The sequence below is a fragment of the Oryzias latipes genome, chromosome 21, assembly GCF_053564925.1.
Source record: "Oryzias latipes strain Hd-rR chromosome 21, Olatipes_Hd-rR_3.1".
NCBI classification, from domain to species: domain Eukaryota; kingdom Metazoa; phylum Chordata; class Actinopteri; order Beloniformes; family Adrianichthyidae; genus Oryzias; species Oryzias latipes.
The window spans coordinates 11,494,196-11,607,082 of record NC_136257.1 but is presented as its reverse complement, the minus strand read 5'-3'; the positions used below and the strand labels follow the sequence as shown (position 1 = coordinate 11,607,082).

The following is a 112,887-nucleotide window of genomic DNA, read 5'->3' as shown; positions in this document are numbered from 1 at the left end:
AATTAGTTTTACAGTTTGTATATTTTGAACACTGTTAAGCGTGGTGAACTCACAGAAGTGGCGTTATTCTGTTGTTGCTCGCACATTTTTATTTTTAACAGAATACTGTAAAAATGTAATACATGAATATTTGGCTTAAACTGAATGAAACAACATGTCATACAATCGGACTATATTTGGAATTCAATTTAATTCAGTTTTAATGTTATAGCCCAATATTACAACACAGTTGTCTCAACTGGCTTCGCTAATTGTACAAAACATAAAATCAATCATAAAATACAAAAGCTGATTGCTAAATTAAAATAAACAGACTAGTAGACTAAGTAGGTGAGGTAGGGGGAGGAATAAGTAAAGAATTCTCTACTAGCAAGCCTGACAATAAGCCTGTCCAAAGAGGAATGTTTTAAGCCTAACTTTGAATGTAAAAAAACAGTGTCGGCCTCTTTTACATGAGCTGAGAGCTGATTCCATAAGACAGGGGCTTGGTGGCTAAAGGCTCTACCTCCAACTGTACTTTTACTAATTCTGGAAACCAAAAGCCGTTCTGCTTTTTGTGAGCAAAGTTTTCTGTTTGGGTGGTAAGTCACTATGAGGTCTTTGATATAGGACAGGGTCATACCATTTAAGGACTTATAGGTTGGCAGGAGGATTTTGAACTTGATTCTGGAATCAACTGGAAGCCAGTGAAGTGAAACTAACACAGGAGTGATGTGATCTCTTCTGCTAGTTCCTGCTAACAATCTAGCTGCTGCGTTCTGAACAAGTTGAAGACTGTTTTCACTTTTAAGTGATTTTATAACTTGCCTTAACAACTCGCCTCAAACGGATTGATCTGGTTAGATTGTAGGGATATAAATCAATTTATCAATGAAGTTGATTAAACATTACACCAGTAGTTAAATGTTATCTCGTCCAATAAGTTGCATTATAGTTAATTATTAATTGAATTTTGCACCCAAACCGAGAGCTTGTTTTTTCATAGGAAGTGAAAGGTAAACTGTGTCTTCCACTGTGGGACTTGCATAAAAGTGCTACTCATTCATTATCTTCTTCTTCTGTTTATTCCGTTTCGGGGTCACTGTGCTGCCGGACTCTATCCACATGTGGGCAAAGGCAGGGGGCACCCTGGACAGGTTGCCAGTTTGTCACAGGGTAGAGTGTCCACAATCACACACCCACCCATGCACACTCACGTTCACACCTAGGGACAATTTAGATTAACCAATGAACCTATGAAGCATGTTTTTGGGACGGTGGGAGGAAGCTGGAGTCCCCGGAGAAAGCCCACGCATGCACGAGGAGAACATGCAAACTCTACACAGAAAGGTCCCCCATTGATGTTTTGGTCCCCCAGCTGGGGACTTGATCCGGGGGCTTTCTTGCTATGAGGCAGAGCTGCGCCACCATGCAGCCCTCCTGCACGGTGGCGCAGGAGTAAAAGTGCTACTGTAAGGTTGTAACACAAAACATAAGGCCATTAAAGCATGAATTGTTTGCATTAAAAGGGTTTTTTAAAATCTTCACCAGGTTTTTAAAAATCTTATTGTTAAAAAGTACATTTATTGCCTTTTTGGTGCAAATTGAATACTTTTCTACTTAACCTATTAAACACCTTTGAACCTTTGTTGAAATTTTCTAAAATATACTAGATCATATATAGATAACATAAGAAAGATAATTCTAGAGAGCTATGGAATCTTTAAGGGTAAAAGCAGATTTCAGTTGAAAGAACACGCCTCAGAGCAAGGTGTTCATTTACAGATGTTAAACTTTTAGGGTAAAAATGAATGCATTTTCCAGGTCAAGTTAAAACTAAATTCTAGACTATTCTATCTCCATTGTGTTTCTGAAAAGGGTCCATGATTTCAGTAACTGACGACTTGCCCTTTTAAATAATTCTGTGAATTAGCAGCAGTTTGTCGTAATGCCTCGTCATTCAGAAAAAAGAGAATAGTCTTTGTTTAGAAATAAAAATGTGTGCTAAAAACTTCAGATATTATTTTTTTTACTTGGGGGTCAAAAAACGTGAAAACTCCACACAGAAAGGTCTCAGATGGGATTCGAACCTGCACCACTGTGGAGTCTGAAAACACGCTTTTTAAAGAAAATGGAAAACCGTTCGTGCTCGTTCAAGTGCAGTTCCAATATCTGACCTGCAGGGGGGGTTGTAAGCTAAATAAACGGGTGTCTTCTGTGTTGGTTTCATCCGTTCAGCATCACAGGGATCAACTGAAGCCATCTGTATAAGAAATTTATTGAAATTTACAAAGCTGTGAAATGCTGAAGGATTCGTATGTAATTCATAAACAGACACATTGAAATGGGATTGGCATTAACCTTCAGTATGCTTACAGAACAATCAACATTTTACAATTAAAACCACCTCACACTCAAAACTGACTGAAGAGTTAAATCAGCATCTCTGTGAAATCTCAGCAATTCTAATTTTTTACAACTTCCTGCATTGATTATCTCCTCATTAGTCCATGGTCTTATCACTCCACGCCATGGACTTTCTCTTCGCCAGCTCCATCCAGGATGGCTGCCCGCTGTCAGACATGGACTGCAGCACTGACGGCTGCGTAGGTGACGATGACGGTGATGGAGACGAGCCCAGGTTTCTCCTTAGCCATTTTTCATCGCGAGGCTTTTCTGGTACTTTGGTGGGGCTTGACTCTGAAGAAAAAAAAGCAAATTTTAATCTTACATAGCAGGTAGATTTCTTTTAGTTTTAGAAGTCAGTCTTACCTGAGGCAGGCTTTACCCACTGCTTTCCGTCGGCAGTCGTGTCTTTGCTTGGAGGTGTCACTTTTGCTGGAGATGGGGGTTCGCTGGCTGTCTGCACTTCTGTTTGAGGTTTCCTTAATTCCACCTGGAGAGAGAAAAATCACTGATGAAGGACGTGAAACCAATATCTTGGTAGTTTAACGATATGATAATTACTCCAAAAGCTTTCAAAGTTGCTTTACTAAGCAACTTATAGAGGAAACCTAAAAAAACAAATGTAAAAGCATTGCACGTGCCTGATCTGAGCCTCCTGATTTTTCAGGAAAATATTTAATTCTTTAACCCCTTGATGCCTATTCATGGAAATATGCAACTGCTCCAAAACTGACTTTAACTCAGCATTAAATCAATTTAGCAAAAACATGTGATTTTTTTTCATACATGGAAATAAATTCAGGCCTCAAAGGGTTAAACATTTTACTTGCTTTAAAGACTGAATGAGCCCCAAAGGAGCACCACGAACCCCTTTGATCACAGGTGTAGTGGTCCACGCTGTGCGTTTTTCAAGAAACACGGCCCTGTCGCTGGCTGAACCTGTCCACACTGCTCGCCTCACTGAGAGGGATGGCACGTCCTTCTGCGTGGGGGGTTCTTTCTCCCCACTCTCAGAGGCAGAGTCTGCAGGAGGACCTGCAGGAGTCGGTGTCTGAGCTGCAGTTGTTGACTTGAGCTGGCCGGCGGGTGGATTGCTCCAGGGTGCCTGCTGGTGCTGGACTGACGCCTGTGCAAGCGGCTCTGGGGCGTTCACCTGTGCAGAATGAGATGAGCTGACTGTTTGTGATGCAGAGCGCAAGGGGGACAGGCTCATCCATGGGTTGGTTTGCAGTGCTGAAGGAGAAACAGACTGTGAGGTGTGTAGGCTTGGGTTTAGCTGTGACTGATCTTCTTTGGTTTGTTTAAAGGAATATGACTCTCTGGAGATGTGCGACAGAGCAGGAGACGTCATCTTCTGCCTTTTTACCACTATCGATGGTTTCAGAGACGTCTCTAGAGTTTGAACGGATTCTTCCCATGCTGCATCTGACAAAGGTTGGTTTGGAGTTTGCGCCAGATGCTGCTGACACGTTACTGTCTCATTTTGAGATTGTAGGACAATTTTCGTCTCACTTTGATCCACAGACTGTCCCTGCGGCCGAGCTGTGCTTTGAACGTCTCTGAGGAACGTGCCGGAGGAAGGCTCTCCAACAGCTTTTTTATCTGCAATCGTTGGATTTGTAGCTGATGGCACAGTTGGATTTTGTTGACCACTCGTCGTCTCCTTGTGTGTTTGCATCCCAGATGTGGCCTCTGTTTGAACCGTAGATTGTGGTTGTGTTCGGGCTCCTGAATCTCTGGAAAGTCTGCTTGTGAAAAGCTGCTGGAGAGTCCTGGTCTTTTCCATTGCCAGACTCATCCAGGACACCTCGGATGAGGACGTTTGGGGGCCGGGCTGTGGCTCTGTTTCTTTGACGCTGGAGGAGGATGTTTGGACTGTGTTGGGGGAGTCGAGATTGTCAGTCGGGGGGATGTTGTGCTTTATCTGAAAGGAGACACCAGCTGGAGCCGGATCTGGGGAAAGACAAACATCTGTTAGATCTCCTTGGCAACAGTTAAAGCAAGCCTGTAATGTTTATGAGTACAAGGTTCTTCCGTCATCAGAGGAAATCTTATCTATGGTGCTGAATGATTATTTACTACAACAAATCATCTTTGCTGCAGGAACTTTCTTTCTTTCTTTCTTAATAATGAGTAGAGTAAAAATCTGTCACCCACAAAAATATTTAAAAAAAAGATCAAAACATGTGTTGTCTTTTTTCATTTCAGTATGTAATTTTCTGTCATTTTGCAGGAACAGAATATGAAGCCATGTCACCTGTTGGTCTAAGGGTGGAGCTGGTGCTTGTAGGCAACTTTTCCGACATTCCACTGGATTTTTCACCTACTTCCGTTTTTTTTGGCTTCTCGCTGAGCTCCTCTTGCATGACTGTCTTTGAAAGGCGGTTAGTAGCTGCTTCCGATCGGAATTTGATCGACTGAGAAGTGGCCCGCAGTTTAATACCGAATGCTGTCTTTTTTTCCTCCTCCCGGGCCTCTGTGACTTCCTCCGCCTCCTCTAACTGCCCCGGGCTGTCGTCCGCCTCCTCCGTTTCCGCAGCAACGGTTTCCACAAGTACGGTTTTGGTTGGTGATGCTGGTTCTTCAGTTTTGGCACTGTCTTTCTTATCCCACGGAGCTCCTGAGACTTTGATAGATGCTCCCTCTTGTTTAAAGCGTCCCAGGGCAAAGGGGCTGCCTTTGAGCTGGAAGCCTTTAAGATCTTCTTTGTCCCTCACGATTTTCTCCTCCCTCTTGAGTAAAGCTTCCGCCTGCTTCAGCACAAAACTGCTTGAACGGGGTCTATCATCATCACCGCTTTTGACACTGGAGAAATGGAAAGATCCAGATCCTGGAGAAGGCCTTGTTATCCCTCTGAAGCTCTGGCCCTCAAAGGGAGCACAGCCAGACTTGGTGGGCACCGGTGAGCTGAGGTTACTTGATATCTGGTCTGACAGAACCTCAGCCATTCCCGTTTTTGTCTTTTCATGAAAAATTACTTGTTTTCCCAAATCTGTTTCTCTTTTGTTTTTAAGTTCTGACTCTAAGAAGGAAGAAGGTTCATTGGAAAAAGCCTCTACGGCATCCATGTCAGGATTAACTTGGAGAACCCTTAGGAGCACATCCTCAGGAGGAGCATGGTTGTGTTGTGGGAGGTTTGGATCGGATAATTTGAGTGGCGGGTCTGAAGTGATGGGTGGAGACTCCTCAGACTTCAATTGAAGTTGCTGTGGAACCTCTTCTTCTGACTTCTCTGTCATTTCCTCCTTCACACCACTCTTCTGCTCGTGCTCCTTCTCTGACTCCTCCTTGTTGTTTTGTGGAAAGGACACAGACTGAGACTGCAGAGAAACAAAAAAGAAGTTCATAACAACAAAGACAGAGGATGGTTTTGTTGTTATCTTCTCACAGGTGAGTGGAGCTGGTGTCTCACCACAGAGGAGATCTTCTTCTTGGTGCTGGCTCTCTGGTTTCTGGGCTTCACGGACATTCTGTGGCGTGCCGCAGAGCTATCTAAGCGTGAAAGGGCTCTGGGCGGAGTGCCAAAATCTAACAGAGGCTCGATGGTAGATGTAGGGGAATTTTTGGTGGCAGAATAAGACCAAGGATTGGAAAAAGTCGGGGACAAAGTTTTAGTTGGTGGAGGTTTGGAAATAGGACAGAGAGGCGGATAAACCAGCTGAGTCTGAAAGATAAAAACAAAAGAAATTATTTTCAAGTGAATTAGCTTATTAGGATTTCTTCAATTGATCCATACTTGCTATTTTTTACTGCATTCTTTTTTTGAAAAGTAGATAATTTTTTTACCAAGCTGAATTTTGTCTGATGAATTCTGAGAATTCCTTAAAATTTTGAGCACAAGCCACAATGAAACACATTTATAGAAAACGGTTTTGGGAGCTCTGAATTCTTTGGGTTGAATAAAGTTTTAGTCAGACATTTATTTAAAAAGGACTCAGGTCTTAATAAGTGATGCCTCTTTCATCCAGTTGCCCATCTTTGTTGAAAGTAAGTCTCTGTAGCTTTGTGGTGAGCATGGACTTTTGTAAAAAGCTGATGAGAAAGTGGTTTTTAACCAGGTTTCCAGTTTAATTGACAGTAAAGAAATTAGATTATTCCGGAAAATCAACTGCAAACCTTTAAGAATGCAAACATGACAGTGAACACCTAGTTTTGTTCAGCAAGTCGTTATCTAAGAAAGAAGCTCAGGTTTCGGCCAAAAAAAAGATCTGGCAACTTGTGCAGTGACCCTGGATCAGGTGAAGCTTTGAACTGCTGAGAAGCTGCAAATAAAAACTGTTTTTAAGCCTGTCTGCTTTTAATTAAAAAAGAACTGCAGAAAGAATAGGCTGTTAAAGAAGCTGCTACAAACATGTTTCTGTTAAAACTCATTGGAGTTGTATATAATTTCACAAAAGGAACAGATATACCTCAGTTAGGTCTTTTTTTGCTCTTGTTTCCCTAAATCATTGCAAATAATTACATTTTGCCTCAGAGCTTGAACTTTGTGAGATTGTGAAGCTAATAACACAACAATAATGGCAAGTTTTCTTTAAAGACCATCTCGGATGAAAATCATATTTTGGGCATTTTAAACGTGTTCTTGTAGCATTTTTTTCATGATGGAGGTCACATGTAAAGAATTTTAGGCTTAAAACTGCATTTTTGAGTATTTCTTCATTCAAATCATTGTGAATCAGCAGAAGACGAAAAAAATCCTGTAGGAAAAAGCCTGCAGTTGTGAGGTCAGAGCTTTAATCAGTCAGCCACAAGCTCCCTGCTCCGCTCCATTCTGATGGATCCACTTGTAGATGTCTGGATTCATGACCGTCTTTGTTTTCTTTGTCTGAGTCTGACACTTTTAAATGCACTTGTAATGTTAGGTTGGGGTTGTAAGGGGCTGTAAGCTAGTGGGAGAGTGTGTAAAGAGATGGATCATGGGAAATACGGGTGGGCTAACTCCGTGCCAACATTCCTGCTGTTCTGCAGAAACTATGTCCTAAAAAACAACAGGTGTTGTTTTTTTTGTTTTTGCTAAAAACGGCATAATCATAACTAACAGACCACTGGGAACTTTAAAAGCAGAAAAAATAATGATTAGAGTGGGACTTTTAACAAGCTACCTCAGACAGAGAGGCTCCTGGCTATTCACTTGTAGAAAGCGTTTTAGAATTTTTTAGTGAAAACCTCAACTTGAAATCATTTGGAACGTGTTTTCTGACTCATTCTTGCTTGAGAGTTGAGAGGTATCTGCTTGTTTAGTTTCAAATATTGCAGTTCCATAAAAACCACTGGAGGCTGGTTACAAAATGGAGCAAGTTCCCAAGAACTTTCAGGATTTAAAAGTCCAACTTTACAGCAAAAATAATTATTTTTACAGTCTGATTTTAAGTACATTTTCCATTAATATTGATATGACTGCTACTGATAACAACTGCATGTCAGCTGTTTTGATTTAATCAGAGCTCAAAGTTGTGCATTTGTTTAAAGTTCCACTTCGATCATCTTTTGGTTTATTTTCAAAGTCTTCCCAATGGTCTTTTAATTATGATTATGCCATTTTTAGCCAAAATAAAGAAGCTCAGAGTTGGGTGGCGCAGGGTAAGCCTGCCCCCACTTCTCATCATCCATCTGTTTACTTGCTCTCATGCTAGATTTGAGCGTTTCACAACCTCAACCTAACATTACTAGTGAAACAAAAATGGCGAGCAAATTAGAGCTATCCAGCTGTATAGTTTTTATCCAGATTCCAGCTCAGACGAGGACAACAATGACGTACATGGATCTGTTTGTCTGGGAGGGGATGCATCAGAATGAAGAGGAGCAGGGAGCTTGTGGCCCACCATAGTAACATTTGAACACACTTATAAGCTTTTTCTAACTCCATTTTTTAATCTACACCTGATTCACAGCGATTTGAATAAAGAAATGGTCAGAAGTTAAATTTCAAGATAGATTTTCTTTATTTTTGTCCTCCATCATCAGAAAAATGCCACAAGAACATGTGTAAAAACACCAAAAACAACATTTTCCATCAGAGTGGGTCTTTAAGGGCAATTGGATGGACCAATATGTGAACCCAACTTTATTGGAGTCAGGCGCTGACCAAACCTGATTAACGTCTGACTCCAGACTTCATTTTAACTGATCAGAATCCAACGACTGACATCAGAGACTATCTGTTCAGTATCTCTGTTTACAGCTGTGGTTGTTGTGCTTTCGCTCAGCACACTTCAGTTCTGGCAAATGTGTGCTCATAACTTTCAGCCTTTGCCTGCAGCTTTTTCCCCTTCAGACCTACAGAGGCAAAGAGGAGCTACCTGTAGCTCCCCTTATGTTTTTCTTTTTGGATTCATTTATATTGAATAAATAAAAAATAATTTGGATTCAGTTTGTCTGAGATGGACATTCCTCAGTAAGACACATTACAATCAGATGATTTTTGATGACTTTAGTCAACAAAACCAGGAATTGCGAGAAGGAACGCCACATTTTCAACTTTGAGATGCTTTATTACCTTGTTGAGGGTCCCCTGGGATGAGACCGTTTCTCCTGAGGTGTCACGTGAGCTTTGAAAAAAGAGATCCTCCGAATGTCCACACTTGTCTTCTGAGTCTGGACTTCTGACGGGTAAAACCATAGGGGGGGGCCCAAAATGCATTTTCTGCAGCTGAAGCTTCATCTATGATGGAAGGAAACAGCTTAATGCTTTAGAAATAGTGTCAATAATGACAATAAATATTATATTTCACGTCTTAAAACAAAAAAGCAGTACCTGAAGAGCTTTGATTTTGCCGGGAACGTTTTCTTGAGATAAAATCCTGGCTGGTTCCGGGTCTGACAGACCCTCCTCAGACAGGAAGATGCTGTCATGGGAAAATGCTCGAGAGCCCATTATTCTCTGACCGCTTCTGAGAGGGTGAAAAGGAAAAAAAGAGAGGGTGTATGAACTTCAATTGTAAAAAAAAAAAAGGATGCATCTGACATTAAAAAATAAAAAATAAAAACTTCCTACTCACAGTAAATCCTCATCTGATCCAAGTCTCTCTGCAAAAGTTATGTCACTGGCTGATTGGCTGAGTTTCTCTGCTTTCTCTTCCCCCGATTTCTTACTCTTCCGGAACAGTCGCGTTTTCAGAGACCTTATTTTGAACTTTTTATTCCCTGAAACAGATTCGGGACACAGATTCAGACATGCAGAAGGACTCTCTTCTCTTGTTCTTATCATCCTTAGCATTCACATTATTTCTCCATAGCATTTTCTATCTTATTGATGTGTCTTTTCATTCTTATTTTAGGAAATTTGAAGTTAATCTCACCTGCAAGGTCCTCTGTACCTTCTTCTGCATCTCCAGAAAAAGACTCCATCAGTCTGATCTCTGGAAAAGAAATGCAAAAAATGAGAGAGGTGATAACAGAAAGGAGAACTGAACCAAAAAAAGTACCAAAAAGTAAAGTCATACAGTTTTTAGAGGTCCCATAGTGGAGGGCACCAAAAGTGGAATGAATACTGCAGCTGTGAGATCTCAGGATCAAATACGGGCGTGCGGTTCAAAGGTTTATTACTCTGCATTATCAGGAGAAAAGCTAACCATTACTGCAACAACACTGGATGGGTGAGGTTGCCCGAAGATCAACAAAATATAATGAACTGAAGATAGAAATGGTTACAAAAACCATAGGTAAGTTAACATTTGAGCAAAGTAGACAATCAGGATGCAGAGGTTTCATTGTTTTTTTTACTGTTTTTGTTGCTTTTGACCATATCCTAGAGAAGGTATTGAGTCTGAGATTTATAAACAACCGAAGCTGTGCCTCTGAGACATAGCATGGTCTTGCATGATAAGACAAGAGGTGTTAAACAGCCAAAGTCCACATTGCTGCACAAAGTACACCTTTTTAAAAGCACACATGATTGTCTCATGACACTCAAAGGGGGAAAAAAGTGTCCAAACTTCTCCGCTTTAATTAAACTTGTTTGTTTTATAGCTCCAACAAAACCAACCAAACTCTTTACAGCTCACACAGCTAATATATTCCACAGAAAAACAAAGAATAATCTCCTCGATTATATTGACATTGCAGAGAGATCTTTGTAAGACTGTTGCACCATAATAATCCACATCAGGAGCTTAGCACGGAGCACAGATTCCCGGGAATCTCACCTGAAAAAACACAGACAGTCCTGCTCTCATCAAAAGTAAAGGAACTTACCTTCGGTTTGTCCTTCTCTCAGGTTTAAACCTCAGGCTAGCCAGATCTGCAGAGCAAGAGGCAAATAACTGAGGGAGGTGGGAAAAAAAACAGCACAGGGAAATAAAGAGAGGGAGAAGGTCACTGAATGACTGGGTAAGCAAATGCAGAAAGAAAAAGGAGGACAGATGAGAATGTGTGAGAGAAGGAGGGAGAGGGATACTCTATTACATTAGTGGCACACTGTGGCCCTCTGCGCTAAGCTCCTTATAAAACGCTAACCTGATTTTAGGCCCAGAAATGAGAGTAGAGGGAAAAAAAAAATAAAGCCCCCGTTGGAAAGAGGACACGCATTCAGGATTATGGCTCATAGAACTGTTTACACTTCTGACTCCTCCCCACATGATCCCCGGGGGGGGGCTGTATGTTGCAGGTTGAAAAATTCAATAGAACAGCCCTGGAATGTACAGTTTCAATATATCTAAACTGCAGTCAAAGGTGTAATTTAATGTGCTTAAAGACTTATTCCAATCAATATCAGGTTTCAGGTGTTTTTTAACATGATCTTGGGACATTTTTCTGATGATGGAGGACAGATATGAAGAAAATTAAGCTTAAAATTGCATTTCTGAGTATTTCTTTATTCAAATCATTGTGAATCAGAAGCAAATAAAAAATAACTTTTGAAATAGATTGTATTTTTGACGTAGGAGCTACAATCAGCAGCCCATAACCTCCCTGCTCTGCTCCATTCTGATGCATCCACTTGTACAATTACATCCATTTCCTTTCTTTGTTTTCCTCATCTGAACTGAGATCTGAATCTTAACTGTACGACTGAGTAGCTCACCATTTTTGTTGCACTAGTAATGTTAGGGTTGGTGTATGATGGCTATGAGACTGTGGGGGAACGTGTAAACAGATGGATGATGGGAAATGAGGGAAGGCTCACTTCATGACAACTCTGCCCTGCACATGAATTTCTGATTAACTCCTGCCGCTCTGCAGAAACAATGTTCTCGAAAGCAACATCATCAAAAAAAGTTCATATTTGTTAGGTTTCATTGGAGACATTAAATTTGGAGTTTTAAAAAATGTCTAAAAACCAGTGAGCATGGTGTCTGGATTCCCTTTAATATCCACGGCACTTGATAGTCCTGCACTATAGAGTTTTTCTTCAGTTAGGGATTAGGGAGGGATTTCGGACGTACAGTAGCCCCAAAACCCTGTGATAATGAAATTTCGGCGTAGTGATGCACCCCTCCATAAACACGATGACATCACAGCTGGAATGGGGCCCAAAATCTCTTATGGGGATAAAAAAAATCCAAAATCCACTAACAAAACCAAAACACTTTTGTCGAGGATATCCAAAGGAAGTTTTGAATTTATTATGGGATGGCAACAGGATCTACAGCCAGTTGGTGGCAAAGTGTGAAATTTGGCGATTTTTCGCACGTTATGAGAGAAAAAAAACTTTTGTTCAATCTTCATGAAAATTTTTCATGCACACCACTAGGTTAAGTGTACAACCACAACTGAAGTATTGTTGACCTTTGACCTCAGGAAAACACTGTCATCATGAATAAAAAAGAAAAAAAAATCTCCTTTAATTTAGGCTACAAATTCGAACTCCTCACAGGTAATTTGGTTTCTCTCGTCCTAACTCCTTGAGCATCATTGGGAAGCCACTGTGGAACAAATGTTGGATTCAGGAGTTGTAGATTTTGAACTGCGTTAGTGTGGTGAGCTGCAATAGTAGCATTCCCCTCTTGCTCGCTCATTTTTTTAAATACTGGAATACTGTAAAATGTAATACATGAATCAGTGGCTTAAGCTGAACAAATGTATATGCATATGAACATATTAAGAATGTGGGCGTGGTTAACAAAAAAACCTCTGTTGCCAAGGAAATAAAAAAGTGTACTTTTGCCAATTCTTCTAAAAATTATATAGAGCTGTTCATCACCCCCAGTCCACCAAAACATGAAATTGTTGCTATGGAGATAAAACCAACAGAAAAGCCACCATTTTGAAAAGAAAAAAAAAAGCTTTTTATGAGTTTCTTAGTGCAGCTCTGACCAGTGTGGCAGAGGCAGAAGGGGAGAGTGAAGGACCGGGGAGGTAAAAAGGGAGCAATGGGGGGACAGCAAAGGTGGAGGTGGATGTCAACTGTGGGGTAATTAACACCGTTTTAATTTGAAATTAAAAATATTTACACTGCTGAAATTATTCAAATAAATAATAAAGAAAAAAGTATAACATTGAAAACTTTTTAAATGCAATATTGCCATTGAAAACAAATTTTTTAGGCTTCGTATTAAAATAGAAAATGTTAAAACGTGAAAGCAGATAAAAATAACAGGTTAGGTATTTTGCTTCCATTTGAACTAAAATAGAAGTTGAATAAAACTACAGAAGGAAGTCATCTGCAAATTATTTGACCTTATTAAAATGTGCAATCCAGTTTTCAGAAATGCTGAGTAATTTTGGTTCCCCTTGACCTATTATTACTTTAAAATTTTGAAGAGTAAAATATTTTTAAAAAATCTTCTTGGATTTCCTTTAAATTAAAGTTCAGCTGCTGCAGCCAAAGTTTTGTCCTTATCATTTCTAATTAAAACTCAGTTTGCTTGCCGATTTATTTCTTTTGTTTTGTGGATTATTTTGTGTTGCAGCTGTCTTGCACATTCATACAGCATAGTATTCCCTTACTGAAGAGCTATGTAGGCCACTGGGCTACAGTCAGTGGGAGGGAGGGAGGGAGGCAGGGAGGACAGCAGGAGTTGACATTGCATCCACATTCATTCATCTCGCTGCAGCCGTCTCTCCGTCACGTAAATATACCGGCCTTGTGTCAATGAGACCAGTTTCTCTGATCTGCACATGCATGAAAAATATGAGGTTTCTTTATCTGCATTTATATTCTACTATATAGTATATTTTTGGCACTCCGCTTCCTGCATGGCAACCCTTGTATCCACCTAACAACGAAAAACACAACACATTCAGCTAAAGGATGCCATATCAGTGTCTCTTCAGGAGGTTTCCACATGGATTATTTTGTCTTCCACTCGGTCACCAGATAAAGACCGAGTATATCGAGATTAAGGCTGAAAGATAATCCGATCCCATCCCTGCGTGAAGTGTCGGAGTCCACCTCTCAATTGAGATTTCATGAACAGCGTTGTTCTTCCATAGAAAATGATTTTATCTTGACTAAAACAATAAAATTTGATTAAAATGTGTTTGTTATCCATCTATAAATCCATCTTTGTCCTGTTCAGGGTCAGGGTTTTTTTCGCGGGAGCCAATCTTAGATACATCAGGGACAATCTCACACACACACACACACACACACACCCACACACATTCACAACAAAGGGCTCATTTAGTCACCAATCAACCTATAAAGCGTATTTTTGGACAGTGGGAGAAATCCAGTGAAAACCCACAAACGAATGAGGAGAACAACCAACTGAAAAACCCAGCTGGGATTTGAACCAGCTTTGAGGTTTTTACCACCTGTGCAACCCCTGCACAAATCCAAACATACATCTGGAACTAATTTTGGAACCTTTTCTGGTTGTAGACACTGCAGACATCATCAGCTTCTCACTGCTTTAATCTTTTATAGGATTTTCTGTTAGTTGCTGACTGAATGTCAGACTGAACTTTTTTTAAACATCAGTGTATATCATCTGAGTGCCCTGACATATTGGTAACTGTTGGTTGATACGTTAATAAAAAACAAATGTATATATAGAAATAAACAATATCAAATGTCATACATTATTTTTTCTCAGTATCCCAAGCAATTCACCAAAATGTGGCCCAATTTAGCTGATGTCACCCTAGTAGAATTAATATTTGGAGTGAGTTTTTTTTAAGCTACTTTGCTTTTTACAAATTCTATAACCTGGGATTATTTTGATGTTATAGTTAAAAGATTATGCAAAAAATTACAACAGAAATGTTTGTGGTATCATGAAAGCTTATAACGGTTTGTTTTCTACACAAAAAAAATGCTCTAATTTATTTACAACACCTAATTCTTTAAAATCTTTAACATCTAAAAGTGCCATTTTGCAAATGAATATAGTTAAATAACATCAGAAGTGCAAGAAGAAACAGGAGAAGCCCACAAAGTACAAAAGTATAAAAAAATGTAATGTCGCGGTTAACGTTTCACCCATTCCAGATCTGAAAAGTAAACCCTGATTATGAGTCCAAGCCCTGCAAATGAACTGAAGGCACTATTAGATAATATGCATCCCTGCTTTTTTTTTTTGCATATTTATATAAACACACGTTTGAAAAAAAAAACACCTTAAGCTTTTAAAGTTTCATAGAGATTTGGTGTGCTTGGTGTGGAAAATGTCTACGGTGGTCTCCTGGCACTGCCTGAGGTCGTAGTCACAATATCCCACAGAGAATCTTCCCTGAAAGGTATAAGAGGATCGGAGCTTGTTATACCCGTTCACAGTAAAAGACAAAAAGAATAGACAGCAGTCATTTTCTGTGCTGAAATCCCACCTTAGGTCTCTTGAAGTAATCTAGTCCTCTTCCAATTTTAATGATCCAGCCATTGTCAAACCTAAGAACAAAGTCTCGTTTATTAGTCTTGTTTATGTTGTACGGATCCCTGAAAGTGACATTCAAATATTTTAAAAAAAGGTTCCCTCAAAGTAGTAAATTATTTTTTTGAAGCCAAGTCCTTAAAATTCAGCCTATAAAAGGTGTAGAAAACAAAAGAGTGTAACTAATGTCATTGAAGGGAAGACCTGATCTCCCGGTCATGGATGGTGGAGGAATACTGCAGATCCAGATCGACTCCCTGAGTGCTGAGGCTGTCCTTCAGCTCAGCCAGAGCACTGCTCTGCTGGCTGCTGTTGGCCTGCAGGACACAACGATAATCTCTAAAAACAAACTGAAACAAAAGAAACTTTTGCCGATTTAGGAAACAAAGTGACTTACCTCATCTTGTGATGTGAGAAGGTGGATCTGTTTCACCTTGCAGGGGGCTTTCAGCAGCATCTCACAGAAGCGCAGGAAGTTGTACAACTGGGGAAGTGACAGAGGGGCTCGGTGCAATAAAAGCATGTAGTGCAGTTTACAAGACGGCCTCCGTGTTTTACTCTTGTGACAATTTTAAAGCATATTGAACAAAAAAGAAAAAACTAAGATTAATAACGAATCTAAGAAGTAACGTTTTTTACCCTAAGTAATTTAGAAATAAGAAAGAAATAATAAGGTCTTTATGAATCCAACAATGGGGAAATTGCTTTTAATGTACAACCAGTATCAACATATTAACAATTGTTGTTCATTTAAATCAATATTTGAGAGTTTTCTTTATTATGAATGGAAAGGATCTTGAACTTTATATAAAAAAACTACAATTTTGTAATATTCATGTTAAAGACTCGTGTTCCCAACAAAATCATGTTTTAACACTTTAAATGTTTTGAATAAATATGCATCATTTGGGGTTTTTAAGCTTTGCCTGAATACTGAAATCATTCAGTGAAATTTAAAAATGTACAAACAAGTGTTTGAAAACTTTAAGAAACAGTTGTTGAGATAAAAACAAAGTTAAGGATTAAGCTCCGTTGATGGTTTTTGTGGTTAAAATCTTTGGTCAGTTGGTCAGTGCAGTCTATCACACTGGTTTCATCTTTGGATTTATAAATTAAAACAATAATAACAACAATGAAAGCCTCAATAAAAATGATGATCCTAAAAAGCACAAAAACAGTGATAGAGAGGAGTTTTCATACTTGGTGAGTGTGCCGGATGTATGGATCCTCCACCCAGACCTCTGTCAGAGCGCTGCTGATGTACGGCTTGAAAAGAACCTCATAGCTGTAACCGGTGGAATCCTCTGCGATTTTTATTTCTTCGTGGTATTTCCCATCTATCCAGAGAGGGAATGGTAAAAGATGAAAAAAGAAGAACGCTTAAAATGTAAGTTTGGGAAAGTCCGATACTGAAGTCCAAAAGTAAATTCTATTAGGGGTAGGATTATATAAATTTGCTTTAAAGAATGAAAAAATGAATGAAAACTTTATTAATCCCAACAAGGAGAAACTCAGTTCCAGTACATCTCGATGAAGAAGGTCAGACAAACAACAACACAGGATACACACACATCTCGAGAGGTTACTGAGGTCAATGCAGCCGAGCACCTTAGATGACCTGCGCCAGCGCACCTTTGTATAGCATGCAGATGGACCACGAAGAGGGTCAAGACGGAGACGGCGGATGCCTCCATGCCAGCAACATGATTTTGTGTCATTCTGACTTTCCGTAAATTTAATGTAACTAAGGTGCTTTAAAAACTGTCTGAACCTGATGGAAAGCTCCCAGTGTACCACCAAAATAAGTCCAGGAGAAACACAACAGTTCAACAATAAAATAAAACACGGTTTATATTTCAGGTACATTGTAGGATTAGATGTTAAATATTTATTTTAAATTATTATTTAATATATTATTATTATTAAATTATCCCACTCCCTTTCAAGCAATTCATTAAACTTACTGATTAAAGTCACATCTATATTTTTTTTCCAGTCAAGTCACAATTAATCGCCTAGAGTTTGATATATGAATAGTCATACATATCTTTTGCTTGTCTTTCTTCGATATTTATTGTTTTAATTGCTTGAAATAAATCAATTCCAAATCCAAATGAATGTTATTAAACTATTGGTTTCATGTAAACTTTTTAAGATGAAAAGATCATCAAAAGAAGCTTAATTGAGTATGAAAGCTTGCAGTCCGCCCAATCTATTTTTTACCTAAATACAATCGATTTTCAAATTGCATTTTTCATTTGCTCCTGAATCACAACAATTTAAATAAAGAAATACTCAGATGTGCAATTTTGAGCTTTATTTCTATAATATATGTCCTCCATCAGAAAAATACCACAAGAACATGTTAAAAACAAAAATGTCATTAGAGTTGTACCTCAAATGTCATATTAAATGTCCTTTCAGGTTGTTGGATCAATCTGTTTGGAAACTAATATCTAATTTATCTTTGCTAATTCTTTACACGAATATTAAGGTCATTTTACCCACAAGCAAAAGAAAGGAGTAGGTTGCCTCAAAAACAGCTGGATCATTATTATTTACCTTCTTTCATCTGGTTAACGTGAGCTTTGATCTGCTCTGCTCTGTCCATGTAGCCTTTGATCCTTTCTCTGAAATGTCCTCGTTTTGTCTCTTCCTTTACCGCTGATCACAAGGAAAACAATAAAAATGACTATTAGCATTTAGAAAATGTATATTATTGTTGTGAAAATGAGAGGAGACCTTTCAGCACATCCATCAGAAGCTGGATGCCCTCCTGGTAGCAGACAAGGGACTCCTGGAAGCGGCCGTTTTGGTCCAGCTCCACCGCCCGCTTCAAGACGGAGACGGCGGACGCCTCCATGCCAGCAACATGATTTTGTGTCATTCTGACTTTCCATAAATTTAATGTAACTAAGGTGCTTTAAAACGGTCGGAACCTGATGGAAAGCTCCCAGTGTACCACCAAAATAAGTCCAGGAGAAACACAACAGTTCGACAATAAAATAAAACACGGTTTATATTTCAGAAACATTGTAGGATTAGTTGTTAAATATTTATTTTAAATTAAATTCTAACCGTCTCGGTATTTTTTGGCTCAAAAATTACCCACACTTCTAAAATCATTGCGTAGTTGCGGAAAATATCGATATCTGTTTCTTCGTATCGGTACCATTTAAATGTAACACCAGAAGCATTTCCGGTTTAGACGTAAATGAAACTAGACAAACGTGTGTTCAAGAATTTACTTCTATTTAGGTATATATATATATTTAAAATTCTAGCCTTGTGGTTTTAGTTGTAGTATTATGACAGAAGAGTCGCTTCATTACGATCGAAATAAGCAGTAATTTGGCGGGTTTCGGGACAGTAACCTTGGTGTGATATTGTTGTTTCCCAGCATTCATCATGTCAGCTGTCAGCTTTTTACCGGCGAAGGTAAGTGCAGAACTGGTTTCAATAAATTCACCTTTGATAATGATCACCAATTTTTTTTTCTACAGTCAAAAAATTTGATATAACCCATTTTTATTTCCAAGCTCATTAAAGAACAACAAAATCGTAACACAGGGCTTTAGAGACGAGCAAAGCAGTATTTAGGTCAACTTAGACTGCGTCTTTGGGTAAATGACTATAGTTCACTATGAAAAGTAAAATCTTATTTACGATTTACTTTGTTTATCTTTCAAATTTAATAAATCAGAAAAAAATGACATCTCTTTTTTACATGACAGTCCCTGAAGGCAGCAGTTCTGTCCCCGCGTGGATGGCTTGTGTCAGCACGCAGCACCTTTAGGAAAGCAAGGATCCTCAAAGAGGTAAGAATAAGATGGATAGATATAATTTATTACAGACACATGGTCCAATCAGTAAAAAGGAATACACAGACCCAATAATTTAAAAAAAATACACAGTGTCAAGAATACACAAGTTGAGGTACAGTATATAGTTAATAAACAATAAATTAATTAAAAAGGATAAGAATAAATACCAAGATAATAAGATTACATATACATACCACACCATAAAAACATCAGTTGCTATGACAAATAAAAAGACAGTCCCTCCAGTGTTTCCATAAATTTGACTGGAAGCGCATGGCACTAAATCTAATGTTACTTATAGCCAAGATGAGAGTATTTTCTGAAGCATTTAATCTGCAGATAAACTTGAACATGAGTGAGGGCATGCAAGCCCAGAGAGTGTTAAGTCTGAGAGAAACGAATAAGAAAGAAAAAGCTTTTATGTCTGTCATTCGCTTTCTGACATGCACTCTTTTCTGTTGAGCCTCAAGCTGGTGAATATGTCTGACTCAGAGTAAATGTCCAAGATGAGTTGTGTTCCAGGCTGAAGGAAACAATTCACACATTCAGTTAGAATAGAAAATAATGTGCATTGAAAGACAGAGAGAGAAAAAAACCATACATATTGTTAAATATAAATAAGTAAATGTATCATTCATTAATACGGAGCAGATCTTGCAGGGGGTTTGGGTTTTTCTTTTCATAAAGTAGATCCAATCAGACGTCTTTGAACTCTTTCCAGGTGTTTGCTGAGAGATCAAAAGAGCACGACAAATATGGTGGTGACCCAGACCAACCCCACAAACTGCACATAGTGACTCGGGTGAAGAGCACCATGCGCAGGCCGTACTGGGAGAAGGAGATGGTGAAACACCTCGGCCTCCAAAAGGTGAGGATTCAGTCGTGGGTGGAGCGAACGCTTGCATTTTAGTGGCTCTCAAGACATCCACTCCTCAAATAATTGTTTATGTACCGGTACCTGTTTCACAACACAGTCTTGATATTGGGCTTCCAAAGGGTTTTTAACTGACAGATTCCAGATCATTCTTTTTTTTTTTTTTTGTCTTACAATTTTGTCCAAATGTCTTGCTTATAGGCACATGTACCAGTAATTCACAAAAACACACCTGCAGTCAACAGCCAACTAAAGTTTGTGAAGCATCTTGTGAGGTAAGATTCCTGCACTAAAGCAAGCGGTTAAAATTGTCCAATGTTAAGTCATTTTGGTGTCTGTGCTCCTTCAGGATCCAGCCTCTGCAGACTCCCTATGGGCTGCCCGCTGAGCAGGACATGGCCGACGCCTTCCTCAACAGCAAGGGCGAGCTGATAGTGCGGCGCCTTCTCCAACCGGTCGCCCGAATCAGCGAGTCTTAGCTTCGTCGTCGCTTTGTGATCCAGTGTTCAAAAGTTGCTTAAAAAATAAAGTTTTTGGTTTTGCTGTAGTGTGAAAATAATGATTTGAGAAATTTCTATGTAATGCCAGCATGATCCTTAATATCTGTATATTTTAGAATTGGATACAAAATTAAAAATTGAGTACCAATTATCTACACAAAGCTGTTAAATTATAAAAATGTTTATTTTCCACAGCAAGTCTGCACTAGTTGATGTTTGAAACATTTAATTGACATGAGTGACATCATGAATACATTTTTCAAAGTTAGGAAAATGATTTGGTATATTTTACCAAGACCAGAAAAAGACCAGAAAAAAACGTTGAATCCGAAACATCAATAAGTTAAGACGTCCACATTTAGACATTTCTCTGAATGTCTTATCAAAGGTTAACAGAGGTATAAACTTGAATAGAAGCTATTATAACATGTGGGCTGGATGTGTCTCCTCAATAAGGTATTAAAAAGAGACAGGAACATGAATGTTTATTTAGAACTTACAGGGGGGTGGAGAATCAAACTGCAAAATCAAGCAAATATATGCTCAACACTACAAAAGCTTATTATATTCTGAGTCATGCTGCTGCTTAGTGATTGGAGAGGAAATAACTTAAGGAAAAGATTAACTTTATCAACAAAAAAAACTGCAGACGTTCTTTCTGCATCTTAGTCATTTAATCAAAAATGATTCAAGGCGGATTTCTCACAATTGGGGGTGCTGATTCCTAATCACATCTGCTGCTGATGACCTGAATCAGGTGAGCAGAGCAGAGCAGAAGCTCCTGAAGCCTGGATTTGTTACTGAAATACATTAACAAAGTCAAGATTTGTCAAATTCTTTTCATACAAAAAATTATACTGATGCAAAATCCTGAACACATTTAACATTGGCACACGTGTTACAATGGTGGCTCAAGGACAAGACTGACGAAATATATCCACTCAAAAGGAAATGAAATGCTAATAAGGAAATAACTTGGGAAGAGCTTTCCGTTCGACCTAATGCTGAGGTAGAAGAAAAGCGGCTTTTGAGTTTTCAGTCCTCTCCAGAGTCTGAATCAGACTCGCAGGCTCGCCCTCTGATGCTTCTCTTCTCAACTTTAGAGAACTTCGTGCCTGATTTCTGTGCTGCTGTTGGAGGCTCCATCAGGTTACCGCTGGAAGAATAAAATGACAGCGTTAGTCCTATCTATAGCACCACAACCCTTTTTATTCCAGATTCTGCCCATCTCACCTGTAGTTGATAACATCGGCGCATCCAAGTCTCCATTCCAGCATTTCCGTTGAAAACTCGTCCGTGTTTCCCAGGTCAGTGAATCCAACCACATAATCCTTAGACTTTCCGTCAATGAGCAGCGCCAGCGTGGGAATGACTTTGATGCGCAGCCTCTCTGTCAGGAAAGGGGCCTTTTCTGCATTCAGTTTGAAAAACTTTGTCTCAACGTGCTTCTTTGCCAGTATGGCCAAATGTTTGTCCAGGATCTTGCATCTGCAGATTAACGGAGGAAACAAATGTTTTTTGATTTGTTATATATATTTATATATATATATGAATGAAGCAATACAAACTTTCACAAAAGTTTAGAGTATTGTCATTTTTCCCAATGACAATGTAACCTTTTACAGTCATTTTATTTACTATTGAATGTTTCAAATATTTAGTTCTAATTTAGTTGATTAACAGAATTTGTTTAGTCTTTAAGTTATGCCTTAGTGAAATTTGACTAACTGATTCTGGATTTTGGTTTACTTGTATTATAAAAACGGTCTCATTCCTTTGCTGTGCAAAGAATTTAAAGGCAAACTGATGAAAATTGTAATTTTGGTCTTTTTAACATGTCGGGTCATTTTTTTGAAGATGGATGACATATTTGAAGAAAATTGAGCTCAAAACATCATATTCTGAGATTATCCTCAATCAAATCTTTGTGAATCGAGAGCAAACGACAAAATGATGGTTGAAAAAGAGCCTAATTGTGACGTAGAAAATACACTCCCTGCTCCGCTCCATTTGAATAAAAGCGGCATCATTATAGTTAAGACCAATGGGAACGCTTTAAAACAAGACGAAAAGATGATGGCATGGGTCTTTAATATCATCTCAAATTTCAAAGTTTAAACTTTTTTTCCCCAAAACTTAGAAATTCTTTTAAAATGCACTTAATGTTAGCGTTAAAATCTTTCCTCAGGTGGGTGTTTCTTATGTAGCTGTAATTATACCTGAAGGTTGAACTCTTGTAGAAATGGCAGACGACATTCTTGCTCTCCTTCACCTCGCCGAAGAAGTCTTTCTCACTGGCGATCTCTCTATACTCACCGTGGCCTTTAGCCAACCACTCCTAAAAGGAAAAAAACATCAAATTATTTACAATCTTATCATTTTTCTAACTGTCAGACATGAATATTACCCATTTCAGGAAAAAAAAAAAAAAAAAAAAAAAATCACAAATCTACACTAATTATCCAGATTTAGATAGTTTTATTTTGCTGGGTTTTTTGCAGAGCAGCATTTAAAATTTGAGCTGATGTCAGTCAGAGAATGACACAGGAGCAGATTAATAATTGATCACTTCAGAAATTAGATAATTTAATCCATATGCATTGGCTACAAGATGTTTGCAGTCATAGTTTGGCCATTTTCTCTTATTAAATAAGACAAATGTGAGTTTCCTAAAAGAGAGATTAAACTAAAACAAAACATTTTCAAAACGCACAAAAACTAAAAGGTCTGCTTCTTCTAGACTTGCACCAGTTACAGCTGCTTAAATGTAGGCACAACTTTCCTTCTTGGTTCATGATTATGAATTGAATCAATTAATACAATCAATCATTTAAAAAAAAGTCTATTAGATTCAACTGTAATAGGCCTGCACAATATACCGCAAATTTATCGTTATCGCGACATCAAGCTGTGCAATATGCATACCGCAAAAGACGGCAAAAATCGCAATAAATGGTTACCTTGACCCTTGTGCTATCCTAGGCACTTTAACATTGGGAGTGGGGTCATCTAGACCCACTAGACCAGAGGTGGGCACTGAGGGCCGCATTCCTGCATCTTTTCCAGCATACCCTGCTCTGGCATGTTCTAATTGGCTGGACACACCTGAACCAGGTAATCAGCCATGAGTAGGGCAAGATTATTGGCTGGACACACCTGAACCAGGTAATCAATCATGAGTAGGGCAAGACTATCTGGAAATCATGCAGACACACCGGCCCTCGAGGCCTGGAATTGCCCACCCCTGCACTAGACAGTGCTCTGAACCTTTTTTCTTCAATGATTTGTGATCTTCACTGGTGTCCATGGATTACATGAAATCTTTCCACCTTTATCCACCTTTGTCATGGTAGGGAGGTAGGGGGGGGGATCATCTAAGATAGCACAAGGGTTAAATGTGCTAAAACAAACTCATGGCAGCTTGAAATATTGAATAAATGAAATAAATCCCTTTGTGCATTTAACCAATCGGAAGGACACGTTTACGTTTTTGATCAATCAAATGAGCCCTTTTATGTTTGCTGTTTGCTTCCTATGTCGACAAGGGTCATTTGGAGTATAATTTTTATACTGTTGCATTGAAATGGAAATTATGATTTTGGTTGGTTTGATATTTGTTTATATACCGCAAATGATATCGTTATCGCAATATTAATCACCAATATCGCATATCGCGAGTTTTCCTCATATCGTGCAGCCCTAAACTGTAATAACTTTTTATCATGATTTATATTTTATTATTCCAGTGTCTGGGTAAACACTCAGTTCTGATTGGCTGCAGGGGGTCCTTTAAAAAGTGATGACGGACACCCAAAACAGGAGTTCTGGTCACATAGCCTAAATGTTCAATACCACTCTGCTGGCCTCAACGCCAGTTAGTTGGGACAACAGAAACATGAAACACAAGTTTAGAAATCGTTTAATTATAAATTAATTTAAAAATTGATTTAATGGTGAGAGTGAATGGTGGGTATTTCTTTCATATAGGATTTAGGAAACTACTTGTGGACTTTGTTTCTTTGGCAGAAGATTTTGCTTCATCATTTGGACAAAAACAAGTGGGAAGAGGTAAACGTTCCCTCTGAAATGATACTTTTCTCTGCTGCTGCAGAGCGAGATCGGTGCAGACTCTGTAGCTATTACCATGGCAACGCGCATCAAAAAGTACGCTTCTAATGAAAAATCTAAAGATAAACATACACCTAAAAATAACTAAATTAAAGTACTAATAACTGATTAAATATTTATCGCTTTTGTAAATGATCAAAGTATAATTGGAATAATGCACTTCAAGCTGTCCATTATCAGATGTTAATGGACGCTGATGCGTGAACCAGTTGCTTCTGCAAAGTCGGACATTCTCCCTTGTTTATTTTTACGCTTAAAAGAAAAAGTGGGTAAAATAATCCACTTTATGAAATTCTTTGAAATGTTCAAGTGCTGCTTTTCTAAAATGTTAATTTTTTAAAAGGAAATCGTATTTAGAGAAGCAGACTTTTTCAATATTTTATAAAATACATAAACATTTTGAAAACATACAGAACTTATGGTTTCAAAGTAAAGGTGCCATATTCTTACAAACAAATACAGATTCAGAGAACATTAGACTCACCTGCTTTTGTTTCTGTGCTTTCTTCAGTGCCTCTAGTCTCTTCTCTTTGAGTTTCTCCAACTCGTCTTCATCCATTTCATTCAGCTGGCTCAACTTCGCATCCACCTGCTCTTCTGCTATTTTTGCTGCTTGCTCCAAAATGTTGGATATTATTTCTATGGATGAGTTGGCCATGGCTCCTAGTTGAGTTGAGTCTGCCACAATCTGGAACAGAACTTTAAAAATATATATCAGTTTATTAGACATGGCTAGTTTTGGCTCACATGGGTAGTAGTCTTTGAATCTGCAGATATGTTTAGGTTGTTGTACATGTCACATCCAACTTAAAACTCAAAAGGTACACCTTGAACCTGATTCATTTCTCCTTGTAACCCTTGTGCTATCCTAGGCACTTTAACATTGGGAGTTGGGTCATCTAGACCCACTAGACAGTGCTCTGAACCTTTTTTCTTCAATGATTTGTGATCTTCACTGGTGTCCATGGATTACATAAAATCTTTCCACCTTCATCCACCTTTGTCATGGTAGGGAGAACACGTCAATTCAAGGGTGAGGTCATCTAAGATAGCACAAGGGTTAAAGACTTTGACCAAGTCAGTTTTTGAAATAACTTTTAAATGCAGGTTCCTGCACTTTCTTTGGACCAGGTGCCAATAACAAAGAAGTTGATAAGAAAAAACAGTCAATAAATGTCCCAATGATCAGTGTATCTTTTGTTCTTAGCAGCAATGGGAACAAAAGATGACACAAGCAAACAATCAGCAAAGAAAAAACCTTTCTTCCTTAATTTTGAGGTGCATCATCATTAGGTCACACCTCTCACTCAAAACATTCAATCATTTCAAACTCAAAAAAGGAAAGTTTGATGTTTATTACACTGTGTCTGTGAGCATTATGCTACAGCAAGAAACAGCAAAAAATGGAATCATTACATTTATTTATATTTTGTAAAAAATAGTTTGCGTTAACTGTTTTTCCTCACAAGTTTCACGGGGAAAATTAACGAATCTACACACAGTTAATAACACCGACAACGCCTTTATGTTGTTCGTCAGTTGTTAGCTAACATTTGCTAAGTGCAACACAGCTAACCATAAAATGCGTCTCTCTAGGCTCTTCATATTACTTTTAATTTTTACTGCTGGTAGTTTGGACGTAAACATACAAACATTAGCATTTAACGGGTTTATTAATTTTAACAAACACGCGCATTTGGCGATTCATTGTGTTACCCAAATAAGCTAACTTGCTATTTATCATCGTCGAATGCCGTTAAAAAAATTACAAAACGTATTCTTTTATATTTCTACCCCCACCCCAGGATATTAATTTATGCTAGTGTAAGAATTATGCATCTACTAATTTTTCTAAATGTTTTATATTCTTATTCTTACCTTAAGGGAAGATATCTAGCGTTGACGGCAGATGTTCCCGAGGAAATCTTGTTACGTCACACATTCACTTCCGGACCACTTTCAAACTAAAGCTGCCAAAAGTTTATCTTTTTAAATGAGTGAGTAACAAGAAAACAATGTATTTACTTATAAATTGTACAGAACGCTATTTTCTGTAACTGTTTAGAAGGAAGGAAGAAAAAAGACGTGCCGTATCAAGTCATCTACAAACAGATGCGTTAAAACGGAGCGGAGCAGGGAGCTTGTGGCCTGCCCAGCATATTTTCTTGCACATTTTTAACCAGCATTTTATTTGTCTGCTCCTGATTCATTAATGGAATAAAGAAATACGCTACTCAAAAATGCAATTTTGAACTCAATTTTCTTAACTCCATGATATCCAACATCATCATCATAGAAATGCCACAAGAACATTTTTAAAAAAAACAAAACATTAATTTCATCAAAGTGGGTCTTTGGGTCGCTTAAAAAACTAAATTAAAACAACGCCAAAACAAACACAAAAGAATCAATACAGAATTCAGTTTATTACCAAGGTTTAGAAAACTTACAAACAAGTTCACAGCTTCAGGTCTTCAGGCACAAGCCAGTTTATAGAACACTGGCCAATTTTTACCTGTGGCCACTCCTTTGATAAAAAGATGACAGGTGAAGAAACTTACACTGAGTGAAAGTGAGTGAAAATATACACATTCCAGATTACATTCAATTCAACAAGTATTCAAAACGGTGATAGACTGATCTGCTTTGCATATAAGGATACTGCTTTTAAACTACATACATAATATCTCCCAAGGAGAGTTCAGAGGTCATCCGGCCATATTACAACAAGTACTTCCAAGTGATTGGTATAAAAATTAAAATGTGCACAAATACGGAAATGTAGCCTCATGCTATACAGCCGTTTTCCAGAGTGAGTACAACAATAAGTAAGAAAATCCCCTGTAATTATACAAATCAAGAATTCTCTCAATATAAACATTATTAATCAGTGAGAGCACATTGCAACGCTTGATACTTTCTTAAAACAAATGCTTGCTGAACATGGCATCACTTTTTGAGTAGACATCTTGCTTGTAAGTAGAAAAAAAAGATGCATAAGCTGCTTGATTGCCATGAATCATGTCAATGTTCTCCCGAATCAGAGTGCTACAGTGAATCAGTAACTAAACCTTCATGAGGTACTTTGGCGAGCTTCTGATTTCCATGTTGGAACAATTAAAGAGTGAGTAGTGTTACAATTATAAGACTCTTACTAAGAATTCACTACAGGTAAACAATACAAGAGGCAAGTCCTCTCCACTTTTTTTCCTTAAAAATTCTCAACCACGATTTTAAAAACATTATTTACACTGAATAATAGGATTTGGCACTTCTTTTCTTTTAAAAAGAAGTAAAAAATATTCCACTGTGTGCAGCAGCTTTGAATATTTCACAGATAAGTGTTGGAAAATTAGAGCACCGAAGAAACAAGCAACCGTGTCTTTTTGTTGCTGTTTTCAGAAATCTGTGCACGCCTGAAGCAAGAATCCTTCGATTCAACAGGTAGGAGATGTACTTGAACAGAACGAGCACGCATGTAACACGAATACTTTTACATATGTGGAAGGAGTAGTGGATAAAAACACATTTTTTTTTCCTGCAACATGGCAGGGTTGGAACATTGTTCTAGACACAGGTAAAATCATGCATTGTCTGCAGAAATAAACAAAGGGGGCAATTTTATAAAGCTGCTGGTCTTCACAGAAGGAGGTGAAGGGAAACTGAGAACAATTTTTAATTTGATCAACTAAAAAAAACAAAACAAAACAACCGTATGTACTGAACATATCAAATACTGTCATGGCTCCCGCTGTTTATTGTTGGCCACAGAGATCACTGGTAAACGTGGCACACTTGAGAAGGTATTACAAAAGAAATCACTTCCATGTGACTTCATTACTAGATGGACTTTATAAAAACAATAGAAGTGCAAAAACCACATCCGGTGAAGACGGGGACTGCTCCTTCACGTTATCTTCAGGATGCTACCATACGCTTGCTGCAAGATCACCTGCACGTTGTCCAGGATGAAGTCGAACGCCATACTCCACACAGACTCCACCGACTGCTGCATGAGCCTGCAAAGGAAAGAAAAGCATACAAATAGCACAAGTCAAAAATGAGCAAAAATCAATAACAAGAGATGACATTTGTTTTACAAAGGTGCCACGCGACGGAACTGACCTTTTCATGTACTTTATAATCAAATCTAACTTTTCCAGATCTTTGTCTTCGATCAGTTCAGTGCAGTATTTCACCACCTGCAGGATGTCCTCCTCCATTGGTTCTAACAAAAGGCAAACGCATGTAAGAAACCAAAAAGACAAACCTAAACTTTCTGTTCTATGAAGCATGTACCAGTTATGGTGGTGACCCATTCCCGCAGCAGTGTCCTGATGTCTGTCAGGTCAAAGGCTCCGGCCAGCATTGGAACAGGACTAGAAACGGCCTCGACCGCAGGTTCTGCGAGGTCCAGGTTTGAGGTGGAGGGATTGTTTTCATTCTGAGCAAAGGAAATCCATGAGAGCCGTGAGTTCAGCTATTAAGCTACGTACACATCGCCCTCTGCAACGCAACCACTTCCAATCAAACGTTAAAATTTTGCGTTCACGTGTAGCTGCTCAAGTTTTTACAACCTTTTTGGGGCTCTAGTACAAAATGCGTGGCCATGAAATGCGTGTTGGTAATGATGGTAATCCATATCTGCAATTGCCAGGATGCTGGCAATAAACCCAATTGTCTCCAGTTTGTTCCCAAATTGCGAAATTTGCACCGCTTCGTCATTTTGCACCAAGTCTCTTCCAACTGTAGGTGACGAACATGCGCTAGTAAACAGTAGGAAAAGAAGAAGCCCCTCTCTGCTTGTCCAGTGTACTAAACACACGTCCTGAAAGTGTGTCAAATGTCTGGTAGCTTCAGACTTCCATCACAGCAAGACTCACCTTTGGTATATTGATCGGTTCTCTTGATTTTCCAGCAGCTGCTATGGGTTTGACTGGACTGTTTGTCTGCTGCCTCTTCATGGGTGACGTTCCTTTTTTAAGTGGACTGACTGCGTTCTTCCTCTTGTAGCGTCTCTTCACTCGACCAATGCCAGTTCCCACCGCCGGCTGTTTTAGCTGTAGCAGTGGATTCTTCTGCTCCACTGCAGATAAACCAAGCAAGTAAAAAGTTAGACTTGGAAAAAACAACAACAAAGAAATGTTAGCAAGAACTGAAAGAGTCAACTCACCTGTTTTCAGCTGGGCTTGCACATTGGCTGCACGGTTGTAGGCGGACTTGAGTTCTTCCTGTAGCTCTTTGGGGAGGGCTGCAAACACATCTGGATCAACCTGCAATCCAAATGATGAGATATAAGTCGCATCATTAAAATGTTAGCTGGGTGCAGTCAGAAAAGAACAAACACGCTTCTCTGCAGGAACCTTTTAGTATCCGTTATAGGAAGATATCTTTATGGAATTGCTCTAGTGCAGCATTTCACACACAGCATTTTATCTTTCTTTTACATGACAACTTCTCCTTGATTATAAACGTAAATCCAAAAATCAATGTATATTAATAAAAATAGCATCATTCCTGCTTTAGGTTTTTCAAATTACAACTTGACTATTACAACATCTTCTACACTTGTTATGTGAGTCTTTAGCTCTGAATATATTAATATAGAGACAGCTTAAGGTCACTAAATCGCCTATACACTTTTCTCAGACAGAATTGAACATTTTAACACTTTTATTCTTATTATACTTTTGTTTAAACTCTTTCAAAGCTCAAATCTTCATAGAAAAATAAACCCAGTACTGTGGAATGAAAAAGATTTGCTCACGGTTGATGATATATGTAAATCTAGCAAACTGCATGCATTCTGTACAGGAGACACAGCACAGAGGAGACTGACTGACAGACGAGGCTCTACAGCCAATCAGGACTAAGAAAAGGTGAACTGCAATATAGCGAGGGAACACTACTTTTTTTCCTTTGTGCTAAAACTCTAAATAAATGTAATAATTCTAACCTGTGAGAAGTTTGGTAGTTCAAGTACAATTCCTGGAGTGTTTGGCTGGTTTGGAATCTGCAGGACTAAGGTTCCAGCAGGTGGACTGGACAGTGCTGGACGAGGAGGGGAAGCTTGGCGGGGGTGTGGCGAAGACTGCTGCAGAGCAGGTGAATGGCATTTATTTGGTATTCCATCTCTCTTGGTCCACGACTGCTCTACTTGTTCTCTCAATTCTGGGGGAAGAGCTTCCAGCACAGAACGATCCACCTTAGAGTGATATCATTAAAAAAAACACTGAGGGTTAAAAACTTTAAGGGTGCCACCAAACAGCAAGTATTGTCTGAGATGTACCTGGGAAGGCGAGGGAACTTCAATGGTGATGCTGAGACGTGTGCGTGAATGTTTGGGTGTCTTCCTGCAGGTCGGCTGTTCTTTGCTTGTTCCTGGAACCGGCTCAGCAGGAGACGAGATAAGCGAAGAGGTGCTAGCTGATGGAGTGGACTGTTCCTTACAATAATCTGCAACATTCCAGACAAAAATACTTTAGATTTTGCTTGTCTTTCAAAGCAACAATAAAAAGTGTACAAACAAATTAAACTAACTGTTCTTATTGGATCTGATGGTCAACATCTCCTTAATGGAGCATGACCGAGGACCCCGACCGTCCGGTGGAAGATGCCGATTTCCTTCGAGAAGTTGCACCTGAATGCCAATTCCTCTTAAGTCCTGCACCTGCAGCTGCATGGCGTGGAGTAGCTTGATGACTGCGGATGCGATCAGCTGTCCACTGTCAGTGGGCTGAGTGAGCATGACAGTTCTAAAATGAAGTAAATGGATGGGGAAAATAATGAGGAGAAAGTTGTTTCCATGTGTACTCAACAACAGTAGTCCCCAACCAGCAGTGGTACAGAAATTGGGATTATTTCTGTCTTATTTTCAAAAACTATCAGATTCTGTCCGTTTATGACTTACTCTTGACGCATGTCAAGTCCTTCACCTCAGTCAGATGTCTTAAAAACATCTGCTACCTTTTTAAAGGGGCTGCTTCGACGGCTAAATCAAGGACCCAAAGCTAGAAAATCAAATTAAAAAAATAAAACAAATGTTTTTGTAAAGTTTCTTTAGGGGGAAAGGAGCCATTGAAGAAATGGAGAAAAAATTTCCAACTACAACCACACCAGGCATGTAATACTCATTCTTGAATGCGCATGTTTCTGCAAGCATCATATAAAAACACGGACTGCAGTGCTTGTAGCGGGCTCGATTATTTATGAATCCACTGTCTTCTGAAGATAAAAACGTTGATGAGTTATTAAAAAAATACATTAAAAACATTTTTTTTGACAAAAATTGTTCCGACGCAATGCATTGTGGTCCATCAATCTAGTGAACATCGATGCAGACTGGTTTTGCGATTTGGGAATTTTACACTACAAAATGGCGAGCGCACTATATAGAGCAGTGTATAGGGTTAGGGTGGGAATTTGGACATAGCCCGAATCCTGAATTGAATTCTCCGTGTTAAAAGTAGCATTCTATTAAAAAAAATGTAATTTTGTCTTTATAGAATTTTTACAAATCATAAACAACTTCTTCAAATCAACAACTTTGTTTTGTTGGATCTTCATCATCTGTAAAATGTCTCCAGACAGTTTTAAATAGTCTTTTTAAACTAAATTTTACGGAGTAGCGTTTTCATTTGAAAAATACATTTTTCAGAAAGCTTCAAAAACTTAAACGCAAACTTCAGCCCCGTTTGGACCAGTCCATGAAAATACTGTCTGTCATTAAACCAGTTCATGGCCTAAAAATAGTTGGGGACCACCGGTCTACAAAGAAAACTGTGGTATATTTCCTACCTGGCTAAGTTATCACAAATGCCATGACCACCATATTTGGCTGACTCTAGCGGTGCTCCAACCTTGCGAACCATGACTTTGAGCGTCACCCTGCGACCCCGCAGTCCTGCTTCCCGTAAACGTTTTTGCACCTCCATGGATAAATTTGACAGGAAACTCTCTGCCTCTTCAACCTATTGATTTAAAACAAGAGAGACTTTTAGAAAACACAAAGTAAAAAAAAAACAGACTTCAACTGGGGAAAAAGAAAAGTCTCAACCTTTGTAAAGCGAATGTTATAGTTCATCTCGGCGGAAACAGATTTTCTTTCCTTCTCGCAGCGGACGGGACGGTCATCTAAACCCCTACAGAAGCGAAACAGGGTTTGTCCTGTTCGGGGGCCAAACATCCTCTGCAGCTGAGACAAAGACACCTGCTGGAGGTCCCCACAGGTAGTCACACCCAAAGTAGCCAGCTTTTTGCCCATAACATGCCCCACCCCTAAAAAGAAAAAACACAAAAAAGATATTTATTTATTCAAATTGTAACACAAACAGGTGCAGATTGTAAAATAATGTCTGTGGCCAGCAGGGGGTGCTGTGTAACTACCTGGTAATCTGGTCACAGGCAGATCTCTGATAAAATCATCCACCTCTTCAGACTTTAGGAAGTACTGCCCGTTTGGCTTAGCCTTGCGAGTTGCCAACCGAGCCAAAAGTATGTTGGACCCTGAGCATAACAGATTAGTTTTTTTGAATTATACCATATGACCACAGCCAATTATGTCTTATTAAAAACCGCGAGGCAAACATGGCTCACCCATGCCCACTGATGCACTGCATCCAGTTTTCTCCTTGATGTCTGCTCTGATGGCCTGGGCCAAATCATCAGGGCTAATTCCCAATTCAGCAAGCAGGGCAGAGCCATCTATCAATGCTTCATCACAGCTGAGGGCTTCAATGTCACGTGTGTAACTGTGGAGGGCCAAAAAGCAGAATTTAGGGGTTTTTATGTTACACAAACAAAGCAGGGATAGACAGAATTCAGCTCCCTCTCACCTTGCCAGAATCTCATACATGTTAATAGCCACCTCTTTATAGGCTTCAAAATCATAGGGGACGGACTGCAGAGAGGGGCACAGCTGCTTCGCCTTGCCAAAAAACATCCCGTTCCTCACGCCCGCCTGCCTGTGGAGCAAAGATCGTCACACACCCCCGTCCACGCACAGCCATTGAAGTTTGTTATAACGTTTTACCTAGCCTCATAACTGCAGGAAGCTATCTCTGCCATTGAGAGTGCAGCAGAATCCAGATTCACTCCGTTGGCATACGAGTCCGGACTATCTTGGGATGGGGATGTGTGTAAAAGATCCCCTTCTTTCTCTATAAAAGAAAAAACCTCTGTGTTTCATTGCTTAGATAATGTTTTTCCTATCATCATCAGAAAATTCAACACAATACGAGTTGATTTAATCCTATATTTAAAAAAAAATAGCATTAGGAGAACAGTTGACAAAATGTCCCTGTATGTTAGTCAGGCTCAGTTCACCACCACGATGAACCAAAAAAACAAAAAGAAACTGACTTCTGGATTTGAAGCTCATTTGAAAGCAAAAGGAACTGGAGACAGTTCATCAAGTGACCACTAGAGGAATGTTTTTCCAATGTAAAATATTTCTAGACTTGGAACATTTTTTGGTTCAAATTTAGAAACAACAGATATAAAAATGTAATACAAAAAGTTAACATTTTTATTCCATTTAGCTTTGAAGGCAAACTTATTCACAGAGTGTTTTATTTTGATTGCTTGATGGCCATCATTCACCATCCGTCCATCTTCTAGACCCATATCATGACCTCTGTTGGGGTCATGGGGCTGCTGGAGCCTATCCCAGCTTCTTATTAGCAAAGGCAGGGTACACCCTGAACAGGACAGCTGTCCATTCCAGAGTCAAACAATCACACACTCTCACATTCTAATATGAGCGTCTTTGACATACAGTAAATTGATGCAAAGCCACTTTTCTCTGTAGAATCAGCTGATTTAAGTTGATTGTGTAAGCACTTCACTACTAAAAACTGTTGCATATCAGCACAAAGGCGGCTTTTCTGCGCATTAGAATCTGCTGGAATTATGTTAATTGCACGAACGATGAAGAGTTACGGTAGTCGAAAGAATGTCAACACTGGCGTTAAGAAAGTGTCACCGTTAAGGGGTCACAATAAAGGAATGGGTAATATGACCAAAAACAGTTTTACAGTTACTGGGTATTCTTATTCCTTCAATCTGGAGGGGGTCCTGTGACCCAGGATTGGGAAAAGCATGCAGGCTGCTGCTCGCTGATGGGATGCTTTTGAAATGGCAAAGCCGTTTTCTGTAATACTGGTGTCGTACCAGGCTGAGGATGCGCATGTTTTCTCTGGTAGTACTGCTGCTCCACCTGAGGGTTCGCTCCGGGTCTTGTGGGCACCCGGCCGTGTCCACGGTTACTGGTCACAGCAACAGGTTTGCCTGCAGAAAAGCAACAAGACTATAAAAAACAACGTTCAAGCTCACCAGACAGTATGAAATAATGACACACCTTTAAGGTCCGGTCGATGTCGGATCCCCACAGACACAAAGAAACAGTCCATGTCTACGTGGAAAATGCACGACTTGACACTGACTGGTGCTGAAGAACCTGATGCAAAAATAAAAAAGTTTAAAACAAACACTTTGAGTAAATGTGCCATCAAATCAGTAAATACTTTGGATGAAAAGTAAGCATGCAATGACAATTTTTAATACTTCACATCAGCAATCCTGAACCCTTTTTGCACCACATACCGGTTTGATGCCAGACAATATCTTTACAGACGGGATTTTTGGAGCAATTTTGCCTGTTTTTTTTTTTTTTTTCCCCCCCAGTGCACTATGTTCTGCATCCAGATCGGCTGGAGACCTTGTCAATCAATCTCCCCCATGCCATGTTTCCTGTACAGATACATGTAGCTCTCCAGATCTACAAAAATCTCCAATCACAATCAAACTTTTGTTTTCATTCGAAAACACTGAACTTTTTTTTCTATGAATGTTTGAACTTTCAGAGTTTACACAACAGAGAAATGGGTGAAAATGTATGTCTGAGAAAAGGGGATAAAGTGTTTAGTGGGGGTTTTGCTGCCTGAAAACATCTGTGATCTTACTTTGTGGATTTCAGCTCTCGCTGGTTATTTTTGAAACATATCACCCGTGATAAACGAGGAAACCCTTCTGTGAGAAGTGAACTCAATGAGCCCTCCCCCCCCTTGTTCCAAACAGGAAGTACCTGCTGGTTCCTAGAAGCCAGAATTCCACAGACTTCTAGAAATGAATAGCTATTACTCAGTCATTCTATTTGTCAGAATAACCATTCTTGCCAATACCTTTTTTAAACATGTTCTTGCTAATCCGAGTTTTTTCACAATTTATTTTCTTTTTTGCAAGTTATTCAAGTTATATACTGGTTAGTTATAAACCTTTTTTATAAACCCGAGGCCTCAATCAAAGTATTGTGGTCTCACGTCGAACTTTCGAAACGTTTGACTGACAGATTTCATCTAGCCCGCTTTCAAGCGGTGGGTTGATGACTTCCAACAAGTTCACTGGTGAGACTGGTTGCCATAGAAATGATGACTCAGACCAATTGGGACCAATCACTGCTGACTGATGTTGTCTGGCTCCAATATGACGGTGAAAAAATGGCGACTGAATTGACTTCTTTTGGTTGGAGCCGGAAGTAAGTCACTCAGTCCAGTTCTCTTAAACAGTCGATATTAAAAATAAGTTAACAAGTGAAATGAAAATAACATAAGCAAGGCACTAAAGTAGATGCATTCTTTTTACCTCGACTGTCTGATGGTCGTTGAGCTGCAGCTTTCCTTAATCGATCTTTCCCTGGGTAGGAAATGCTCCCAGATTCTTTTTTCTTATGATGAAGTTCATTTATGTATTCAGAAAAGCCGATCCTCCATGTGGAGATCTGGTGCAATCGGGAGTGGGAATAGAACTCGGAGATCAGACTGCCCGTCTGTTCAAGCAGCTGCACAGAAGACTTGGATGAGGGGTCGCTGTGAAGGTTAAGTTTGGTCTTGACACCAGCAGGGCTGGAGAGGGCAGGATTACATGAAAAGGCATTGTGGTGACTCCCATTTGGGCGGAGTAAAGAGTGGGAATGAGAAAAAGGCGGCTGGGACAGATGGTTTTGCTCAGAACCCGTAGAGACCTGTGGAGATGGTTGGTGCAGTTCAGTGAAGAGTTGTGTTTCACTGTCTTTTGCAGTGTCATGGTTGGTGGGTGGTGTATGGGGACATCCACTGGCACCCTCTGTACTGGATTGATCTAGAACAACTGGGGACATCTGAGATTGCTTTGGGGGACTTAGAGGAAACTCATACGGGTCAGACCTGGCCTGTTCTACAGGACTTTGAGGTTTCTCAGGTGAACTTCTAGCTCTGTGCTTTGGCTGGTTAGAGCCATGATGATCTATAAGGGGTTCCAGGTCCTCTGGTCTTAAGGCACCATTGAGAAGATGAGCATGTCCATTGGTCAAGGGGACTTCCTTTGCCATGTTAGAAGCCGCGGGCAAACAAGGACCGCCTTTCACACACTCTTGCATTTTGTTTGTCTTTGAATGGCTCATAACATCCGATGAGGTCGGCAGTATACCATTTCTGCTGAGGAATAAAACATGTCAATAGATTTGCAGAAACACCTTGGATCTTTAAGGGTAAGACAATACAATCAAAGTTGAGTCAGAATACTCACATTGCTATTTTTTCTTCTTCTTTACGGTGAGTAGACTTGTGTGGGGGCTTTGTGTGGTTTAGGTTCTGAGGTGGGTGGGACTGTAGTGGGCCTCTATGTTTGGAATCCGTAATGATTTGACCGACTATTGAATGGCCTATTGAATGCTGGGTGGGCTGAGGGCTACTGCAGCTGGAGGGAGGGATGTGGTTGTTCCGGCAGCTAAGTAAGGACGGCCCAGTGTGGGGAACAGAGAGGCCGATTTTTTGCTGTGGCAGATGCAGCTTTTGACGAACATTTGGCTGAAGGGAACTTTGGCTTGTTCCTGCAACCTCCAGGGTCTGGTGCAAAGTGATGCCGGGGAAGAGTGTGCTCTTCTGTTTAGCATACAGCTGGTACTTTAGGTGGGGTAGAAGATGCCCGGCCTTGATGCTGTTTGAAACCAACGAAAAAGTAGAAACAGAACATGAAACGATCTGGGCTAAACGGGTAAAATCTCACCTTCACCTGAACAAACCTGTCAGTGATCCACTCTGGCCTGATGACCTTTTCACCTTTGAGATCTTGAATTTTGCAGTTGGGCAGATTATTGGCGATGATGTGGGTGGTTTTTGAGCGTGAATAGTAGACATGGAACTGACCCCCATGCAGCATCATCAGTCTGCGAAGTTCATCCGCACTCGGCTCTAAATATCAAATAAGTCATGTGTAAAATGAACGTCAAACGAAAAAAAAAATTGGTTCCTTTGCTGGAGGGAAGAGGACAAAAAGGACTCAGCGCTTCACAAAAGTCTGTGCTCAGGTTTACCTGTGTATCCGTTGACATAAATAGCCACCCCTCTGAAGATGCCTGAGCATGCTCCTTCCTTCTGCTTTTCTCTGGGGGCATCGAGTCTGAACTGCTCATCCAGCTTGGACACCTTGGCAGCCATGTAGCCCCCCTGAAATTCACGCAAGACAGGAAAAGGATAGAAATATGTGAGCATCAAGGGGCTTGTTTATGTTCAACTGAGGATTAAGATTGTGGGGTTTAATGACAGTTTTGGAACATTTATGTGATGAGACAAAAACATGAAGTGGAGGTAACAGAATTTGATATCTTAAAAGCGATATCATCCCATCATTCATGCTAACAAAACGTAGAACTAAAAACACTAGTCATCACTCTTAATATTACTCTATTGTAGGGCTGCACGATATGAGGAAATCTTGTGATATGCGATATTAGAGATTAATATTGCGATAACGAAATAATTTGCAGTATATAAAAAAAATAGAAAAATGGCAAAAACCTCCTTCCCATTTCATTGCAACAGTTTAAAATTATACTCCAAATGACCCTCATCAACATAGGTGACAAACATCTAACATAATAGGCCTCCATCTGATTGGTAAACAATGGGAAGGCGTCCATCTGATTGGTCAAAGCATAAAGGGATTTATTTGATTCGTTAAAAGCGTCAAACTGCCATAAGATTTTTTTAACACATTTTGGGTTTACGATTTATTGCGATATTCGCAGTCTTTTGCGATATGCCTATTGCAGAGCTGGATATTGCGATAACGATAAATTTGCGGTATATTGTGCAGGCCTACTCTATTGTATTTGCAAAATGGCTGCACAGTGGTGCAGTGTTTAGCGCTCTTGCATCACAGCAAGAAGGCCTGAAACAGAACACTAGTGGGGAACCTTTCTGTGTGGAGTTTGCATGTTCTCCCCATACATGCGTGGTGATTGAGCCCCTGCGACAGACTGGCAACCTGTCCAGGGTGCCCCCTGCCTTCGCCAACAAGTGGCTGGGATAGGCTCCGGCATCCCCGTGACCCCGAAAGGGACAAAACGTTTAGCAGATGACTTTGCAAAAGATTAAAAAAATCAATCAAAATGGATTGCCCAAGTATGAACCCGTCACATTTCCTGCACTTCAAAGCAAAGCTTTGTTTAACTCTTGACAATATAGAAATGGCCAACAAAATATTTAATAGCCAGGATAGGTTTTTACAAAACACTTTAAGTCAAAACCATTAACTGTATATGTGAATTGGACTGAGTGAGTGTGATGTTGCCCTCAGAAAATGACTTATTTCTGGCTCTGACTAAATTAAATTAATTTAGTTGCTTTTTTTTGTGCGAGATGGACACCACTATGTTAAAGCCAGACATCATCAGTCGGCAGTGATTGGTCTAAATCTGTCATCGTTTCTATGCCAACCACTGTCGCCAATCAGGAGTGAGCTTGGTGGAAGTCCAAATCCCAACCAATTAAAAGTGGAGTCCTCATGGGCAACACAAAATCTGTCAATCAGAAATCTCGAAAGTTCAATGTGAGACCACATGCTTTTATTGAGGCATCTGATTGGTCAGTTTATCACTTAAGTAACTTGCACTACAGAAAAAAATATCAGAAAAACAAAAAACGAGGATTATCAAGAACATGTTTAAAAAAAGTATCAGACCAAGAATGGTTATTGTTCGTGTGCTAAGTGTATCATGAAGTATTTGTAAGGCTAATTTAAATTTCACACTCTTATGACATACGGGTGGTGCTGTCGCAAAGCACCCTTACGTCGCACATTAATTATTATTGAGATGCGCGCACTGGCTCCTTACAGATAGCACACAAATGTGGCACACAGGTAGTACACAAGTGCCCTTAAAATGCACGTAAGATAAATACACAAACTACACTGCGGTTGTCCATTTCCTAATTTCTTACAGCCAGGCTACACTGCAAGGAGTGCACACTTGTTACTTGAGCAGCACAACAGGCTCCTCGCAGAGGTTTCGGGGAGGTTTAATATATGAAAAATCTGTATGACGGACCTGCATCTCACCAACTTCACCCTTATATTACCCTTGTGTGTTGTGTAAGTGCTATGATCTGTTGCCCAGTAGAAAAAAATGTTCATGAATATTTTGGCTCTATGGGCCCAGTAACAGAAATGCCCATTTTTCACCTGCAGACAGCCCGTATCCACCCATAAGGGCAGTTGGGACTAAGGCATAACCAGTGAAAGTGGCTGCTTTTTTAACGCCATGCATAATGCCTGGAGTAGCTTTTATACATTTGAATCATATGTTCTCTTCATGCTTTGAGATAATGTGCTTTGTGAAACTCTCAACACTGCAGCACTCACCCTTTCAGCCCATCCATTGTCATCACCAGCACTGGCTCTCTTCCTCATCCAGCCATCTCGACTCATACTGAGCCACCTGAAAAAGGCCATCATTCCTCAATTAAAAAACACATATATAAACCAAGCCTTAGACTGAGACCTGGTTATCAAACCACATCAGACGTAGACTGAAGGATCAGTCAGTAAATGAATCTGACATTTTCTTTCTTTCTTTTTTTTTTCATTTTATCCCCCCATTTTAAAACGATTGGCAGTGGCTGACACCTGAGAGTGCTGAGCCAATTATCGGGCCAGCAGCATTTGTGGACACCAAAGTGCTGTTGCTCTGGAAACAAGTGCAAGAAAAGAGAAATCTGCCCTTTAATTTCTACTCTCATTCTTACTGCCTTTTAGAACTTTTGCAACGGCTGTATTTTATCAGATAAAAGGGAAAAAAATGTTTATCATTAAAGAAATATATAAAAGATCCTTACATAAATCCGATCAATAATCTTTCTTATGTTGAAAGATAATTGATCAGATTTCTGCAAGGATTAATTATCTTTCATATGTTGAAAATAAGAAGTGAAATCATCTTTTTTGTTTTGTTTGTTTAATGCCCTGTAAACTATTTGATACATGCAAAAAAATGTAAAAGCTTGTTTTTAAAGATTCAAGATATTTGACCAGGTTAGAAAAGTTACTTCTATTTGCTCGATACCTGTCTACGCTTTTCTCAAAATCAGCACAGTTGATAATTTTTTGGTCTCATTAAGAGCTAAGATCTAGAAAAAAGGAAATTATTATCAAAATGAATCCAAATCATTTTGCTGTCACCCCCCAAGTGTGGCTAGTCTGCAGGGGATGGGTCAGAGTGCAGAGAAGAATTTCTCCATTGTGGGATAAATAAAATATCAATTATTATTATTATATTTATGTTCTAAGAATAAGTGCTAGTTTTAGATTTTATGAGGATTTATTAAGACGAACCAACTTGTACTAAGATCACATTCTCATTTTGGTCACATTTGTCTAAAAGGTACGGTGGCCCTGAAGTGCAAATCACACCAACAAATCACTTCATGCAAAAAAGTCTTAAGAAAAAACAAAAGAGCAAAAAAAACCAAAAAAAAAACAAACAAACATTACATTTTAAAAATCAAAACAAAGTCCCACAAACCAAAACACAGTTTAAAAAAATGAAACAAAATAATTTATGATTCCCAGAAATCAAAATAAAATGTAATAAACTGAAACACGATAAGAAACCAGGAAAGGTAGGTGCTATGGGATATCGCTGATGATCCAGTATTGCTTTATGGCAAATAACTTTCAGTTAAAATAAGGAACAGTCATAATAATTGATTTCCTTCATCTTCTGGTTTATTATTATGTTTTATTTTTTAACTTTTTTATACTTAATTACTTTTGTTTTCCTGAAATGTTTTTGTCATTTTATACAAAAACATTTTCCAAACATTGAAACAAAAACATTAAAAACCAAACATTGAAGATGCATTTGAAAAAAAAAAAAAAAAAACTCATGTCAAAAATCAAACATCAATATCCAACATCATCCTTATTTTATTTACTTTTCATTTTTAATTCTGGAAATTCCCAACCTTTTCATTTTTTTGAAATCATGCTTTTGGTTTCTGGAATTTTGTTTGGATTTCTAAAAAGTTGTGTTTTTTTGTTTTGCTTTTTATTTTTATTTTTATTGTTGTGATTGTTAAGATGTTTTTGCAGTAAATGATTTGTACTTCAGGGTCACAATAAAAAAAATTGAATTTTTACCTTTTACACTCGTTTTTTCTGTCACTGTAATAAAATGAACTACAGTTGGGTCCACAAAAACTCAATAAATACAAACCCTATTTTTAGAAATAGAAGTAGCAAAAATACTTTTTATTGGGCTGTACAACACTAACACATTTAACAGTATGGTTTTTAGCTCACTTTTCAAATACTTGAAGTCCTTGTTGATATTATATACATTTCCTAAGTATAAAAAACTTGCTGCATTGACAGATAATTTACTACATTCTAGGGATTTTCTTCTTAACGTGTTCCTATTTTTAGGCTAGCTGTTTACAAACTTTAGTTAGAGTAAACACATGTATTGCGTGTATAAGTGGTCAGACTGTTGTTGTGATCATGGGTTGGTCGGGATGTTGGGCAGCATGGTGGTGGAGGGAGGTCTGTGCCCTCAGACATGCCCGGGCAGCCTCCCTCTGACAGGTCGGTCACAACACAGCCCCATGTGGCACTTCAGATTTGGAGCTAGCTGCTAGGTCAACTGCTAACATTAGCATAGCAAATGTAAGAAATGTATCGCCGTGCTATCCGGCGCGCGCCAATGCATGAAAACATCGTTTTATTTCCATACAGCCTAATCTGGAAATGTTTTAACTGCACTTGCTAACAAACCTGGCGAGAAGGAGCTAAACAACGAAGAGGGTGGCGGACTGTGCAACTTCAACACCGTAAGTAATAGGGTCGTAATCAAAGAATGGGGTTGAGTGACTGTTTATCAGGAGAAGTCACCAGGTTTTGTCATTTTTGCTACCTTTTTTGCTGTCAGGCGACGTTGTTGGTCACACACTTCTCCCTGCAGATACTGAGCCGTTGTGAAAGCGCTGCTGTGCTGCTCAGGTTAAACGAGGTAAGACCGCGGCGAAATGGAAACCCTCCGCTCAGCTCGACCCCTTGGCTTTATTATTCAGACGAGTCCCACCGTTAGCTGGAATTCCTTTATTGTGTCACGCTGCCACGCCATGTCTCTTGAATATTTCTGCGCACCCTCCCAATCCATTCGCTCTCCATTTCAACCGCCTGATCCATTTGCCTTCTCTTTTTCTTTCTGGGCGCCTGTCAGCAGCCGCTGTATTCAGGCTTCCGGGGAAGTCGCTTTCAAAATAAAAGACACAAGGCCCACAGTTACTTTTTATGAATTTTTTCCCCCTAGATATTTTAATAATTTTATTTTTTCAGTTGTATTCATTTAATTTTATTTCTGTGTGTTCTGCCATGTTGAAAGATGAATTTCTGGTCCTTTAACATACATAAAAGTTTGTCTGTCTGTATGTTTCCTAGATATTTGAAATCTTTTTACCGTGTATAATACTATACATGTTGCTCATATTATATATGTTGCTTCAATATTAAATGTAAACTAATTTTGAAAAGGAGAAGTCAAGCAAAAATAAAATCAAACTACAGGATTTAACTTGCTGCAAAGCAGGACTGGTGGCTCCTTAAGATTTGGAAAACCTTTGGTAAAAACCTGGTCTGAAAACATCGCTTCTGTTGCCCAGTTCTTTTCTTTTGAAAAATAATAGAGCTCAACCTCCGGTTTTGTCGACTACAGCTAGCTTGATAATTGTCCTCCTGTCTTTTTTTCCGCTTTCAAGTTGAGTAGTAATACCGCCTCTAAGCGGACACCAGAGAACACGTCTCTTCTTTGTACAACAGTTGAGAGGCTCAACAGTTTTGACCAAAGTACGGCCGCGTTGTTTACCTGCTGTGACCCCGCAGTCGTTCACACGCAGCCCCGTTTTTCTGTTGCTTAATAATAGTATTCATCCAATGACACTGATCGTTTCCCTTTTCCATTGATACCAGTCTAGTGTCCACCATTTCCACTGTTCTTTTCTTTTCATTGCTTCTTTTTTTCATTGTCTTTGTTTTGACTGTTGGCAACCATTGTCCTCAGGCGGCTCCATCCCGTTGCGAAGGCAACCGGACCGCCGTGACGCAGAGGCACGTGCAGTTTGCTCGAGCCAGCAGCAGCGTCACGGGTCCATGACAGCAGTCATCTAACACTGTCTCCGTGGAAAAACATCCTCTGCTCGTGATCTCCACCACAACAACCTGCACATACATGTAGTCTAAATCATTCTCCATGTTCGAGCCTTGAAAATAAACTATTAAAATAAAAAAATAATTTTTTACACAAATGGATCAGAAGACTGTTATTTTCGAAAAAAACAAATAAACGAACATATAGCTCTTGAAATGAATGAGTGGGAAGGAAATTTTGTATTGAAAAGAGGATGCTGTTGACACATTTCCAACGGAGCCTGTGATTGGTTAGTCTCTGTTGCTATGGTACCAGACATCTGATGCTTTATGTCGGTGAAGCAGGAAGTGACTCCAGTCCCCTCCAGAGACCATGTGAGTTTGTTTTTGACAGACAAACATGCATCATTTATATCTTTTTAATATGAAAAAATGACTAAGAATGTAAAATACTTCCTTGTAAAATGTTGTTTAAAATCAGTGAAGTAAACAAAATTTAGGACCAGCCTCTCAGTGGAACCAAAGTGTTTTCAGATGAGATGAAGCTACAAGGGTTTGTGGGTCAGAGAAAAAGAAAAACAGCAAAAGGATATTTTCTTCATGTGATACTTCAGTAAAACTAGTTTGCAAAAAAATCAAAAAAGTTACAAAACTAATAAAAATTGTAAATGATCCCCAGCGTTTATGAATATTATTTGAAATTTGAATATTCTGTGTCAAATTATTTCACAATTTGTTAACATTTACAACAAATTATTCTTTTTACAAAACAATTTAAGTAGTAAGACTAAAAAAATTCTTCTAACTAAAGTTGTAAAACAATGTTAATTAAAAAGACAAATACATATTTTCTATTGTGCTTTCATGCTTTTCAAGTAGAACTTTGGATATGAAATTGTTGTTGACTGTTTTACCTGAGCTACACTCCTTAAAAATACACTTAACATGTTTCTCTGGGAAACATGTTAAGTTATGAGTATTTGCTTTCAATGCTTCAAGGGGTTAAAATCAAAGAATAAACAAAGACAAATAATTCATTCTTCACATTTGTATTTAATGATTTTTTCTTATTTTTCAAAAAAATTCTACAATTCAAAAATATTGCACAGTTAAAAAAAAGGTTTAAAAAACGTTCACACACCTAGTTGGCAGAAATTTTCAAACTTTTTGGGATTTTTAAAAAATAATTTGTTGATTTTATTCTTACACATTGTATTTCCTAACTTGAATCCTGCGCTCAAAAAAGAAAAAAAAGGAATTCAAATATAAGTAAAATGACATTTTCCACAAAACGTATGTTTGGCAAATGACTTAAAATCTCAGTCATACACAACACAGCTCCTCAGGTTACTTCATCCGTGAGAATGAAATTGATGCATGTTAATCCTTTAGAAGGTTTTGTGCAGCCTTTTCCCACTTTGACCTGTTGCGGCTTCTTCCTTTACACACTGCTAAGTCCTGCAAGCTGCATGGATTCCTGCATCTCCTATGTGAAAACAAAATCTCTGCTGGGTCTCCAACAAGTCCTGTCAGTGTCAGTTCAGTTTGGCACTAATGCGAATCCACTGAAGAGCCTGTCTTGTGTATTGGACAGCGTGAGCAATGCTGCTGTGGAGAGTCAGTGGCCCAGATAAAGTATTCAAGTAGTTGAAGAACTCTGAAAAGACAATATTTAAATCACATTTATATCATATTTATATCTGTTTTAGAGAAAAAAGATCAACCTCATTGGCTATCATTGATGCTGTGGAGAAAATCACAAATGCTCTGGACGAAAAGAAATATGAAGCTGGAATTTTCATTGACTTAAAAAAAGCATTTGACACTCTCAATCATGACATCCTACTTGACAAACTGGAAGTATATGAGGACTGGTGCTAACTTGGGTCAAAAGCTATCTAATGGGAAGAAAACAATTTGTCAAGATTGATAAATGTACATCAGAAACCATAGAGATAAGTTTTGGTGTCTCACAAAGATCAATACTGGGCCCGCTGCTATTCAATATATACGTAAATGTTACATTCAATGTTTCAGAGCTTGTGAAACTCATATTATTTGCTGATGACACAAACATATTCTCTTCTACAGACAATCATAGGGAACTCGTCAATGTGGTAAATACAGAGTTAACCAAAATAAAATCATGGATGGATTACAGCAAATTATCTTTGAACCTAGATAAAACCAAAGTGATGTTTTTTGGTAACTGCAACGCCAATACCAAGCTCTCAATTGAAATAAATAATGTCCTAATTGAAAGTGTTACAGAAATCAAATTCTTAGGGGTTGTTATCGATCACAAACTAAATTGGAAGGAACACATACAAACTAAAGTCTCAAAAAGTATTTCAATCATAAATAAATCTAAACATATATTTGAATACAACAGTAGATATTTATTGTACTGCTCCTTAATATTACGATATTTGACCTGCTGTATAGAAATTTCACTACATCCTCTCTTTTCACTTCAAAAACGAGCCATCAGAATTGTACATAAAGCTGGATATCTTGATCATACAAACAATTTATTTTATCAATCTAGACTTTTAAAACTGTATGACCTTGTGGATTTTTACACTGCCCAACTTTTATACAGAGTTAGTGGGAAATCGTTACCATTCAATATCCACAGTTCTTAGAAAAGGAAGAAGGCTACAAACTGAACCACAAAAGTTTCTGTGTGTCAGTGTGTGGCACTAAACTTTGGAACGGTTTAAGTAATGAGCTCAAACAGAAACTCTGATTTCAGGATATGAAGATACGAGGGGTTAAGGATCAACACGTGTTTGAATTATTCCAAATACATGTGTGAACTTGATTGTGGTGAAATAATCAAAGCTCTTTTAATTTCAATCAGTGAGTATTACATTATGTAATGTGCAATAATGATTACTGAAATGTTTTAATTACAGTTAATAATCTATTGATTTTCTTTACTTGATCTGTAATATGTAGCAATAATTACTGGTTTATTGTGATAATGTGTTCTAATAATCGATGATTATTACATATTGGTAACCATTACTGTTTACAGAATTCATGAATGAATGTTTTCTGAAGATAATCAATCATTTCTAGGCACTGGATTTTGTTACTTGAAAAGAATCTATTTGATGAGAACCGAATTACAAAAACTATGTAAAACTATCAAATGAATGAACTCAGTAGGGGTGGGATTATATAAATTTGCTTCTTCCCACTCCTTTTCAAGCAATAAATCAAGCTCTACCTGACTTTAGTTAATGATCACTGTATTTAATTAATCAAATGTGATTTAAGTGACCTTTTCGTTTTGTTTTATTTTCTGTCTTTTTAATCTATGCATTTCATCATTTCTGTAATGAGTTTGATAAATATGCGTAAATTCTTTATTGCTTTGAGTGCAATGCTTGAAATAAATCAATAAATCAAATCAAATCATATATTTATGCATTATGATTTTAAAAATCTGACATTTCAGAACAAAACCGCCCAAATAAGATGATGGATTTACCTTTATTTTCCTTTGCAAGGTTGTCTGCTACCTCCCAGTACTCATAGCTGTACAGGAAACTGTTGGTTATATTCAGATGATTTGCAGCCATCTGGTGGATACGGTGGGGAATGCTTATGAGAAAAGGACAGCTGATTGTCCCAGGTATCTCCTGCTTTTGTTGTTTTGCAGTTGGTGTGAGGGAGGATGGGGGCTTCCCAGTGTTTCTGAGGGGCAAAGTATATAAACTTGTAAATATATATTTGATTGATCATAACCGTTGACTGTAAAAACAATGGACAGCTCAACCCCTCTCTTCTCGTGTTCCCAAATAAGAAGTACCATTGCTTGCTAATGGCCGCTACTGTCGCCAGTGCCATAGAAACGATGACTCAGAGCAACTCGGACCAATCACTGTCTACTGGTTTCAACATGGCGGCATCCGTATCAGGAAGCAATTGTGACGGATTTGGCCTCATTTCGAGAGAGCGGGAGGTAAGGTATTTTCTATGGGTGATGTCACACCTTGATTCATCCATTGTTTTTACAGTCATTTGATCAAAACACCACTTCACTATAATGATTATGCACTTACTTGGAGTCACCCCAAGAGGGTGCTGTTGCAGGCACTTTAGGAGAAGCCTGTTAAAGCATCAAAACAAAGATACTGAAATTACACACATAGATGTTAATCTTTCTACTTCGTAGTGAGGTTTTCTTCAGACAAACCTTAAAATAGTTGAGCAGCACTTTTGAATATTTAAGTGCGTGATCCTTCTTTAAACGAAACATCTGCCAATAAAGGAGTGCAAGGCATCTGAAACTGCAGCAAAGAAGCAAAAATTCAACCAAGACTCCTCCTATAAATGCTGCTTTTGGTTGTGGTGAGATCATACACACCACAAAACCGCCAGCTGCTTATCCTCCTGTCTTGCTCCAGGACCCGAATGACTCTTCAGCTTCATTGCGTACCTTAAAACACAGCAAGGTCAGGGTGGCTGCAGTTTTCATGTGTTTGCTTCTCCTAATCCTAATTATATCTGTCTATAAATGCATCCGTATATATGTCACCTGATCAGCTCCACTGTTTCGGAGTACATGGTATAAGGAGACTTTGCTTCTAGAGGCCCTTCCTCCATTGCTTTCCCGCATTCCATGAAAGACAGGGCGGCATCAATGTAGTTTACAGCTTTTCCTAGCTTGTCCACCTGAATAAAAACAACAGATGTGTAAAAGAGTAGAATTAGGAACTGCAAAATAGAATTTAATGTCAGTTTTAATGTAATAATAAATGGCGAGACATAAATTAGACACAATGAAGAGATTTTTTCAACTCACAGAAGGGATTATTTTTCACATTGATCCATTTTTTATAAATGCTTACTATAATTCTTGACAATAAATGTGGAATTGAACAAAATGACAGTAAATTTGGAGCCTTTAGAACAGAGATGTCCAAAGTCCGGCCTGTAGGCCAAATGTGGCCTGTGTTCATATTTCCACCAACTTGCAGGCTCCTTTCGTAAAATTTATTATTTTATGAAAATTATAGATGAAAATTTCTAACAACAATTTGTACAATTTTCTTTTATTGTAAATTATGTCTTAAACCTGTGTCAACACTGTCACATGACCCTTCTGTAACACTTTTTATGTGATTACTGAAACAACGACCGTAAATAAAAAGAAAAGCTGACAGGGAGGGTTGCCGCTTCCAGGACAAGTAGAAATGGCCTTTTTTCAGTGAACTATGAAACAACTGTGTCTGCCAAATTTGTCAAAATGCTGTGGCTGTTTTCAAGAAGTTCAATATCAAGAGGCACTACCAGACGAGACGTGCTATCTACAACACGCTAATTATGGATTAATGAACATTGTGAAAAATTTGACAAATTGACAGTAATTTTGGTACTTAGACGAATGTGTTTCCTATAGGCAGAGATGAAAAGTATTCTACTGAAATGTTCATTAAAAAGTAAATTTGCATTTAGTGCTATTATAATAGTTCAAAAAATGTCAGGCCAAATGGTTGGCCCCTTAAACATTTACATCTCACCAAATCTGACCCTCTTTACAAAAAGTTTACTTTAGACGTTTGGTTTTTGTTTGTCCTTTAACTTTTATAATACCTTTTCTCTAATGGGCTTGCAACTTTGCTAATCCTGTGAAACCATCCAACACTTCACAATGAAGCATTTTCAGATGCTCAGACACATACAGTCAGGACCATAAATATTTGGACAGAGACACATTCTTTCTAATTTTGTTTCTGTACATTATCACAGTGAATTTTAAATAAAACAACTCAGATGCCATTGAAGTGCAGACTTTCAGCTTTTATTCCATGGGTTGAACAAAAAGATTGGATAAAAATGTGAAAAACTAAAGCATTTTTCATACACAATCCCTTCATTTCATGGGCTTGAAAGTCATTGGACAATTGACTTCTATGCTATTGCATGGGCAGGTGTGGGCAATTTCCTTGTTGTGTCATTATGAGTGAAGCAGATAAAAGGCCTGGAGTTGATTAGAGGAATCATGCTTGCATTTTAAAGATTTTGCTGTGAACAGACAACATGCGGTCAAAGGAGCTCTCCATGCAGGTGAAAGGAGCCATCATTAAGCTGATAAAACTGAAAAAACCATGCGAGAAATTGCTACAGTATTAGTAGTAGCTAAGTCAACAGTGTGGTGCATCCTGAGAAAGAAAGAAAGCACTGGTGAACTCAGCAATGCAAAAAGACCTGGACGTCCACGGAAGACAACAGTGGTGGATGATCGCAGAATCATTTCCATGGTGAAGAGGAACCCGTTCACAACAGCCAACCAAGTGAACAACACTCTCTTGGAGGTAGGCGTATCAATATCCAAGACTACCATCAAAAGAAGACTGCATGAAAGTAGATACAGAGGGTACACTGCGAGATGCAAGCCACTCGTACGCCTCAAGAATAGGAAGGCTAGATTGGACTTTGCTAAAAAGCATCTCAAAAAGCCAGCAGTTCTGGAAAAACATTCTTTGGACAGATGAACCAAAATCAACCTCCACCAGAATGATGGCAAGAGAAAAGTATGGAGGCAGTGAAGGCAGTGTGATGGCCTGGGCGTGCATGGCTGCTAGTATATATTTGTTTTTAAAATTAAACTGTAATCTCTGAGAATTTTTTTATTCAAATCGTTGTGAATCAGGAGCAGATAAAAAAATGTCGTTTGAAAAAGTGCTTATTTGTGATGCAGAAAGTCTGATGGGCGGGCTCATTGTATTATGTTCCTGCTCCATTCTGATGTTTCCACTTGCAGACAAATAGATCCATGTATATCTTTGTTTTCCTCGTCTGAGCTGGAATCTGGATCAAAACTGTACGGTTGGATAGCTCCAATATTGCTTGCCATTTTTGTTCCACTGGTAATGTTAGTTTGGGAGTGTGAGGGGCTGTAAGGGATAGCATGTAAACAGAGAGCTCTCAGCAACAGGGAGGGAAGGGGAGTGGAGTTGCTCAGTGCCGACAGTCAACTCATAGCCCCCAACTCATAGGTAAATTTCTAATGAACTCCTGCTGCTCTCAGAGCTCAGTCATGTGTGATGGTAAGGAGGGTGGGGTTGCTCTTGGTCTCGTCCACAACCCAGAGGCGAATTTCTAATGAACTACTGCCAATCTGTAGAAACTATGTCCTGGAAAACAACACAGGTTTTTGAATTTTAGCTAAAAACTGAGTAATCATAATTAAAAGACCACTAGGAACACTTTGAAAATAGATCAAAAGATGAGAATTGTATGGAAGCAAATAGGCAATTTTACTTGTATACCACCTGCCAAACTAACAAAATGCTCAAAGTACCAATGAAAACTCAATAGAGGCATTAACATGGAAGGCCAGTAAATGAGGACTTTTCCTTTCACTAAAAAGAATGATTACTCTGAGTTTTAAATTGGATTTTGGGAATCCCTGATAAATGTTGGCCTGTTGACCTCAATCCTCTGGAGGGACAGGAAGAGGTCAACAGGGCCCTGACCATGACATAATGATTGAAATTTGAGAGTTGATTCTGAAACTGATGAGCAGCCAGTGAAGTGAGCAGAGTTTTGCACAATCTAGATGGATTTTTTGTGTTTTTTTCAAGATAAGCAAAAGGAGATTTAAAATTGTTTAAACTGGAAGGATTATTGCCAAGTGTTACATGGGTCAGAATTGATTAAACCAGTGGTTCTCAAACCTTTTCTCTTGTTCCCCCCTTTGGAGGAGGAAAAATGTTCGCCCCACCCATTTGATCTTATCAGACCAGTAAAGTAAGATGAATATGTGCTTTTCCCCCTTATGACTCATTTTCCAGCATGCAAAACCCGTAAAAGATTTTCAGTGTAAAACATCTCTATGTCTTTGGCCCCTTAAATAATAACTGCTGCCATTGGTTTAAATTATTAGTATTAATTTAATTAGTTTAAATTAGTATTTTGTAGCTATACTTTAATTACATTATAGCTGTATCTAATGCTTTCCTAATGATCCTAACACATTTTTATGGTTCATTAGAACATCTTTTATGTGTGTGCTAGATGAAGCTGCTGCTGCTGGAGAATTCAGAACCTCAGTGCCAAACATTAAAATGTCAATAAAAGCTGTAGGCGGCTCATGTGAAAAAGTCTGCTGGGTGTAAAAGTGTTTGTCGCCAGGCAGCAAAAACAAACTCACCATGGCATCAGCTCGGTGCTTCATCCTTTTAGCCTCGTGTAAGTAGTATTCAGCATGGTGAGGACTGCAAAACACAAAAACATGTGAGCAAAAGGAGTATAAACCGTCTGCAAAGTTTTTACGGGAATCTATTTTTTGGATGTGAGGCAGTTTCAGTGTTTTAAGGATATATCATTGACTGTTTATGAGAACTGGACCAAGCAAGTGTGACGTCACCCAAAGAATAGGGCTTACTTCCACTCAAACCAAATGGTTGGTGTTGACTGGTGTCAATTCAGTCACCATTTTCTTCACAATACGGAACCCGCCATGTTGGAGTCAGACAATATCAGTAAGCAGTGATTGGTCCAAGTTGGTCTGAGCTATTTATTTTTTATTTATCAATCAGGAGTGAGCTTGTTGGAAGTCCATACCCTTTCCACTGAAAGTGGGTTTAAGAGAATCTGACAATCAAACATTTGACAAGGGGGTGAGCAGACACATACTGATCTGATTGGTCAGTTTGTAACTTGAAAAATTTTCACTACAGAAAAAATATTATGAAAAATAATTAGGATTATCAAGAGCATGTTAATAAAAGGTATCAGAGCAAGAATAGTTATTCCGACAAATAGAATGACTATGTACTGTAATAGCTGTTTATTTCTCAATAGAAGTCCAAGGGATTTTGGCTTCTTAGAGCCAGCAAGTACTTCCTGTTTCGAATGCCAGGGGGGAGGGGTCACTTTGTCCAGTTCTTTTATAAAGTCAATGGCATATACTATTCAGACTCACGTTTCATGGTTTGGTACTTTGGCACCTGCAAGGCCCCAAGATGTCTCAGTCACCGGTTGGAGCTGCTTTGAGACCTTGACACACTCAACCTCTGACTTGGGCTATTGTGACCAAACAGATGAGAAATGAACTGAAGTGTTTGACAGTGGGCTCGTGATAGTAAGGCAGAAATTTTAGGTTACCTTTACTGCAGGATCTTTACTCTTGTCTCTGCTCTTCTGGGTGTGGAAATGATGCTGGTCAGCAGGCTTTGCTTTGGAGGTAGGCTTGTTTGACTCAGGGCTTTGAGGTAGAGGAGACAAAGGAGATAAAGGAGGTGTTGGCCGGTCTTCTTCTGACAACTCCTCCAAGCATCTGCAAATACACTCACACATGTGGATTGCACATTTGAAAAATCTACTTTATTATTTTTGTGCACAAAAAAACATTTTATGCCTTAATCACATGCACCCATACAGGGGTTGACCCATTTGGATGCTTTGGGTTGTTGGGTTGTCTGGACACGTGAAGCATTGTAGAGAGAAGTGGCCAGATCTTAAAGGATGCGGAGGTGTGTCTTGCTGTTCCCTTGAGGTTGGTATGGCCATCTTAAGGGACGTAATGAAAATATGGTTGTTGTGCGTGTGGTTAGTGTATTGTGAAGTATTTGTAAGGATAATGTGAGTAACACGCACTTATGCCGTACAGGTGAAGATGTTGTACGGTGTCCTTAAGTCGCGCTATAGTCATTAGTAAGATGTGAGTATTGGCTCCTTACTGACCGTATGGGGTGTACAAGTGACACGTAAGTTTGCGTAGTATGCCTGTAGGATGTCCACACAAAAACCGCTCTGATTGTCTAATTGCGTTATTTCTAAGGGTGTATTCAGACTGGAAAAATCCCTAGATCGGGGGACCCAGTCTGCTTAATTTGGGCCGGGTCGAGTCCTGAACCTTGCGTTTGGTCTGTATTCAGACTGCCGTCAAGCAGACTTTCCTGTTCCGGACTAAATCTTGTAAACAAAACCACATGACAAAAGATCTCTTCACTCACTGGTCAGAAATTATGAGGGCAGGGCAAAGCAACTGGAAGCAGAAATTATGGAAGTCCTTGACGGGACAGTTCATTTAAATTTAATATTTCGTTGACCAATTTTGAACGTCTGTATCAACGTCAGGCTCAACACTTTTTACTCGCTTTTTTTGGTCTGGTGGAGTCATGCTGCAGGACAGTTACTGACAAGAAGACTGCTAAGAAGGTACGCTGTTTATTACACATAGATCGTCGGGAAAACAGTGAGAAGCAATGTGTATCACTTTAAAAATTGTTTCAATTAGGCTGCATTCATCCAACCACATTTAAATGAGTTGCTGTGTTAATATTTGAGGTGTTATGGGATTATTTTAAGAGAATTCTGCAAAGGAACTACACTGACCTCAAGGTAGCTTTTAGGACGTCACAGCAGCGCTGGGCGCATGCCGCGTAACGAGACACAGACAAGCATGTAAGAAGCGTTTTAGCGGTGTAGAATAAATAAATGTTCTAACAAATAAGGAGTTGAACCTTTTTTTCCTCTTTCATAACTCGACAGTTTTTGCTTAACATTTGTCAGCCGCTTATCTGTTGCTACATTCCTATTTTGTTTACATCACGTGGTGGCCGTATTTCCGCTCTGAGGATGAATTGTATTCAGACTGATGAATCTCTGAGCGTATTGAAGCTCAGTATGATTGGAAACTAACCGACACCCCCTTGAAAGATGGGTCCGAGAGCGGTTCCTGGACCCGGACCAGGGTCCACTTGGGTGTATTCAGACTGAAAATTTGTTCCGGATTATCGGGAGAAAGTAATTCTGGCTCACTTTAAGTGGACCAAATGTGTCCAGTCTGAATACACCCTAACAGTTAGGCTACAATTACGGAGTCTGCTTATCACTAATCAACCTTATGCAGGTTTTGGGGGCTTGAAAAAAATCAAAAGTCTGTACAACATGCCTGCATCTCAACTACTTCAGCATTACGTAATCTTGTGTGTTGTTAAAGTGTTTGCTACAACCTGTCGCCTGCAGCATTCCCATAAAAAAATGTGCACAAACATTTTTACTCTATGGTCTCACAGAGTGGTTTACAACCTTGATATTTTGTGATAAAGCAAAAGGTGTTTTACCCATTTTTCACAGTCTCAGTAATCACAATTCCAGCAGCGATTGATGGCGATGCTGTCTGCCTTGATCTGTCATTTGAGTCAGGAACACTCCTCTTGTTTTCTCTCTGTGACACACCATTCTCCAGCTGATCAAAAACAAGGGAAATCTTTACAGAGATCAAGTCAGAATCAGCTCAGATGGCTTCAAACCCCAAAAGGTAAGGACCCTTATGTCTACCTTGCGTTTCCTTTTTCCGTCCTTCATGGAAGTTTCAGATTCACGTGATTGCTTCCTAACGTCTCCTTGCTTGTTGGCGTGGGATGAAAAGGAGGCTGGTTTCTTTGCAGCTGAGTCTGTAGTGCTGTCAGGGATTCTTTTCAGAAGACAGAGGTCAATCTGAACCACTAGATTTCGCAGTCCACGTTGCGAGTTTGGGGGTGCCTTTTCGGACCGCCCAAATGGGACTAGAGTGTAGAGTTTTCGCTTTTCTTTGCTCTGCTGGAGTTCATCTGTAGTAGCTGTGCCGGGCTCTTTACAGTGCAGCGACTTTGTCCTGATGCCATCGGGCCTGCCTGGGCCTTGTTGCCCTTTCCTTGTGGGTCTCTTGTGAGAGGTGGAGTCTGCTGGTACTTTGGCAACTGGAACTTGTGGTTCAGACTCTGAGTCTGAACTTGAAAAAGAGGAAGACGATGAGGAGGAAGACACTCTGTGGGGACTTGGAGAAGGAGAAGTGACAGGTACCGGTGGGTCTGGTATTTGCTTGTCCTCCTCACTTGACCCTCTTCTTTTAGTTCCCTCCCGATGGGTTGGAATGTCCGGACGGTGGGGCCGCTCGGCATTTGCTGGTGCTCTCTTTATGGCCTGAGCAGTTTTCCATTCGAGAGGCTGCTCCTTCTTTCTCTTGTTGTCCCCTCTCACTGTCTCCTCTCTCTTATGTTCTCGTACTTCCTCAACCTCCTCCTCCTCCTCTTCTTCTGAACTTTGAATCCAACGGCGTCTCAGCAGCTGCTCCTCCGCCAGCCTTCTTTTTTCCTTTCTCTCCTGGTGTTTCTCCTGGTGTTTTTCCTGATGTTTCTCCTCCTTTCTTTTGAGCCCTACCCTGTCTTGGATTGGGTGGTCCACTTTTCCCGCTTTAGCATTGAGCTTTCTCTTAGAAAGCCTCTCGTGACTGAAAGACACAGAGTTGGAGGCTGAAGCCTCCCAAGATTTGGATCTAGTAGGTTTTAGACCGAGACCAGGTCTACAATTTGACTCAGTGCTTGAGATATGAGCGGCTTTAGAGTTTGACTGAAAGTGACTAGAGTTGGGTGGAGGAGGCTTTGCTTGTGTAGGTTGTTGTAAACTCTGTTGGAATGAAGGTCGAGTTTTGGAGTTGGATTTATTTCCCTGGATCTGTTCAAAGTGGGTTGTGTTTTTGGCCTTAGGGGACTCAAAGAGCCATTCTGCATCTGGATAAGCAGGGTGGGATTTAGACCTCTGGGTGTAATGCCGACTTGAAGCTACAGGAGTTTTTGATCTGCTTGAAATTTGCTCTTGGTCCTGCTTAGGGCGTGTCTTGGACCTGAGCTGGGAAGATGATGGCTCAGGAACGTGATTTTTGCTCTTAGCAGCAGGGGAGGTCAGTGGAGGAATCCATGGTCGAATTTTTGGCCTCTGTGGGATACTTGTTACAGTGGGATTTAAATTGTTCTGAGTTTGAGGGTCAGAATGACGACCAGAGTTAAAGGGAGCATGTAGAGTGGGGCTCGGGCTTCTTGGAGGATGTCTTTGTGTAGGGCTAGGGCTCCTGCTGGCTCTGGGGCTCCCACATGGGCTGGGACAAACACCTGGGCTAGAGTTTGTGCTGTGCCTTGGACTGAGAGTAGGACTTGGACAAGTGCTAGTGAACGGGCTGGGGCTAGGACAGTAACTATAACCAGGGCTTGGTAGGGGGCTGTTGTGGCTATAACTGAACTGTGGACTTGGAATAGGGCTTTGGCTAGGGCTGTACTCCTGACTGCTGTCCCATGATCTGGCTGGTGAAGGGCTGCGCTGGGTGGGCGGAGAGATCAGGCGTCTTGGAAAGCTCTGGGATGAATTTTGTTCAGTGCTGGCAGATTTCTTCTGGGGCTTCTGAAGCCACTTATCTAACTGCCACTGGGTAGCAGGTGAACGAGGAGCCTTAAAAAGGATCAGGTACAAAAAACAGAGTTAATAGAATTACAAGAGCTACATATGTATCATTGCCAAAATGCTGAATTGATTTGAATTGGAAGTTATTGACTTCATTCACATTTTGAATTAAAATTCAATCTAAACTAGTCCCACTCCAATCATCTTTTGATATTTCATAAATGTGTTCCCAGTGGTCTTTTAATCATGATAATGCTCATTTTAGACAAAATCAATAAAACCTGTGTTGTTTTCTAGGACAGTTTCTACAGAGCAGCAGGAGTTCATTAGAAATTCACCTATGAGTTGGGGGTGGGACGGTTGATGCATAGCAATTTTACCCCCCTTTCCTCCCTGTTGCTGAGAGCTCTCTGTTTACACTCTATCCCGTGAGCTTACACCCCCTCACACCCCCAACCTAACAACAAAAATGGTGAGCCATGGTGAGCCATCCTGGCTCAAACAGGTTTGAGCCAGATGCCAGCTCAGAAGAAGAAAACAAAGATATACATGGATCGATTTGTCTGCAAGTGGAAACATCAGAATGGAGCAGGAACATAATACAATGAGCCCGCCCATCATCCTTTCTGCATCACAAATAAGCTCTTTTTCAAATGACAATTTTGTCATCTGCTCCTGATTCACAACGATTTGAATACAAAAATTCTCAGAGATTACATTTTAATTTTCTGAATATATGTCTTCCATCATCAGAAAAATGTCACAAGAGCATGTTAAAAGCACAATTTTAATCCTAGTGGGTCTTTCAAATCACAATATGTTAAAGGTTACCAATTAAGTTAGCTTTGACAACTAGTACATGGCGTAAATAACATCTGCATTTTATACATAATGTAATTCATCAGTATTTCATCAGCTGTCCTGACAGTTATGAAAGTTTCCACAAATAGCCAATTTTTTAACCCTAGAGAACCCAACAACAATTTTCTTTAGGGCCTTTAAAGTTAATTAAGCAAATTTGTTTTTGTTTGTTTATTTTAGGAAACAGCAATTAACAACAGCCAAAAAAAACATTACAAAAAATTGGAAAAAAGAATTACTTTTAAAATTAAAAAAAATAAACAACAAAAAAAGGGCCACATTTGACCATGTGGGTTCTCCAGGGTTACAGAACATCCAGGACACGAATAGAGAAAGGTGAGTTGGCATTAACATTAAAAAAAAACAGTGGATTTGACAGAATGACTGTTGGGGAAGGAAGAAGGGCAGCCACATTTCTAGAATTTTACATGGATCAAAGAGCATCTGTTTTTTTATTTATGTAATTAGTTTAAAGGGATTTTAAAAGTGAGCAAGTAGATAGTTACTCAATTTTATTTGAGAATGTATCATATTTATTAGTTTTGATAATAAAGAAACCATCAAGACACAATAAAAGGGTTTTTGTAGCATATGACAAAAATGAATAGGAATCTATCCAGAGGTGTTTGCCAGCAAATGCCTTGACAGACCATGAGAATAGGAGGAAAACCAGAAAAGAAGATGATTTTATGGAAAAAGATCATAAACAGAGGATACTCACAGCTGGAGAGCTAACTTCTTTATGTCTTTTTCCCCCCTTTTTCTGTCTGAGCAGCAGCTAAATTAAAACTCTATTCCCGAAGTCAAACAGTGGCCCCTGCCCCGCTCCCCCCATCCCTCACCCTCTCTCCAGAGAAGACACTGCATCTCTTGTACTGTCTCTGCTGCCCTCCCACTCCTCTGTCCCTCCCATTTTTCTACCACTACCTGGAACTCTGAACATGCTGCTTCCACCACTCCAACCCCCATCTTTTCCCTGGGAGACACTCACACACAAATGAAAAACACATGGCGGCGGCGCACCCCTTAAATCCCCTCCCTGCCGCTCTACAGGGGCTGAAAGCACAGCATGTTTAGTAATACAGTCGGCTATGTCACACAGGGCACTGCATTCATAAAAATGGAGCTCCCTACATTGATGGCCTCTAAACCCCCACTTTGCCCCACACCCCCCAAAAGTCCATCATATCACACTATGCATCCCATCTCTTTATATTTAAAGTTTACAAGCACTTTAAAAAAGTTTTTGCCTCAATTCTAGAAACAAAGTAAACTATCACTTTTTGCTTTCATCACGTGTGTGTTGTCCACTGTGATGCACTTAGTTGTTTTTATGTCACAGTAAAATAAACCTACAGTCCCTGGTATGGTATTTTATTAGAATTTTATAATGGTATATATTAATTTGATTAATAACTTGCCTCAGATAGATTGTAGTTGGATAAATCATTTAACTGATTCATCAGAACAACCCTATTTGTTTTGGTTTTAAGTTGTCATCGTAAACCCAAACCCTAACCCTTCATTTTGTATTGTGTTGAGTGATTCGTTGATATGATTTAAACCTCAGGGCCATCATAATAAACAGTTTTATTTAGCTTTAAATCCGTAAAATCACAACTGTGTTTTAGCCTCAGAAACTTGTGAGGGTTAACTGACTTGAATTCAGTTTAAGGGACACTGATGGATGTATTTCAGTTGAGCACTAGGATCTCTATGCAGGACATGATTGGAAGTAAAACAAATAAGTAAATAGATAAGAACGTAATGAAAAGGGGTGCACCTTTGGAATGAAAAGATCCCTCATCCCATACAAATATGATCAAAACTAAGTATTTGTATTACTTAAAAGGTTGTTCCAAGACCCAGAACAACTAATCTGGTAAGGGACTCAATACGTACCTAAAATGCACCAACCTTTGCCCAAAAACCTCACATTAATGACCAAAATGTTGGTCTGAACAACTTCGACAATAGTAATTATGCCTGTAACTGTCGTTTATGATCTATTGGTTTGGTCATACTAATTATATAATGTAAAATATTTAAAGGAAAAGCAGAAGAGTTGATACCATCTCCATTTTGAGGCATGGCAGTGGCAGTATTATGGTTTAGTGCTGATAAACCGGTGAACTTTATGAAAGAATTCCCATAGACATCAATTAGTTTCAACAGGAACTAGATTGTGAGTCCGATTGAGTTTGAGTAATGTAATAACAGTAAAATTATTTTAATTAATTTTTTTTGTGCTGTTTTCTAAATTTTTTGAAATACTTTTCACATAGTGTGAAAGTTTTTTTGTAGAAAGCAATTACTCATCTTTTGTAGCTTTCAGGGTGTGGACTTCCAATAAGCTCACTCCTGATTGGCAAGAGTGGTTGCCATAGAAATGTTGACTCAGACCAATCAGTCCTTACAGACGTTGTCTGGCTCCAACACAGCAGTTTCAGTATCACAAAAAAAGGCGACTGAATTGACTTTTGTTGGAACAAGAAGTGAATTATTTCCTGTGGGTGACGTCACACTTACTCGCCCAGTTCTCAAATAAAGTCAATGTTACAAACTTTGACTAGAATTGTATCTCAGACATTGAAGACTTTTTTGTACTCATTGTTTTTATTTTAATCTCAGCTAAGACTGTCTGCAAACACTCATGATGATTAAAGTCCCAAGTCTTGGAGTTAAAGTCCCAATCCAATTCTCTTTTGATCCATTATAAAATGTTGCCAGTGATCTTAATTATGATCATGCCTTTTTATTAGCTAAAATAAAAAAAAAACTATGCCGTTTTCTTCGACATAGTTTCAGCAGAGCAGCAGGAATTAATTAGAAATTCACCTCTGAGTTGAAGGTGGGAGTGCCAGTCCCCCACCCCACACCTCCCTTTCCCATTGTTAAGAGCTGAAAGCATGGAGCTTGTAGCCCGCCCAGCATATTTTTGCCATCACAAATAAGCTCTTTCTTGTGCTCCTGATTCAGAACTATTTGAATAAAGCTATATTCAGAAATGCAATTTTAATTTTAATTTTCAGAAAAATGCCACAAGAACATGTTAAAAATCTCCAAAACACAATTTTCATTTGAGTGGGTCCTTAAGGGCATCACCTTTATCATTGTTGCCTTGACTCACAGGACAAAGTCTCTTAAGGAAATTGGACTCTTGACCACCAATCATTCTTCTCCACTTCACAATCATTTGTGAATCTTATGTCTCCCCTCCATACATGTTGTCAACTGCCACCCCCCTCTGGGGGCCTTAACATAAAGCCTGGCTTAAAGATGAGGAAGGAGACACACAGGACAGAATAGAAGGCTGTCGCCTCAACTTTTGGTACCTGGTTGTTGCTGCATGGTGGCTGTGTGTTGACAGGGGACGGAGGACCTGGATGAACTTCTGGACTGGAGCTTGGGCTGCGGGAATAAATGCTGCTGCTGTCCGACCCAGTGGTGGAGCCTGAGCCCGAAGAGTCGGAGCTGGTATGTCTCACCCTTCTGCCATGTGTGTGCGCTCTACCAGCCCACATGGTTCCAGCGAACAACCATACAGACATCAGGCAGAGGAAAGCGATGAGACATGGGCGAGTTCAGCTTTTTTATTGGAGCTGTCAAAACCCTTTTTTAAAGTGCAGTGCTTATTAAGGAAAGTACCTGCGTCTGTCCGAGGATGCTGACCCGTGAGTGGCCTTCAGAAACACACAAAAGGAGCATCTTATCATCCTAGTTCTCATCAAAACGTCTGGGTCAAACACATGACAGGTTAACAGGGACTTACTCGTTGAGTGTCATCATCATCCTCTTCATCACTGCTTAGCTTCAAGTCATCAGCAAGCATCCTTTACACACACAATAAAAACCCACTTTAAAACCATGACTTCAAACTTTATAATACAAAACTGAGGAATTTCAAAACTTTGTCTAAATGATCCTGATGTAATTTAACTTACACTTTAACCTATAACTTTACACTTGCTATACAGATTTTATATGATGATACCGACATACTAAATAAAGCAAATATTTACACTTTTTTTTTTGAAAAATAACTATGCTAAAAATTTAGATGAGATCTAGCGCTTTAATTTAATTTGACCAGAAATTACACTTTTTTAACAATCTGAGTTATATTTTAAACATTTAAAACAATTCCTAATTAAATTAAAATTGCCAACTGTCATTTTTTTTAATCCAGAAAAAATATTCTAGTGGATAAACATTTCATTCAAGCTGAGTGTTTTATTGTATGGTTCCCATATAGTTATATCTTATTGTTGCCTAAGGGGCTGTGTTAAAAATGTTGCTTTATTTGGAGGAAAAAAGAGTATACCGGTAATTCTTTAATAACCCCTGCTGGGAAAACACAAAAACAAATGCAAGTCAATAATTTAAACCATGTTTTTTCTGTGTTCATTAAGACCAAAATGTTTTTAAAATATAATCTCTTAAACCTATATAGGTCCAACTATCTGTATAATATTTGGCATTAAGAAAAACTCAGCATTATCACCATTGTGCCCTTTTACCAAAACATAAACTGTTGAGCTGGGATAACTCTATTAAGAATACAGAAGTCTGCCTGTTTTATATAATCATTGATGGCTTGTCATCCCCTCCACTCAACCAGTTTGTCCAAATAAGAACTAGCTCCCAAAGAGTGACATGGGGGTCAGTGCGAGGAGAAGGCATAATTTCTCTGCGGAGAAGTGCCTTGAGTCAAAGCGCCTTCAGAGTAACAGTTAGAAATGAAACACTGTCCCACAACGTGGGACAGTGTTTCATTTCTAACTTTTATAGAGAAGCTTCTACATTCAATCTGTTTAAAAAACACATCAGAAACGGGTTCTTGTCACAGCAAACTTGTTCACATTGAATTTTAATAGGACTCTCTCCCTTTGCCTTTTTTATTAATTTTAATGTTTTGTAATCTATGTATTTTTTTATCAATAGGTATTTGAATTTGTTGTTTTATAATTGTATTTTTATTGTAAATCCTTTTTTAATATTTTGAATTGTGTTTTTATTTGTGGTTTTTAGCTTTTTAGGTACACAATTTTAACAACTGTCCGGAAACAACCGATGAAAATAGCCCCTGGGCTAATTATGGCTTAATGCATGCAATGCTATTAATGTGCACTGTCCCCGAGAAATAAATTAATAGAAAAATTCTGAGACCCCTATTTCATTAGCATGATCAAACATTCCTTAGAACCTATTATTTATAACGATGTCCTTGTTTTCTGTCCTGTAGTCCTTCTTCATTCCACTGGGGGCAGTAGAGGGCTTTTCCTGCTCATTTCAAAATGGCTGCTTCCATGAAATCTCAGAAACCCTTTTGGCATATGAAAGGTTTTGCTAATTTTCAAAACTTTATGTTGAGAATAACTCATCTATTGTTATTCATTAAGAAAAAAAAGACTACTTGCTGTATTGAAAGAATACGACATTCTTTATAAAACAGTTACACCATGTTATAAATATGTGAATCAAATTTAAGACTGTGGGTAAATAAGGTGTTTTTTGCCTGAAAACACATATCAATATTTTTGCATCTTGCACTAAAATTGTTGGGAAGAAAAATGTATCAAATTACCCAGCATATTGTAATTAATACTATCTGTCATGAGAAAATGTTATTGCAATTTCTTTTGTGGATTTCAACAAACGGTTTCAATCACATTAATTACAAAAAATTGAACATACAGTTCTATAACTGTAACTATGTACAATTAGTGTTGTAAATGAATGTTGCCAATATGCATTTCATTACAACTCAGTAGTGGGTAGGCCTAATATTGTGCACATCCAGCAGTGGTCATAAAAAAACCCACGAAGAGTCTGTTATGGAGGAGTATCTCAGATGGGCTACTTACATTTTTACAAAATCTAAGCTTCTGTGCTACTTTGCCCATTTCATGTACCCCATTTAAAAAAATGACCTTAGTCTTTATCCACTTTAATTGTTTTTTTTTGTAAGTATTGGCAACATTATTGACTGTTTCAATATCAGTCAATCAAATATAAACTGCAGTTTTTCTCTACATACTTCTAGTCTTCCATCATACATTTTCATATAAAATGACAAGTTTGAAGTTAATAAGCTGTGGCAAATTCTTCTTTGGTCAAATTCAATTTATGTTACAGTTATTACTAGAATTAGCCTGCAAATGAGTTTGGAGAAAATCTGCATGTCATCAGAATTCCTCTGGGAAAATGTGAGGCATGCGTTTGGTGCACACATGTGTTTCTCATTAAATGAGGATATAAAATGTTAAAAAACAGAAGCACATCGCTCTTCACTGACAGCTGGTGGAATGTTGAGTCACCTTTGACCTGACCTACAGCTACAACAGTTTTAACTGCTTACATGCTCAGCTCTACCCTCCAAGACTTGTGTGGTTGCTGTTCAAATGATATGTTTGTGTGCTTTTACAAAGGTGGACAAATCAGTTAACTGTCTGATGCAATTTTCTTCTTCTGCTGAATTCAGTCTTCACGACTGGATTACTTTTCCTCAAGTCATACTTACGATTTTTGAGGTGCCATATGGGGATGACGGGTCATTCGGAGCTGAACATCACCCCCTGACAAACATGACAAAGCAGTTTTAGAGAGCCATTGAGTAACAATTACATCAAAGGTGCAAACTGTTGAGACTATATACATACTCTGCCTTTGCTGTGTGGAGGAATGCTTTGCATCCTGGAAAAAAGAAGACATTTACATTTAAAGTTAGACACCCAATACATTATAAGTCAAATAAACCTTTAATACTTTTACACTTTTTTGTAGACTCTCATTCTCTGCATTTGCTACAGGTTTTCTGGCCTGTGTGAGCTGAGGCATTGCTGAAAAGTGGAAAGCTTTTTCCACCACTGTTGCACGTCTGCAAAGTACTATAAGGTAGTATTTTTTTTCCCAAGTTGAAACAAAAAAACACATTAAATAGTATTTTGTGGCAATTTCTGAAGAACAGCCGAAAAACAAAAACTATTAAATTTTCTTGCCTTTTTTTCCCTTTTTTAAATTTCCCACAACAAGATAACAAATCATGTGGAGTCCCACAAGAGTCAATTTTAGAACCTTTCTTGTTTCACTTATTTATGCCGCTCCATGGTTGTTATACACAAACATTAGTTCCTTAGATTTGTGCCTTACGGCAAATGTGTGTTGTAAATAAAATTGTTGTAGATGGAAAATGTCTCTTTTTTAAAGGTTAGCTTAAAGCCATCTCAAATAAAGCTGTCAAATAATGTTAGTTTCTTAGTTAAACAAAAGTGGTCTTAAGTTGTTAAGGTTGGAACGCATTGAATCCGTTTAATGTTTTCTGACCCAAGAAATTAGAGTCATAAAATTGAATTTTAGTCTTTATCTAGGTCTTTATCTAAACAATTAGATAAGTAAATAATTCTATACCACAAGGGGGCAACAGTATGAGATTAGTTAAACCACACTAAAGGAGAAGGTCAGTTGTTGATTACCGGTATATTTTTTAGAGAAGATGTTTCCCTGCTTCTCTGAGAGCCCTTCTCAATTCTTTATTAAGGCATGTAGTTCTTGTAAATTTATTATAATCAAAAACATCAAATTTGGGGGGCAAGTTATATAACTAAACATGGAGGGATAGAGACATTATATAAGAGATACAAGGCACAATATTATCCATTTGGAGTCCATAAACTTACATTTAAAAGAATACCTGAAAATCGATTCTATAACTCAACTGGCAAATGGTTAACAGGTTCAGTGAAGAAGTGCAGGTTTTATACATTGTCGCTCTTAGTGCACTTCATTCAGGACAGGTAAGGGTCCAGTTTAGGATGTTGGAGATGGTACAAAAACAGGAGTCACTGACATTATGTTAACTCTGGTTTTTCTGAATCCAACAAGCTAAAAAAAAAAAAAAAAACTACCGGTAGTTTCCCCATTTAGAATGAACGCTTTTATCAAAGCTGTAAATATACCCTGGAGTTGTAAAAGATTCTCTGGCCTTGGTCACCTCCAAAGGGTCGCTGGGACGGCCAGGACTGAGTCATATCCTGTCAAGCATAAATGAGAGGTGGGGGTTAAAGGTAAACGGAAATATGTCACTGTGATTAATGGGTCTGCACACAGAGAAAGCAGACATCGTAAAGGTGTCGTCAGAACATTCCTTGTTTCTATTTTATTCATGACCCCCACTCCCTTGCATTTGTGCACGTACAACACACACATTTAATAAAAACGAAGTCTTGTTATCTTGCATTTTAAGTATATGCTTTCCTCCCCCACCATGGGGGGAGCTTTGGGGGGAGGGGGGTAAATGGAAATCATCTTCAGCGTCTAGAGTGCAGTTTACGGATGTCACATGCTGGAAGTGGTTTCTTAACCAGTCAAAGTGGGGTAAATTTAAACTCAACAGGTGCATGTTTCAGCGGCGGGTTTCCTGTTTATGTCGGCAAATCCCTCTGTCATCTGAAGATGCTGCGATCTGAGTGTGCGCAGTCATGAAATGTTCAAATAATGCATCTGGGAGGAGCCACTTTAAATCTTTTTTATCAGTCCATTTTCAGCCAATGAAGTCCTCTCACCTCTTCTGAACCTTGAAGGGAGTCGACGAAAAACGGAACAAGAAGCATCAACTACTACAGAGAAACAAACGTCCCTTTCATAAATAAATAAAAAAGATTTAAAAGGGAGCTTGCTAAAGGATTTGCAAAATTAAACCTTGCAAGTTTTGATGGTTTGTGTCACTAATGTCTACATCTTTACCTTGTCGACTCCTTTTTGTGATTAAGTTATATCGCATAAATAGATCATTCTTAAACAAAGTTTCGCACTAATGAAACCTTTTTACATTTTATTTTTTTAGACACTAAAACTGGCTTTTTAATGGTTAATAAAAAACAAAACAAAAGATAACCTGGACGTCAAATATCAATGGATAAACAAAGCTAATAATTAAAAACTATCAATTTATCTATTTATTCTTTAACTATTCACTTGTTATATCTTAGTATTTAATAGTTTAATTAAGCCTTCAGGCAGGATAGGTTAACAATAATGGTAGTTTTAATAATAATAATTTTTTTATTTGTTGCTCAGTAATTTTTCAACAGAAGTCATTTAACAGTGTAAAGGGCTTTGAGTTGCATTTTTACTTAGTTAATTTCCATAACTTAATCAAAGTTTAAAATGAAATAATAGTTTATCAGTTTCGACTTCACCCTAAGTTAAATTCAAAGTTCTTCTCAAATAATCTCCAGGCCCCAGGATTTCTGTTCCACAGAACAACTAGATTTTTGACATTTCTGACGACCTTTTTTTCTCATTAGATCAGCTTCGTCAGTTTGGAACCATAAAGGTCCAGTTGGAGGAAAAGAAGGATATGACCTGAGAAACCTTTACAGTTCCCTTCCAGGTCTGTTTAAGGGATTTCTTGCTATGTTGAAGTATTTTCAACACCTTAACAAAACTGAAAGGAATTATAATCACACTACAGGAGTCTTTTTTTAAAGCCCTACACAGATGAAAATTGTGTTTTTGGTGTTTTTCTAACATGTTCTTGTGGCTTTTTTCTGATGATGGAGGACATATAAAAAACCTAAGCTTGAAATTGAATTTCTGAGTATTTCTTAATTCAAATTGATGTGAATCAGGAACAGAAGAAAAAATGCAGTTTGAAAAAGAGCTTATTTGTCACGTAGAAACACTGGGCGGGCCACAAGCTCACTGCACTGCTCTGCTCCATTCTGATGCATCCACTTGTAGACAATTAGACCCATTTAATGTTAGGTTATGTGAAGGGCTGTAAGTTAGTGGGACAGCGTTTAAACATATGGATAAAGGAAAGTGTGCATCCACTTTGGAGGTAGGATTGCTCCACGCCAACAGACCACAACTCAGAGGCAAATATTTAATGAACTACGGTCACTCTGCAGAAACTATGTCCTTGAAAATGACAGGTTTATTAATTTTGGCTATAAATTGTAATTGAAATACTTTTAAAATAGCTCAAAAAGGATCAAAGTGGGACTTTAACATCAGTAGAAAGGAAACCAAGTAAAAAAAGACAGATACGTCAGCTTGGCCTTTGTTTCCTCAGCCAGAAAATAACTTTGTTAGTGTTCAACGAATTTCTTTTCTCTGTTCTTCATAGTTCTGAAAGCCCTCTTAAAACTTTGAAAGAACATCCATAAAATTCAGGTGTGTGTGTGTTTTTTTAAAAAGAATTTTAAGTACCTGCAGGAATTGTGCCTTTTAGAGAAAAGCGTGTTATGCTCTAGATATGAAATGGGACAGAGTTTCAACAGCGACATCCCATAAGACATGTCAGTGGCAATGTGGGACTTAGTGCCCTGCTCAATGACAAGGAATATGAAACATCACACTGGGAATCAAACAAATTTTCAAATTGCAAACAATCTGAAAAGAGCTGTTTCGAAATTGATTCGAACATAATCACAATAGCAGATGTCTTTGTGTTGCCTCTTATTCTTGCTGTTCCCACCAACAACACTGCACTGCCCCAGGGAACGTGTTGTTTCCTCATGCCGCTCATCCTTCCACTTCATTATAAGGTCTTCCTCAGTCACCAAGGACACAACCCCTCACCCTCTTCCTCCTCCAACAACAACAACTTCTCCCAGGTGGAGCAGCATGTGTTGCTATCTGCCTTACTCAGTTACCTGTGTTTCTGCAACTTGGCTTTGCTCCTGCATCCATCCCGCACAAGCGACAGACAGTAAATTGAAGGAGAGCAGACCTTCTTTACATGTTTTTATACATCTAAATACTGGTAAAAAGTCTTTTAATCACTTCTATTGCTATTGGACAGACCCGGAGTAACCTTTGGAAATTCCTCTCAGCAATTCTTTCCACTGTCAAGCACGGTGATGGAGGTCTGATTATATGGGCTTGTTTTTGAAACAATGAGAGATATGAAGTTTGCAACATAATCTTCTCTGCATGCCAGAAAATTGTATGTTTCCTTTAATAATTCAGCACATATAATCAACATATGAGCAATTTCTGCATGCTTTCTAGTTTTAAAAATTAAATGTTGCAAAATGAGTCTAAAGTCCTTTACAAGAATGAATTTCACAAAGCAAAAAAATTCTCTTGGTGTTGCTGCAAAATATGGCTGTAAAATCTGCTTAAGCATTGTTGTAAATTGATTTTCCACAAACTACTACTGCAGACAGGACATAAAATATCATTAAAACTAATTGAACAGTTCATTTAGCAATATAACCAGGAAATATGAACAATACGTAGATAATAGAAGTAATTAAGAGAGGTTAACAGGTCAAACAGCATCTGTTGCTTAGGGTTTCGCCCAAATAAATAATTTTTTTGAAAAGCAAAATCAAAATATAATAATAATCTAAAAACCAATGCAAAGAAATGCAGCCAGTTCATGTGTTTTCACAAACATGTATTCATGAAAAATGAAAGTACACCTTTAAGCTGAGGTATTTCAAGTGACAAAGGACATTTTTCTTTGTTAAAGCTGCAAATTTTAAAAAGTCTTACCTCAAAAATATCTTTGGCACAGCTGTTGTGATGGCCTCTTTTTACCTGTTTAATCCAAAGCAGGCAGACATTGTAAAACAGTGGAGCACGTTATGACTAAGAAGGAGTTTTGCGGTACAACTGTGCAGCTCTGACATGCAAATGTCACATACAGCACAAATATAGCACAGACAAGGTGGACAAATGAGCCATTTCCTTCACATTTAAAAAAAAAAAAAACATTTTCACACATAGGAAATTCAATTACAGAGACACACTTCAAAAGTTCTGGAAAAAAAACCTTAGGCATTCTGCTTCCCGCCTTTTTTATCTGATGCATTCACATCTCAGTAGAGCGCTTTAGTGTATCTTACTGTGTCTCCCCCCAACACACACAAAGACACACATGCAAAACAATGATGAGAGCTGAGAGGGCTGTGAGGCTCGTTCATGACTCATATCTACGAAAATCAAAGCTGCAGATGATCAACCCGGATGCTACCTCTGGTGCATGCAGCTTTTGGTTTCCATACAACCCTTTTTGAATAATTCATCGCACAACTTGTGTTTAATACAAAACGTTCTTGTTTTAGACAGACTGTAATAGAAACGTTTGTAAATCACCATTTTTTAATGGAGGTGAGCAAAATATGTGTCTTGTCTGAGCAATTTGACCAAAAGACTGAGTCGCAAATTTGTTTGTACGTATATTCTACTCAGTCTGAACTATCAGATTCCTCTCTAACTTTCAATTAAAAAAAATGTTTTCTGCTTTTGAGGTTTAGGAGACAAATGCTTGGCAGGATTTAGATTTCCATGCGTTTTATTTTGGTGATTTGCTTCTCTGTTGCTGCAAAAACATTGAAAAAGATGCAACTCAGCAAAGAGGAACCATATCTTTTTAAGTACAAATGTGTTCATGCCTTCCCTTGCCTCAACTGTGAGTGTGAAAGTTAGGAGTGAAAGTCTATTATTCATTTGTGTGACTGTTATCAAGTGCAATGTGTTTCAAACCCACAAGGCAAGCACGCAGGCTACAACTGTGGTGCAATACCCAAATGAGTGAAAACCCTTGGGGTCAAACAAACCACAACCCATCATAACACCTGCAGAAAGCCACAGGAGCGGCCTTATGACTAGAGTCTGTTGCATTCTTAAAGTAACTATAGAGTTATGCTCTATTTTTGATGTATCTCCTGCTTATCCATCATTGCAAACAAACTTTAATGAGATTTTTACAGAGTTGCGCAAAGTATACTGTGTTCACTGACTGAGTAAGAAAATGTGAATCAAGTTTGTTTAAGAAAAAATTACTTTTTGTAAACAAAACTGTAATGCATGCCCCGAATCTCATTAAAAAAGTCAATTTACATCTCTCCACGTGATTCTGTTGAAGATTTTAAAAGATCCTCTCACCTGAGAAAATGCGCATCGAAGCAGAACGCAGACAATGGAAGGTTCCCCTTTGCCACCGAGGACGGTAGGCATTGTTCCTGGATGGTCAGTGTTCTCCTCCGGTGTCCATGCCAGTGAGACAGGAGTCAGGCCGGATGTGCGGCGGCTGCGGCTCTCCCTCCGTCACGCACGGACTCAGCGGGGTATGTAGGCGGGCCGCCAGCGTCAGAGATGACACGAGCGTTTACGCACGGGGATCACGACTCAGAGATATGAAAAATCGCAGAAAATCGCAGGGTTTCTGTCCCCTTCACAGAGACCTGATAGCAAATGATGGGAAACCTCCCTGGATCATCAGTGGAGAGAAAGAAACAGAAATCAACGCACATCTCTCCCTCCACAAAGTGATATAATCAAAGCTGAAGCATCAGGATGCTAGCTCGTAGATGTAGATGAGGGTGGATGCTGGGAATGACAGCGGGAATGAGAGGATGCAAATCCTTAAGACCAGCCTCCACCTTCACACACCAACACTCTTAGTTACAGACCCATGGTGACAGAACCAAAAGGCACAACTGCATCCCCTGATGCCTGCTCAGACTATAACCTCAAGAGTCAGCCTTCATGACTACACACACATTTCCTTCTCACTGGAACACACACAAATGAGTACCAAAGACTGAGCTGCCTCCTCTCCTTGGGTTGGTTTCTGTTTTTTTTTTTTTTGTAGATTCCATGTGCAGAAAAATAAGAAAACCCATGAGTCAGCAAGTGGAGATATATCACTTTTTATTGTCTGCATTCAAACTGTAAACGGGCATGCAGGTTTATATTTCACAATTATACACATTCTCTTATTTTAGATATGAGTGTCTTCTAAACTTGGAAGCAAGTACCTTAAAATTATTACTTTATGGAGGAAAAAACTGATGGTCATTGTTAGTAAGAGCTTTCTAGCTCCCTCTTGGTATTGTGCTAAGATGACACAGTGCTAAAGCACATCTTAAGGTGTCTGACAACCAGCATGCAGAAAACAGTGTCTGAAAGCAGATAAGTGCACTCAGAGGGCTCCACTTTGTGGACAGTAAGAGAAGTGATGTGTTTAAAAATGGAGTAACAGTTACCTTTCACACACACACACACACACACACACACAGATGGTATTAGAGTTACTTTTGGTTTGTTGACATTTTACAAACTAATATTTCACAGAAGAAATGGTTGATTGGGTGATTTGGGATTTCTTTGTCATTTTCCACATCTGGCCAATAATCGTGACCCTCAATAGTTTTCTGCCTCTCTTGGAACCTGTTGTTTGAAGTATTTTTTGTTTTGTGCCAGATTAAAGTCATTAACACTTAAGCTACTTTCACACCACCCTCAGCAACGCGCATTCAAGTGACTGCTTACAATGAAAGGTTTGTGTAAACACATGTTAATGCATGTTTTGGGCTTCCGCATTCAAGATGCTTGCATTCATCCAGTAGGGACATCAGTTTAGTAGTGATGTATGGATGACATCCCTATAAATTCACGGAAGTGTCAACCATTTCAAAATTTATCATGGAGGAGAAATTACTAATTGAGGTTTTTGGAATTATAAGACACCGAATCTTTCATGTATCGGACTAGAGCTGTGAGAGAGAAATCCTGGAGCAAAATTCACCAGATTTGAATATGCACAAAGGCTCCTCCAACTCCAGGTGGTGGTCATGTAAACAGCAGGAAAAGAAGAAAAGAAGCCCCTCCTTACTTGTTCATTGTGAACACCATAGTCTAAATGCATTTTCAAGAACCTACATCTAGCGCGTTCTTGAGCCCGTCACATGCCTTGTGTGTCTATAGCCGTAGTGGTTAAATCAGTTTGCTCGATTGGTTTATCTTTAAAACAGTTTTTTGTGGTAATGCTCGACATAAAAAACCCTAACTTCATTTTTGTAAAGATATATTTTTGATTATACTATATAATGCAATAGTTCCACAATAGAAATGTCAAAAAACTAAATTCTGAGTTGTAAATTATCATTTTTTCATACAAATATCACAAACATTCAGAAACAGTTTTTAAGTTTTATGACAAAAGATCAAATGTGCAAAATAAAAATGTATAACTCCACAAAGCTAAGACAAGGTCTCCTGGACTAAAGAAAATGTTTCAGAGATTCATTCCAGAGGGTATAACAATTATGTGTTTGTTTAAACCAAAAAGTTCAAAGCTAAAAACTTTTTGAAAACTTCGTGTTAAATTCTGAGAAAGGAAAAAAAAATGCTAATGAGGGGCTTGGTTTCCTTTCTGCATTATTTTAAACAGTTGTTGTGATTGGCAATCTCATCAGTTAGTTCAGGGAACAATGATTGTTTGATTGATTGATTTTAACCAAAAACAAATAATATACAGAAATATCAATCCATTAAGATAATAATTGAACAATTGAGAAGATTAAGAAAACTAAAGAAAATAATGTCATCTTCTAGACATTATAAGTAATCTTGATCATAAACAGACATTTTAGATTTAACATTCAGTACACACACAAGACACATTAAGTCCATTACATTAAATCCATTATATGTTGATTATTCGTGAAGGTTCTCTATAGGTGTTGTCTTGAAATCATAGCAACTGCAACTGTTTTGAATAATAGCTTGTACAAACGGTTTTTGTTTGTTTTTGTGCTAAGTTTGTGGTGTTTTTTCCTCTATAGACATGTTTTGTAGGATTTACAGTCAGGATCATAAATATTTGGACAGACTCATTCTTTCTAATTTTGTTTCTGTACATTACCACAGTGAATTTTCAATAAAACAACTCAGATGCCATTGAAGTGCAGACTTTCAAATTTTATTCCATGGGTTGAACTAAAAGTTTTCATTAAAATGTGAAAAAATAAAGCATTTTTTAAACACAATCCCTTGATTTCATGGGCTTGTAAGTAATTGGACAATTGACTTCCATGCTATTGCATGGGCAGGTGTGGGCAATTCCCTTGTTATGTCATTATGAGTGAAGCAGATAAAAGGCCTGGAGTTGATTAGAAGACTCGTGCTTCATTTAGAAGATTTTGCTGTGAACAGACAACATGTGGTCTCAATGCAGGAGCTCTCAATGCAGGTGAAAGGAGCCATCATTAAGCTGAGAAAACAGAAAAAAAAAACATGCGAAAAATTGCTACAGTATTAAGAGTGGATAAATCAACAGTGTGGTGCAGTACATCCTGAGAAAGAAAGAAAGCACTGGTGAACTCAGCAACGCCAAAAGACCTGGACGTCCACGGAAGACGACAGTGGTGGATGATCGGAGAATCATTTCCATGGTGAAGAGGAACCCGTTCACAACAGCCAACCAAGTGAACAACACACTCCAGGAGGTAGGCGTATCAATATCCAAGTCTACCATCAAAAGAAGACTGCATGAAAGTAGATACAGAGGATACACTGCAAGATGCAAGCCACTCATAAGCCTCAAGAATAGGAAGGCTAGATTGGACTTTGCTAAAAAGCATCTCAAAAAACCGTGGAGAAGCTCATGATCCAAAGCACACTCGATCATCAGTAAAACACTGTGGGGGCAGTGTGATGGCCTGGGCGTGCATGACTGCTAGTGGCACTGGGACACTAGTGTTTATTGATGACGTGACACAGGACAGAAGCAGCCCAATGAATTCTGAGGTGTTCAGAGACATGCTGTCTGCACAGATCCAGGTGAATGCAGCCAAACGGATTGGGCAGCGTTTCATAATGCAGCTGGACAACAACCCAAAACACACAGCCAAAGCAAAGAAGTGGAATATTCTTGAATGGCCAAGTCAGTCACCTGATCTTAACCCAATTGAGCATGCATTTCACTTGTTAAAGACTAAACTTCAGACAAAAAGGCCCACAAACAAACAGAAACTGAAAGCCGCTGCAGTAAAGACCTGGAAGAGCATTCAGAAGGAGAAAACCCAGCATCTGGTGATGTCCATGAGTTCAAGACTCCAGGCTGTCATTGCCAACAAAGGGTTTTCAACCAAATATTAGTATTAACCATTTTGTTTTCAGTTATTTCATTTATCCAATTACTTACAAGCCCACCAAATGAAGGGATTGTGTTTAAAAAATGCTTTAGTTTTTCACATTTTTATGCGATCTTTTTGTTCCATGGGTAGCATGGAATAAAAGCTGAAAGTCTGTACTTCAATGGCATCTGAGTTGTTTTATTTAAAAGCCACTGTGGTAATTTACAGAAACAATATTACAAAGAATGTGTCTCTATCCAAATATTTATGGTCCTGACTGTATTTCCCTATGTAAATATGTCTTTGTGGTTTTTTTTTTTTCAGCTTTTGCCAATTTCCTTGTTGTGTTTGCTGTCATACTTTTGCAAGACGTTTCAGATTTTTTATTATTATTGTTGTGCCATTTAACTGTAATCTGGTACCTGACTAATTTTAATACATTTCAGTAAAGTTTGTATGTCTTTTTTTAGGGAAGGGAATTTAAGAAACACGTTATTGTATATTGAACAAAATAAAATGGGTGCTCTATGTTCAAATGATTTCTATGGTTTTTCTTCTAATATTTTTAAAAACTGCAAAAGGAAAGAACTCCAAACAGGCTGGGCACTAACCTTCTCTGTTCATGAAAACTATAAGATGAGCTACAGTTAAAAGTTGAAAAGCCACATTGCTCAAACAACACAAATCATGGAAAACATTTGAATGAAGATCCCCCACTTTTCCCCTCACACCCCCAACCTAATATTACCGATACATCAAAAATGGTGAGCACTATTGGAGCTATCCAGCTGTAAAGTTTAGAGCCATATTCCAGCTAGGACAAAGAAGATAAAAACACACATGAATCTATTTTTTCTGCAAGTTAATACATCAGAATGGAGCAGAGAGCTTGCGACTCACCCAAAGTATTTTCTACGTCACAAATGCAATCTTTTTTAAACCTTTTTTCTGCTCCTGAAAAATCATTTTTCCAAAATGTTCTCCATGAGAAAATTGTTGTGGAAAAAAAAAACACCAAAATTGCAATTCTCATCGGAATGGGTCTTCAAGCTTTCAAACCAAAGCTGGCAGCTTGAGCAGCTATTTGTCATGGTTGGGGGTTCGAATCCCAAGTTGCTCTCATTGTGTCCTTGTGTAGTGTGGTTTCACTTAAAATAAAACTGCTCTAAAGTATCTTTCAAATGACTAAATGTAATTGGAATAAGAAATAAGATTAAGAAACCTAATAAAGTGTTTGAAAGAACTTAGATACATTTGAAAAATATTTTTGTAAATTTTACATTTTATTATTGCCGTAATTTGACCTTCATTATAGTTTTTTCGATATGCTTTAACAAAAAAATGCAATGATACATTTCGAATGAATCATATCTATTTCAAACCTTTTTCAATACATTGACATTAAGTAAATTTAAGGTCTGGCCTAAAAAAAGAGGGGGAAAATGTCCTCCGCAGCAGATAAAAGAGCAGACTGACGTGGTAGTATAAAACGGATAAAGGAGCAGGATATGCAAAGCTGCATTTTGAAAGCCTATTCATAACACGCTGACTTGACCCAACAACTGGTTGGACTGGCTTTGCTGCTCCTGTGTGATGTCATCCAATCGATGGGTAGCTGGCGGCTGCGATGCGCATGTATGCGCATCACAGCGAACCGTATGTGACAGCTTTCCAGGTTAGACCAGAAGGAAACAGGCCATTCAAGGGAAGGAGCCAGGCTTTTGGATCCAAACAAGCTGCTCGTCTTTCATCTCATCTGCACCCGAGGTGGAGAGCTCCCTGCGTTCTCAAAATTGATACCTCCAGCATCCCTTTTTTGTCTCTGAGGGGGATTAGTAACGTTTCTCCTGTGACGCACAGATGCCAGCGTAACCAGGGCGGCGAGCTGTTAGAGATACCCACAACACCGCCTCTTTGTTGAGCAGGATCTGCTGCGCCTGGACATGAATTCGGCGGAGCAGACAGTTACATGGTTGATTACGCTCGGGGTGCTGGAGTCGCCGAAGAAGAGCATCTCGGATCCTGAAGCTTTCCTGCAGAGCTCCCTCAAAGATGGGGTGGTCTTGTGCAGGCTGCTGGAGCGGCTCAACCCGGGAGCCACGGAGAAAGTAAGCGCGGCTCCTCTCCACCCCTCCACCCCACCCTGCAACAGACCGCGTGCCCGTGCGCGCTGTCCACAGGCGTGACACCGACGCGGTCTGTTGTCTGGCTTCTCTTTTTGCGCACTGATCCATGAAGCAATTTCTTTTGTAGGTCACGGCGGCCCTTGTTATTGTCTGCAGCAGGATGGTGCGCGTTAGTGAGTGTCAGCCTGCAGAGACAGTTAGGCCATTGTATCGATCAATCTATTGATCTGTCCAAAAAAGAAGCCAACATAAGGAAATGTGTTTAAAAACCTCACTTGGGGTTAGATCCAATTTTGCTTTATGAGGGGCCTCAATAATAAGGTAAAAACATTGGTGTCATTTAGTGGGCTTGTCAAAAAAAATCCTTTGTAATCTGATGTTTGTCAGTGAATCTGCACACTGTCACCAGACAGGGATGGTGAGCTGTCTGCAGACCTGCTTTGAGAGTGGGCCGCCATTGACTGCAAAGAGACAGATGAATGCTTGTTTTTTTTTTTTTTTTAAAGAAACAGTGCAGTTTTCCCCACCAGCATTTACCTTTTGTAGCTCCGCCCATTCCCCCCTGTCCTGTTTTTAGGCATCCTCCTACCATGGTGGGCTATAGTCCAATTCCATTTATCATTGCGCAGACATCAGTACAGCATCAAGAAATAGATTCGGGATGAGTATTTGTCATGTCAACCTAAATAAAACATAGTAATCGAAATCATTTCTTATAACTGATAAAAAATAATATTTGAAGACTATGAAAATTGGGTTTTTGACATGTTCTTATGGCATTTTTCTGATGACATATATATAGAAAATTCAGCTCAAAATTGCATTCCTGCGTATTTTTCTATTCCAATGGTTGCAAATCAGAAGCAAACGGGAAAAAAAGACATTGAAAAAGGTTCCCATGTCCAACCTGGCATCTGGATCATAACTGTACTGCTTGATAGCTCTTTGCCATGTAAGTTAGCAGGAAAGCATGTAAACAAAGAGATCTTGGTCATGGCTAGGGGATCAGGATTGCTCCGCACCAGCAATACCATCCACAATTTCTACCAAACTCCTGCCACTCTGCTGAAACTGTGAAATGACATACTTTTTGATTTTGGCTAAAAACAGCATAATCATAATTAAAAGACCAATGAGAACACTTCAAGATCAAAAGACAATTGGAGTGGGACTTTAAGTACTGAGTATACAGTCTGATGCTTATCTAATTTATGGCCTAAATTTACACTATTTAACAAAAAAAAATCCATGTCAGTGTTGGTATTTTGGAGATACTCAACACACATGAGCACAACTAAATATTTCCTGCAGTACAGTGTTTTAGACACCAAGACTTTCACTGATAGAGAACATTAAATCTTAAATCATAATGTTTGAATGATTAGGTTTATAGGTCTTCATTGTACTATTATTATTATTATTATTATTTTTGTGCATTCTTATGTTTAATGGTACAGGAGCACTGGTTTCTCACTTCATAAATGAAAGAAAAGTATAAAGTATGGTGCAGTAAAATAACTTTTATGGTATATTTTCATGGTACAAGGATAACTTGATTTTACCAATCTCTAACACTGAACCTTTGAAGAGGAAGGCTTAAAGGAAAGCTAATGTTAGAATCAGTACATCATCTGAATGGAGGACATGGAATGTCTTTTTTTAATTTAGTATTTAGTGTTTTTGAAGATTCAGAAACGATTGAAAAAAACAATGCTAAATGCAGTTTAGAATAAAGAAAATTGATAAATAAATTCTATTTTAATGGGCTGCGCAGTGGAACAGTGGTTAGCGCTCTTGCCTCACAGCAAGAAGGCCCCTGGTTCAAGTCCCAGCTGGGGGACCTGATCCAGAACATCAATGGGGACCTTTCTGTGTGGAGTTTGCATGTTCTCCGTGTGCATGCCTGGGCTTTCTCCGGGGTCTCCGGCTTCCTCCCGATATCCCAAAAACATGCTTCATAGGTTAACTGGTTAATCTAAATTGTCCCTATGTGTGAATGTGAGTGTGCATGGGTGGGTGTGTGATTGTGGACACTCTACCCTGTGACAAACTGGTGACCTGCCCAGGGTGCCCCCTGCCTCTGCCCACAAGTGGCCGGGATAGGCTCCAGGAACCCCATGACCCCAAAAGGGAATAAACAAAAGAAGATGAATGAATGAATGAATTCTATTTCAGAGTATATTGTGATGAACAAACATGTAGATTTCTCTGAATCTATCTTAGGGTATTAGATGTCTTAGCAGTGGGCAACCTTGCATTTTGACACATAAAAATCTAAAGATACTTTGACATCAAGTGATCTTTAGTTTTTTTAAGCCTGAAAAATATCACACACCAGAAATATTAAGACAACCACATCTCCTTTTTAACACTGCTTTCAAAATGAACCCTTTTTACATTTAAAAAAAAAGTTTTTGAATCACAATTGTGAAGTTAAACTGTTTGTCTGTTTTAGTTGTGTAATACGCCACTTATAAATGTCATATTTATAAAGCCTCAAGGAGGAACTGATAGTGATATTTAATTGTTAAAAATATTATCCTCTAAATTCACAGAGTATGTAGGACAAATTATTAAGTAAAAAACAATTTTAGTGAAAAAGTCTGTATTAGCCATTGGAACATCTTTTCGTTTGTGGAAAATGAACTTAGTTCAGATTAGAAGAACTTGATTAACATAAATGTTTCATGCCATAACATCCTTTTCTGGTGTTATGGGTAGCTAGATATTCATTTGGTGTTTTTGTAAAATTGGCATTTATGGTGGCGCTGTGGTTTGCACTCGTGCCTTACAGTGAGAAGGAGTTTGTGTGGAGTTTACCTTTTTTCTTCAGGATCTCCAGATTCCTCCCACAGTCCAGAATCATGCTTCATAGGTTAATTGGTGACTCAATTGCCCCTGTGGTTGTGAATGTGTGACCCTGCAACAAACTGGTTACCTTCACCCAACAGTAGCTGGGTTGGTTCCAGCAACCCCATGGAGGGATCCACCAGGTTCTGAAGACAACTAGATGGGTTGTAACTTTGAATCTTGGGGATTTTCTGTCTAAATTTTACAGTTACTGCAAAAAAGCTTGATTGGCAGTAATCTGTCAAATCAGATGTCTTAATGACATAATGGCAGAATCTTCCCCTTAACCCTTGTGCCATCTTAGATGACTTTAAAGTGTTAAAGTAATACTGACAAAGGTGGATAAAGGTGGAAAGATTTCATGTAATCCATGGACACCAGTGAAGATCACAAATCATTGAAGAAAAAAGGTTCAGAGCACTGTCTAGTGGGTCTAGATGACCCAACTCCCTACGTTAAAGTGCCTAGGATAGCACAAGGGTTAAGACTCATTTAAAACAATGATTTTTGATCAGAAATTGGATTAAGTTTTAAATATGTTGATTATGTAACCCTGATGACCAACCTGTGTGTTGTTCCTCTCAGCTTGGATCTTGAACTTATTATTTTGGAAGGAACCATTGAGCTAAAAAGGTGTTGGTGTATGTAGTTTGTAAACATTTTTTGTAGTGATTTTTACAAATAAGAAGATAAGACTATTAGTGACAGTTGAATGATTTGTGTGAGATGTTCATAATTGAATAGTGTTTATCATCAAAAGTGTTGAGGTTTGAAAGGTTTTTTGATGAGTGGAAGAAATTCCTTTCAATGAAGTAATAGGTGGAGCTTCACAAACAGAGAGCACAAAAGGCGGCCGTTTGGATTTGATTGTTGCCGTTGGTGAGAGAAAGTGAGCTTCCTCTACTATACATTACTCTATTGTCAATAAATCCCAGAGTTAATAATACCTAGACCTGCCCATTTACTGTGGTAAACTGCTTCTGTGGCAGTCTTGTTACAATGAACTGTCTTTTGCTTGTTTGTAGTCTTGCGTGCAAATACAAATAACATAAAAAAATGTAAGCCTTAAACTACACATTCATTCTCCCTTTTTATACTGGACATGTTACAATACAAATTTGTACACTGCAAAAAAGGCTCCTTAAAAATGAGCCATAAATTCTTACCCATTTGCAGATTTTCTTTAAATAAGTTTAAAAAATTGTTAATGGGATAGGAAAAATTGCATTCACCAAAAATTCTTATTTGAAAAGATAATCTAGTCACAAAGACATGTTTTCTTAAAGTAAAAAGATTTTGCAATTTAAAAACAATCTTGGTACGATTATTCTTCATGCGATACAGATGGTAAGACCATTTTTATTGAAACAAGGGTCTTTTTCACTTTTTTAAGATTGAGTTTTTGTAGTGTATTTGTTAGAATGAATACAACTGGTTGGCTTCGGTTCTAAGTAAAACATTTTTTATAGAATGTTTTCATCTACAAAATCATGACATGAAAAAATAAAAACCCCTCACTCACACTCACACCTATCTGTAAAAAAGGTCCTAGAATAAACCATACTTGTTTTCATTTTGAGGCATGAATAAAGTAGAAATTGAGATCAATAATAAATTGTTCAAGGCATACGTGTGAGTCCTTCAAGTTGATCCCAAAGAGTTCCAAAGTAAGCTTGGTCTGTAGCTGGAATTTAAGAGAGAGCCAGTTCAAAAGATGTTTCCAGACATTTTGGAGTATGAACAATGAAAGAAAAGATGTTTGGTGGTTTCTGCTTTAGAGTCACAGATATTTCAATTGTCACATGGACCAAGTTATTCAAATTGGGTTTTTGAAGAAAGTTTGGAACATACTAAATGAGATAGGTGTCACAGAAATGTGTGTTTTAATTATCATACCAATGGTTATATAGGTTTAAATGACTGTAGAAATCAGATATTTAGACTCGGAGAGCTTTTAAAAATAATTCGATGTTATTGTTTAAGCTCCATAAACAGAAATATTTCGTGCATTTTATACATTTGGTTGTGAGTGTGTTACTGTCAGTGGAGGAGGTTAGAGACCACTGCAACATCAGTGGTAGTCTCCTCTGACGTCATTTCCCCTTCATCCAGTCCTGAAGGCTCTTCCACTTCCCGACTGCGGGGTTCTTGTGTTCATCCCACCGGAGGTTCTGAGCTGCTGCTCATTCAGGCTGTAGAAATGCTTGTGGGAGAAGAAATAGTTGCTTTAAAACCAACAACTTTACATTTCACCCCAGTTTGAAAAGACGAGCGCCCCTGAAACGCCAAGTGGAAGTATTTCCCCCCTTCCCTTTAATCGAAGTTTCCGTTTTTCCCCCTCCAGATTTACCCAGAACCGAAAAACGACGGCGAGTGCCTGAGCAACATAAAGGAGTTCCTCAAGGGCTGCACATCGTTCCGCGTCGAGGTAAGAACTATTTTTCTTAATTTTCAAAATTAGACTCCTATTTACTAGGGTTGTGTCGACAATAGTCTGCATTTTATTCCACAAAGAGGGGTGTTGTGTGTTCATTATTGGTAGATAGATACAACAATACACAAAGCGTCCATGGACGAACCGTCACAGCGCGAGGACAATCACCCATCGCTCGGCTCGGAGAGCTTTTCTCTAGCTAGCTTGTTGTTTGGGGTAACGATACGACATATTAGTATTTCTGTTAAGAATTCATTAAAATAGTTAAACTTGTTCACGTGCCCACCCCCAGGTGGAAACGTCCGACTAGTGTTTCGTGTCTCTTATGACATGAACACACGGCTTTGTCTTCGCGCTCGTGCGTGACTTTTGTGTCCCTAACTTGATCGATTACCCAAGTCATCATCTGAAACCTCACCGTTATATACAGTGTGAGGCGGATGTAAAATCTTTCTCCTGTTTGCTAATTCTGAGGGCATTTTTAAAGCAACCTGCCTTGGGAATTCTGGGAAAATAAAGCACAAAGTGGTGTTTATGTTCATGTTTTTGCCCTCTGCCTAAAGAGTTCATTGAACTGCACCAGTGTGACAATGCAACTCAGTGTTCCTCAGCATTGCTTCTCCCTGCACTGCCTCCAGACATTGAAGCAGAATAGATGAAGCCGTGGCGTCACAGACTGCTGTCAGACTCTGTTTGAGGCCAGACGACTGAAATGAGAGGGAGGTGAAATGCATTCAGCCTCACTTGAGAAGTTATTGACAGCTTCTAGCAGTACAAATACAACATTAGTTTGATGACAGCATCTTCAGGTTAGTTTTCATATTCCAACCAATAGGGGTGTAACAATTCTGTTTTATAACTATTCGATTCATATCATAATTTGTGGGTACTGATACGATTCATAGTTGATATATTGGTTCATTTTGAACAATCCGATTCACTGACTTAAAATGGGTACAGGACATCTTTAGTCGACTAATTTCAACCAATATACTGAACAGTGCAGGTGAAGTTTTCAGATTACTTGTATTTCTTGCAAGATTATTTAGTGTAAATGAAATACATGTACAAACAAGTAAACAAGAATAAATGGCAAATCCATTCACATTTTTTTCTAAAGCTCAGTCCACTGTTGTTTTTCCACATCCAAATAATCCAAAGGGAACATTTTTAGAATATTTTTCAGCACTGTATGGTCACATGTCTTTGATAAATTCAAAGTGTTTCCACACATTGGACTGGAATGATGGACTAATCACTTTTTGTTGACGTCACATGTGTTGTCCGCTGTGATGCACTTGGTCATTATTTACTGTGAAATAGACTTGCAGTGCCTCAATACAAATGTTGTTTTCCACGATAGATTATAATTGATATATTTCATTTTGAAACAATTTTATAATGGTATAAGTTGATTCAATTAACAACTAGCCTCAGACAGTTTGATCTGGTGGGGTCATAGTAAAATAAATTGATTAAACAATTAATTATTACACCCCTACTAACAAATGATTTTCCTTTTTTTGGAATGAGCGGGATGCAGCAGGATTTAGAGAATGGCAGGCGGCTGTTCGCCATCTGTATTCTAAAGAGGATCTTCTCCAGAGCCTTAAGCACCTCTGGCTCTGACCCCAGTAAGCTTTGGTTATAATGGAGCTGTGGCCTCATGAAGGACAGAAACGAGGACACTGCTTTTTCCATTTTGAATGGGGGCCCTCAGTTAAGTGCTCTTAGAATCGTTAACTATTTCAAACGTCTTGGTTTTAATTTAGATGTTTGGTTCAGTTCATCACAATCTGATACCTAAGAAGCAATTACTACTGACCCGGATGGTTTTGGTGACAGAATGTCCACTTTAGGGTTTTTTTCTATAAATAAAAGCAGGATATTTCGTCTCGTACTAAATTATAAGACTAAATTTAGATAGTTCACGTCTCCAAATAAAAGCTGAAGTTCTTGCATAATTCAGCACACCCCGCTTGTCGTCTCATTTGAGCTGGTTGGGCACTCCGATGAAAATTGTGTTTTTAACATGTTCTTGTGGCACTTTTCTGATGATGGGGGACACAAATAAGAAAATGAAGATCGAAATTGCACTTCTGAGTATTTACTCTTTCAAACCGTTGTGAATCAGGAGCGGATGAAATAAATGATGTTTGGAAAAGAGCTTATTTGTGATGTAAAAATACGCTGGTCCACAGCTACCCATCTTGTCATTACATGAAACCTGCCATGTTTACCACAACTGTCACTTTGGAAAAATTAAAATTGGAGTTCTGTGTAGACCAGGGGTGGACAAACTTTTGACCCGTTATTTCAAAACTGTGAATTTGCTCTAAATTTTAGTATTAATTGCACCAATGGGTTGGTGTCCCTCAGAGAAAAACTTTAAATAAGATAGAGGCTGTGTTGATGTGGTGTAGGAATGATCAGAGAAATGCCCACCCCCGGTGCAGACCAGTGTCATTGTTCATGAACCTGTTGTTCTAATGAAGTTCAGTGAGTTTTGAGTTTGCTTTTGTAAACAGACATTTAGGGAGAATGAAATAAGATTTTTTTTTTAAAGTCCCACTCCAACTATATTTTTTATCTATTGTTAAATTGTTCCAAGTGGTCCTTTAATAATAATTATATGCAGTTATAAACTAAAAAAACTGTCATTTTTTAAGACATATTTTGTGCAGAATGACAGTAATTCATTAGAAATTTGCCTCCGAGTTGTGGACAGGACTGTTGGCGCCGAAATAACCATCTGCTTATATTCCATGATTCCTTTTAGTTACACTTTCTCCCACTAGCTTACAGCCCTTCACAATCCTAAGCTAGCATTACCAGAGCATCAAGAATGGTGAGGAAAACAGACATAAATCTATCTATTTGTCTGCAAGTGGCTGCATCAGGTCTTCATCTGCTCCTGATCATGATTTAAATAGAGAAATACTCAGAAACACAGTTTTAATCTTAAAACAATATATATGTCCTTCATCATATATAAAAATGCTACAAGAGAATGTTAAAAACAACAAAAACATAATTTTCATTGGAGTGGGTCTTTAAACGAATTAAACCTTTAAATTTGAACCTTTGCTCCAGTGTTTACATTCTTTCGACAACCATGACTCTTCAACCGTTAATATAAGTGACTTTATTCCAGCTAATTTTGAAAAGAAGAAAAGCAGCGTTGGGCTGATACGCAACACTTTACAGTATTGATGTGTTTACGCAGTCGATGTAAATCATCTGATCGTGTTGCTGGGAAAAGTGGCTTGGGGTGGTTATGCTTATGTTTATGTTAGTAATGTGTTGCATATTGGTTCAAAGGCGATATGAAAGCCCCTTTTCTCTGCGTCAGAATTCGCGGATTCAGGTTGATCGCGTAATCGGTCCTAGATTTATGGCATGTGTTATTTATGTGTTGCTGACCACATCTCCAAAGACAAAGAGTTACTCAGGACTTCAGAATCAATACAAACCCCTAACCATAATACCGCCTCCACAGAATGTCAGAATATTTTAATGCTATAAACTGCTTTAGCTTAAGTTTTTTTATTCGTATTAGTCACATAGACAGATTTTTGCCACTCTTTAATAAACTACAAATGCATATACTGTATTCGCATATTTATACAAGAAACATACCGCTAAGTCATCTTTTTTTAACTCACTTGCAGTAAACCAGAAAACTCCTTGTGGGAAATATTTGAGTAAAAATTGAAGGATCTAGTTGTTGTTTGTTAGCTTCATTTAAATGGTTTGTATGGTCTCAAGTGTTTGGGTCAGTCACTCTGTGCTTCATTTTCTTTGGATAAAATAGCGTTTTGTCTTGTGCCGGACATTTTTGTTAATTAAAGACGGTGTATTGTGGCCCCCTCTGCAACTATGTGGTTGCAACTCGTGTTGGAGTTGCAGCCTAAGAAATCATTGCTTCATGACAAGTAGAAGCTTGTCGCCTTAGTTATGCTCTTCACCTCCAATCGCCAACAGGTCATGTTTATCATTCGTCATCTTATGTGGACCATTTTGTTGAGGATTCAAAAATCGGATCAAATTATGTAAGGACTCAATTAATTATACTTTGAATAACATTAAATGTTAAAAGATGGCAGTGAGTCCTGGAACTGTCTTACACTGTGAGTTTCGAGTTTAACGCTCGTCACATGACGGCTCCACACAGAAAAGAGCAGATGACGACAACACTCGTCCACAAAACAGTCTTTGTCATTGACCGTAACTTGGAGGCCACAGAGAGCATTGCTGATTTTTAGACAGGAGTGATTTGGACATCGTTTTTATTATTTATTAATGGATGCCTTCCTGAAAAGCACTTCATAAATGCCAGATGTTGCTTTTAATTTATTAGTTGCAGGAGGTAAAATTCATCTCTTCACAGTATAATAAAATGCGCAGTGTTGAAAAAAAGATTTTTTTTTTTTAGTAACGTTTATTTCTAGTCAGACAGATGTGTTAGCAAATGTTAGTGTGTTAGCAAACAGAAAATTGTGCAAACTTAGTTTTTTTTAATTTTTTTGCGTTAGTTGTTAGTTAACTTTAGTAAAACAAAACGATGATGACTTTAAATGTTTAATACTTTTCCACAGTACGTCGCCAAAAAGTGTAATAAACAATAATTATTATTCTTTTTTCCAGGTAAAACCCCAAACAATCTGTGAATGAACTTGAAATGGACAAAAGTCATCATAAATGACATGTACTGTGAATCTGCAAATATTAATGCACTTGGCAGTTAAAGTGGACATTTTACATTAGAATGCATAGTTATATATTGTGTGCTTTGTTCTATTATTTGTGTTTTTATTACCATAGTTTTTTAAAATCGGCACAGGGAGAGGAACAGTACACTACAGTATGTTCAACACTTAAAGTAAACCAACAGTGAAGCTCCTGAAATCAGACATAGTTTTTTAATTAAACAGCTGAATCAGATTTGAATTTGATTTAATTTATAACCTTAAATGATATTTAATTATTAATTAAAAATCTCTTGTCACCTGCAGCCCTTCGAGGCCAGTGACCTGCTGCTGGGCCTGAACTTCTCAAAGGTGCTAAACTCTTTGGTTGCATTGAACAAAGTAACTGCAGGTTAGTAGAAATGAATGCATTTGTGTGCATGTGGAGTTGTTTTTATGAAAGAAGGACTGGCAGTTGTAAGTGTGTGGGTGCTGGCAGTTTATTTATACTGTTTTTTTTTTTTTTTTGTTGTCCTTTCTTTTTCCTGTGTAGATATCGGCGTGGGCAGTGATTCTGTGTGTGCCCGACACTCCTCCGCCCACCGCATCAAGTCGTTTGAATCACTGTCCTCTCAGGCGTCTCTGGGGCGATCCTCCAAGCTGCTGCAGAGCCAGTTTCGCAGTCTGGTAAGCTCCACCTGCAGAGAGTGTCTAAAACAGGGGTTGGCAAACTACAGCCCACGGGATGGATCCTGCCCTCCTCCATGTTTGGTCCAGCCCCCTGAACAATATCAGAGACCTTTATGTATTTATTTATTTTTCCCAAACTGGCCACGCCATCGAGACCAACATAGAACGTGAGGTTTTATTCCACCCTTCTGCAGTCTGTACCCTGATCTGAAACCCTCCAAAGATCTTAGTCAAATAGAACAGAAGACCGCATTCACTTTCTACGTCTCAGTTTATTTTCTGCGGACTGATTCTTATAGTGATAATGCTGCTTTTTTTTTCTTCCAAACAGCGCACTCTGTTCTGTGTCCTAATTGGCTAGAGACCTTGTCAATCAGTCTCCTCTGTGCCTAATCTCCTGTACAGAAACACACAGCTCTTCCGATCTACAGAGATCTATGATTGTGATCAGGGGCCTCATTTATAGAAAAGAAGGCGTACGCCACTCTCTACGCAGTAGTTGATATTTATAAAAAGCAAACTTGACGGGAAAATGTGCGGTCCTTCACGCAAGCTCTGACCCAGGCGTACGCACAAAAACGGGTGAAATGAGTAATGGCGACACCGTCGGCAGAAGGAAGAAACACGTGAAAGTGAAAATGACAATACTGCCTCTCATAAATAACGTGAAGACTTCACAAAGCAAGTTTATAATTAACAGCTACACGAACATCCGTTTGATCAATCAGCAGTGAAACAAACAAAAAAAAATCAAACGAAAATTACAACAGAAATTCAAATGAACACATATTTGCAAAAAGAAAAGTGAAATATGTTCTGCAATATTGGCATGTTGTGCAATTCATCCTCATAAATAATAGTTAACAGAACGAAATAATGTACAAAACTGATATTCTCGTCAGTGTGTCCGTCTGGCGGAGCAGATATAGGTGCGGGCGTGCGGACGGACGGACAGTTGTATTAATTCTCCACTGAGGAAAGTTGTTTTCATATTAAAACATTTCTTCATAAGCTATGGTATTATGGTATTCATACATATGCCTTTAGTTTGTTTTATCTTTGATAAAACAATGTATGGCGTATTTTTCAACCATTCACAAAGCAACAAGAAATTACATTTGCGCTGAACAATTTCCCATCTCCACGTCGATTATTACCGACATCTGTAGCTTGTCAGATGTAATTAAATGAATGGAAATAAAATGCCCCATCACAATGCGGAATGACGCACAATGGCTGATCTTGCGCTCTTAGAAGATGTGGCAAATGGAAGAATTCGGAGTGAACGCATCTTTAGACAAGAAGACTTGCTGGCAAACGAGGACGAGTGGCTTATAAGCCGGTTCCGACTTCCTCGAGCCGTCCTCTTGGACCTCTGCGGGCTTTTGGGCCCGGCGTTACAGACGAGCACTCGGAGGAACCACGCGTGTCACCCGGTGCATCTGGCGCTCCGGTGCCGCCCCCCCGGTGGCAGAGACACACTGGCGATGCAGCGCTAGACGTTTTTTTGCCTCGACTTTGATGTCCGACCATTTCTTTTTCATTTCGGCCACGGTCCGAGGTTGTGAGGCTACAGCATTTACGGCGTCTGCCGTCGTTTGCCACTCAAGTGCTTTTTTGGCATTAGTAATGCCCACACTGTGCCCTCCAAACAACATTTTTCTCCTCTTTTCCACCTCGCCAACGATAACTTCTACTTCACATTGAGTGAAGTTACCTTTCTTTCTATTTCCTCTCTGTGTTTGCCGTGATCTCGCAAGACATGAATATTAATTTGTGGGCGTTTCACGGACTATTTATGGGCAACTATAGGTGTGTCATGAAGCCGCAAAAGCTGCGCAGCATTTAGAATTGGTTGTGATTTATTAAGGGAAAGATGCGTAGGATGTGCGTGCGCAGGGTTTTATAAATCCGAATATTTCTGTGCGTACACACGTCCTATGTTTCATCCGTACGCCACTTCTGACGCAAATCCTACGCAAAGTTTTATAAATGAGGCCCCAGATCTTTGTGTTCATCCTAAGATCCTTTGAGAATTTAATCATGAAAGAAAAGTGTGAAAATGCTCATGTCTGTCTGAGAAAAGTGTATAAAGTGGGCAGTGAGGAATTTCACAGCCATAAAACATCTGTAATCCTACTCCATGGATTTTATCGATCACGGGTTATTTTGAGAACGTAACACCCGCAATAGACAACGGAACACTGTACTGGTGAAATGGTAATGCAGATAAATGTCCGGCTGCAGCAGAAGACATAAGAATTTGACTTTGTTTTTTTATTATTACTGGATGAGAAACAGTTTGATTTGGGAAATTTAAGGCAACTGTGAGATGAGTGAGGAGCTGCAGCCCTCCACAGTCTTAAGGGGACTAAGACAGGAGACAGTTGACTATTTATTGGTGTGGTTATAATTTGGAAATGTATTAGTAGTATTTTTCCTGACTTCTTTTCTCTGAAGATCACAAGGAGTTATTTGTTTTTTATTTCATTAAAAGTGTTGTTAATTTTATTAAATGAAGGAAAGAAGGGATGAAGGAAATTTTATTCATGTAGCACTTTACAACTCCTTTAGGATACCAAAGTTCTTCACAATAAAAGAAAGACAAAAGCAGTTTAAAATCAAGACACATCAGAGATGAAAAAAGTTATGTGGCCCTCACAATAATATGTTTGGGGACCTCACTATAGCATCCATGTGGAGTTGGAAGATTTGTTGTTTTTCATTTAAACACATTGCGTTTTACACAATGTACATCAAATGGTGCAAATGGCTCTAAAATCATAACTAAAACCACAGTTTTGATATAAAAACTCAAAAATTGTTCTATTTTAAAGTATATGTTAATTTTAAATCAATGTTTCGTCCAGATTTCATGTAATTTCTATCTTTTATAAGTTGGATTACCAAAACCCACACATCTGCTCCTGGTCCAGCTCCTTCTATTGCATTTTAGAAAACCTTTGTGGCCCACAAGTCGAAAAGTTTGCCAACCTCTGGTCTAAAATCAAGTTGGAATGTAGAGTTTTGAGCAAAAGATTGTCATCATCTTATAGTTCAGAAATGCACTAATAATAAAAAAGACAGGGCAGAAAAGAAGTTCAGTTCTGTTTCTTTGGTGCTTGATTTTGATGTTGCACTCTTTTTCCAGCAGCATTTCTGTATACAGTGTTCCCTCATTGATTGCAGGTGTTTGGTTATAAAATAACCCACATAGGTGAAAACCGCGAGGTACCGGTAGTCATTTTCATTTTTTTTTTAAATAAGTCTAGATGTTTTAAGGCTCCACACTTTATACACTTTTTTCAGACAGACATCAATATTTTCACACTTTTCTCTTCTGTTTAAACTCTCAAAGTTAAAATCTTCATAGGAAATTCAGTCCAGTCGTATCGAATGAAAACAAAAATCTGCTCGCAATCGAAAGACGGGCAAATTTGGAAAGCTGAATGTATTCTGTACAGGAGACACGGCACAAAGTTCTTTGTTAAAATGGACAGCATCAAGATGCTAAGACGCAGAAAAAATGATGCACAACTATCAGATGTGGTTCATTTGCAATACTGCTTAGAAACTGAGTTAAAAATCCAAACCAAGGATCCTTCAGCTTGATGGGGTTACATGAAAGCAGATACAGATGCTTCATAATAATTGGGACCAATTCTTTACCCAAAACCAAAATATTGGTCATTTGCAGTCCTACTGATTAAAACTTGACATATTTTTGTAATCTGACCATATTTCTCTCAAGACATTTCTCCTGTCTCCCCCACTACATCAGACAGGAAGCCTTTTTTATTGCTTTAAACATTTTTACACACAATGCTAAGCATTGTAGTCTGTTTTCTGCTTTTGGTTCACATGTTGTGAGCCATTGTGACAACTTTGTTCATTCACACCCATAAATATACTGATTAATTTACCATGTGATTGGAAACATCTGCAAGTTTAGATCCAGATGCCACAACATTTGTTGTCCTGCTGTTTAGTGAAACTCCTGTTATTCTTCAGTTAGTTTTTTGACTGAAAATACTTTCTTTGATCAACTTTAACAAAAGTCCCTTGCTGTCATAGATTTTTTGGTTTACAAATGATGCCAGTGGTTGTGAGCTCAGTTTTTTAGGCTTCAATTTTGAGCATTGATAATTGCAAAATGGACAATTACTGTCCATTTTTAACCGATCTCCAGACGCCTACCTACCTGCTGATCACATGATCAGGGGCTGAATGGCCATGTTGTTTCTTGCTTCTTCAGTATATTCGACCACACAGGGTTATTACTCTTGTACAAAAAGCACTTCAGACTGCAATTCAGTTTTTTTTTACTGGATTCCTTTAAGTCTATACATTGCTGTTTACACGTTTCTCTTCTCCTGCCTGTACATAACTCCATAATTACATAATTTACATACGTTATCTGTTTTCCCCCTCTCTGGGCTGACAAGAGTATAGGAATGCATTTGTAAAATTCTTGTTTTGTTGCTTTTATATAATATAAAAGAATCAAACACACATTGAAGCGGGGATCCAAAGAGAGGGATTACCAACAAAAGAAGAAAAGCAAAACTTATTATTGTTAATGAAGTAGAAAATACAGGAAAGCAAGGTGTTATGTTCAGAAAAAGTCTGCTTCAAATCATGGTCATATTTGGTTCAAACTGAGAAGTGAATGTTTCAAAAATGAATGTTCTTGCTGATGGTAAAACCCCTTTCTCCATTAGGACATGTCAGAAAACAGTGGACAGCAGCTGCTGGTGAAGGCGCGGTTTAACTTCCAGCAGACCAACGAGGATGAGCTCACCTTCAACAAAGGAGACATAATCAATGTGACTCGGCAGGAAGAAGGCGGCTGGTGGGAAGGGACCCTCAGCGGCAGGACTGGGTGGTTTCCTAGCAACTATGTGCGCGAAGTCAAAGGCTCCGGTAGGTGCCACAAAAATCAGGGGAGGAGGGATGCTGTGTTTGGAAATAACCGAAAACGTTCTGATCTGGCAGGTTATACGATTACTTATCAACATCATGATAACTTTCTCAGGGAGATCTGAAGTGGAGACACTTTTTTTCTTCTGTCAAATCTCAACTACAAAGTAAAGATTCATCATAATAATAAAACGTACAGGCTTTTCTAAGGAATACTGATCTGAGCAAACGAAACATTCTTGTCGAGTTTTCCAGATAGTTATAGAGCTGGATTAAAAAAATCTGTTAAATAAATCTATTGATTGATATACAATCGAGCTTTTCTTAGAAAATCGGTAATCAGAAAATCAGTTGATTCACTGAAACCAGAACTGATTATTTTTAAGTAATTTTTTTGTCTACACTGTTTAATCTTTGTCTTATTTATATTACTAGTTATACCATTTTTTTCAAATTAATCTAATAAATTGGTTTGAACCCTTTAACACCAGAGATGTCTTGGACAACACCTAAATATTACAAGCTCTTTGACATCCCGGAAGTCTTCGACGTCAATCATTTAGTTCTGACTCAAGAAAAGCAGCTTTTGTACTGGCTTTGCACCAATAAGTAACAGCTTATTACAGACCCAATCCGATGAAAACTGTGTTTTGATGTTTTAATATGTATACACAAAATGTAGCTTGCGTTTCTGAGTATTTCTTTATTCAAACCGCTGTGAATCGGGGGGGGGGTCCATTAAAAAATGATTGCATCGTGACGTAGAATATACTTTGGGCGGGGCACAAGCTCCCTTTTCCATTCTGATGGATCCATGTACGTTTTTGATTTGTCGCTGTTTTCTAGATCAATGGAAGATCGTTTGTGTGTTGTTAACCAAAGCAGCATTCAACTGAATGTCACTTTGTGGATCTATCAGAAGACTTTCTTTCACTTGTCCTCTTTCTTTGCGTCAGACAAACAGGTGTCTCCCAAATCTGGCACCTTAAAGAGCCCACCCAAAGGTTTTGAGCCTCCTGCAATTAGTAAGACCTACTATAACTTGGTAAGAATACAATTCACATTCAGACAAATTATTGTTTTCACTTACAACTTTGTTCGCTATTGCTGTCTTTGTGAAGAGAGGTTTTTGTTAATTTGATTTCTTCTTTCTACTGCTGTGTTTCCCTTGTTTTGTCTGTGTACGTGCTTCCAACTTGTTCCGATAATTTATTTTTACTTCTAACAGTTTTGGCTGCAGATTTAACCAAAGTGATTCCTGCAACTCTGCTTGAAAGCCTCTGAGATGCACTTTTAATTAAAGATTTTTCTTTCACAACAGAACTTTCAGTATGATAAATCTTATGATCAATTTTGAGACCAGAACCTGAACTTCTGGTAACACATCACAATAATGTTAATGTTTTAAAATGCTAAATCTAGCAATAATTAACTAAGTTACTAAGTGTTTTACTCAAAGCATAAGTTAACAGTTATTCATTTTTTCACACTATCTAACCAGGCAAAAAACGTGTTGCAAATAACATGCTGGCAAGAGTTTGCTAATCTTTACCTGTTTATAGCTGTTTCTCATTTAGTTTTTCTCTTTCCAATTTATTAGGCAATACTTTTTCACCCTTTACAATAAGGTTACAATATTCAAGTCATAATTATTAACTAAGTAATGCTTAATTAATGCTTATGAAGCTTATTAACATTTATAAAGGGCTGGGTCAGGCTAGAAAACCTTATGTAAAACCTTATTTATTGCTTTCTAACTCTGTTCAAACAATGATTATTTTTAGGGCTTTCAAATATATTAACTAACATCTAGTCCATGAATACATAATGCTAAACAACTGAATTCTGCAGCTTTTGTTAATGCTTTAAAATGCATTAAGTACAAGAACAAGAAACATTAGTGAAAGAAGTAATGCAAAGTAATGCATTGACAGGCTTGTTAACTCTTTACCATTTGCAAAGAGACATTTACTGTAAACTGTTACAGGACTTGATAGTCTTTGTGTCTTCAGCTGTATTAAAAAATGAAATGATGTTATTACGGGGAGGAAAAATTCTATTAAACAATTTTTTTTTTTTGTGTGTGTCACAGGTGTTGCAGAATATTTTAGAAACTGAGACGGCATATTCAAAGGACATTCAAAGCCTCCTAACTAACTACCTGCGACCTCTCCAGAACTCTGACAAGTAGGATTTGGTTAAATATTATATGAGAACTGGTTGATTCAGCTTTAACAAGTCGCTGTTTGAGATCTTCCTTTCTTGGCTTCCAGACTGAGCAGCTCAGATGTGGCTCTGATTCTGGGGAACATGGAGGAGATCAGCACCTTTCAACAAATGTTGGTTCAGTCCCTGGAGGAGTGCACTAAGTTAGTCCCACAAACACATCCTCCTGCACAGCTACTGTAAAATAAGAACATTCTCTTTGAAACCAAATGCCAACAAACCTTTGGAAGTTTCTGCCACTTTAAAGCAGTTACTTACGTGTAAAATCTTATATTTATATTTATCTTTTTCCTTTTTAGGCTTCCAGAAAGCCATCAAAGGGTGGGAAGCTTCTTCCTTAACCTCATGCCACAGATGAAGGCTCTCTATATCGGATACTGCTCCAACCATCCATCTGCAGTAAATGTGCTGACTCAGCACAGGTGTGTTTCCAAGCTGCAGTCAGCCATGATGGTGTAGTGCTGCTGGAGTGAGCTGCGGTGTTGCTGCAGCACATTTTGGTGTGCTTAGAGAGCACCAGAACATCTTCCTGAGATCTTCCTTCATTACTGTGAACTGCGTAACCCCCCCAAAAAATGCGTAAAAATAGTTTAACTCGAAAAGGACTGTAAAGCATGGCTGTTGGAGCCAGTGATTGGGATAGATTAAAAAGATTACACTCCCAACTGGGAAAAAACCTCAAGCATTTTTGAATCCTGGAGGTCAAGATTTTTGTTTCTTCATTGGAGTGGAAGGAGTCTTGGATATGGAACAAGAGTCTAGCAGTTATTTGGTGAAGTGCACTTGGCCCCAGTTACTTGGTTTTTAAATGAGCTTCATTCAGGATGTTAGAGGCCTGGGTCGGCTAGAGAAAACTTTAAAACTAGATATTCTTGCTGTTTTCCTCGTTTGTGCACTGATAGACTGTGTATTATATACCTAAAGTAGTTTAAGTATTTATTTATTGATGGCTAATGATACATTTAGCTTGTGACTATTGTCATTTTTTTTCTTTCTCTATGTTGCTTCTTGGACGTATGCACAGAAGAGTTTTTACAGCCCATTTTTACCATCTTAATTGATAAAATCAACAGATTTCCAGGAGCATACTAGGAACTGAAGTTCAGAAGTTTAGTTTTCATCTAAACAACACATTTATAAAATAAACAGAAGTCAGAGAGCCAAAAAAGCAAGAGACCAATATAGTCTGACTCAGTTTTAATGACTTCAAAATACCCAGTTGATACATTTTTTGTGTGGTTTTTTTTCTGTTTTTTTAATTTTTTTAGTTAAGACAGATTTTAAACTGTATTCATTAATAGCTGAGGACTTTTCTATCATTTTGGTCCAATGCAGTGCTGGATTTGCAGGTTAGTCTGAAAGTCACATGTCCATCAGGTGGTGACATCCAGCTTTGGTTTTCTTTGCTTTGGTCTCTCATCTTGAGGTCCCAAACTATCCCAGATCTAAACGGCTATATCTGCTGTTTTTTGTTTCGTAAAAGGTTCCCCTTCAGACTCTTCTGTCATTTTAGGCTAAACTTATTGGGCAAGTTTAAATAAATCTATATTTATCTGAACAGACTGGAAGAAAGTAGAATATTCATACTCGATGGTTGTTAGGAGTCTTCACTTCTGAACGTTTGTGTCTTTCAGTGAAGCTCTGGGGGAGTTCATGGAGGGACGGGGTGCAGTCAGTCCTGGAATCCTGACCCTCACTACAGGCCTAAGTAAACCCTTTATGAGACTGGACAAATACCCCACCTTACTGAAAGAACTGGAGAGGCACATGGAGGTTTGTGTCCTTGGATTGAGACATGTATGTGTACTTTGAGTTAAGTTGTTTTTTTTACATTTTATTTCCTCTGTGTTCTTTCAGGAGATTCATCTTGACAGGCCAGACATCCAGAAGTGCATGGTTTCATTCAAAAATCTGTCGGTGAGCTGCACACTCCTCCCTGTGCAGTCAGACGTGGCATGTAGGCAGGTTTGATCTGACTCAATTAGGCTGTCTGCTCCTCTTACAACAGGCTCAGTGCCAGGAGGTGCGGAAACGAAAAGAGTTGGAGCTCCAGATTCTCACGGAGAGCATCCGACTGTGGGAGGGTGATGACATCAAGACCCTGGGCTCTGTGATCTACATGAGCCAGGTCTTGGTGCAGAGTCCCATGACAGAGGTATCTACACCTTACAGCTCCTTTTTTTTTTTAAATCAATTATTCAACATGCTCAGGATTAACCCACAATAGTTGCACTGGAGTTTAAGTCACAGCAGCCAAAAAAATGCATAACAAAGAAGAAAGAAATCACACATAAGATGGACTTTTGGGAGTGAAGTGCAATCCGCCAAGCCTAGCATACTGCTGCGTTCACAATGAAAGCAATTCGCATCCGCTGCCTTCTTTGACACACATTATATTCGATGCTTAATGCTTTTACAAAATGTGTTCATAAACTACAGGCTACCCCCGCATATGGGAGGAGCTGTTGTCCAAAGTTTTCAGTCTCATTTCTACATGGACGTCTTGACTATATATCTCATTTACAATGCATAAGACAGTGAGTGTTGGGTTTATTTATTCTGAAGAACTCTACAAAAGCATCAGTAATCACGTCTCCCATGTCTGGGTTCATGACATCATGAACTGCATGAAGTTCTTTAATCTGAAGTCTTCTATGCAGGTTCCTGCTGGGTTTTTTCTGGCATTTCAGCAGTTGCGGTCATGAAGAAAAACTTTCCTCCTGTCACAGAAACATTCAACAGGACTTGGGTTGGCTTGAATTTGCGAAACAAATTGGCTGATGAGGAAATATGTAAATTTTACAGATTGCAAAGAACACTTGTAAATGTCGGGGGTTTTCTTTTAGATGGAGAACTGAAAGCTTTCTAATTTCACCTTCTGTTGCCTGTGAAGCGTTTTGACTGATGACAATAAAGGTTTATTCTAGAATAGATTTATATTTCATAAACCAAATGGCTCCGTAAACTTTCTTTGCTGCTTGTAGGAGAAAAGTGAGCGCTACCTCCTGCTTTTCCCCCATGTCCTCCTCATGTTGTCTGCCAGCCCCAGGATGAGTGGCTTCATATTCCAGGTCAGTATTTTATCTGTCTCAAATGTAAAATTGGAGTAAATATAAACAATTTGTAACTGATTAATTGATTCATCCTCCCAGGGAAAATTGCCTTTAACCGGCATGATGGTGACCAAACTAGAAGACTGTGAAGCACATAAAAACACTTTTGAACTGAACGGTATGACCTCTCAATGCGACCCTAAATACAGAGCTATTGAAATGACAGGCAGCGCCTTGAATAACTCTGTCCGTCTCCCTGCAGGCACATTGTTCGACCGTCTGCAGGTGATATGCACCAACCAGCAGGACCTGCAGGACTGGGTGGAGCACCTAACGAGACAGATCAAACACGCCACCGCCACAGCTCCCAGCCACAAACCCCTCACTGTTCCCTGCCACACGGTCAGCACCTAATGACTACACGACTAGCAGTTACTTCCTTTTTGTTCCACCCAGCGGGGAGTCAACAAAGTGTTGATTTCTGACTGTTTAAATCGATGCAGCTCCTGATGTGTAAAGATGCCTTATGTGATGCACAGCAGTCAGTGGTTCTGTCAGTAATGGTCTGGTCATTTTACACAGATTGTTAGTGAGGAGTAAAGAGGAATTTTTACCCATCAGCCATTACAATTTTACTTTACATATTACCGTAATTTCCGGACTACAAGCCGCTACTTTTTTCCTGCGCTTACAGCCCTGCGGCTTTTTCAGTGACGCGGCTAATTTATGGATTTAATTGGCAGCCGCCATGTACGTATTTTCGAACTCAGTGAATAGTTTGAATTCTATATCTAACACCAAGCACGAGGCATTTTTATTCAACACACCTCTTAGCAGCCGAACAGCATGGACTTGACTTCAGGTCTTAGACACTTCAGTCATGGTTCAACAAAACGAAACACGCATGCCCGGCCGCATCCCAGAATCCTTTGGGGCCATTACACCGTGCACGTGATCGCCGCTACATTATGATGAAGCTTTCAAGTTAAAAGCAATCGTTAAAAGCAGCGTAAAAAAGTCCACCGTCACCAACGGGTTTGGAAAAGCCGGTTTGCTGCGTGACGGAGAGAACAGCGCATGGAGTGAATTTACACTCCATTTACGGTTTCTAAGGAAACCGTAAAAGCGGAATTTTGCTTTGAAAAACTCACAGCCTCCGTGTGAGCTGGAGACATCTTCTCCTGCTGATTGAGCTGCGGGGCCGATGGCAGTCTGAAGGCTCCCACACGTAACAACGCACCCGCCCCTCATACACAAAACGTACAGTATTAAGTCCGATTGCTTTGCACAGAAACGATTTGCTCCATCCACCGGCGCAACGGGGACGAAGTGCTCCTCCTTGAAGCTGCCCTGGCCAGAGGTGTCGGAGTAGATAGGAAGGGGAGACAAGGAGCGCGCGGGGCGGGAGCGGAGCGCAGAGGCGTCCGCGGAGTGCAGAGGCTTCTGAATTCTGACGCACGCGCCGCACTGAGGCGCGCGTATCACGCTGAGGCGCGCGCTTTTCAGTCGCCGCTGCTTTATTTTACCGTTGTGTTTTCTAACCAGTCCTGTTACTCCCATAACGCTGCTGCGACACAAGCAAAAGGAGAGCTTTTCCCGTTCACCCCTCCATGCACTGCTGCTAATTCTTAAACACGTACAACAGAATGGCGAGCCGGGCGTTGGCCCCGCCTTTAGCCCCTAAGACTCATGGGAAATGGGGGATCGCGGATGTAAATTTCTTCATTATAACTGAGGGATGTAATGTTGATTATATGGTTACTGTTTGTAATTTTATGTTAGATACCTAGATTGTCAATAAGTAAAAAAAAAAAATGAAATAAAAACACCATAACTGAGGGACTTGTGAACAGAATAGAGGTCCATGCTGTTTGTCAGATGTCGATACACTTAAATACGTGACCCAGAGGCAAAATTGGCACCACCCACAATGTGCTAATGAATTGCACTCGCTCTGGGATGCTGGGCGTAATCTGTCAGGATGACAATATCGGCTTTCACATGCGCGGCTTGTACTCTGACGCGGCTTGTGTATGTATAAAAGCAGTCAAACACGTGAATATGGGTGGGTGCGGCTTGTAATCGGGTGCGCTTTGTAGTCCGGAATTTACGGTACTTCTATTGTCTTGGGTTCCTGTCCTTTTCAGTCACTGATAGTGTTGCTAAAAAGATGAGGTCTTTTTAGCTTTGGTCCCCAGTGGAGGCTTTTGATAGTAGGGAGGAGTACCGGACTTGACGTATTTAGTACTAACGGAACCAGATAAAAACACAGATTACATTGCTTCATTTCAATGCTTTTTTTCAGACACGTCAATCACGTGTGTTTTATTGTTTTGCTGTACAATTCTAGCCTATCATTTTACCTCTCCAGCATGTGTGGGCGGGCTCATATAAGAATGCATGTTGGCATAAGGGTACGAGGAGCTTCAGTAAAAATGCTGAAGGCGAAGCAAGTGAAAGTTTGGCTAAGCAGTCTTTATTCTGTATGTTCTAAAAATAACCCGCGATAGGTGAAATTTGCGAAGTAGGACAGATGTTACAGATGATTGAAGGCACTAAAAGTCCTCTCTAAACATCTTATTCACTTGGTTTAAACTTTGAGAGTTCAAACAAGAGAAAAAAAGTGTGAAAATGTTCATGTCTGTAGGAAAAAAGTATATTAAGTGTGCAATGAGGAGTTTTACTGTCTTATAACATCTATAATTCAACTTTGCAGATTTCACCTACTCCGGGGTTTTTTTTTAGAATGGATGGAGGAAACACTTTACTTCTCAGCCAAAGATTCTAACTCAGCAACTTGATATATAAGAGTGACGTGTCCAAACCTCCAAAAAGGACCGCCATTGTGTCGATGTGTGGTGAAATGCGTGCTTACTTTGGTGTTCAGTCAGGACCATAAATATTTGGACAGAGACACATTCTTTCTAATTTAGCTTCTGGACATTACCACAGTGAATTTAAATAAAACAACTCGGATGCCATTGAAGTGCAGACTTTCAGCTTTTATTGAAAAACTAAAGCATTTTTTAATCACAATCCCTTCATTTCATGGGCTTGTAAGTAATTGGACAATTGACTTCCATGCTATTGCATGGGCAGGTGTGGGCAATTCCCTTGTTATGTCATTAAATGTTTACGAAAAAATAGCCGTTTTTTCTTTTTGAAGCACCAGTTTGAGGACCATTTAGGCACCAGAACCGTTTAAAAAAACAAACAGTTCAGCCTCGCATAAAATCCTAGCAACACCCATTCCTAGTCTGAGGCTGCGCTGGAAGCTGAACTGTGCATTCCAATATCCTACATAAGTGTGGATTTGGCTGTTTCAAAATAAAAGCCTTTTTGAGTGTGGCCGGCCCAAAGCAAGTTTGATATTCTTTGCTTGTCTGAGGCTGATCAAATATTTAACAAAGAAAATTTTTTGAGAGTTTTGCTTCTTTATAGTCCCACAAAAAACAAAGTGGGTGCAAACTTCAGCTGATTAAAGGCAACATTGCTTTAAATAGAGATGGTTTTCAGAAGGTGTGATCCAACTGGTTGGGACATAAAGCTTTCTGGAAGCTTCTAAGAAGGAACATACTGAGTGCAGTCCCCCTTAACGCATTTCCAAATCAGAGGTTGCAGATTCCTCACTTTAGCATTAGTTTTTCACCATTTCCCATCAGTTTTTTTATCACACAAACCTTAAAGCTCTTTTGCAGCTTTGATCTTGTTAATGTTTCTTCAGAACACTAAATATAATCTTAATCTTTCTTGTATAATAAGCTTTCTTTTGTCTTCAGCTCCCATCTCACCCTGTCACCCCATCTCGGCATGCTGAGGGCAGGGCCATGACGGTGGCTCCTACCTACCACACCCTTCCTCATCCGTCCTCTCACGGAACGTCTCACAGCACCATGATGTGGGGTCCGCTGGAGCCACCCAACACCCCCAAACCCTGGAGCCTGAGCTGCCTTAGACCGGCACCGCCGCTGCGGCCCTCTGCTGCTCTCTGCTACAAGGAGGTCCTTTTAAAAATCACTTAAAACATATTTTTTTCTTTATTTGATTATTGTCAAACAAGGAGCTCACCGTTTCCCCTTCATGTACAGGATCTAAGTAAAAGCCCGAAGAGTGTGAAGAAACTGCTTCCTAAACGCAAACCAGAGAGGAAGCAGTCTGAGGAAGAGTTTGCCTTGAGGAAGAGTAGGTTCCCCTTTAGTAGATTCTAAAAGTTGTAAATTTTTTATTTTAAAGACCCACTCCAATGACAATAGTGATTTTGGTGTTTTTAACATCTTGTGGAATTTTTCTGATGATGGAGAACATCTATAAAGAAAATTAAGCTAAAAATTGCATATCTGAATGCTGTATTTTGTGCTCTTATGATCTGGAGTGCCTTTATGTGGATTAATTCTGGTTGTGTTTACTTATGTCAAAGCGATTTTGAGAGGTAGATGGAGCTCTGTCAAAATGTCAGTCTGCTTTTTATGAGCTGCGAACAAGTTTGGCTGTTATTGTGGTTATGCTAATGCGGCTAACGTATAGCAGTGCCAGACTGTTTTTTTTAAGCGTTAATAGCAAGTTTGGGAGTTAGCAGTCACAGTAATGTTTCTTTTAGTGTCTGCTTTTTATGTGTTGCAAACACGGTTAGGAGTTGCAGATATTGTGAATACGCTAACATGACTAAGGTGTAGCGGGTTACAAACAAGTTCTAAAGTCACTGTGAACCTAGTAAAGTCTGACTGACATTTATTTATGACTCTTTGTCTCGCATAATACACCTTATAGTTCTGTGTGACTTATATGACACAAGTTAGAAAAAGGTCATTCATTGACAGTGCGCCTTATATTCCAGTTTGCCAATTTGAATAAAGAAAATTTAAATTTTCTTTATTCAAATTGTTGTGACTCAGGAGCAGGCGAAAAAAAATGCAGTTTAAAAAAAGAGTTTATTTGTGACAGAAAATACCCTTTGTTCCACTTAACATTTCTCCATGAACCCTTTTTGTAGACCAACAGGTATGTTTGCACATTCGGATCTCTGCCACTGAGAATCATTAACTTTATGGGAAAAGAGGAAGAAGTTACCAGAATCCCAATTTGCCAATTCCTGCGTTTCACAGATGAAGTGTGTTTGTGTAAAACGGCGGGACTTCCTCCTTTTCTGGAACCAAACGGTTGATTTTCATGTTTTGCATTTGTGTCTTCTCCTTTTCAGGTACTGCTGCTCTCGAGGAAGACGCCCAGATCCTAAAGGTGATTGAGGCGTACTGCACCAGTGCCAAAACCAGACAGACTTTGAACTCCAGTAAGAAGTTCCTGAATCTACCTCACATGTGTACTCAAAGGGGAGAAAAGCTGTGTTTGCAGGGACTGCTCCTATTCTCTGCTGTTTACCGTTCTTTAACGCAGAAATTCTTGACTGCTCCTTCTAACAGGATCTTCTTTTTCTGTCTCTCCTCCACTTCTCGCTTTTTGGCATTTTTATTTTTTGGGTTTCCCTTGAGTTTTGTTCTCATTTTTGTCCCCCCCCCCATATTTAATCACATTTTTCTTTCATCCTCCCATCATGCATCTGTCACTGCTTTTATGATTTTACGACTTGTTGCCGACTCCCACACCCCTCTGCACCGTCTTGTCCTCTTGTTTGACCACCACCCCCCACCCCACCCCACCCCCACATTTGCTTTCACCCCGGGCTGCCGTATGCAGCTTGGCAGGGCACTGACCTAATGCACAACCATGTGCTGGCTGACGTGGACCGGTCCTGCGCGGAGTCGCCGGGGCGCCGTAGCAGCATGTCTCGGCCAGAGCTGAGCTCTGACCTCTCGGAGGACTCTGACTATGACTCCATCTGGACCTCCCACAGTTACAGGATGGGCTCAGTGCCGCGGAAGAGCTGCATCTCACACCAGAACTAAAGAGCACACGGAGGTGCCACAGCGTACTCTAATGTCATGTACTGTGTGCTTACCTCTTTAAGACTTATTTATTTATTCTTATTAGGTTCATTTTTGTTAACTTATTCATCTAATTTAATGTAATTTTAAAAGTTTCTTTGAATATTTTTTTAAAGTACTTTCCTGTTGCCTTTCCCATGTTCCCTTTTACGTGCCTCCGCTCTTTCTGTAATAGTCATGCAGTAAATGTTAGATATTACTTTATCTTGAATGTGACCACTCCTCTTGTTTGATAGCTCTTACGCAGCGTTCACACCGGGCATGTAACACGGGTTCAAAAACCCACTAAACGCGCATTCTTGAGCCCACATTTTGCATACGGTGTTCACACTGGTCCCCACCCTACTGTAGCGCATCAACAGTTGGAAGAGGTTTGGTGTGAAATGTGGAAGCGGTTCAAATCTGGTGAATCTTGCTCCTGGCTTTTTTGTTCACAGCTCTATTCCCATATATGAAAGACTTGGTGTCATATAATTCCAGCCGGACACAAATTTCCATTAATGATTTCTCCTCTATGATCAGCGTTCAAACGCATGGCACTTCCTTGAATTAAAACAGACGTCATCCATTCCTTGCCACCAAATCTGAGTCCCTGATTCGTCAAAGTTTGACCTGGTTTGACTTCCAACACACGTTTTGTACGTAAAGCCAGAAAAGAGCCTTAAAATTGTGCGTAAATTTGAACGTAAAAGTTTTGAACACGGAAGCCCGAAACACGCATTTACACGCGTTTACATAGACTTTTTAGTAGAAGTGGGTGTTTGAACACGTGTTACACAGCGCGGTGTGAACAAAGCTTTAGCAGAGAGTACCAGGATTTTGGAGTGAAGTTTTGGATCGGGAGGGAGACTGAGCTTTTGCTGTCTGATATTCAGATGTAATTCAGGAACGGGTGTATTTAATTTACCGTGATTCATTCCTTTGGGGCTCTTCGAGTATGCCTACTCAGACTTAGCACATGTGCTTCAAAAGTATGCACACAGGGTCAGACACATGCTCCTCTACTATCTGGAAAATCCTACTCAATACATTTCATATCATTGCTCTTTCCTAATTTCAAGTTCATTTTTTATACTGGTTTACATGATACATTTTCTTTTTGTATATTAAAATCATTGATTGTATAAGACAACTGGACCGAGTGGCTCCTCCCTTCTTGTGTTCCAAACAGGAAATACCTGCTGGTTTCAAGAAGCCAAAATCCCAGACACTTCTATAGAGAAATAAACAGCTGTTACTCAGTCATTCTATTTGTCAGAATAACCGTTCTTGCTCTGATACTTTCTTAACATCTTCTTGATATTCCTCTTTTTTTTCCCGCATTTTACTGTACTGTGACTTATTGAAGTTACAAACTGACCAATCAGATGCCTCTGTAAAAGTATGTGGTCTCACGTTATGGATCAAACGTTGTTTGATTGACAGATTCTCCCAAGCCCTCTTAAGGGGTAGGGGTGTGGCCTTCCAACAATCTCACTCCTTATTGGCGAGAGAGGTTGCAATAGAAACATAGACTCAGACTGACTCTGACCTATCACTGCTTACTGACATTGTCTGAGTTCAACATGGCATCATTTGTAACGTGGATAAATGGCGACTGAATTGAGTTAATTTCATTGGAGCTGGAAGTAAGCCATTTTGTATGGGTGCTCGGTTCAGTTCTCATATTCAATCAATGATTAAAAAAAAAAACACTTACACTTAAACATTCAGATAGTTAAAAATAAGATGGAAGGGAAAGTAAAATCTCAGAAAATTCATTTCCACGTGCAATGAATCATTCTGAGTTTGGACATGGAAATTGCTAAATTTCTGCTATGACGTCGTATTTTAAAAAGATACTGAAGCACAAAACTGAAAGGCTAGATGCCACTGAAAAATAGAGACAACAGTTTGATTTGTTCTTTTACTGTTAAACCTCTGCAGAGCCTTAAACAGCAGATTTCTGGCCTTGCACGCTCTCGTCTTGGGTCTTATTTGTGTGTTTTGCTCTGCTAGTACACTAAGTAATCAACTTTGGTAGAGTTTCTCAAAACGTGAGAAACTTTAGAATTACAGGGTTTCATTCAGAGGAGCACATACAGCTGTGCATTACAATTTACACCTCTTTATATGTTTTTTTTATTCATTACAGTGAAAATGATTTAACAAAAGTGCTCACCTCATTTGTTTGTCTTTTCTGAAAACGCACAAACTTTCTATGTTCCCATGTTTTGCAGAAGTTCTACTTTTAAACAAGAGCTTCCCCTGAAACTATTTATCTTTTCAAAATTACATTTATAATATACGTTTTGACAGCATGTATTAATGTTAAGCACATTTTATTCTTGTCTTATCCACAACAGTAATGAAGATAGCTTTGGTGCTTTTCCCTCATACTGTACTTTAAAACAAATATTTTTGGCCTCCTAAGAGCCTGGTGATTTGGTAGAAAATATTATGTTCTATCAAGTCAAGTTTTTGTAAACTTTTTTTTTTTTATCATTTGTTTCCTCAATTGATCTTTATTAATCCAGTGTAATATTGGTTCCATTGAAAATGACCTTTAAAGACTTTATTTCTTCATTTGTTGAACAAAACTATGATTGTAGTGATAAAACATGCGAAACCCTTATCATAATCAAGAAAAAATTAATTTAAAAGGGGGACAAAAGTCTTCAGCAACTAAAGGAAATGGATTAAATTGAATAGAACTGACTGTGTGAAGTTAAAATGAATTTATTCAGGACCATTGACTGTATATAAGAACTGGACTGGATGCTCAGGATCCCAACAGGAAGTACTTGGAACACGAGGGGGAGGGGAGGCTAAAATCACAGACTTCTATAGAGAAACAAACAGCATTCTAACAGTCATTCTATTTGTCAGGATAATCATTTGCTACCTTTTTTTTTTTTTTAATGTTCCTTATAATGTTTTTAATGGGCAAGTTATTCATATTATAAACTGACCAATTATTTCCTCAATAAAAGTAATTATTTGTCCTAAGCCCGCTTTTTAAATTGGTAAGGGGGAGGTCTCCCAACAAGCTCCTTCCTGATTGGTGAGAAGTGTTGACTCGGACCAAGCCCCGCCCCCTGACGATTCCTGGCTCAAACATGGCAGTGTCCTTATTGTGAAAAAAATGGCGACTGAATTGACTTTATGAGTTTGGAGCTGGAAGGAAGCGGTTTTCTTTCGCTGAATTACACTTGACTTAGTCCAGTTCTCTTATACCGTCAATGGTCAGAAGTGTGCTTGTGAAACTTTGCCTTGAAATTGACATTTACGTCAAGTATGAACAAAGGAAGTTATTTATCAAGTTTTCTCTATAAGCCAATCATTATTTTCCACTAGAGGCATAATTTAACCTTAACCATTAACCTAAATGTAAGACTTAATTAACATTAAGTCTTACATTTAGGTTAATTCTGTTTGTCTAATGTGTTGTTTGGGTTTGTCGCATCATATTTTTGACTATCTAATGTACCCTGAGGTACTCCTAGTTCTGTTGGAACACACTGATGGTTAAATCGATGTGGGTCTTTATTGTTTGTGGGGGGGTGTCTGTGGTTACAGATGGCTGCTCATATGAGAATGTTGACTTTGTATGAGAAGGTAAATAACCCCGATCCCCTCAGCAGAAGATCCCAGCAGACTTTAGCTCACGCCTCATGCCCCCACAATCTGTCTGGCATCAGCAACTATTTTTATGAAGAAGTATTTTTCCACTGATGGCTTAAAAAAAAGGCGTGACTAGAGCTTACAGTGAGCAATTCGAGTGACCTAAAAAATACGATGATCTATCGTTCTCCAAAATAATTTCTGTAATGTAATTATCATTTAATGTGTATTTATTTTGTTTGGTTTTAAAGCTATATGTCAAAGTTTACAGATGATTCCTGAAAAAAGCCTATTTTTTGTTGATTTCTGTCAAAGTTTACACTTAAATTATCTAAAAGAAATGTTTCGATTATTTTGCACAGTAGTGTACGAAGACAGTTTTGGGAAGGGAAGTCAGGATGGGGGGGGAGACTCTTTTCTATTTTTGTGTCATCTACCTAGAATGTGTACGATATAATCTTAAAGATAGAGTTAAGTATTCAGTGTTGCTGTAAAGTGAATGCTCATTCGTGGTGTAAGTGTTCACCTTTGTTGTTCATAGAACAAACAATAAAGGTAAAAAAACTAAAAAAACTGGGAGGAAACAGAAAAATCCTATGTGAACTTCTCATCTAACCTCAGAATGCCGACAGAGTAGACTTGAATAATAATTTAAAAAAGCACATTGTCTCCCTTTCTGTAAATAACTGTTGTCCTGGAGCCAAAAGAATCAGTATTTGAGCTGTCACTGTAGTAATCTGTGCTTTACTTTGTGACAGGTGCATTCTGTGGTTAATGTGTGGGGCGGGCGCGGTCAGGTGACAAACGCTAGACGAACCCCGTTTTCTGTGTGGTCTGTCCACACGTGCTAGCGACGCCTTCGCTGTACTCTTGTGTTCCACTCCCAAATGCTGTACCATGAGTTTTAAATAAATCTGTGGTTTGATAGACTCTGGTTTTCTGGTGGTTTGTTGGTGCTCATCCGTTTCCTTCTTTTGATCGTTTTCTTGTATGTCCCTTTACTCTCCTCTGGCTCTGATGATTTTCTATTGCACTCCTGTTCCGAAGCTGTTTCTTTCTCTCTGAAAAACAGTTTTCTAAAGCAGAGAAAGGGGAAACTTCCAGCTGTGTGAGTGATCTTCTGTTTTAACCCAGGAAGAGAGACGGGCCTGCATGTGATCATCCCAGGGGAGGACAAAGTTTTTGTGGAGGATCCCAGTCGGAACGGACCAAATGCCCTGGAGGAAAAGTAAGAGCTTCTTTGCTTTTTGACTTCATTTAGGTTCATGGTTTTTGCTAAAATTCTGTTTAATGACATAATTATTTATATTTGCAAAATTAACCATTTAAGTTCCAACTCAGATCATCTTTCAGTCTATTGTAAAAATTGTTCCCAGTGGTCTCTTCATTATTGTTATGCCATTTTAGCAAAAATCAAAAACCTGAGCCAGTTTCTGCAGAGTTTGAAATTTGCCCCCGAGTTCTGGGTGGGACCGTTGGTGCAGAGCAAGCCCACCCCCACTTCCCATCATCCAGAAAACAAAGCTATACGTGGATCTATTTGTCCAGTGCATTTTCTACATCACACATACGATCTTTTCAAATAGCATTTTTTCATTGGTTCTTGATTCAAAATGATTTAAATGAAAAGTACGGTACTCAGAAATGCCATTTTTGAGCTTTGTTTTCTATTGTGTGTTATCTATCATTGGAAAAGTGTCACAAGAACACGAAACACAATTTTCACCACAGTTGGTCTTTGAATAAAATAAAAGAATAAAAAAATGTGATCTAGCTCAACTAAAATTATATTTAACAGTAAAAGTAAAAACTAGGATATTGAGAAGCATTTCTTCATGTTGGCGGGTTTTATAACTTGTTTCACAAGCTTTTTTTGTTTTATCATTTTCAACAATAAAGCTTTGTCTGATGGTTATCCTTCTTTTATTCTTGTAGAGATTGTGCGATGCTTCAGATAACAGATATGATCCATTAGCATGTTTACTGACTCTGTAAATGTTGCTGATGTTAACTAGAGCGACACTTCTAAAGTGACAAACAGAAAACCCTACAAACATTCAGATAAAGCAAAAGAAACAGAAGTCTGTCAAAGAGACAAAGTCACAAGTAAACAAGCTTTAATTGTGTTTTGGGGATTTTCAACATGTTCCTTTGGCATTTTCTGTATGATGGAGGACATGGATAAAGGAAATAAAGCATAAAATTGATTGATTTAATTCTTTGTTCAAATCATTGTGAATCAGGAGGCAAATAACTGTCAACAACAGTCCAACCTAAGACTCGGAGGCAAATTTCTGCCGCTCTGCAGAAACTGTCCTAGAAAATGACTGTAGTTGTTTGTGGGATTTTTGATCACAGCGGTGATGAAGCAGCAGGAGTCGCGGTTAACTGCACCCGCACCCAACCAGAAAAAGTAAATTATTAGCAAAGATGATAGTGTTTATTATAGTTCAAATCACGCACCATATGCAGAACTTTCAAAAAGAAACAGAGGAACGTCCAGTCCTAGACTCATCACCACGGTGATGCGGTTATCACACCCCTAGTTGTTTGCTAAAAAGGATTTTTACAAAGTCCTCATACACTCCTTACTGTAAAAACTACTGTAAAAAATTCCTTGTTTTATGTGCTACATTTTTAAAGAAATATTTAACCAGCTTTTTATTTTAAGTGAAAGACAAACTCAGCATTTCACACATCAGCAAAACAACCCAAATAAATAAAACCGGGCAGAAAATTCTCAATCTCACCCTTTAATTCCCTTTTGATATGATTTTTTAAACATTTTTACAAGAATTATTTCCCTTTTCCTGAATTTCTTGAGTTTTATGCATATGATTTCATTGATAATCTGGTGGTAGCTTTTGCCGCCTGCTGGTTTGCTGAAATCTTAGTATGAGTTTCTGCAGACTCTCAGAAATTCTTTCTTTAGGAAGAAAATATTTTCCCAGCCCGGCCATCAGACACGAACAGAAAAAGACCAGAGAAGAAATGAAATGATTATTTGTAAATTATTAAGCTAATAATGTATCTTTTACTGAATGTTAGGATTTGTTGTACTTTGAAATTTTTGAAATGCTGCATCTTGATCTCTTAGAAAAGTTTTCAAATTTATAAAAAGGATTTTAGATCCCAGAATTGTATATGTGTATTTTATTAGAGGGGTTGGAAAGTGTCTTAAGAAAAAAAAAAAAGAATAATTTTCTTTATCACTTACTGTGCAAGAGCGACATCTGGCGTACACATTCCCTCATGTCACTAAGTATTATTTGTCTGTTTGGACTAAAGCCTCCTTTTCTCCAGCCTGGAATGTTTTGTCCCAAACTGTGTGACTAAGTCTGTTGTTTTGTTAAAGGAGCCTAGTGGATGTGGTGTATGCTCTGAGGGACGAAGTTCAGGAGCTCAAACAGGTGACAAGCTGCAGATGTTTTATCTACTACTGCACTTTTTGGAGAGAAAGTTGCGTTTTTTTGCTGAGTTTGGCCAGGGCTGCGACTTATACCCAGATTTAAACAAAATTAGGCTCACATGTTTCTTTTTTTCCCACTAACAACCACTAGAAGGCATTGTCAGTGTGTGAATCGTTATTTGCTGCTGACAGCAATGCAGAAGAAGAAACACCGCTCAGTCATACGTTGGGATCAGCGGAATTGTTCTACATTGACACAGAGGATGAAGAATTCAATGGATTTAGTGATCTGAAGTGATCTGAAGAGTTTAGTTGACTTGTTAGCATGTTTTTTACGGTTATCTGAACAATTGTTTATATGTTGCGCTAATATAGAAGATTCGTCCAATGTTTTATGAAGCTAAATACGGTTACGGTAGTGAGGCGTGCAGAGATTATTGTTCTCTATTCCGTTATTATGATTTTCCTTCCAAGAATGAATGTCCGTTCTTGTTCCTGTATTTTGTTATATCAATTTCTCCCAAATGTGCGACACACATTATGCATCTTTTGGCTGCTGCAACTTATGCTCCAGAGTGACGTATAGTCCAAAAAAAAGACAATAACTTTGAAAAGACTATACCTTTGGTGATATGTCGTGTTTGGCTGCAGGATAATAAGAAGATGAAGAGGACGCTGGAAGAAGAGCAAAGAGCTCGAAAAGACTTGGAGAAAGTAGTGAGGAGGGTGCTGAAGAGCATCAACGACCCAACCTGGGATGAGACGAATCTGTGAGGCTTTGCTCCGGATCACCTGGAGCTTCAGGAAAGAAACTAGGATGGACTTGGATGAATTCAGGCTGGCTGTGTGAGCTTGTGTGTGATGTGTCTCTACAGCCACGCCCACTGCAATGCATTCAGGTGCTTTACAGTCTTTTCTGAAATGACATTCCTGGAGCGCAGAGGATTCTTAACCAGAACTGCTTCTGGATCACTGTCCAATGGTACATGGGTGGTACTTTGAAAGTCTTATCCAAGTGTGAACTTGAAACCTGCCATTTCATCATTTCTATTTAAGTTTTATTGAGTTCTTTTTACTGCCAATGTGTGAACACGTGTATGCTTGCTGTATTTTAGCCCATATTGAGCCTCCATCAGAAAACTCATTGTCAGGGTTATTTTTTTCTTCTTGTTTGTTTTTAATCCAACTTTTTTTGTCCTAAGTGAATTGTAAAGATATTGAACTTCTGTAAATACTATTAAAACTGCCTTTTCCTTTTAAAGAAATAAAGGAATCAGTTGAATGAATTACTGTTTAAATCTGAGGGACAAAATACATTTAACTATTGTGGTTTCCACCTCCGAAACGTTTTGCTGAACTTCTATAAAGATTAGTCTCATCAGATTGATTGATCTCTTCGGAGCAATTTCATCTATGAAACAAAAGGAAAACTCCATATAATTACACAGTAATATTCAATCTACAGATGATATGATCTCATTTAACAGCTGGAATACCAGATGATGAAATCGCAGATTATCCAGAAAATACAAAAAAAAAAGATGAGCCTTCAAACAGGAAGTGGTGGAGAAGTGTAATTATATATTTTATATTAGTGTTTTTATATAAGTATATTTATCAAAATAAGTCTAATTGGTTCCTCAAACTGCTTTAGATATACTCCCCAAAGAAAAAATGGTGAACACCCTACCGGGTGCGCTAAGTAGTAAAACAGTGAAGGCATTTGGACACACTTGATATATAATGAACCTTTTCCTCCTTATTTTAGGAACAAATCTGTAACTGCAGGCTGATTTGATTCAAATAACAACGAAAATGTTTCTTTGTTTTAGTATTTATATTTTAGTTTTTTTCCGATAATCTTAAAATGCCATAGGAAAAAAATCCCATTCAAATTTGTTTGACACAAAATCTATGCAGCAAATGTGGAGAAAGACTTTAATCTGCGAGCACAAACCTTCTGCGTGATTGTGTGGAGATTTGTGGAGGATTAATTGTCAACCTTTTCTCTGTGCCTCTCACCTTGTCGTGGTGAAAAACAAAAAAAGGTCTTTTGTTTCACGCTGCATGCCCCCCCCTCCATGGAACAAAAGCTGCATTCATCC

The 112,887-nt window shown here is 38.8% G+C and overlaps 7 protein-coding genes and 1 long non-coding RNA gene across 18 annotated transcripts; 3 read left to right on the top strand and 5 right to left on the bottom strand.

The window, feature by feature from the left end:
* Nucleotides 1-2,241: 2,241 nt before the first annotated feature.
* cracdla (cracd like a) lies at nucleotides 2,242-10,938 on the bottom strand. Of its 3 annotated transcripts, XM_078940103.1 has the most exons (11): nucleotides 10,840-10,916; nucleotides 10,579-10,624; nucleotides 9,684-9,743; nucleotides 9,384-9,528; nucleotides 9,140-9,275; nucleotides 8,882-9,046; nucleotides 5,798-6,049; nucleotides 4,643-5,705; nucleotides 3,254-4,338; nucleotides 2,752-2,875; nucleotides 2,242-2,679 (listed from the first exon to the last, which is right to left on the bottom strand). In XM_078940103.1, the coding sequence occupies exons 3-11, from the start codon at nucleotides 9,730-9,732 to the stop codon at nucleotides 2,483-2,485; spliced, it is 3,216 nt and encodes a 1,071-aa protein (XP_078796229.1). In that variant the 5' UTR covers nucleotides 9,733-9,743; nucleotides 10,579-10,624; nucleotides 10,840-10,916; the 3' UTR covers nucleotides 2,242-2,482. The 3 variants fall into 3 exon arrangements, with proteins under 3 accessions (XP_078796229.1, XP_011487668.1, XP_011487667.1); XM_011489366.4 differs by having other exon boundaries at nucleotides 10,579-10,938; XM_011489365.4 differs by lacking the exons at nucleotides 10,579-10,624; nucleotides 10,840-10,916 and adding an exon at nucleotides 9,828-9,925.
* On the top strand, nucleotides 10,013-20,394 carry mrpl30 (mitochondrial ribosomal protein L30). 2 transcript variants are annotated; one of them, XM_078940107.1, is made up of 6 exons: nucleotides 10,013-10,046; nucleotides 18,538-18,575; nucleotides 18,872-18,955; nucleotides 19,683-19,829; nucleotides 20,037-20,110; nucleotides 20,185-20,394. In XM_078940107.1, exons 1-6 carry the CDS (start codon nucleotides 10,028-10,030, stop codon nucleotides 20,312-20,314), a joined length of 492 nt encoding a protein of 163 aa, XP_078796233.1. In that variant the 5' UTR covers nucleotides 10,013-10,027; the 3' UTR covers nucleotides 20,315-20,394. The 2 variants fall into 2 exon arrangements, with proteins under 2 accessions (XP_078796233.1, XP_011487664.1); XM_011489362.4 differs by lacking the exon at nucleotides 10,013-10,046 and adding an exon at nucleotides 18,302-18,395.
* mitd1 (MIT, microtubule interacting and transport, domain containing 1) lies at nucleotides 14,534-18,126 on the bottom strand. The gene is made up of 7 exons (XM_004081477.5): nucleotides 17,880-18,126; nucleotides 17,700-17,801; nucleotides 16,338-16,474; nucleotides 15,535-15,621; nucleotides 15,342-15,454; nucleotides 15,094-15,154; nucleotides 14,534-14,999 (listed from the first exon to the last, which is right to left on the bottom strand). The coding sequence occupies exons 1-7, from the start codon at nucleotides 18,022-18,024 to the stop codon at nucleotides 14,904-14,906; spliced, it is 741 nt and encodes a 246-aa protein (XP_004081525.1). The 5' UTR covers nucleotides 18,025-18,126; the 3' UTR covers nucleotides 14,534-14,903.
* A 106-nt stretch (nucleotides 20,395-20,500) lies between the features above and the next one.
* On the bottom strand, nucleotides 20,501-26,480 carry txndc9 (thioredoxin domain containing 9). Its single transcript, XM_004081475.5, has 5 exons — nucleotides 26,342-26,480; nucleotides 24,948-25,162; nucleotides 22,555-22,673; nucleotides 21,569-21,823; nucleotides 20,501-21,491 (listed from the first exon to the last, which is right to left on the bottom strand). The coding sequence occupies exons 2-5, from the start codon at nucleotides 25,119-25,121 to the stop codon at nucleotides 21,371-21,373; spliced, it is 669 nt and encodes a 222-aa protein (XP_004081523.1). The 5' UTR covers nucleotides 25,122-25,162; nucleotides 26,342-26,480; the 3' UTR covers nucleotides 20,501-21,370.
* A 390-nt stretch (nucleotides 26,481-26,870) lies between these two features.
* On the bottom strand, nucleotides 26,871-43,867 carry rev1 (REV1 DNA directed polymerase). Of its 4 annotated transcripts, none has more exons than XM_078940098.1 (23): nucleotides 43,641-43,859; nucleotides 42,690-43,030; nucleotides 40,142-40,217; nucleotides 37,812-37,944; nucleotides 37,521-37,689; nucleotides 37,025-37,435; nucleotides 36,104-36,933; nucleotides 34,821-34,919; nucleotides 34,634-34,750; nucleotides 33,495-33,621; nucleotides 33,298-33,426; nucleotides 33,059-33,213; nucleotides 32,849-32,968; nucleotides 32,520-32,740; nucleotides 32,261-32,433; nucleotides 31,004-31,218; nucleotides 30,753-30,919; nucleotides 30,420-30,668; nucleotides 29,637-29,736; nucleotides 29,347-29,549; nucleotides 28,763-28,907; nucleotides 28,589-28,691; nucleotides 26,871-28,482 (listed from the first exon to the last, which is right to left on the bottom strand). In XM_078940098.1, the coding sequence occupies exons 3-23, from the start codon at nucleotides 40,205-40,207 to the stop codon at nucleotides 28,371-28,373; spliced, it is 4,044 nt and encodes a 1,347-aa protein (XP_078796224.1). In that variant the 5' UTR covers nucleotides 40,208-40,217; nucleotides 42,690-43,030; nucleotides 43,641-43,859; the 3' UTR covers nucleotides 26,871-28,370. The 4 variants fall into 4 exon arrangements, with proteins under 4 accessions (XP_078796224.1, XP_078796225.1, XP_078796223.1 ...); XM_078940099.1 differs by having other exon boundaries at nucleotides 36,104-36,930; nucleotides 43,641-43,836; XM_078940097.1 differs by lacking the exon at nucleotides 42,690-43,030 and having other exon boundaries at nucleotides 36,104-36,930; nucleotides 43,641-43,867.
* LOC144988872 (uncharacterized) lies at nucleotides 42,256-43,973 on the top strand. 2 transcript variants are annotated; one of them, XR_013652925.1, is made up of 4 exons: nucleotides 42,256-42,361; nucleotides 42,512-42,606; nucleotides 42,705-42,785; nucleotides 43,836-43,973. It is a non-coding gene; the product is annotated as an uncharacterized LOC144988872 (long non-coding RNA). The 2 variants fall into 2 exon arrangements; XR_013652924.1 differs by lacking the exon at nucleotides 42,256-42,361 and having other exon boundaries at nucleotides 42,469-42,606.
* A 981-nt stretch (nucleotides 43,974-44,954) lies between these two features.
* aff3 (AF4/FMR2 family, member 3) lies at nucleotides 44,955-71,076 on the bottom strand. 2 transcript variants are annotated; one of them, XM_078940100.1, is made up of 19 exons: nucleotides 70,868-71,076; nucleotides 69,473-69,517; nucleotides 65,923-65,997; nucleotides 64,627-64,660; nucleotides 64,488-64,542; nucleotides 61,737-61,797; nucleotides 61,613-61,647; nucleotides 61,300-61,474; nucleotides 55,229-57,151; nucleotides 55,012-55,136; nucleotides 53,048-53,219; nucleotides 52,866-52,966; nucleotides 52,092-52,155; nucleotides 48,471-48,607; nucleotides 48,300-48,371; nucleotides 48,129-48,222; nucleotides 47,995-48,041; nucleotides 47,421-47,626; nucleotides 44,955-45,578 (listed from the first exon to the last, which is right to left on the bottom strand). In XM_078940100.1, the coding sequence occupies exons 1-19, from the start codon at nucleotides 70,937-70,939 to the stop codon at nucleotides 45,457-45,459; spliced, it is 3,615 nt and encodes a 1,204-aa protein (XP_078796226.1). In that variant the 5' UTR covers nucleotides 70,940-71,076; the 3' UTR covers nucleotides 44,955-45,456. The 2 variants fall into 2 exon arrangements, with proteins under 2 accessions (XP_078796226.1, XP_078796227.1); XM_078940101.1 differs by having other exon boundaries at nucleotides 53,048-53,147.
* A 5,305-nt stretch (nucleotides 71,077-76,381) lies between these two features.
* arhgef7a (Rho guanine nucleotide exchange factor (GEF) 7a) lies at nucleotides 76,382-112,068 on the top strand. Of its 3 annotated transcripts, none has more exons than XM_078940104.1 (22): nucleotides 76,382-76,611; nucleotides 76,705-76,952; nucleotides 82,165-82,248; nucleotides 87,270-87,354; nucleotides 87,496-87,629; nucleotides 92,354-92,555; nucleotides 93,509-93,597; nucleotides 94,645-94,739; nucleotides 94,826-94,921; nucleotides 95,078-95,200; nucleotides 96,413-96,551; nucleotides 96,636-96,695; nucleotides 96,787-96,933; nucleotides 97,763-97,849; nucleotides 97,931-98,009; nucleotides 98,094-98,233; nucleotides 101,611-101,832; nucleotides 101,920-102,013; nucleotides 103,029-103,118; nucleotides 108,508-108,601; nucleotides 110,729-110,783; nucleotides 111,434-112,068. In XM_078940104.1, the coding sequence occupies exons 2-22, from the start codon at nucleotides 76,788-76,790 to the stop codon at nucleotides 111,554-111,556; spliced, it is 2,403 nt and encodes an 800-aa protein (XP_078796230.1). In that variant the 5' UTR covers nucleotides 76,382-76,611; nucleotides 76,705-76,787; the 3' UTR covers nucleotides 111,557-112,068. The 3 variants fall into 3 exon arrangements, with proteins under 3 accessions (XP_078796230.1, XP_078796232.1, XP_078796231.1); XM_078940106.1 differs by adding an exon at nucleotides 103,523-103,708 and having other exon boundaries at nucleotides 76,443-76,952; XM_078940105.1 differs by lacking the exons at nucleotides 108,508-108,601; nucleotides 110,729-110,783; nucleotides 111,434-112,068 and adding an exon at nucleotides 103,523-108,300 and having other exon boundaries at nucleotides 76,473-76,611.
* Nucleotides 112,069-112,887: the final 819 nt, after the last annotated feature.

Excerpts from the sequence above, each read along its gene's own strand:
- cracdla (XM_011489366.4), bottom strand. The coding sequence starts at position 9,732 with ATGGAGTCTTTTTCTGGAGATGCAGAAGAAGGTACAGAGGACCTTGCA. Across the intron at positions 9,047-9,139 it reads GCAAAATCAAAGCTCTTCAG|ATGAAGCTTCAGCTGCAGAA; the intron begins GTACTGCTTTTT and ends CTTCCATCATAG. Across the intron at positions 6,050-8,881 it reads CCCAGGGGACCCTCAACAAG|ACTCAGCTGGTTTATCCGCC; the intron begins GTAATAAAGCAT and ends TTTATCTTTCAG.
- mrpl30 (XM_078940107.1), top strand. Across the intron at positions 18,956-19,682 it reads AAGCAAGGATCCTCAAAGAG|GTGTTTGCTGAGAGATCAAA; the intron begins GTAAGAATAAGA and ends AACTCTTTCCAG. Across the intron at positions 19,830-20,036 it reads AACACCTCGGCCTCCAAAAG|GCACATGTACCAGTAATTCA; the intron begins GTGAGGATTCAG and ends TCTTGCTTATAG.
- mitd1 (XM_004081477.5), bottom strand. The coding sequence starts at position 18,024 with ATGACACAAAATCATGTTGCTGGCATGGAGGCGTCCGCCGTCTCCGTC. Across the intron at positions 15,455-15,534 it reads TTCTCACATCACAAGATGAG|GCCAACAGCAGCCAGCAGAG; the intron begins GTAAGTCACTTT and ends TGTGTCCTGCAG. Across the intron at positions 15,155-15,341 it reads ATCCATGACCGGGAGATCAG|GTTTGACAATGGCTGGATCA; the intron begins GTCTTCCCTTCA and ends CTTTGTTCTTAG.
- txndc9 (XM_004081475.5), bottom strand. The coding sequence starts at position 25,121 with ATGGCCAACTCATCCATAGAAATAATATCCAACATTTTGGAGCAAGCA. Across the intron at positions 22,674-24,947 it reads AAGCACAGAAACAAAAGCAG|GAGTGGTTGGCTAAAGGCCA; the intron begins GTGAGTCTAATG and ends TTTTCCTTTTAG. Across the intron at positions 21,824-22,554 it reads TACAAGAGTTCAACCTTCAG|ATGCAAGATCCTGGACAAAC; the intron begins GTATAATTACAG and ends GTTAATCTGCAG.
- rev1 (XM_020712848.3), bottom strand. The coding sequence starts at position 43,798 with ATGAAAAAAAGAAGCAATGAAAAGAAAAGAACAGTGGAAATGGTGGAC. Across the intron at positions 40,218-43,640 it reads CGACTGCGGGGTCACAGCAG|GTGGCTCAGTATGAGTCGAG; the intron begins GTAAACAACGCG and ends GGCCTTTTTCAG. Across the intron at positions 34,920-36,103 it reads ACGACCATCAGACAGTCGAG|GTTCTTCAGCACCAGTCAGT; the intron begins GTAAAAAGAATG and ends TTTTTGCATCAG.
- aff3 (XM_078940100.1), bottom strand. The coding sequence starts at position 70,939 with ATGCCTACCGTCCTCGGTGGCAAAGGGGAACCTTCCATTGTCTGCGTT. Across the intron at positions 61,475-61,612 it reads GCATCCTCGGACAGACGCAG|AGCGCACACACATGGCAGAA; the intron begins GTACTTTCCTTA and ends GTGGGCTGGTAG. Across the intron at positions 52,156-52,865 it reads AAAGTACCAAACCATGAAAC|TCCTCACCATGCTGAATACT; the intron begins GTGAGTCTGAAT and ends TGTGTTTTGCAG.
- arhgef7a (XM_078940106.1), top strand. The coding sequence starts at position 76,788 with ATGAATTCGGCGGAGCAGACAGTTACATGGTTGATTACGCTCGGGGTG. Across the intron at positions 96,552-96,635 it reads AACTGGAGAGGCACATGGAG|GAGATTCATCTTGACAGGCC; the intron begins GTTTGTGTCCTT and ends GTGTTCTTTCAG. Across the intron at positions 98,010-98,093 it reads AAACACTTTTGAACTGAACG|GCACATTGTTCGACCGTCTG; the intron begins GTATGACCTCTC and ends GTCTCCCTGCAG.